Here is a 139,056-nt window from a genome sequence, read left to right as displayed (position 1 = left end):
CATGTGTGCATGTTTGTGTATGTGTGTGTTTGTGTGTCTGTGTGTGTATGTTTGTGTGCACTTGTGTGCATATGTATGTGTGCTTATGTGCATTTGTGTGTATATGTATGTGTGTTTGTGTGTTTGTGTGTGTATGTCTCAGTGTGTTTGTTTGTGTGTTTCCTTATGTTTGTGTGTGTTTGTGTATGTATGAGTGTGTTTGTATGTGTGTGTTTGTTTGTGTATGTGTGTGTGTGTTGGGGGGGTCATCCTCATAGCCAAGCACATACCTAGGAAAGGGAGGGCCTGGAAGCTTCTCTTCTCACCTAATTCCCCCTTCTATACTAGCAGGATAGACCTAGACAGATGATCACCCGAATTAAAGACCCACCTTCCCTTGCAGCTGCATGGGGTGATATGTAAATTTGGGCTGAAGTGGTGAGAAATATGGTGCGAGCAAAGAGAAGTGGCAGGGGCCCTCATGTCCCTTTACCCTCCTCCCTGCTGAAGCAGCCATTTTGTATGGTGAAATTGAAGCTGCCTGCACTGGCCACAGAAGAATGGAGGGATGGTGGTGGTCGGGAGGGGGTATGGGGGGCAGGGAGCAGGGTCTCTGAAGACGGTGTAGATGTCCTAGCTGCCTGCGAAGTGAGAACCGTGATTCCTGTGCTTTAAAGACCTTGGTTACTTTGAGTAGGCTGTAGCAGCCAAATCTGAAATATGAGAAACCCATAAAGCCATTGATATAAACATACAACCTAAATAAAGACAGTGTTGCTATGTATGAAACGCCACTTGGAAATTCTGGAACCTTCTCCTCCCAGCAGGCAGCACCACCACCCCACCCCCACCCCCACACATAAAGAGCTCCTTTCCCACTGTACCAGACTCCTGCTCCCATCAGGGCTGGGACGGAGGAGGGACTGACTGGGGGGTTGGGGGGGGGAGGGAAATGGCAGAACTCATTTAGAGGCGAATGGAGATTCGTAGTCCTTCACAACCCTCAACCTTCACCTCACAGATGGGCCAATATGTAAGGAACTCCAGGTCAGCCCCTGTGCAAGGGACCACTGACAGCAAGCGCCTGGAAAATACTGCAGATAGGCATACCAGGATGTCAGCAGAATAATTCACGAGGCTCCTCTGGCCCCTGTGGAGAGGGCGCGGGGCGGGGCTGCCTTTCAATGATCTCAGCCTCCCTCCCAACCTTTCCCAGAAAATCACAAGAGCGCTGCCAGAGAGGGGCCTGCAGCTGAGGCCCCTCCAATGCAATCAGCAGTAATAACTTAATAGCCTGAAGTTGGGGGCTCCTTCTGCCGCCCAGCGCCTTCGCCCTCAGCAGCCTGGCTAATCTGAGGAGCCTCCCTCCCAGCCTGCCCTCCCCAAGCCAATTAGCTCCCTCTCTCAGGGATAGATATGTGGCCTGCCTCTCTGCTTCACTGGCAGCATGGAAGTTGTTTCTGGTTCCCACTCACACCAGTATCCCAGCACAGACTAGAATGCTAACACAGGAAAGGTTACGCTAACCCACAGCCAGTTGTACCCTGAGCAATGGGAGAATATGCCTCAGCGAGCCAGGAAGGCCGCCATCGGGGAGGGGATTCAATATGCAGTATTTCATGTTGGATTAAGTGTACTGTGCAGTCCAACACCGGGGCTGGGGCTGGGGCTGGAAAACAAATGTTCAGATGTCTTTGTGGGTGACCTAAAAGCTTCCACAGGGCCCCTCACTCCTCTCATAATTCAAACTTGTTGGCTTGGAGATGCAGCTGGAATTCTGGGATCTGTTCTCGGCTCTCCTAGGCAGCCATGGTTCTACTCTGGAGCCAGCACACTGACACATTGGGAATGGAAGCCCACGTTTCCATTTGGCTGGGCAGAGAATCATGTCTGAGCTCATCTTCCCACGAGCTCCATCTCCTAGGCAAGGGGAGGAGGGGCAAGGGATCTCTTACACGTCAAGCACATGAAGGCCATTACTTCAGAACGAGCTTGCTCTTCAGGGGACAAGACAAGGCTCTTTCTCTTTTGATGCATGTTTATTCCTTTCCCTCCCTCCTTCCCTCTCTCCCTCCCTCCCTTCCTCCCTTCTCTCTCTCTCTCTCTCTCTCTCTCTCTCTCTCTCTCTTTCTACTCTTGTACGTGTGTATGTGTGCATATGTGTATGTATGCATATGTGTGTGAGCATATGTTTGCATGTGTATGAGCATATGTATGTATATGTGTGTATGTTTGTATATGCATATATATACATATATATATATATATATGTGTGTGTGTGTGTGTGTGTGTGTGTGTTTTGTAGGCCAGAGAACAACCTTGGGTACCATCTTCAGAAACAGGGTCTCAGGCTGGAGACCAGTTAAGCTAGACTGATGGCCAGCAAGCCCCTGATACTCTCCTGCCTTCACCTCCCCAACACTGAGGTTACAACTGTGTAGTATCATGCCTGGCACTTTACAAGTAGAACCATCCTCCCAGCCCAAATAGACCACCCAGCCTTTGGCAACCTATTCATTCATTCATTCATTCATTCATTCATTCATTCATTCATTCAACAAAGTCTCTGAACAACTCTGTCTAATGGAATTCTTAGAAGCACTTAAACTTATATTCAAAATAAAAGTCTATGCCCTGATCCAGGCATCAAGACCCTCCTCACAAACCCAGGCCTCCCAAACCCACAAGAGAGACACTGGAGGCGATGAAGGCCATTTCTGAACCTGAGGCTTCTGTTTTGTTCCTTGTGTGTGGCTTCTGTCACAGGCTCACTCTGATGAAGCCGAGAGGCCCAGGTGGTAAGGAGCAGCTGTCTGTCAACAGACCTCGAGGGTCTCTCTCCTCTTTCCTCTTCTCTGACACAAGGGTTTGGGACAAGGCCTGAGAACTTCCCCTGACCAACAGGTTTTGGGGTGACCTACTGGAGACTGTCCTGAGCACCTTGTCTCTAGGCAGTCTGGTCCTCTATTCAATGCCCCAGCAGGACACGAACGATGAAGACATCTTTTCTCTTGTGCAGTGTCTGGCTTCCAGCTCTCAGGGCTGGCCCTGTCCTTCTTTGTCAAGCAGGAAAAACAAGCAGATGACCTAGTTCTTGCCCTGAGAGCTGGGAGCCTGCTGTGCCCCCTGGGAAGCCAGCAGTCAGGAGAAGGCTAGGCAGAACCCCAGGCTAAAGCTGCAACAGTCAATGGGGCCCAGCTGGGTGCAGAAAGCTGGTGGCGTCTCTATTCTTTCAAATCCTACCTCTGAGGCCACCTGAGGGCTGTTATGTCTATGGCTGGTCCAAATTCATTCTCCAAAGGAACAAAGATGTGTGGTTTCTGGGGCATCTTCCAGATTTAGGAAGATCACCTAAGACACCACCCCAAGATGGGCTTTTAGGCAGGTGTGGTGGTGCAAGTCTATGATCCCAGCCAGCACTGGAGAAACTGAGGCAGAAGAGTGGCCAGTTTAAGGTCAGCTTGGGCTAAGAAATGGCCATCCCGTATCTCAAAAGTCAATGGTTTATTGTAGACCAGTGCATGACATCTGAATTATGGAACCAACACAGGCACTCAGCCACAGAAGGAAGAAAATGTGTTCTGTGCACACACGCGAGGGTTGTTTTTTTTCTTCCCAGTCAGGAGACATGACAGAAGAATGAAGTTCTGTCATTTACAGGAAAATAGATGCAGCCAGCGATGATCACGTCAAGCAAATTAAGCCAGTCCCAGAAAAACTAATCTCATGTTTCCTCTCATCCGTGAGTCCTAGAGTTTATAGACCGATAAAGCTACATATGTACATAGGTCGTGGAAGTAGGCGTGACCCCAGAGAGCGAGACCTGGGGGCTAGTGGAGGAGAAAGGAGAGGGGGGAGGGCATGGGGGAAGATGCTCAAAGTACATTATACACTTGCTTGAAGATGGCCTTACTTAGCCCTGTATAATAAAATAAACTTTCAAAAGAAAAATGGTTGTGTTTTTTTTTTGTTTCTTTTTTTTTTTAGCAGGGAAGATGTGGGACTTGTTTGGGGCCTCAGCAATCACCCACGAGCACAGCAATCTTGCCATGCTGGGGGTACTAGCGCCCCAGCAATCCATCCTCAGAGCCCACATTCCTCCCTTCTCCCTTTCACCCTTCTTATTCTCTTCCCTCCCTCCCTCCTCCCTCTCTCCCTCCCGTCTTCTCTTTATGGAATAGCCCTACTGACACATAATTTACATACTATACGGCTTACCCATTTGAACTTGCATGAGTCAATGGTTTTTAATATATTTGCAGATCTTTGCACCCATCACTACAGGCAGCTTTAATACATTTTCATTGCCTCACCAAAAAAAAAAAAAGAAAGAAAGAAAGAAAGAAAGAAAGGAATAGGAAAAAAATCCTATCATGTTCAGCTATCTCGCCTCCATCCCCCCAGCCTCAGCCCTAACCAAACCCCGCATCTACCTATGATTGCTATGCCTCTCTCTATACTTCAGCTGGCTTAAGATCACACACGGTTCACGGCCAGCTGTTTGGGGGGGGCTCACGATGTTGGGGAAGGTAGCCAGCAGTCCCTTTTGATGATTGGGGAGGAGTTGAGCCTTAGCTTGGAGGGGATCCTTCTTGTTTACTCTCTTGTCTGCTGGTGGGAACTCGGGGCTGTTTTCAGCTCTTGGGAATACTGTTGCTACAAGCTTTTGTGTTCAAGGTTCTGTCTGGACATATGTTTTCACTTCTCTTGAGTCATGTACCTGAGCTGGGTTGGCTGGGTCGTGGGATAATCATTTAATCACGGGCCTGGCTGACTAAGAACCATAGCAGCATCCTGCTTTGAGTCCCAGGCACAGCAGCTCCCAAGGGCTCCAGGAGCCAGCACTTGATATTGCTGGCCACGCTAAGACTGCGGCTGTACCAGTGCTTGTCACAGTCTATCTCATCCTACTGCCGACTGGCATTTCCACAGACAATGGAGACCGTCCGTCTCTCTGTGTACGTACTGGCCAGCCATCTGTCTTCCATCGAGACATGTCATTTAGACCCTTTGCCCATTTTTTGGATTGCTTTTTTTTTGAGTTGGGAGGCCTTGTTATGGATTCTGCACAGAGATAACTCAATACAGCTTTAATTTGGAGTTCTCAAATGACTAAGCCTGTCTGTGGTGGCTTCCTCCCACTCTACCCACCCCTCCCCCTCTCTCTTCAGGTTTTCTGTTTTGTTTTTGACGGATAGTGTTTGAAGGACATGTTCAGGCTTTTGTTTTCTTTACTATAAATGATCTTACTATGTGTCCTAAGCTGGTCTCTAACCTGCAGTCCTGTCTCATTCTGTCAAGTGCTGGGATCTGAGGTCCGGGCCACTGCACCTAACTGGGTCAGACGGTTTTTTAACTTTGAAGAGATCTAATCTGTGTGTTTTCTGTTTTTCACCTCGTACTTGTGACATTTTTTTGGGCAGCCTTTGGCCAAACCAAGGCTATGTAGATCAGCCTCTATGTTAAAGAACCTTAGCATTCAGTCCTTGATTTTAAGCTGACCTTGTAAATGGCATGAGGTAGGGAGCCAATTTTGTAATTTTCCCTGTGGTCCTTTTACCTATTACATGTTGAATAAGCTGTCTTTTCCTTATTGGATGGCTGCAATACTCCTCCTAAAATGTTGATCCAAAGCCAGGTTTATTAAGTCTTAAGTTATTAAAAATTGACCCTTTGTAGACTTATATGGATTTTGACCAGCTGCTACAATCAAGGTAAGAAACAGTGTCTCTGCTAAAAGTACTCTTTCAGCCCTTTGTACCCAAGCTCATCCTGGTCCCCAGATTCTGGGTCCTAAAATCTGGTGTTTTCTGTCATAATTTTTTCCTAATTCTCTGGAACGACATGGCAACGGAATCATGGAGCATGGGTCCTTCTGAGTCTGGCTTTGTTCACTGAACAGAAGGTATCTGATGTCCATGAATGTCTGTGTCTTAGAACTCATGCACTTTTGGTCATAGTGGTATACCTCCTGTGAGGAGATGCTACGATTGGTTAAGCAATGTTTAGTTAATTTTCAGACTGGGCAATTAAAAAAAGAGACTTTTAAAAACATTTATCTGTTTGTTGGTTAATGTTGTCACCTTGATGGAAGTTAGACTCACCCAGGAGGTACACCTCTGGGCTTGTCTGTGAGGGGATTTCCAGAGAGCTTTCACTGAAAAGGAAGCTCCACCACTCTGAGGGCTGCAGATCTGGACTGAATGCAGAGGTGGCTTGGAGGTCAGCTCTCTCTGCTTCCTGACCACAGATACAATGCGACCTGCCACGGTGCCTTGGCTGTCCTGATGGACTGCACTTTCAAACCCGTCTTTTGCAGGCTGCCTGTGTCAGATGTCTTCCACAGCAGTGGGAAATGTTAGTAATAAAATGTGCAACTCTTAGGTCTGAGCATCGGTTTTCATTCATCTCAGCAAGTACCTGTGGGTGTGGCTTGTGAGATTCATGCATTTACAGGAAGCTGCCAAACTGTCTTCCAAATGCCTCCACTATTTTACATTTGCACCTGCAGCAAATGAGAGTTCCGGATGGCTCTACTTCTTTGTCAGCCCAGTGTTATCAGATTTAAATTATTTTGTCCAATTCTAATAGGCAGATATATCTCAATATAGTTTTAATTTGGATTTCTCAAATGACTAACGATACTAAGCATATGTTTATTATCTATTCATGTATCTTTTGTGAGATGCTGGTTCAAATCTCCAGTTCATTTCCTCTGGTTGTTTATTTTGATTACTGCGCTGAGACCTCCTCATACATTCTGGACATCTGTACCATTAGGTGTGTGCCGGGCCGTCATTTCCTCCCAATCCTGGGTAGAAGTATTAATTGTCTACCGCCACAAAACAAATCGCTCCCAAACCTAGCAATTAAAATGATACACATTTATTATCACACCCAGTGTCTGTGGATTGTGTATCAGATGCAGCTCTGCTGGAGTGGGGGTGGGGAGTCCTGGTTTGGGATCTCTTGGGAGTTTGTTGGATTTCAGATGAGTTTGCTGTTGCACAAAGACTAGGGCCCCTTTCACATGTCTACATATCCTCTGCTGGCTATTGGCTGGAGGCTCCCAGGCTTCCTGGGAGACCCTGCAGGGACCAAGCTGGACACCCCCACAGCAGCATGGCTGCTGGCTCTTCTTGTGGGAGAGGCTTTTGTTTTTGTTTTTTTTTTTTTTTTCACCAAAGTCTGGTAGAACTGAGGCATATTTTATGACTCCCACTCAAGTCTCACAGTCATTCAACAAACGCCTACATGGGGCAGCCCTCTGGGGAGGAGAAAATGGAGGCTGTGTGTGAGCAAGGGTAGGAAGCTCTGGGGACCAGTCTTCACATCTGACAACTTCCATCTGTAGGTTCATTTTCTTGTGGGCCTTTGAAAGAGCTGCCCCTGCTCATCTTACCCTTCTTTTGAGCATGTTTGCTTATCTGGAAGAGGATGCCCACACCTGTTCTGGAGGTGACACAAAAACACAATGGCATTTGCTTCAGGTTCCCGAGTCTGGCTCTCCTCAGGTAGCTGTTCTCCTCAGGTAGCTGTTAATCTCTGCTACATTGACCTCACAAGTTGGTCCTTTAGCTTTTCATTGGCTCATTCCCTGAGAAGTTTCTCCAGTCCGTGGCAATGATCAGAATACTGGGACCCTACAGGATGGCCTACATTCATGGACACAGGGTTCATAGCCGCTGGGTCCGGGGCAATCCTGCGGGTCTGGGAGAGCAATGATGGCACTTTCTGCCCACAGTACGATACTGAAGCAAGGCCATGAGGCTCATTGAGGTCTCACAGCAGCTCAAAGGGGGTATTCTGGCCTCACAGGGCCCCCTCTCAGTGCCAGGACAGATATTATTCTGCTCCCCTTATCCCTGAGCTGGGTGGTGCTGGGAGGGCACCCCTGCTTCATGGTACTGGAGAGACAACCATTGGTGCTCCAATGTCCTCCCAGGAGAAACCTCCGTTACTCCAGCATCTTCTATGCATCAGACCCAATGCGGCCTGTACCACTGGTCAGGGATGTGCTGTGCTTTATGGGCAATTAAATTTCATATGAAATACATATGGGATGGGGTGGGATGGGGTGAGGTGGGAATGGGAGTAAGGGAAGCTTAACTAGATTCCTTCAGAACCTGAGGGTTCTTTGAGATGAAGCAGCCAGGGGGCTGCAGACTACTATGTGAGTGTACCTGCTTGTGTGCGCATGCGTGTATGCGTGTGTGTGTGTTCACCTGGACCAGGTTCCAGGCTTCAGTGAACATAACCCATAGCTGCCTACCACCCCTGAGAAGGCATCTGGCTTAGCTCCCTGTAGCCCCAGCCCTCTGCTCTGCTGACCATATGGCCACTGAGGGCAGGAAGCAGGACCCCTCACACTCCCAGGGAGGGATGTTTCCCGCTCAGCAGATGCCAGGTGTTTATATCTAAGCCCAGATGGCCTCAGCCTACCGGGAAGCCTCCCTGCCTGTGGCACAAGCTCTCCCCAGGACTCTGATGCCCCTGGGCCTTCTCCACCAGGCTCTCAGAGGGAGCTTCTCCAACACACTCTGGGTTGCAGTTCTCCACTGTATGAGCCAGTGGTAAGCCTGGTCATACAGCTAGTATGGATTTTGTGGAAGGGAGACCTCCCTTGTATCTTCATGCAGAGCCAAGGACCTCGGGTGGAGGCTGCTCAGCTGGGAGGCACAGTGAGAGCTCCTGTGTATACCCACAAGCCACTGGGAGAGGTTTTGTTCTCCAGGGAGAGAGAACATCATCTAGAGAAGAAGAGAGTAAATGCGAAACGTTAGCCTTATCCTAGCTTCTGATAAATACAAAGAGCCCTGGTGTAAGTATATCCCACCAAACACTTGGGATATACTTACACCACAGTTGCTCATCTGAGATTCAAATGCAACAACCTTCTGCATTTTCATTTACTAATCTGTACTAGGGCAGGTAGCTGCAATTCAGGTTAGGAGTCAGCAGTCAACCCTAGAAGGGTGTGTTTTGATCCCCTTCCCTGGATAGCTAGATGCATGGGGGACTTTATCCATGCTTGAAACATGTTGAGTCCCTGTGGGATCAAAGTCATATTGAGAAAGAATGGAGGATCGGGCCTTTCCTTATCTCCTGTTTGCACAAGGTGACCCTAAGGAGCTACACATAGGTCTGGAGTAAGATACTTCATGTGGGTTCTTCCTGAAAGTTCTGAGTCCTGGCTTCAGCCCTAGATGCACAGAAGACTGCTGGCTTCAAGACCTGTCTGCTCTCATCTGGCCAGCTTCCTACAGAGGTGGGCGGAGATGAGAGTCTGCAGTCTCAGGCTTCCTGGGGAGATGTGAATAAGGATCTATTCGCCTCAGATAGGACAAACCAAAGAACTGATTCTACTCGTGTCTAGCTTGGTGAGCCAGTGAGTTTATTAGAGCTTGGTTGAATCAAAGGCAGTTCCATCACTGAGGAGCCCATGAGGGCACTTTGATCATCTTCAAAGCTGTGTCCCTGCAGCTCCTTGCTCAACTTGAAGGCACCTCTACCAAAGAATCTCTTCTTTCAAGCAATTGTTACTGCTTATAGGACCTTGGGGAGGGGCTTATGCATCCTGTGAGCATCTCAAGACTCCTCATTTTATCTGCCTTCTTGGACATAGATGCCTCCCACCAAACGAGATGAGAGAAGGGATAGCTGTACGCTGTGGCTGCCTCTGGCTCCTGGCAAAGACGAGTTGAAATGTCATTTGGAAACAAAAATTATGAGTGATCAAAAGGGGACTAACCAGAAGCACTCTCCTCTGCAGCAGTGTCACGGGTCGCCTGCTTCAGTCAGCACAAACGAGCCCCTTTTCCGACCCTTCTCTGGCTACTACAAGAGCATACCAGGGCCACTCTGGTATCTCTGTGTGCCTTCTACATTTGTCTACTTCCAGCCAAGAGATTCTGTAAGTCAGACTGTGATTTCTGATTCATTCTGTTGTGAATCAAATTATCCACCAGCTTCCTCTAGGACCCTGTGGATTGCTACCCGGCACTTCTGTCTCCTAGGTGATATTCCTCTGCCAGTCTTTTGAAGGCCTGCTTGACACTCCAGAGTCCCTTACAAGCTTGAGTACAAGCCACAGGGAACAGACCCATCTGTCTTTTGAAGGCCCGTTTGATGCCCCAGAGCCCTTCACGACTATGAATACAAGCCACAGGGAGTAAATCCAAAGATGCAATCTGGCCTGAAGTCACCTTGCTCTTCAAATGGATAAGCAGAAACATGGCCTGGACAGCTGCCTCCCTTGAATTTGGTTTATGGGAGTCCGCCCCCAAATAATCAGTTAAAAAAGAACCGAGCAAACCCAGGGAACATTTAAGAGCTTAATTTTCCTACCTGTAAAGATGCATTCTCTTTTTGAGTGCATTTGGGGTCTATTTGGGCTGGACAAATGCCCAGAACCTCAGGGACTTCATCTTAAAGAAAATTCCTCTCTGAATAACACCTGCATGGCAGTGAGTTTGCTAAGCACTTTCACACAGGGGGTTGCTGTGTCCTTTTGGGGACCCCAGAGGTAGTTTTGCATTAAAATGTGCCTTTCTTTAAATCACAGCTTGCATAATAAATATGACCAGTTAAAGCTAGAGCAAATTGCCGATCATGAACTTGTTAGGCGAGCCACATGAAAGACCAGCTACAAACAGCTTTAATGGCAGAGGCACAGCCCAGTCGATGGCATTAGCCAGCACAATGGCCACTCACAACCCCCACCAAAGTCAGAAAGGTTAAAGGTCTCACTCAAGATCACCCACAGTCCTCCAGATCAGTATCACCCACTCTAGGAGGACATCACTAAGGCTTGGCACCTCCTGCCTATTCCGTCTCTAGCCTTAGTGCTCCTGCACTGGCTACCTTCGTTTTCTGTTTGTACCTACAGTTCCCAACTCATCCATCTCCTTTTGCTCCTCTACTGTCCTGATAAGTGGTGTCTACCAGCCTGACTGGGACCCTAGAGCCACACCTACTTCCTGGTTGAGAGCCCTCCTCACTTCCTCTTTATGGAAGGGCTTGCCCAGATGCCTCTAAGACCTTTAAAACCAGATAAACGGGAAGCAAAACAAACGGGTCCGTTAAGCTAACAAAGCAACCTGTTAGCACTAGGAGGCAATCACTGCAGGTACACAGACAGGAACAAAGAAGCTCGACCGGCTGCACCCATGCTGGGTAGAGGTCACAACTGTGAAGGACACTGCATGACCTGGCTTCCTGTCTGGGAGTCAGCTCTGGAATCTTCCTGAGGCAACAGAAGCCCAGCAGAAGAGCCCCCTGGTTTAGGTGTTAAACCTAGGCATTTCTTTAGAAGGAAGGGCAGTGGGCCCTTGGGGGTGGGGGGAGTGCATGGATCCTTGTTGTTTCTGTCTCCTACTCTGCATCCAAATTCTTGTCTTCACAACGCCAGTCAAGGGCCCTCAACCACAAAGGTCACTACTAGGCTCCAGGATCTCGAGGCTATTCTGGGAAAACCTCCTCCAAGAAAACTCTTTAACTTTGGGAAACCTCTCTGGTTACAGATTCCCCAGAACTCAGAAGCAACAGATTAGAAATTTTGAGTTTGACATAGTTCCTGAAACACAGCTGGTCACAGGTGACTCTCCATCTGGCTTCTAAAGCTCCCTTCCCACAGATCAGTGCATGCATGCATGCACACACATACATACTCACATGCACACACACATACACACACACACACATTTGATTTGGGGATGGCCTGGTGTCCAAAGATATACACTGTAATGCATATGTGACCTATCTGTATCACAAGACTGATTTGGTCCTTGTCACCATGATGGGCTTATTGGAGATGGACCCATTGCCAATCATGTGACATCTTAGAATCACAGTTGCCAAGGGCCACAATATCAACGTCTGGGCTGTCAGTAAGAGAGTGCAGCTTACATGGAAGAACCTAGGCTCTGAGTGGGGCCATGGCACCTCTTTGGGGTATAATCTATTTCTGCTGAGGGGCATAAACTTTTTTTGGTGTATAATCAATCTGGGACTATTTTAAACAAGTGGACAGTGCATCTGGTGGCTCAAGGCTTATGGATGTTGGGGGAGGAATCTAGGAAGTCTTCTTGCCGGAGAACAGTAAGGTCAAAATACATGGAACACTGGGTGGACCGTGAGCGATGGCTTGAGACCCTCAGTTGCTTTGCTGTTACTGTTTCCGGCAGCAGATGGAGTAGAGGAAAGGTTACAACCTTGGCCGTTAGAGTTGCATGCTGGAGGTCAAAGCTGCTTCTTCCTAGCTGTAGAAGAGCTCATGTGGGTGATCTGAACACTTGGTGAGTTCAAAGTGTGAGCGATTACTGGTTTTTCTTACTGGAATTGTTTCGAGGGTGCCCAGTGAGTTAGGAATCAGTGATTTATCCTCTACATGTTGATCTGGGCCTGTCTGTCCCTGCAGAAAGGTAAGGGAGTCATGTGGACTCACCTCTCTACGTCAACAGGCTCAGTCTTGTGTGGATCTTGTACAATCACTACAGGGGCTCTGAGTGAGGGTTATGAGGCTCTGAGGAGAGTGTCACTCTGTGTTGTCACGGGCCTACGGGAGGACAGAACCACACCATGTAGTCAGTGTCCTTTAAGGGGGCCTTGAAGGACAGAAGAATTTGTTGGAAAAAGAAAGCCAGGATGAGAGGCTTACCATATCCTTTCCTTTGCTGACTGTAAGCTGATCTTTGACTGCGGGCTGTGCCTCATGGCTCACGAAGGCACACAGGTGGGATTATCACACTGTCTGTTTTTCTCTTTGGCCAGGAAAATCTAGTAAAACTTCTTCTTGTTGTTGTTGTTGCGGTTGTTGTTGTTGTTTTAAAGCGGTGGGGTTTCTTTAGCTGCTGTGAGCAGTCCCTACCTCACCAGGCAGCTTGTGTTTTTAGTGAAGCCATGCAAATCAGGGGTGAGGACAGTGGACATTTATGACTGACTGGGCATACACAGAAGCAGCCAGCACCTCTGCAGCCATTAAACATAATGGCCTGTATGGCACACCTCTAATTGCTGCGGCTCGTTGGTGTAGAACGTCCCCTCCTGGGCCCAACCAAGTCTGTCCAGGTGATACCACCCTCTACAGATGTTAACACTGGGACATTTCCATCTGAGTAACACAAGTTTAGCCACTGTTGGGAGAGCAGTTCTGGATTTTTTTTTCCTGTGTGTGACTGCTCCATTATCATTTGATGGGCTTCTAGTTTACACACACACACACACACACACACACACACACACACACCTCACAAGCAGTTATGCTTGAAAATATTCCATGAGAGGTCTCAATCTTTCTTTTCCATCAAGGACTGGAATGCTGAGTGTATGGGACACATGCCACCTCCAGGAGATTCAATTGGGGTAGTACTTGTCATCCTATCCATGGTCCCCACCTGGACCCCAGCCAAGTTCCGTAGTTGCTGTCATTTATAAAGGTCTCCTCTGCCCTCTCTACTTCTCACTAAGGACTTGGACATTTTCTGGCTGGCTGGCATACCTTCTCCAGTTACAGCTTCTCTGTACTGTGGGTTTATTTATTTTGTGCGGGCAGGGGGTAGAGGATACAGGGAGGGTTTTCTTTTTCATGTTTCATTAAACTACAACTGCTGTGTTTTGAAAAGCGGTACCTTGAACAAGTCAGCGAAGCAAACAGCTCTGCCTGTTGGGATGAACGAAAATGAAGTCCGCCGTGGGGAGCCTCGAGCAGCCGAGCTGAAGGCCTGGTAGGAGCTGGACTGAGGTGGCACGACTCACTAATTGTATTTCGGGATCTGTCTGGCCCCAGCATGGGGCCTGGAACTTGAGATGAGCCCTGGATGCTGTTCCCAAGTTGAGACTTGTCTTCCCTGGCTGGGCTGCTGGAGGTGGGGTAGGCTAAACAATGCTCTCCCCAAGGGCAGCATTAGAATGGTCACTCCAGCCATTTGGTATGCATCCCAAAGTCTGGGCCCTATGGGCACTGAAGAGAGTGGGTACAAAGCCCACCTGTCCAGCTCAGGGTGTCACTGACAGAGGCGAATGTAGAAGAACATGGCCAGGAGCTTCTTACTCCTGAGCAGGAAATGAATTCCAGGGCAGAGCCCCAGGCCAACTCGAAGGCAGCTTCAGAAATAACTTGTCCCAATCTTTGGTGTCCAGACCTGCTCAAACTGCCCCATTTTTTGCCCTTGGAGGCAAAACAGCTGTGGTCCATGGCTAATGTTTGTTCCCACACCTGAAGACCAGGAGCACAAGTCATTAGCTATGGGGTCAGAGCCTCTTGGTCTCCCTGCCCCCCTGCTCCCCTGTCCCCCTGCCTCACAGAACGGCCTTGCCACAGCTCCCTTTTCCTCTGTTGAACACCTTCGGGCCAGATATTGATCTCCATACCCAGAATACACAAGCCTGTCTTACTCAGGGGCTCAGACCCCTAGCAGGTGACCAGATAAAGTCTCCTGTAGCAGAGCAGAGCTGCCCTGGTGTCCTACCCCTGCCCCCTATCCATGCCTCCTGACTGACCAAACTACAGCTAAAACACCTTTCATTCCCTCTCCCCCCATGTTAATTTTCAACCAGTGTTTACCAGTTTCTAATAGGTTTGCTGTACTGGGCCCCCTAATGAACCACAGGGAGCCGATCTCAGCACCACCCCCAGGGGCGGACAATCAGGGAAAGGAAACAGACACAATTAAAGGTGTACACGCGTAAACATATAATTACAGATGTGAGCTGAGCCATGAAGGAAAGAGATGTTGGCGGTGAGCATTGATGCTGAAGACTACCTGCTGAACAAGGCGCTTGGAAGAGGCCGAATTGTCCCTGAGACCCGAGATGGGTTACCATCTTTCCCTTTCCCTTTCTTTAAAAGAAAACGAGACACAACCATTTGTCTAGACTGACTTCAAACTCAAGATCCTCCTCCCACGCTCCAGAGAGCTTAGACTACAGATGTGCCTCACCATGTCACCTCACAGACCGTAAGTTCTTCACACCTATACGAAGTATAGCAAGCAGAGCGTACAGTCCATCTCCATAAGGACTGACAGGGCCGCTGGGCGTCGCCTGGGTGTATGCGGCGGCAGTCATTTCCACTTTGCAGGAAAGGAAACTGAGTCACGGGTAGATGTGCAGTAACTTCATGACCTTCTACCTGGATGGAAGCCACAGATTACTTCCCCAGGTGGGGGCCAGCCTTGCCTTGATGGCAAGAAGGTTCTGAGATGCCTCTGAGGTCCTCCACAGTCCTATTTTTCCTCCTTTCCAGCTGCCAGAATGAGGCCAGAGGCTCCCAGGGAGACTCTACATTCCCAACCCAATGACATCATCCAAGACCTGTCCAGCTGGCAGTGGTGGGGCTGGCTATACCAGCATCCTTTCAGTTCTGTTTCAAAGCAGAGCTACTTGCAGGGACTACTGAGGACAGCTGTCGTCCCAGGCCACTTTTGGAAAACTATAAGAGCCCTGTGGCCTCTGTACAGAGGTCCACTTGCCAGAGGACAGAGAAATCCATAAAGAAACAAAGGGAACAACTTGATTCTCAGAGCTGGGAGAGTCAGGCTGCCGCCTAGACCCCTAACAGAAACTGTTCCCAAGCTGAAGTGGTGCACACACTAGCCTCCCAGGGGCAAGTCAGGCACAGGTACAATATGCACTTGGTAGAGATTAGACAAGGGCTGTGGGCTGGGAGAGAGCTCCACCACCAGCTGCTGCTGCATCTGGAGTTCCCATCCCTGCTGCTCTCAGTGGAGAAGTATGTTGGGCTTGGGGGGCTGTTCATTGGATGTTTTCCTCTCCCCTGCTCCCCACTCAAAAGACAGAACAGATTGGAGGAGGCAGGCTAATAGCATCTTGGTGACAGCCCAATTTTCATTTCTTCCGAAAGAGCCTCACATCAACCCTGAGTTCCAGCTCCCTCCTTCTCAAGCCCTTCTCTCAACCCCCACACTGCCCTTTCCATTTGAGGAAATGCAGGCAGAGCAAAATCACCCCCTTCCTAACCAGTCTGAACCACATGTTCTGCTAAATCACCCTGGCTAGAAAGGTTTTTCAAGAAAAGGCACTGGGAGATGAGGCCACTGGTAGCCCAGGCACACAGGAGCTTGTTCTCTACCTAGTCCCGCTTTGTCTGAAAGGTCTGCTTGCAGCTCCAGCTGGTCCTAGGAGGCACTGATGTAATTGCCAGGCCCTTTCGAAGCATGCCGCCCCTGGTTTTCCTACATGGATCTGGATAATGGGGTCCGTGTTAGCATTTGAGTTAGCAGTGGGATCAGTGAGGGTGTGGCGTGTTGGAGTTAAGGTTGAGTTGATTTTGGTAGGATTTTGAGCTATTCAGCCTTCCTTTGTTCTATCAAATGCCTAAGGAAAACCTCGTAGGAGGAAGGATATTTGGCTCATGGCTTCACAGGTTGCAATGGAGCTGGCTGTCTCCATTGTCTTCAGGCCTCTGGTGAGGAAGGAGCAGGACGGAGGAAGTTAAGGTGGCAGTACAAAGCCACAAAGCACACCAGTTCACAGTAGCCAGGAAGCTGGGAAGAGAGGAAGGACGGGAGCCTGGTGGACCCCTCAGGGACATGTGGTTCGTTGACTTGACTTACATCTTCAGACTAAACCTTACCTCCACAGAGTTGCTCAGCCATGAGCCCATGCATGGGATAGCCTGTGAAGGAGGTTGGGTTCCTCCCTGTTGTAACTTACTGAAGGTGCCTAGGAAGGTTGCTGATATGACATTACCCTTCAGAATGAGCGTTACTAGGAGAGCCACGGGCTCATGGCCAGGTATGCCAAAGACTTCAGGGTTTGGGTCTAGTTGAGTTGGGGACAGTTTGAGACAAACTCCCTCCCCACCCCTTTTCCTCTCTCCTTGTTAAAACTAGAATGGAAATTTTCTTATTGGATATGACCAGGTTACTGAGAGGAAGACCAGAGGACTTTTTAACCTTGAAAAGCATGAATTAGAGTGAGTTTTCAAAGGAAAAATACCAAAGTATGATGTTCCTGGAGAGCTCTATATGAAGACATGGCCCAGGACAACTTGGACAACTTATTGTTCTTGTCAGGCTTGGGTGTGGGGACCTAGAGACTAAAACAAGTGTATTGTACGTCGTGTGTACACAGGAAGGGCAGTATGACTATGTGCATGTATGAATATGTAATGCAGTGTGTATGCATGAGAATGCATAGCAAATATGGTGTGCTTGTGTGCATATGTGTGCATTAGAATATACAGTGAGTATATAGTGTGTGCACCTGTGCGCGTGCACGTGTGTGTGTGTGTGTGTGTGTGTGTGTGGTGTGTGTGTGCATGCATGAGTGTTTATGGGAAGCAGTGTGCCTATGTCCATGTCAGTATATACGTGAGAATATACAGTGCAGTATGTGTACGTGACCGTAAACAGCAAATACAGTGTGCCAGTGTGTGTAGACAAATGTATACAGTGAATGTGTGTGGTGCTCAGGTTTTTGCAAATAGGTACTTATAAAATGTTCACGAGCCTGCTTCCCCCCCCTCATTCTGCCATGCTAAAGGTTCATTAATATGCAGACGGTGTTCAAGCCAGAGCCTGGATGAGTCACCACTGAGCTACAGACAGTGGGGGCCATGCTGAGTAGGGCCTCCATGCTGGCCTCTGTTCTCAGCCAGCTTGCTCACCACACGCCCCCCCCCCCACCTTCCCTGGGGCTGGGTAGTGTCAGCCTAGCTGCTCTTTGGGATGATGGGAAAGAGACTAACTCCAGAGGCTGTGGATGTTTTTCTCTCCCCAGACCTCAGCAGAGGTTGGGAAGGCAGACTGTTCCCAAGATTGCCCTTTTCAGCAGCTACTGATCTGAGTCCCCAGTGTTCAGCCTTCCCCTGCAGGTGTCTCCCTCATATGACTCTTTATTGGGGGAGCTACCCGTCCCCAACAGAATCACCATCCTTTCTTATGCAGCCAGCTTGCCCTTCTGGGTATGGCCCAGAAGAGTCAAGCACAGGTGTCATGAAATAGGACAAGGTGGAGGCGGATGGATGACAAGAGCACTTCAGGCAGCCGGAAGCACCACTTGAGGTGTCTCAGTAGACATGGGGGCCACCTGAAATGACCACACACATGAATTGGGGTGCAGATCCTGAGGATCTGCATGTCAGTGGCACCACAGGCCTTGCTACAGGGTGGGAGCTAGGGAGACACGTCCTGAATGGAGGATGGGGGAACAAGCAGGCAGAGAAGCCAGTAGCTTCAGGAACGCATGACTAGGAGATCTACTCCAGGAGCAGGTTTAAGTGAAAAGAAGAGCTACCTGCAAAGTCCCTCTGTCTCAGACCGTGGGATTGACTGAAGAGGACAAGGATTTTGGACAGCCACAGTGTGGGTCCTCTGGCTACAGAATGGAGGCTGGGTTCTGTTCTCAGAGAAGTGGGAAGTCAGGAAATGACAACCAGGAAAGGGGATGGTGTCATGAGTCACATTCCAAGGCAGGAGGGGACCTCCTCTATAGGGAACCAGAGAGCAGCAGAACACCTTTCCTGTTGAAGGGAGACCCATGGCTTTTAGAAGCAGCTCCTCTATGACTCCAGGGTGGATCCTTATTTGTACTCATCCAGCAATGGTGGTGGCCATCTATTGTGTACCTCAGACCATGTGCTCACCGAATCGTCTCCACACACTCTGAAGACAGCAATGCTAGCCTGCTTACCAGGCAGTCCAGAATAGCACATTCTATCTCTCCAGGATGGTTTGCTCTCTAAGGGCTGACTTACATGTATCTGGTGCAATGTATGTGCACTGACAGACTGTGCTTACCAAGAAGGGCACCTAGGCTCTTGTTTTGCAGAGAAGGAAAGTAAGGCAGACATGGTAAGGCACAGGGTGCTCCATCCTTCTCTGCCGAGATTAGATATCTGGTGTGGTAGGTAACCTTGATTTAGAATCTCCTAGGAGATGTGCATTTGAGTGTGTCTAGGAGGGACTTTCCAGAGGGGTCTGACTGAGGTAGAAAACTAGACTGCATGGGTAAACGTGAGTGGCACTATTCTGCTTGGAAAAGTCCTTCCTCCTTTTCATTCATAAAAAGGAGGAAGCAAGATGTTTCTATAGCAGGCTCCTGCGAAATGAAATACCCTCTCCTGGGAGGAGAGGGGAGGCTCACAAATCTCGGGAAGTAAATGAAATGTATAAGGCATAGGAAACTTGCATAAGTTCTAGGAGTCTCAAGACATCTTTCTAAAGTTATAAAAATCAGTAAAAAATTGCTGGGAGAGGAGAGTCTCTGGTGGAACTGTCTGCAAGTGGAGCAGGGGGTTTCAGGGATGCAGCCTTCCTGGCCATTGTCCCTGCTGAGGTGGGCTTGCTGGTCTCACAGCTGTGCTTCAGTCACTCATGATCTTGTAAAGGCCCTCGCTCAGACCGCTGTTGGTAATGCTGATAAGCCCATGGTCTACCACACTGGACTTGAATGTACTTATTCTTTAGTCTGTCCTAGGTGGGGTGAAGAGGCATTTGTTTATGTTTCTCCCTGAAAAAAACACACAACACAGGAGTCCATGCATTTACTTTTGCTCTTCCTGATTGTAGGTACAATGTGGGCATTTGATTCATATTTTGGCTACCACAACTGTGATGGTTTGTATATGCTTGGCCCAGGGAGTGGCACTATTAGGTATGGCCTTGTTGGAGTAGGTGTGGCCTTGTTGCTGTAGTTGTGTCACTGTGGGAGTGAGCTTTAAGACCCTCATCCTAGCTGCCTGGAAGCCAGTATTCTGCTAGTGGCCTTCAGATGAAGATGTAGAACGCTCAGCTCCTTCTCCAGCACCATGCCTGCCTGGATGCTGCCATGCTCCCACCTTGATGATAATGGACTGAATCTCTGAATCTGTAAGCCAGCCCCAATTAAATGTTGTCCTTGTAAGAGTTGTCTTGGTCATGGTGTCTGCTCACAGCAGTAAAACCCTAAGACAACAACTAAAGCCCCACTGGCTGCCAGGCCTTCACCTCCAGGAGCTGTACTCTCAAACTATGAAGCAAAACAAACACTCCTTGCTTAATTTGCTTTTGTTTGTTTGTTTTTTGTTTGCTTTTGTTTTTTGTTTGTTTGTTTGTTGTTGTTTGCCACTGCAATAAGATAAAAACAGCAACTACTACAACAAATAGGTACTGAGGAGTAGGACCTTACCACATGGTCCTTAAGCTTTGGACTGTGGGATATTCACCAAGGAAAGCTTCAGACGTAGAGCTGGCCCAAGAGAAGATTGCATGAGCTACAGACGGTAGAACTGGAGGCTCAAAACTTCCCTAGGTTCTCAGAGCCCAGATAATGACATCACACAGGGCATGACCTGTAGCCTTTGGAGTTGCCCTGCTGGCTTTCAGTGTGCATTGATCCTGTACCTCCTTACTCCCTACCCCCACACCGATCCTTCAGAAAGAGGATATTTCTTCAGCACCACTGTATATTAGAAGCCTACGATGTCACTTGTTTATTGATTTCACAGGGCCTCGTGGGGAAGAGACGATCTTGATTCTCAGAAGGAATTTTGGGCTTTTAAACTTTGTCAGGACTGTTAAAGACTACTGAGACTTTTGAGGTTAGGCTAAATGCATTTTACATTAGTGAGATAGTCATTATTTTCAAAACCATGAAGCTAAGGGAACCAGAGATGGAATCTGACGGCTGGAAGGTGGTACCTACGCGTAAGGTTGACAGGGGTAGACTTATGATGGTTAATCTTGACTGTTAACTTGACATGACTTAGAATCATCTAGGAGATACAATTTTGGGTGTTGGTGAGGTTGGTTCCATAGAGATTTACCTGAGATAGGAAGATCTATCCAGAATGAAGGAGTCTGAGTAAGAAGGTGAATGTCTTACCAGTGGCATCCATCTTTCTATCTGCTGCCCACACTGCCCCAGTAAAGCCTCAGTTAGCCCACCTTCTGCACCATGATGGACTGGACTTCAAACCATGAGCCAATAAACCTAAGTTATTTTGCCCAGGGATTTTTCTCAGGCAGGAAAAACAACAAACAAGCAAGCAAGCAAACAAACAAACAAAAGACAGCTAATTTTTCAGACATCAAGCATACGGTACCGGTCCTCGGGTGAAAATCTGGTGTCTGAGTACTGCCCTAGAGATGAGGAAGATAAACCAAGAACGGTGAGGTCAGAGGTCAACCCGGGAGCTTGAGCCCGGTTTGCACCCATTCCTGGAGGTGCCATCTGCCCCATGCCATGAATGCACAAGGAGAAAGAAAACAAACCACTTCTCCTTTGAGGGGAGTTTGGCTTTGAAGGACCAGAAGAGCCATTTGTAACACTTTTAACCCCTTTTACAGATCTCTTTGTTATGGAGGATGACAGAGAAAGAAATCCTGGTTTTAAGAGCAGAAGTTTTAAAAGGTTTAGGTGGGGGCTGGGGAGCTGGCTTGATGAATAAGAGAGCTTTCTGTACAAGCAAGAGGACCTGAGCTCAGCTCCCAGAATCCATCTTTTAAAAGCCTGTGAACGACTGTGTATGCAGCAGAACCCCAGCACTGTGCAGGTAGGAGACAGGCAGCTCACTGGGGCCTGCTACACACCAACCTAGCTCCAGGATCACTGGCAGATCCTGTGTCAAGGAAACAAGACAGAGAATGATAGAGTAGGTCACTGCTCATCCCCCAGAACACACTGTCACACACACACACAGGGGATTTATCAGAATGGCCTACAGGCTGTGGTACAACTAGTCCAACAAGGGCTGTCTACCTCTAATAGAAGTTCCGAGAAAACAGTAGTTGTGTGGTCCATGAAGCTTTAAGTCGCAGACAGTCTTGAATAGATGCCAGAAGAAGGAGACTCTAACACCAGCGAAGGAATGACACTTGCCAGCAAGATCAAGAGCAATCGGGCAAAACCAGCAACGTTCCATCTTCAATGTCCTTTATAGGCAGCCAGCAGAAGGTGTGGCCCAGTTTAAAGGTGGATCTTCCCACCTCAAAAGATATGAACGAAAAAATGGGTCTTCCCTTTTCAAGTAATTTAATTAAGGGGGGGGGGAAATTCCTCACAGATGTGCCCAGCTGGTTGACTTTTAGTTAATTTCTGATGTAATCAAGTTGACAACCAAGCAGAGGCATCACAGGGAGGAAGGATTGTTGTGTGGGGGTGGGGAAGATTGGGGAGAAAGCTTACAACTCCAGGTTACAGTCTATGGTTATGGGAAAGTCAGAGGCAAAAGCTTGAGATAGCTGCTCATACTACATCCACCAGAACAGGGGGAGAACAAATGCACCCTTGCTTGCTAGCCTTCTTCTCCCATATATAGTACAGGGCTTGGCCTAGGGAATGGTGCCACCTAAAATGGGCTGGGCTTTCCTACACCAACTAACAGTCAAGACAACCCTCCACAAACATGTTCACTGCTCTAAACAATTGTTCAGCTGAGAATTCCTTCTGAGGTGATTCTAAAATTGTGTCAGGTTGAAAAACGCAAGCTAACCATCCATCTTTCCCCAGTTCTTCTCCCAAGGACTTGCCACGTGACCAGCCACTTCCGCACCCTGCTCTGATACACAGTACCGTATTGAACTAGAGCCAGAGAGATCTGAGAAGTTCCCCCTTCTTCTCAGCACTGGTGAGTCAGAAATTCACTCGGTAAGCTTTCTCTCTCTCTCTTTTTTTAATCTATTATTTACCATCCACTCCTGCAGATACCTCTTGATGGTTTTGCTTTTGTTTGAATTTGCTCCGTTAGGTCTTAGGACTGTAGTCATGTTTCTCCACAGTTTACTGTAAGGCCTCTTCCTACACTCTTCAGCCACGTCTTGTTTGTCCTCTCCCTCATCACCTTATCGTCCGTCTTTCACCGTCATTCCTCCTCTTTTTGTGTCTTAGTTGTAACTCTCCATAGATTTAACAGACTCTAAAACCTGGGGGTTGGGGGATGCAGGAGGAGACAACATCATCCCAACTCCTCCAGACCTTTTTTACTCACCTGCCCTAGTTTGTTCCCCATTGTTATGGTAAACACCACGTGCTAAAGGCTCTTGTGGAGAAAAGAGTTTATTCCCTATTCCAGCTTGTACCCAGTCCAGCATGAAGAGAAGTCAAGGCAGGCACCCGAGGCATGAACCTGGGGGCAAGAACTGAAACAGAGGTCATGGAGGAGTTGCTGATTGGCTTGCTCCCCCTGGCTTCTCAGTCTGCTTTCTGATGTAACACAGGACCACTCACCCTGGCATGGCACCACTCAGAGTGGGCTGGGAACTTCCATCTCCGTCATCAATCATTGTCCCTAAGGCTTTCCCGTAGGCTGATGTGATGGGGGCATTTTCTCAGTTGAGACTCCCTCCTTCAGATAAGGCTAGCTTCTATAAAGCTGAGAAGAAAACAAAACCCAGACACTGCCTCCATTTTTTTTCTTTCCAAAATAGACCTAATTCTTAATCCTTATCCTCGCCTGCCCTGTTTCTCTCCTCACTGCTAATCTTATTAACTAAAAGCTGAATATACTTTATACTATCCTTAGTTATTTATTCTCAAACAGTTATTAAAGTCAAAAGGGACATTGTTATTAATTTCCTGGTACATCAATTGCATAGTGTAATATCAAACATCTGTGGTTGCTCTCCGAGTTAATACCCTACTTGGGGAATATTATACAGCTTACACCAGGCACCTTGAGCTCTGGTCTGAGGAATTATTTCTGAACAAAACACTCAATTCTATCACATCCAAATCCCACTTGAACACTGCAAATACATCAACTCAAAGAATATAGCTGATAAAAAAAAAATAACAACAGATGCATAAATCCCAATGCAGTAACATAAGAAACAGGAAAAACAAAGATTCCACCAAAATTTATTAACCCTACAGTAATGGCATCTAGTGAGAGTGAGTTACATTAAATCCCAGACTGAAAACTTAGATGATGATTATGAGTATGTCCAAAGTCTCTCCTCTCTCTCTCCTCCGTGTGTGTGTGTGTGTGTGTGTGTGTGTGTGTGCATTTGTTTCTCTCTCTCTCTCTCTCTCTCTCTCTCTCTCTCTCTCTCTCTCTCTCTCTCTCTCTAACACATGCACACACAGAGGGGGAGAGAGAGAGAGATGGAGTATTAAATAAGGAAGGTGGCAGACGGCATAAAACAAGTTGACCACTTAAGCAAAGATGAAATGATGGAACAGGAAGGAAAGGGGATGTGATAGGTATGAAAAGCCTTATGGAAACACATTTCTTTCTATGCTAATTTAAAATATATGCTTTTAAAAAAACTTTTTAAACAAAGATTAAAAAGTTAATAATGCTTTTAACAAAGGATGAACCACTCTAGATATAGATTATTGAATTTATAAAAAAAAATCTCAATGCCAGAGGGATACTGTCTTATGAGTTATTGGCCAAGAGCTTTCAGAAGCCCCCAAATAACACAGGCTATTCTATTTGCTCTTGATTGCCTACCAGAACTGGACAGTAAGATCTCATTGTTGAAGACACAACACACTTTGGTTGTAGAATATACAGAAATCAAGCTGAAACTGACCTGAAAATGTCCTCCCTGCTGGTTAGCCTTCAGTGCCAGAAGGTGCCGACCAGACTGTTGAGAGAGAGAAGCCATTAACAATTGTATTCTCCAGTGAGCCATGTATGTGGAAAGTCTGGCCTGCCAGGCAAGATGTATCCACTAGTGTGCTGTGGTGTAAATGTTACGGGGCTATCACTTTCTGATTCTACTTGAGGCCTGATTCACAAGGGAGAATTCGTGCCTGCTACTGAATATCTGATCAAAATCCCATGGCTGAGGAGGTCCTGAGCTCTAGCTAGGGCCATGCTGTCCAACTGCCTTCTAAATATTTACATTAATACATGCAAAGGTGAGTGCAGCCCTCAGCCTTGATCAGAGAAATTTCTCTCAGTAGTGGCCAACAGATAGCGCAGAGACTCATAACAAGCCCAAAACTTGAGCATGAGTCACTGTTGAGTGCTCGTTCCTAAACAGGACATCCATATCAACTCCCACACAGAGGAAACACAATGGAGGATAGGTTATAAATAATGTAAGAGCTAGAAGATGGAGGTAGGTGCTGCTAAGTGGTGTCTTCAGGACATGACATGGCCCTTGCGTTCATGAACTCACACCGGCTGTCGTTATCCTCACTAGACTGGTCTATATGCAATCAAGCTAAGAGGATCAGTCAACATTCCAAAGGACGGCAGTAACCGAACTCACTGAGTTACAAAAGGAGAAGCTGAGATGAAGCGGGGGAGCATGTTAGGGTAACGAGAGGAGTGGGGTGGTCTCTTAGGGTTACAGGAAACACCTTGACCAAAGAAACTCAGGAGGAAAGGGTTTATTCACTTAAGATTCCACATTGCAGTTCATCATCAAAGGAAGTCAGGACAGGAACTCAAACAGGGCAGGGAGCTGGAAGCAGGAGCTGATAATGGGGGTTCTGGAGGAGTGCTGCTTACTGGCTTGTTTCTTATGGCTTACTCAAACTGCTTTCTTATAGATCCCATAACCACCAGTCCAGGGATGTCACCACTCATAATGGTCTTGGCCTTCCCCCTTCGATCACGAGTTAAGAATGCCCTACAGGCTTGCACAGGTCTGATTTTATGGAGGCATTTTGTTAATTGAGGCTTGCTCTTCTTAGATGACTCTAGCCTGTGTCAAACTGGCTTGAAACTAGACAGTACGGATGGGGAACTGGGGTGTATATAACTAAGATACATTGTATACACACATGAAATTGTCAAAGAATAAGAGATGGTCTCTTCAAAATAAAATTAATAAAAAGCTAACCGTTACAATCCACCCCTCGTCACCTTGACACACAAACACATCATAACCTTCCATTCTTTGTTCCTATGGTCTCACACTTACTTTGTAATGCAGCCCAAATTTTAAAAGGCTCCCAAGTCTGCAATATTCCCAACAAATTAAAAGCTCAAATTTACTTAACTATGAAATCCTTTTGGAATAAAATGCAAGTTTCAGACTCTATACATATTATAAACAAGACCATATCAAATGAATAAACACACTGAAGCAAAACCAAAACCTAGCAGAGCAAAGATCAAATCTTGCAGCTCCAGTGATCAGAATCTGTGGCTCAGGATGGAATCTAGACTCCAGAGAGCTGCCATCTGCAGCGCCCATAGCTTTTCTTGTAAGCATAGGCCGGCTCCATTTCACATCTGCAATTTTATGTGGCAGAAATGCTTTGGCATCTCTTATATCCTGGGGTCTCCATAGCAACCAAGGCTTCATCTCCACCAGTGAATGGCCTTTTAAGTCCTCTCTGCAGGAATTCTAATATTTTTCACAAGGTTGATACCAGTCTCAGACCAGTCTCAGTTCCCTGCATGCCTTCAAAACCAGTATGGTACGGATGGCTCTCACATTGCCGGGTTCTTATGACAGACAGGTTCTTAGCCCATTTTGATGACAGCTGTATCAGTTTCTGTAGTTGGATCCAGAGGAAATATTTTCCTACAGACCCGAGGAAGCACAGGTTTCACCTGAGAGGTGCTGATCATTCGGCAATCACAGCTGCTTCGTTAGCCCATCTAATCAGCTCACGAAGATTCTTAATTCAGATATCATATGAATATCTGCTAGACCAGGTAACAGAAAAGTTCTAGTCCTTTTTTTTTTAAATCAATCATTTTATTTGTTTACATTTCAATTGAAATCTCCCCTTTCAGGTTACCCCTCCACAATTCCTTTATCCTATCCCCCATCTCCCCATTCCCTTTGCCTCTGTGAGGTGCTATGGTGCTCCTCCATCTATTCACCTACTCCTACCTCACAGCTCTAGGTTCCCACTACGCTGGGACATCAAGCCTCCACAGGACCAAGGGCCCCCCTCCCTTTGATGTCAGATAAGGCCATCCTCTGTTACATATGTAGCTGGAGCCATGGGTCCCTTCATGTATGCTCTTTGATTGGTGGTTTAGTCTCTGGGAGCTCTGGGTGGTCAGGTTACTTGATTTTGTTCTTACCATGGGGTTGCAGTCCCCTTCAGATCCATCAGTCCTTCCTCCAGCTCTTCCATTGGGGTCCTGGGGCTCATTATGATTGTCGACTGTGAGTATCTGCATCTGCATTGGTCCAGTGCTGGTAGAACCTCTCAGGGAAGAGCCATACCAGGCTGGCATCAGCAAGATTGTCATTTGGTATCTACAGATAGGATGGATCTGTAGGTGGGGTGGTCTCTGGAAGGCCTTTCCTTCAGTCTCTGTTTCATTTTTTGTCCCTGTCTTTTCTTTGAACAGAAACATTTCTGGGTTAAAAATTTTCAGATGGGTAGGTGGTCCCACCCTTCAACTGGAGGCCTTGTCTATATACTGGAGGTGGTCTCTACAGGTTCTGTCTCTGCTTTGTTCTGTATTTCCACTAATGTCATGACCATTGGGTCCTGAGAATCTCTTGCTTTCCTGGCATCTGGGACTTTATAGTGGCTATACCCAGTTCCCCACCCCCCACTGCTACATACCTCCATTCAATTTCCTGACCCTCTGTACTTATCCCTGTCACCTCCCACACATGATCTTGCCACCCTTTCTCTCCATCCCTCCTCTCTCCCTCCCAGGTATCTTCCTTCCTCTACATCCCATGATTATTTTGTTTCCCCTTCTAAGTAGGACTGAAACATGCACACTTTGGTCTTCCTTCTTGGTGAACTTCAAATGGACTGTGAGTTGTATCCTGAGAATTCTGAGCTTTTGGGTTATCAGTGAGTCTGGAACATGTGTGTTCTTTTGTGACTGGGTTACCTCACTCAGGATCATATTTCTAGTTTCATTCATTTACCTGTGAATTTTATGAAGTTATTGTTTTTAAAAGCTAAGTAGTACTTCATTGTGCAAATGTACCACATTTTCTGTATCCATTCCTCTGTTGAGGGACATCTGGGTTGTTTCCAGCTTCTGGCTATTATAAATAAGGCTGCTATGAACATAAAGGAGTATATATCCTTGTTATATGTTAGAGCATCTTTTGGTTTTATGCCCAGGAGTGATATAACTGGGTCCTCAGGTAGAAATATTTCCAATTTTCTGAGAAACCACCAGACTGTTTTCCAGAGTAGTTGTACCAGCTTGCAATCCTACCAGCAATGGAGGAGTCTTCCTCTTTCTCTACATCTTCGCTGGCATCTGCTGTCAGCTGAATTTTTGATCTTTGCCATTCTGGTTGGTATGAGGTGGAATCTCAGGGTCATTTAATATGCATTTCCCTGATGCTAAAAATGTTGAACATTTCTTTAAGTGATTGTCAGCCATTTGAGATTCCTCTGTTGAGAATTCTTTGTTTAGCTCTGTACTCCATTTTTAATTGGGGTATTTGATTCTCTGGACTCTTCCTTCTTGAGTTCTTTGTATATTTTGGATATTAGTCCTCTATCAGATATAGGCTTGGTAAATATCTGCTCCCAATCTATGGGTTTTTGTTTTGTCCTATTGATAGTGTCCTTTGTCTTACAGAAGTCTTTCAGTTTTATGAGGTTCTATTTGTTAATTGTTGATCTTAGAGCGTGAGGCGTTGGTTTTCTTTAAGGAAAATTTCCCCTGTGCCAATGTGTTCAAGGCTCTTTCCCAATTTCTCTTCTGTAAGATTCAGTATATCTGGTTTTATGTGGAGGTCCTGGATCCACTTGGACTTGAGCTTTGTACAATCACAAGAGATAAGAATAGATCAGTTTGCATTCTTCTACATGCTGACTGCCAGTTGAACCAGCACCATTTTTGAAAATGCTGTCTTTTTTCCACTGGATGGTTTTGGCTTCTTTATCAAAGATCAAGTGACCATAGGTGTGTAGGTTTATTTCTGTATCTTCAATTCTATTCCATTGACTTACCTGTTTGTCTCTGTACCAATGCCATGCAGTTTTTATCACTATTGCTCTGTAGTACAGCTTCAGGTCATGGATGGTGATTCCCCCAGAAGTTCTTTTATTGTTGAGAACAGTTTTTGCTGTCCTGGATATTTTGTTATTCCAGATGAATTTGAGAATTGTTCTTTCTACCTCTGAGAAGAACTGAGTTGGAATTTTGATGGGATTGCATGAAATCTGTAGATTGCTTTTGGTAAGATGTTAATCCTGCCAATCCATGAACAAGGGGGACATCTTTCCATCTTCTGAGCTTTTCTTTGATTTCTTTCTTCAGAGACTTGAAGTTCTGATCATATAGATTTTTCACTTGCTTGGTTAGATTCACACCAAGATATTTTCTATTATTTGTGACTATTGTGAAGGGTGTCATTTCCCTAATTTCTTTCTCTGCCCATTTTCCTTTGAGTAGAGGAAGGCTACTGGTTTGTTTGAGTTAACTTTATATTCAGCCACTTGGCTGAAGTTGTTTATCAGCTGTAGGAGTTCTCTGGTAGAATGTTTGGTGTCACTTATGTATACTATCATATCATTTGCAAATAGTGATATCTATCTTATCCAGTTTGTATCCCTTTGATCTTTTGTTGCCTAATTGCTCTGGCTAGAACTTTGAGTTCTATATTAAATGAGGGAAGAGTGGGCAGGCTTGTCTTGTCCCTGATCTTAGTAGGATTGGTTCAAGTTTCTCTCCATTTAGTTTGATGTTGGCTACTGGTTTGCTGTATATTGCTTTTATTATGTTTAGGTACGGGCCTTGAATTCCTATTGTCTCCAATACTTTTAACATGAAGGGGTGTTGTATTTTGTCAAAGCCTTTTTCAGCATCTAATGAGATAATGATCATGTGGGTTTTTCCCCTTTGGGTTTGTTTATATGGTGGATTACATTGATGGATTTTTGTATATTGAACCATCCCTGCATCCCTGGGATGAAGTCTACTTGATTCTGGTGAATGATTGTTTTGATGTGTTCTTGGATTCCATTTGTTAGAATTTTATTGAGTATTTTTGCATTGATATTCATAAGGGATATTGGTGTGAATTTTCTTTGTTGAGTCTTTGTGTGGTTTAGGTATCAGCATAACTGTTGCTTCATAGAACAAATTAGGTAGTGTTCTTTCTGTTTCTATTTTGTGGAGTAGTTTGAGAAGTATCAGTATTAGGTCTTCTTTGAAGGTCTGATAGAATTCTACACTAAAACCATCTGGCCCCTGTCTTTTCTTTGTTTGGGAGACTTTTAATGACTGCTTCTATTTCCTTAGGGGTTATGGGACTGTTTGGCTGGTTTATGTGGTGCAGTCATTGTCACAGGTCTAAATTAAGCAGTACCAGGGAGATAAAGCATTTGGGGGCATGGCTAGAGAGCAGCTGCTAATGGTAGTTGATCTTGCCCACTTAGTGGGCAGGAGTGATCCTATCTGAGACCTACATTGTAAATAGCTCCCTGCAATTGCATGGATTTGAGGTGATAATTCAATTTGTTCTTTATCATTATGTTTGCCTAGTTTTGTCAGAGTTTCAGTAATGTCTTCTTAAGAGCTGTAGATATGGACAGATACTCAGCAGAATGCAAATTTTCAAAGAACCTGATATAACCCTGGCCTTTTGTGGACAAAAAAAAAAAATATTTTAGCTACTCTGGCTCTAGATTTATTTTTTATATGTCTTGTCTAATATCTAATTCTGATTTAACTTTAGTACCTGGTATCTGTCTAGAAAATCATCCATTTTATCTGGATTTTCCAGTGTTATTGAATATAGGCTTTTGTAGTAAGATTATGATTTTTTTAATTTCTTCAGTTTCTGTTGTTATATCACCTTTTCATTTGTGATTTTTGTTAATTTGGATACTGTCTTTGTGCCCTCTGGTTAGTCTGTCTAAGGGTTTATTTATCTTGCTAATTTTCTCAAAGAGCCAGCTCCTGGTTTCGTTGATTCTTTGTATAGTTCTTCTTGTTTCTACTTGGTTGATTTCAGCCCTGAGTTCAATTATTTTCTGTTGTCTCCTCCTCTTGTTGTATTTGCTTCTTTTTGTTCTAGAGCTTTCAGATGTGCTGTTAAGCTGATAGTGTATGCTCTCTCCAGTTTCTTTATGGAGGCACAAAGAGCTATGAGTTTTCCTCTTAGCACTGTTTTCATTGTGTCTCATAAGTATAGGCATGTTGTGCCTTCACTTTCATTAAATTATTAAAAATTTTTCAATTTCTTTATTTCTTTCCTAAGCAAGTTATCATTGAGTAGAGTGTTTTTCAGCTTCCATGTGGGATTTCTGTTGTTTTGTTGTTATTGAAGACCAGCCTTAGTCCGTGGTGATCTGATAGGATGCAAAGGATTATTTCAATAGTCTTGTATCTGTTGAGGCCTGTTTTGTGACTGATTATATGGCCAATTTTGGAGAAGGTACCATGAGGTTCTGAGAAGAAGGTATATGCTTTTGTTTTAGGGTGAAATGTTCTGTATATATCTGTTAAATGCATTTGGTTCATAACTTCTGTTAGTTTCATTATGTCTCTGTTTAGTTTCTGTTTCCATGATCTGTCCATTGGTGAGAGTGGGGTGTTTAAGTCTCCCACTATTATTGTATGAGGTTCAATGTGTGCTTTGAGCTTTAGTAACATTTCTTTTACAAATGTGGGTGCCCTTTCATAGAAGTTCAGAATTGAGAGTTTATCTTGGTGGATTTTTCCTTTGATGAGTATGAAGTATCCTTCTCCATCTTTTTTGATAAATTTCGGTTGAATGTCTATTATATTGGATATTAGAATAGCTACTCCAGCTTGTATTTTTGAGACCGTTTCTTGTAATTTTTTTTTCCAGCTTTTGACTCTGAGGTAGTGTTATGTCTTTGTCGCTGAGGTGTGTTCCCTATTTGCAGCAAAATGCTGAGTCCTATTTCCTTATCCAATTCTTTTGCCCATGTCCTTTTATTAGGGAACTGAATCCATTGATGTTGAGTGATATTTAAGACCAATGATTGTTGCTTCCTGTTATTTTTGTTGTTAGAGGTGGAATTATGTTTGTGTGGTTTTCATCTTTTGGGTTTGATGTAAGAAGATTAATTTCTTGGTTTTTGTTGAGTGTAGTTTCCCTCTTTGTGTTGGAATTTTCCTTCTGTTATTCTCTGTAGGCCTGGGTTAGTGAAAAGCTATTGCTTAAATTTGGTTTTGTTATGGAATATCTTGGTTTCTCCATCTATGGTAATTGAGAGTTTTGCTGGGTATAGTAGCCTGGGCTGGCATTTGTCTTCTCTTAGTGCCTGTATGGCGTCTGCCCAAGGTCTTCTGGCTTTTAGAGTCTCTGTTGAGAAGTCTGGTGTAATTCTGATAGTTCAGCCTTTATATTACTTGACCTTTTTCCCTTGTGGCTTTCAATATTCTTTCTTTGTTTTGTGTGTTTGGTCTTTTGACTATTATGTGACAGGAGGAATTTCTTTTCTGGTCCAATCTGTTTGGTGTTCTATAGGCTTCTTGTATGTTTATGGGCATCTCTTTCTTTAGGTAAGGGAAGTTTTCTTCTATAATTTTGTTGACAATGTTTACTGGCCCTTGGAGTTGGAAATCTTTGCTTTCTTCTGCACCTATCATTATTATTATTAGGTTTGGACTTTTCATTGTGTCTTGGATTTCTTGAATGTTCTAAGTTAGGAGCTTTTTTGCTTTTTGAATTTTCTTTGACTGTTGTGTCATTGTCTTCTATGGTATCTTCTATACCTGAGATTCTCTCCTCTATCTCTTGTAGGCTATTGATGATACTTGTATCTGTGACTCTTGCTCTCTTTCCTAGTTTTTTTGTCTCCAGGTTTGTCTCCCTATGTGTTTTCTTTAATGTTTCTCTTTCCATTTATAGATCCTGGACAGTTTTGTTCAATTCCTTCGCCTGTATTTCTTTTAGAGATTCATGTGTTTCCTCTTTAAGGGCTTCTACTTGTTTACCTGTGTTCTCCTGTATTTCTTTAAAGGGGTTATTTATGTCCTTCTTAAAGACCTCTATCATCATCATGAGATGGGATTTTAGATCTGAATCTTGCTTTTCCGGTCCAGGTCTTGTGGTGGGAGAACTGAGTTCTGATGTTGCCAAGTAGTATTGGTTTCTATTACTTATGTTCTTACGCTTGCCTGTCACCATCTATTTATCTCTGATGTTAACTGGTCTTCTGTCTCTGACTGGAAACTATCTATCCTGTGAGCCTGTGACCCTATGATCCTCGATGTGTCCAAACTCCTGGAATCAAGCTGCATCTGGGTGTGGGCTGAGTGAGTGGGTATCCTGAGCACAGGTTCCACTCCAGGGTACAGGTCAAAGTTTTAGTTGTTGAAGCATAATCTGGCTCCACCATCCACGTTACTGTCAGCACTACCACCTTTCAAGCTCCTACACGATTTATTCATTAAGCTATGAGCACCTAGTGACTATTCCAGCCCAAAGCTCCAACTCTTCCACATTCCTCCCACAAGATAGTCCAAGGTATAAAAGACACTACTTTATAGTACCAATGTTACTTCTACTGCCATGATGAAATACTCTGTCAAAGGAACATAGAGGAGGAAAGGATTTATCTGCCTTACAGTTTCAGACTGTAGTACATCATTGCAGGAAGTCACAAAGGCAGAAGCCTGAGAGAGCTGGTCACACCACATCCACATTCAGAACCAGAAAGAAATAAATTCATGCAGGTCTCCTGGCTTGCTTTCTTGCTTGCCCTCAGGAGTCTTTTCTCACAGAGGACAGGGCCCAGCCTAGGAATGATGTTGCCCCAGTGGGATGGGTCTTCTGACGTCAATTAACCACCAGGACAATCCCCTACTGGCATGCTCACAAGCCAACCTGATATGAACAATCCTTCCATGAGACTCCCTTCTTCAGTTGTTCAAAGTCGTGTCAAGTTGACGATCAGTGCTGATTATCACACTCACACACACTCTGATGGTTAATTGCTTTTTGACAAGATCTGGTGTGGGATTGTCTTGGTTATATTAGTTAAGGTGGGAAGGAAGACCTGTCCATTGTGAGTGGTAAACTTCTCTGGAGTGGGATCCTAGACTGTATACAAAGGAGAAAGTGAACACGACCACTCATCTCTCTTCATCGTCAGTGTGACACAGTCAGCTATTTCAAGTTCCTGTTGGGATTTCCTAGACACAGTGGGCTGTAGTCTGGAACAGTGAGCCAACATAAACGCTTCCTTCCTTAAGTTCCTTTGTCAGAGTATTTTGACAGAACAACATAAAGTAAGTGGTTGGAATAAGAATGGCTCTCATAGGCTCATATATTTGAATGTTTAGTTCCCAGTTGATGGAACTGTTTGGGAAGGATTAGAAGGTGTGAACTTGTTGGAGGAGGTGTGTCACTGAGGTGAGCTTTGAGGTTTCAAAAGCCCATTCCACACCAAGCTAGTGCACTCTGCCTTGTGTTTGTGGATCAGGATGTAAGATCTTAGCTACTGTTCTAGCACCAGGTCTGCTTGTCGGCTGCCATGCTCCCTACCCTGACGATCCTACTTTACCTCTAGAACTGTGAGCACCAATAAGCTATTTCTTCTATAAGTTGTCTCGAAGGTTATGGCGCTTTGTCATAGTATCCTAGTAACAGTAAAGTAAATAATACAGTAACAATCGCACACACATGCACGCACACACTCATATACACACACACTCATATCACATGCACAAACAGCAATCCACGTGCACTGCACAATGCTTCTGAGTCCTCTCTGTGTTCTGTGAGCCTGTTCGTCATCCCACTCTGCATCCTTTGCAGCCACCCTAAGGGCTCTCCAGCTCAGGGATGAACCGGAGAGGCACAGCACCTCTGGGTGGGTCATATCCTTGTCTCTCTCGCTTGTCTCATTCCATTCCCTTTTTACTGTCCCACTGCCACTCTCTCCCTCTGTGCCTCTGACTCTGCTGTCTCCTCTCTTTGACCTTCCCTCTTCTCCCTTTTCCTCTGTAATTTATCTTGTCCCTCTTTTCCTTTGTCTCTTCTCTGCAAACCCTAAGAACCCTTACTTAGCGTATGAGACTAGACTCTGGCCAATGTTCTGGTTCCATCATTACTCAGCTTCCTTCTGTGAACTGTGATCCCTGTGAAAGCCCGTGACCTCTACTCAAGTGTCTTTTTAAAGAAGGGCTCCTTAAGTCTCTTCCACTACGTGTGTGGGGCACATACATGTGTTTGTGTGCATGCACAGGCAGAGGCCAGAAGAAGTGTCTCCTTCTATCACTCTTCATATTATTCCTTTGAAATAAGATCTCTCATTGAATCTAAAGCTCACTGTTTTGGCCAGCCTGGTTGACCAGCAAAGATTCATGGGTCTCTGCACATATCATGTTGGGGTTATAGGCTCACACAGCCATGCCTTGCTTTTACATGGGTGCTAATAATCCAAACTCAGGTCCTCAGACATGCATAGCAAGTACTCTGAGCCACCAAGCTGCTTCCCAGCCCCCATACACTTTATTGTCTAATAAATTTTTATGCAGCCTTTGGAACACAGGTATATGAATTAGGTGTACAAATCAAACAGTGATATAAATCATGAAGAAATTCATTTAAAAACAGTTCTTTGATATACACATAATTTTACCATTTATTAAAGATGAAAGCAAATTTGCATGCTAATGAGATGGACTCGCTTGTTCATTTTTACATAAAGAATTAAATCTTGGCTGAATATTTAATAGTGCAGGATGTCGAGCATCTTCAATGTTTTTCAGAGTTGCTCAATATTTTGATTTTATAGTCATCAATGCTGAGAATACCACTTTGCATAAATACATAGTACAAAATGGTAGAAGTATGTTTAGGGCCATTTCAGAAATTGTTGGAAATTCTGTCCTAATCCCAAGCCAGAATTCATTTAATGATTCTTTTTTAAATCCAACTCAAGTCAGAAACTCAAACAGCAATTTTTAAAGTCAAACACTCTAACACAATACAACCCAAACATATACTAATTTGATATTTACATGCTGAGGAGAGGCAATAGGAAATACAAAGAAAAGTCTTTGTTTTCTGTAATTAAATTTTTCTGTTACTTCGAGACCAGAAAGCTTTGCATAAACAATCAAAACACTGAGATCCAGACCAGGAAGGGAACCCCAGTTTGGAAACACTCGCTGCACAAGTCTCAGGAGCTGATAAACACAGTCTCTATCACCACTTATAGGTCTCCATGTCATCTGATGGTAAACATTTGTAATCACAGTGTTGGGGAGACAGACAGGCAGATCTTTGGAGCTCATTAGCCAGTCAGCCTACCACTCTGTAAATCCTACATCTCAGGAGAGACTCTACCTCAAAAACCAACATGGACAATTCCTAAGAAATGACATCCAAGGTTGACACCCCCACCCCTACATACATAGAACCTACCCCCAACAAGCCACTCTATTTTATAACATGTAACAGTCTAGAATCTGAGTTGGTGGGGGTTGATGGATTTTCTTAGATGCTGTAATGAATAAATTTGCCAAGTGGTCAAAATCAAGACTTCAGTGATGTTGCATGGTGGAATATGAGTGAACACTGCAAAAAAATACCTTAGACTCATAACACATTTCACTTAGAAACCTTTACTGGTACTATTTTGTGTGTGTGTGTGTGTGTCCATCACTTTGAGTTTCATAACTTTAGTATAAGAAACTGAGTTCTAGAAGAATCTGTGCTATGGACTGGAGAGACTTAAGGCAGTGCACAAAGGCAACAGGGAAGGCTGTGATTTGTCATCTCTTTGCTACTACTATAGATTAGATACTAACTCCCTGCCTAAGAGTTCAGTTTCTTGGAAGGAACTCAGATGCATCCCCAGTAGTTCTGCAATCAAAGTCAAGAGTCCAGAGTGGGGAACCAAGTTAGCACTTGAGTGACTCAACACATGGAAACGGGCTGGATATCCAGTGTGTTAGAGGCACTGGTGGAGAGTTAGGTATTTTAAGGATTCCTTAGGATGTGTCCTACTCAGCTTTAACTGTCAACTTGACAGCCTGGAGTCACCTGAGAAGGGAGTCTCCACTGAGAAATTGCCAAAATTGGATTGGCATGTAAATACATTTGTGGGGCATTGTCTTAATAGTGAATAGATGTAAAGGATCCAGCCCACTGTGGGCGGTACAATCCCTAGGCAGGTAGTCCTCAGATGCATAAGAAAGCTAGCTAATTCTGAGTTTGAGAGTAACTGGGAAGGAATTTATTTATCATTCCTACCTTCAAGTTTCTACTAGAGTTTCTGCCCTGACTTCTCTCAGTGATGAACTGTGACCTGGAAATGTGAGCCAAGTTGCTTTTGGCCAGAGTATTCTCATTTGTTTTGTTTTAACTACAGAAACAGAAAGAAAATTAGAACAGAAAGAGGTATTGGGGGCATGGGATATGGCTGTGAGGAACCTGGTCATGTGACTTCCAATGCCTTTGGACTATTTCAGTGGAGGACTGTGGAAGTGTCTAGAACTTTGTGCTGAAACTTCTCTCAGAGCTTAAGGAGCCGTGATTGTGGAAGGTTAGAAGGCAATGATGCTGAGAGTACTGCGCTGTGCAGTGAGGCAGCTTGGCCTGTAGAGCTCCAGAGTGCAGCGGAGAATCTATCAGGACTCGGGATACAGCCTTGTTTGTGTGGTACTTGGATCAAAAATCTGTGTGTGCTGATCGCCTGGGTCTGAAGAAATGACCGTGATTGGCTCACCTTTTGGGTTTCACTGGGAGAATGGGAAAGCATTTCCTCAATGTCAGCACACAGAAGCTGTGGTCTGGGGGGACCGAGGCTACATCTCAAGCTGGTAGCCTAACTTGGCAACTGTAAGAGTCCCCATGGGGTGCTCGTTTTGAAGATATGACATCTGTGGAGATGAAGGGGTTCTAAACAGAAGCTGGGGCCTGGCACTAGGTCGAGAGGTCAGAGGTCAGAGAGTGAAGGTGCAGTCCCATCTGCAATGGAGAGCCCAGGAGATTGGAAATGCCAATACCAAGGGAAGTCCACAGAAGATGGACAACCCTGTCTAACCCTGGGACAAGCTGGGTGTTTTGTGGACAGCAGGGCTGCAGGAGTGGGACTATTCTTTTGAAGCCAGATCATGAGTTAGTTCCAGATAGTGGACAGGGAGCTATAGGAGGTGGCTTTACGCTGCTCAAGTTTGGCTTGGCTCTGATCAGAGTGTTTCCATGCCCCAATTCTTCTCTCTTAAAATAAGAAAGTGTACACTTTGTTTTTTTGGTTTTTTTTATTTTTATTTTTTAATTTTAAGGGAACTACTGTTAAGGGACTTTGGACTTTTAAAGAGACATTGAACTTTTAAAGCGCTGGAATTGTTAAAGACTATGAAACTGTTAGAAAAAAAAGATTTTAAAAGTTTTAAATTTATGTATGTGAGTGCTTGCATGCATGTATGTATACGCACCATAAGCATGCCTGATCCCCACAGAGGCCAGAAGATGGGTCATTAGATCTCCTCTGACTAGAGCGAAGGGTGGTTATGAATTGTCATGTAGGTGCTGAGAACTAAACTCAGGTTCTTTGTAAGAACAGTCAGTGACCTTAACCTCTGAGTCATCTCCCCAGCTCCACACTGTAGGTCATTTAAAGTTGTACTGTGCTTTGTATTGTAATATTAACACAATATCTTGGGGACAAGGAGTTGAAAGGCCATGGTTTATAGTAATGTGTGTGTGAAGCGGCTAAGGGGTGTCTTTAACTGTCAACTTGACACTGCCTAGAGTCACATGAGAAGAGAGTCTTGACCGAGAGATTGTTGAGATTGCATTGGCTCACATGCATGTTTATAAGGAGAGGTCCCAGCCCACTGTGGGTGGCACTCTTCCTAGGCCAGTGGTCTTGAGCCATATAAGAAAGTTAGCTAAGCGAGAGGCAACAAGTAGAATCTCTCTGTGGCTCCTGCTTTCTCAGTGATAGACTGTTACCTGGAAGTTTAAGAGAAATAAATAGTTCATCCCTCTAAATTGGTTTCAGTTGTGGTGTTTTCTCAGGACTAGAAAGCAAACTCAAATATCAGGAGCCTGACAGGTGAGGAGAATGAGATGGGGAAGACCCAGGCTCAAATGCCCCATTTTCTTTGTCAAGCCCTACTCATTTACAAAACACCAGACAACACGACTTAAAGAAAGAAGAGTTTATTTTGGCTTGTGATTCCGAGATGCAGTCCATCAGGGCGGGGAAAATCATGATGCTAGGTCACGTGACTGAAGCCACTAGTCACACTGTGTCTACAGTCAGGACCCAGGCGGAGACATGGTTGCTGCTTGGCTCACTGACTGCTTTGTTTTCAGTCTGAGATGGTGCTGTCCACACTCAGGGTGACACTTCCTACTTCGGTCAGCCATATCTAAACAATCCCTCATAGACTCGCTCAGAGCTGACAACTAGGATTAACTGTCATGATCCTCTCTCACTCCCGGTTTCTGTTTCCTGATTCACTGAAGGGAGACCTACCTTCATGAATATGACCCGAGACATCCTTTGAGTGCCTGACGCCATGTCTAGCCTGAACTCAGGGTGTGTGTCTGTCATCTTTATGATCTGCGAGATGCTCCTGTGTAAAGGGGACTAACTGAGGGGACACCCTGAGAGTTCTTACTATGAAGGTTCTCTATAGAAAGATGCTGGGTGTCATTTCTAGAAGGCATGGTATCAATGAGAGGAGTTGCAGGGTATTGCTACCCAGTGAGTGTGTGGACCTGGTGATACCCTACAGGCACCTCAGCTTGGAGACTGTGTTTATTGCTTCCCTTTGGGTACATCTGCTTCAGAGGCCAGGATTCTGAGCCTGGACTCTATCACAGTAGCAGGCGAAATGGCAGGAGTCTCTTCAAGGAGCAGCCTTGTCAGTGGTGACACTGGGACAAGCTTGTGGCTGTTCCTGGTCTTGCTGCTGGGAACACCCAAGTCACAGAAGTGGTGAAGTGCATCCTGTCCAGGGATTCCAGGGACTCCAGGGACTCCAGGGTCTCTGGAGGTTTCACCTCCTCCCAAATTCCTCCAGCTTTCTGTCCTGATGGTATTGTATGTGGGGTGGTGGGGAGGCTCATGAGATATTGTTTCTTCCAAGAACTCAAACAATGATGAAATATTTGATGACAAGAGTTTCCATAAGATCTACTCCCAGGAAAGCCCATCTTCAAATGACTGTCAGCTTCTTCGGTGCCAAGACTGCCTTCCTTGAGGATCAACATATGGAACTTGTTTATAATTTAAAATAAAACAGACTCCCCAGTCCCCTTCCTCTCTTACCTTTGTTTCCACTGGCTGGGACCCCACCCTGTAAATATGTGTCATTGTCTCCAAGCCTTTGCCACTGTGTTGAAACTGGAAGTTGTTATCCACTCCCTTGGCTTGACCATGCTCCCATAGCTCCTCAGCAGCCCCTGTTGCTGCTTACCTCATCCTCCTGTTCCCCTGGACCTCTGAGCAAGTGATCTCTGCTGTTTCCTCCTAAGCATCTGCCCTTTCCTGCTCTAGAGAGGACTGAGAAAAATCCGAAGGAGTCTCATTGAAACAAGAACTCCCAGGGTGGGAAGGGCTTTGCCCCCCCCCACACACACACATCCTTATCTGCCCACAGCTGGTGCTCTGTGCTGGCCCTTGCAGGGGTGGGGGTGGGGAATGCACCTCTCACCATCCGTGTGTGCTATTTGTATTCATGCTTAACACAGCCCCAGTTAGAGGGGAGGAACTGAGAGAATAGATGTCATGCCCCTAGCTTAGTGGTGTGGCTCTGTAGGGCCTATCACCAATTCTGCCCCCAAAGCCTGGCTTTTAACTCTATGGGAACATTGTAGCAAAATCCCCTGTAGCCATCTAAGACTGACTCATGCTTTAGCTCCTCTGAAGGCTATGTTTGTTCAGATGTTAGATTTTTTTTTCCACAGGGATTCAAGTTTCTTAGCTTTGAGCAACAAAGGAGGGGGTGGGGAAAGAAAGAGAGAGAAGACACCATGTGGTAAATCCAGCCTCCAACCTAATGCACTTCTCTCTGGGCCTCTCCCAGCGCCTGAAGCCCCCTCCCCAGCTGTGACATCACCGTTCAGCCCCCGCAGATGACAGCCCTGTGATCCATCACCAGCCATCTGCTTTCCTGCTGCTGGGGACAGGAGAGACTGGAGCTGGCCCCAGTGGGCTGGGAGGCAGCTGCACCTGCCCATCATAGCCCACGAAGGGCTGTTTCCATTTGTCCATGTTGGTCCCCACCCCCAACCCCTCCAACCCTCACACTATCTCAAGATGTGACATCTTCCCATCCAGGCCTGGAGTTTCTAGCCAGTCAGACAGCCTCTCTCACAGAGACTCGGCTGGCCGTGAGCTTGACATCTGACAAGATAAAGCCTTGGGCATCTGTGAATCGTTCACGGTTCAGGCCATGATGAAAGGGCTGTTTGTTCAATAGATACCCAGAGCAAATTCAAGCCAGGGCCCAAGAGCTTCAGACTCTTAAAAATTTGGGGCCAAGTCTAAACACTTGTCGGTCTTATCATTTCCTTGAGAAGGGTGATTTCATAATGTGTGACAAGGAGATATTTGCCAAGAGAGAGATACCCCAGCTCCTTTAGGGGCTCAGCACGGGGATCTTCATCCTTTGGGTCTATAACGTAAACACTGAATTCCAGCTCTGCTTTCAAGGGAGAGAAGCAGATGAGAGGTTTAAGGGGGTAGAAAGGAAATGAGTAGCCAGTTCTTGCAGCCTCTTATTTCCTACAGTGTGTGGGGAGAGGTAAGCAAAGAGCAACCGATGGAGCGTCCGATGTTCCTTTAAAGAAAAAAAATTAAAAGGCCTCTTTTCTGTCTCCACCTTGGGACAGTGACCTCCCCAGACAGCAGCCCCTCAGGCCCCTTCAAAAGGGCACAATTACCCCCGTGGCGTCTGTCGGTTCTGCTTGACTTGGAGAAATGGCTTCCTCCTCGGAGTTCCTAAAACATTTATCATCCCAGCCATTCCCTGGGCAATTAATCAGGTGCTGCCTTGACTATCTCCAAACATTGTATCGAGCGCTATTTAACCCTTATCAGCAGTGGGGCTTTCGACAGCTTGTCTTTCTGACTCAACGGGAGCCTCTAGAAGGCCAGGCATAGGTCCACCCCTCTCTGTGTCCTATGCTCACTCCCTGAAGATGCCTAGCCTCATCACCAAGGGAGGGTCTGCCTATCCCCTGATACAGCATTTGCATTCAGGATGCTTAGCACAGGACTGAGACCCACAGTGTTCACAAAAGGGCCATCTGCACTGGATTCCTTATGAATACTGCTACTGGCTGGTTTGAACATGACTGAGTATCCGTGTTTATTGTTTAGATTTTTAAAAAGATTTATTATATTTTTGAGAGAGAGAAAGCAAGAGAGGGAGAGAGAAAGAGAGGAAGCAAGAGAGGGAGAGAGAAAGCAAGAGAGAGAGAGAGAGAGAGAGAGAGAGAGAGAGAGAGAGAGAGAGAGAGAGAGAGAACATAAGAGCAAGTCCTCCAGAGTCCAGCCAAAGGTATCTCTTTGAACTGGAGTTACAAGCAGTTGTGAGCTACATGGTATGTTTTTTAAGAACCTAACTTGAGTTCTCTGTGAGAGTAACAAGCACTCTTAATCACTGTTCCATCTCTCCGCCCTGTTTTAAATCTGTTAACGATCGCCGTGGGAGGGGGGTACATGCCATGGTCTCTGTGCGGCAGTTTGAGGGCGATTTTATTTCGTCAATCTGTCCTTCTACTTTAAGAAATTGAACTCAGGTCATCAACCTGGCATCATTCACTGGGCAGCGAACGCCTTTGTCAACTGAACCATCTCTCTGCCTCCCTTCCCCGGAGAATGAGCGTCCCTGGGTGCCAGGCATTGTGCTTCTGTAGACATTTAGAGCAGCAATCACACCTTTTCCTGAAGTTCTGAAACCTATCTGGAAACACCAGGCTCCAGTTCTGTTTGTTCTTTATTGCTGGATATCCTTGTTTCCCCGTGTGGCAAGCTGTCTGCTTCAAAGGCCCTCCAGCTGTGTCACAGACCTCTCAGTCTGGGTGAAGGAAGCTGTTTTGATCTCAAGTGTGGCGTGTGGCTTTCAAAGGATAGCGGGTTTGTAGATAGACATCTCCCACAGTCCCCAACAGAAGTAAAGAAGGAGGCTCTGCCAGCAGGGGATGAGGTGAAGAACCACTGGTATAGAACAGGGACTCTGAGAGGCCCATGCCCAGTGTAGCTGGAAAATGTAGTCTGTGACTCAGCAATTCGTTTCTCCAGCCCAAGGATGGAAAAGACTTGCAGCAGGCCGAGTGAGGATCTAGGTAGCACTCGGTTTGTTTATGGGATGGAGGCTGCAGTCATTCCAAAGAAGCCAGCCACTACTGGGCCATTGGTTGTCCTAGACCTGTGCCAATCCATCACCTGTGTGCAGAGGCTCCCACTTCCTGTGTGAAGCGTGAAGGTGCAGGAGAGAGTTGTCATGATCTCTCAGGTGAAGTGGCCTGAACTCGGAGGTGGTGGTGGTAGTGGTGGTGGGGTGTGCTGGGGAAGGATGGAGACGCCTCCCTTCCAGAGACCTTCCTCAACTGAACTTCTTGCCCTTGCCTGATTCCCTCTGTACCCCAAGGCCCAAGTCATCCCTCCCCCTATATTAAGGTTTTCCATTTGCAGCTGTGCTCCCCTGTGTGCTGGGGAGCACCATAAGAGCAGAGCCTGAAATGCACTGGAGCATGGGTGGGCCATGAATCACCGTGCCCCTGCCAGGGTTGAGAGGCTTTAAAGAAACCCCGTTCTGAAGCTTTCTTACATCCAGTTAGACCCTGGAAGTAGAAGAGATGTTGATCTTTCCTGGGCTGCAGATCATCCCGCTCAGATGTGAGCATTCAAACCGTGCCTCACTCCTGCCTGAGCTCTATGACTCTCCCGGGCTCCATTCCACAGCCCACTTCTCAGCCACAGCCTGATTTGGGGGCAGCTGAGACCAGCCCCAGGCCCCAGAAGGAAAGAAACCTACATCTCCCCAAGGGCCACCAGCCAGGGACAATGGATCCGCTGTCAGCTAGTAGCGAGTATTACAAAAATCTAAAGACATTATCCTGGCCCTGGTGAGACATTTAGGAAATAAAACAGATTTTAAAAACACACATACACATGAAAAATGAAGTGGAAACGTGGCTGATGGGGAGGGACTCCAAGGTGACCTCACCTCAGTCTGGCCCTGCAAGAAAAGAGAACAATGTGTGACCGTTCTGGAGACCCCAGGCTATGGGCAGACCTTCAGGGGAGCTTACCCCAGTCAGGAAGAGGTCAGCCCAACGGAACCTCACAAGGCATCTAGGCGTGACCCATCTTCATTGTCAATGCAATGGTACTTAGAACTTCCTGGGGAGCACACTCTTATGAGGGATGTTTCCAGAAAGGTTTAACTGAGGTAGAAAGATTCACCCTGAATACAGAAAGCACCACTCTGTGGGTTCCGCTCCTGGATATAAGGAGAAAGTAAGCTGAGCGCCCTCTTGACCTCTCTCTCTGCTTCACAATGGTGGCTGGAGTGTATCCAGCTGCCTCCCACCCCATCCTGTTGCTGTGCCTTCTGCAGTGGGAAAGGCTGTGCCCTCGAACCGTAAGCTGAGACAACTCTTCCCTTCCTCAAATCGCTTGATCAGGTGTTTATCCTAAAGGGGAAAAGTTAGCTGATACGATAACCTTATTTAGAAATAGGTTCTTGGCAGATGTAGTTAATTAAGGATCTTCAGCTAATCCTAGAGTTGGAGATCCCCAAATATCCAATAAGGGAGGATCCTTGTGAGAAGAGAGGAGAGATTAAAGCATATAGAGTCTTGTGACAGCAGAACAGAGATGAGAGTAATGCACCTACCAGCCAAGGAATGCTAAGAGCCACTAGAAACTAGCTGACTCAGAAGGGACCCTCCCCTGCAGCCTTTGAGTGCAGCCGCACACCCAGACTTCATACCTCTGGTCCAGAGCCGATTGAGGTCACATGTACATTCCTAACTATGCTGTCCCATGTCAAAGGAGCGTGATTTCTCAGTTGCTTCCAACATTGCCAGCTCCAAGGCAGCCACCCCAGGCTTGACTACATCGCTCACTTGAAGAAACTGAGCCTCCCAGGTGGATGTGTGGGGTGGTGCAGAAGTCAGATTCAACAACTACATAAGCTTTTGCTGGAGACGCAATTCACCATGCAGCTTTCCATGGAGGAAGAGTTGAGAGCATCCAGAACTATGACCAGCGCTCCATGGAATGCTGGTTTCCAAGGGCAGTGGGAATAAGAGGCTTATTTACTACCAGAACCTTCCAGAAAAACACCAGAGCCTCATCCATCCTTCAGTCTGCAGATACATATTTATACGGAGCTGCTAAATGAAGCATCTGGAAGATGAGAGGACCGGACTAGCTTATGCCTGACAAGAGATAAACATAAACAGATAAGGTGCTAGGGTATGCTGAGGAGATCTGCTGAGAACATGGCTAGAGTCACCTCTGAGGAGGCTGGGACCTGGACAATGAGGAATAATGTCCCAGGCAGGATGGGCAAAGTGTGTAAAGGCCGTGTGCAGAACAACTTGACTAGCTCCGAAGACATTCATTTCTATTTTTTATTTATTTTTGTTTGTTTTTCTGTTGAGACAGGGTCTCTCTACATATTCCTGGAACTCACTATGTAAGCCAGGCTGAACTCAAATGCTGGGATCAAAACTTGCATCCCCATGTTTAGTGTTTCAGAGATGTTGTGAAGGCCACAACAGCTGGATAATAGGAAGACTTGGTGGGCTCCTGAGAGGAACAGGATTGCTAACTTGTTATTTAGCTGAGGACAAACTCCCTAGAGAGGAAGGGCCTCCACCACCTCCAGGAAGTCTCGAATGACTTCCTTTGTAGAGGTGAACAGTAGTTCTGAGGAGTTGGTCTTCCTTGGGCTCCCTTGGGCTAAGGGATCTCCCTGGGGAAGTCAGGGACAGCTGATGAGCAGAGGATCAGGGTCATCCTTCACAGAGAGGACCTTGTTCTCCTTCCCAAACCCTAAGCCAGTGGCATACATGATAGACACTTACAGACACTTGTTATTGGACTGGTTCTCTATTCTGCTGGGATTATAGAGGCTGGGTGAGGAGATAGAGAGTGGAGATGTGGAAGCCTGTGACTGCTACATGGCAGATGAAATAGCCCTCAGAGGAAGGCCAACCATCGCACAAATCAAAGCAAAGGAAAATGCTTTATATGCATGGTACCAGGGTTGGGGCTACCATGGCTCTGCCCAGGAAAGAACCTTTCTCGTGGGGGGTGAGGGTCACAGACAGGGTTTGATGTAGCCTAGGCTGACCTCAAAGTTACTATGTAGCCAGGACTTATCTTTAATTACTTTTCCATCTCTGTGATAGGACATCATGACCAAGGCAACTTATAGAAGAAAGAATTAATCTGGGGCTTATGGTTCCAGAGGTTTTGAGTCTATGGTAGTGGAGCAGAAGTAGCAGGAAGCACATGACTGGAGCAGCAGCTGAGAGCTCACATCTGGAATAGCAAGCAGGAAGCAGTGAGTGCATGGGGGATGGAAGGAGGCTTTAGAAACTGCAAAGCCCACCTCTGGTGACACACATCCTCCCAGAAGGCCACACCTCTCATTCCAAACAGTTCTGTCAACTGGGGACAATACTTTCAAACATATGAGTCTGTGGGGGGCCATTCTACTCAAACCACCACAAGTTCCCTCTCCTGCCTCCATCTTTTAGCCACTGGTGTAACAGAAACACATCAGCACACCCAGCTTTTTGTTGTTTTTGAGACAGTCTAGCACTGAAGCCTAGGGTAGCCTGGAACTAACTATCCGGCTCCCAAACTTAGGGCAAACTTCCTGTATCAGTTTTCTGAGTGCTGGGATTGTGGGCATAAACTAGGGGGCCCTTCCCTCTGCTCCAGGGAGGAGATTAAGCTCAGATCTCTGCTTCATAGGCAAGTACTCACTCACTTAGCTCTGTCCTCAGCCTGAATTGTCTCTTCTGAACTCATGAACTTTTTCCTGCAGACTTTGCTGGCCTCCCTCAAAAGAGGACTCAGAGATCCCACCTCCCAGTGTGCTTAGTTTCTGTTGCATAGGGAACAAAGTATATGTCAGCTTACCAGGCTAGGTTGCATCACTGCAGGTAAGCCAAGGCAAAAAGAAATTGAAGCTTCCAGTCAAATGATATCCACATGTAACCCCAGAAAGAAGTCAATTCATTCATGCCTATGCTCAGATCACTTTTTCCTTATTTTATCCTCAAAGCCAGGGGAATGGTGCCACCCACAATGGACATATCCTCCCAGTTCAATTAATGTAACCAATACAATTCCCCACAGACATGCTCATAAACCAACCTGATTCAGATAATCCCTCATTGAGGTCTTCTCCCTAGGTGATTCTATATCAGGTCAAGTTAACAATTAAAACTAACCACATTTCTCTTCCTTTTGTCAACTTGATGCAAAACATACCATATAACTTTACAAAACACACACACACACACACACACACACATACACACACACATAATCCCAGCATTTGGGAAGCAGAGGCAGGCATAATTCTGAGTTCAAGGCCAGCCTGGTCTACAGAGTGACTTCCAGGACAGCCAGGGCTACACAGAGAAACCCTATCTTGAAAAACAAACAAACAAACAAACAAACAAACAAAAAACAAAAATATATAACCATAATACACTCTAACATTTAAAGTCCCAATAAGTAGCAATTTCAATTTCTGAAAAGTCCAAAGTTTCTTTACTGTGAGCTCTTATAAACTTAAACAAACTGGTTATATACTCTACCATATAATGGCAAAGAGAAAAACATCCTGTTCCCACAGGCTCATAGATTTAAATGCTTGGTCACCAGGAGTAGCACTATTTGAAGGTATTAGGAGGTGTGGCCTTGCTGGAGGAAGTGTGTCACTGGGGGCAAGCTTTTAGGTTTTCAAATGTCCAAGCCATACCCATTGGCTCTCTCTCTTCCCGATGCCTGCAGATCCAGATGTAGAACTCTCAGTTCCCTCTCCACTACCATGTCTGCCTGTGTGCTACCATGTTGCCAACCTTAATAATAATGGACTAAACCTCTAAAACTGTAAGTAACTCCCAATTAAATGTTTTCTTTCATAAGAGTGGCTGTGGCCATGGTGTCTCTTCACAGCAACAGAACACTAAGTAAGACAGGAAGTATCAGGGAATTGACAGTGAACAACAGGAAACATCACTCTTGCAGCTCCATATCCAGTCTCTTGGGCTTGTTATGTCATCTTCTGGACTCCAGAGGACTTGGATAGCCCCATGACAGTTCTGCCACTGCACACAAAACATGTCTTTTAGATATCAGCCATCTCTATTCCACACCTACAGTTCTTAGCAGACATCCCATAATCTTGGCAACTCCAGTATCCTGGGGTCTGGATCACAAGCAATGTTTCACCCTCACAGCTTCACACAATGGCTTTTGGGGGCCTCTTAGCAAGGACTCCAACTCTTTCAGACAGTACCTAACCTGGGCTGAGCTACACAAATCCCCTGAGTCTTCCATCTTTGCCTTAAATCCTGGTGCTATGTGGACAATACTTATGCCACTGTCAAGTTCTGCTGCCAAGCTGAGAGGTACCCCTTCCCTCTTGGACCACAGCTACAGTCCCTTCTGTGTGGTGACCTTGAGAAAATGTCTTCACATTGTCAGTGAAGGGCAGGGAGCTCCTTCACGGTGGTGCTGATCTGTCTATCGATTGCAGCTGCCTCTTCGGCTGCTCCCCAAGTACCATCTTGCCTTGAAATTTCCTCTGGCAAACAAATCAGTTGATCATCTTCAAACTTAAGCCTCCTGAAGCTCTCAGGACACAAGCAAAATGCCGCCAGACTCTTCAGCAAAATGTCACACAAATGCCTGTAGCCTAATCCCCTCCTTGAGTCCTCGGTCTCCTCTGAGACTTATGAGTTGAGCTTCCATTGTTCTGTCTCTCTTTCAGGATCCCACATAAACACCCCATGAAGCTCTGTTCACAACATACAACCGCTTTTCTAGCCCAAAGTTCCAAACTGTAAACTGTTCCACTCCCCTCCTACCCCCCCCCCGCCTCCCAAATTCCAAGGGCTTAACAACTGCACCATCAGGTTTATCACAGCACTATGCCTCGTCTCTGTACCAATCTTTATCCTAGTTTCATTTCTGTCACCATTAAAAATCCTCTGACAGAAGCAATTTAAGAGAGAACAGGTTCATTTTAGCTCATGGTTCTAGGTCGCAGTCCACCACTGACGAGAAGCCAGGGCAGGAGGGTCTTAAAACAGCTGCTCCCACCACGTCCACACACAAGGGCAAAAAGAAACCGATGAATGCTCATCTGTGCTCGACTCACTTCTTACCTTCTGTTTATTAGACTGAGGCTCAGGGAATTGTGCCACCTATAGTGGGCAAATCTTCTCACTTCAATAAACATAAGATAATCTCTCTCTAGACATGCCCACAGGCCAAGTTCATCTAGACAATCCTTCACTGAGACTCTCCTCTCCAGTGATTCTTGATTGGGTCACGTTGACAAATTAACCATCATAGAGTAGAGCAGGAAAAGGTAAGTCCCAGTGCCCTGGATGTGTGCCCATAACCAGTGGTACAAGGGCCCTCCTTCATGTGTCAGGATGTACAGAGTTTCAGCTTTCTTCTCAGAATGGAAAGTTCACTGCCCGCCAATGCACACATGTGGGCTTGATTTACTTGCCTGCTTGTTGGCCAGGATTCCTCTGGTTACTGTGAATTCTTTCTTCCTCTCCAAGTGAACAATCACAGGGGGGTCTCCCAGGGGAATCTTCTCCAAACTTGTCCCTGGTAGAACCTGATATGGAAATGCCAGAAGCTCTGTGTCTCCTAGAATCTCTACCTCTTTATAGTACACAGCATCCCACAGGAAACACAGAGTCAAGTGTCTCCAGAGTCTTTCTTGCTGTCACCACCTTTCTAGGTAGTCAGTAATCAAAGAAGGCCTGGGGTGAACAAGTGCCACAGCCTTGCAGTGAGTGAGTCTCAGTGGTCATTGGGTCCAGCGACCTGCTCCCCATAGTGTGGAGGTGCTTCCAGTCTTGAGATGACAAGAGCTCCTTACCTAGTTCAGGAAGCTGACAAGAGGGCACTCATGTTGTCAGCGGGGTGGTTTTGCCTCCAGGGTCCATCTGCAACATCTGAAGCCTTTGGGACTGTGCAGTTATAGATCAGGTTGTAGAGATCCAATAGTCAAGGGTTGGGATGCTGCTGTGGTCTCAAGAGCCACCAGCCCCTGATGTGGAATACCCTGAACAACAGAGATGCTCTCCTAGCCTGCTTTCTCCCCAGGCATCCCTCACTGAATTCCTTTGGGCTCCAGAAATCTCCACAACCACCCACAGCACAAACTGGCCAAAAGACCCCCATTATCTTCCTTGGATCCTTCCTTCCTCAGCTACGAATCCTATTTTATCCCTCCATGTGTAGCCTGGTGTGCCTTAAAAACAAAATCAAGTTGCAAGAGAGTACACGGTATCTCCTGCCATCATTCCAGTGGAGGAGAGAGTGAAGTCACTTGACAATGCACCAATCAGAGACAATACAATGGATCAAGATGGATGGGAAGGAACAAGGGAGAGAGGAGGGGGAACAGTGGGGGAAGAGAAGGCATCCCTGCTGAGTCTTCTTTGCTGACCTTCAGGTTTGGTTCACATGCGTCTGTCTAGATGTTCTGTAAAAATCTTCTGAGAACGGCTTTGCAGTCTTTCCATCTGGAGAAGCAATGTGGGCAACCGATCACAGGGATGTGGGAAAGAGACCACCCAGAAGATGGGAGCCTACCAGCCAAGCTCTGCAAAGAAAGTCTGCCCCAGAACACTGTAGCTGGGAAGGCCCAAGTTCCTGCCTCTGTCCACTTCAGGGCTATGAACATTTCAAAACCAGAGGCTGAGAACTGCGAGGTAGCTCAGTGGGCAAAGGTGCTTGCTGCCTAGTTTGAGTTTGGTGCCTGGGACCCACATGGTGGAAGGAGAGAACTGACCACACAAGTTGCCCTCTGATCTCCACACCTGTAGGAACTGGCACAAGCCAGATTATACTTACACAGGCAAGTTGCTCCAATGGCCTTTGATCTCTGCTAGTCATCGTCTTTTTCATTTTTACCATCCCCTTCTTTCCTGTTCCCTCTCCTTGCAACACTTATTCCTTAGACAGTTTCTTGGTCTCTCCCTCAACACCACCTCCTCTAGAGGCCTTTTTTGAGCATCCTTCTTTTATGTCTATTGTGTGCTTGAGACAGGGGCTTTGTGCCTTACTGGCTATGATTTCTAATAACTACTCTGCCAATGTCCCAATGCTTTGTCTTCCTACCTTTATGGGCTAATGTGTAAGACCATTGTGTGCATCACAAGTGGTACTCCCAATAACATCACTGAGAAGTAAGGGGGAGCCACAGGAGCTCCCTGAAGCGGCCACATCACCTGAGAGATGAGAACATAGACCAGGGCTCACAGAGCCAATCCATTAGGGTTGCAGAACACAGTTCTAAAGAGCACCTAACAGGGAGAGGCATGGTTGGACAGCTTCCTAGACACTTCTGTGTTGTGTTTGTTTGCTTGGTTTTACCACAAGCGTTACAAATCCTAGGACATTTCTTTATCATTGACTTGTTCCATATCACATTGGCCTGCCATCTGAAACTACCAAGGAGCTGTGGCGAAGGAGAGCTGAGAACCGTCTACCTTCAGGTTGTATCCTTGGCCTCTCCACTACCCTACCCCTGTGAAGACGATCTGCTAGGGCCTCCTGTTCTAAAAACCAAAATATCCTTAGTTCTGATGCCATCAACATATGTATAACACTCTGCTGACTAGGCCCCAGATAGGGAACAAAAAGAGAGAGACCAAGATGGTTGCCTTCCATCTCTCCCCTGCGTCTTACTGGCCTTCAACAATCCAACTTCAACTCAGGAAAATTGCCTCTTCACCCTCCACTCTGTGTGGGTGGGTATTGGCTTCCTCATGGCAAAAGATTTGATTGTGTTCATGACTCTTGTTATCCCAGATGCACCTGAGGCCTCAAAAGCTCCCCAAGCCTAAGTAAGGTCCATCAACCTGGATTGCCATGTCTGACAGAAGTACAACTTACATCACAGTTCACTGTGTCCTGAGCCTGTCTGTCTGTCCTCCATCTTCCAGCTTAGGAAGTCACAGTTTGAGATGTGACAACTGCCCGCTGCCCCATCCCTCTCCCTTGTTGTCCTAACAATCTGTGTCCCCAGGACTGCCAGGTAAGCCAATCATGTCAGATGTGGTACCCACAGTAGCCTCTTGTGACACTCAGTTGGGTGGTGGCTTTATCCCCATAGTGAGGACTGCTTTTATCTCTCAGGACGTTCAGCCATCCGCTCACTATTCATTTATTCCTTCATTCACTCAACAAATATTTACCCAGCCCTTGCCCTGAGTAAGGACAGAACCGAAATGAATTAGGCACACACAATCTCACAGCTCTCCATGGTGCCAGAGGGGAGATAAGAAAATCTGTGTTAGCAACTCATTGTGGGGCCCCGCTGTTCTTTTCAGCAGCTGGGGTCTGCTACTAACAATACCCTCATTTTCCCTGGGAAAGTGCTACCAGCCCCTGTTCTCACCCAGCGTGTATGTTGGGGGGTGGGCTGGGCAGTGTTAGATGGATTGTTAGCAGAAAAACTAAACAAGGCCAGGGAAGGATCAGTGGCCTGATGGTGACCTCTCAAGGATGGGGGGAGGTGATCTGAGTTTTGATTTCATTTTGGTACCTTTTCAGGGATGACCCATGAATCTAGTAATGTCAGAAGTTACCGATATAACTTGCTAAGGAATTCTGCCATTAGCCATTGGCCTGAGAAGGTGTCCTAAGGGTGGGTTTCCTATCTGGACAGAACCAGAGAGAAGAGAGCACAGCCAATGTCCATGTGTGACCACGAGTTATCTGCTGATTAACTGTCCAGTGTTACGTAAAGACATGGTGTGTACCCAGTGGGTTCAAGCTCTCACACTGAGTAGGGTATTTCCTCTAACCTGCCTCCAAACCTACACCCCTTCACTTTTGAACTACTCTAGGTCTAAGTGACTTACCCCAAAGTGAAAAATAACACTAATTGGTTATTAGTGTTAACCAATAATAACTTGGGAGGGACTGAGGCAGGAGTATTGTGATTTTAAGTTAGCATGAGCTACATTGGGAGATCTTGACAAAATAACAACAGAATCACCACCAACAACAATAATAATAACAATAACAAAAAGAAGAGAAGAGGAGATCAATTGTCCAGACAGCTAAGCACTGAGATGCTAGCCTTCACAAGGACAAGGAAAAGTAACAAGGAAATGATTCTGAGATGTCCTCAGGGTTGCTCTCAGCTTCCAGAAACTTGACTTCAAAGTTCAAACTGTTCCCAAGTCTCTACGGTCTTCAGGTACTGCCTGATAAATCTATTATTTCTGTGTATTAGCTACACTTCTCACTGCTGTGACAGAACAGCAGACAGAAGTAACTTAAGAGAGGAAGGTCTGCATTCAAGCACACAATCCGTCCTGGTGGGGGAGTCACAGGAGCACTTCAAGGCACTGGCCACATTTTGTCCGAATTCAAGAAGCAGAGGAAGATGAATGCTGGCACCAGCTGGCTTTCTCCTCTTCATTCTAGGACTGCAGCCTAAGGGATGGCGCCACCCATATTTGGCATGGGCCTTCACTCCTCAGTTACCCCAGGTTAGGAGCTTCCTCAGAGATATATCTGGTGCTTTATCTTCTAATTAACAATCAATAGCCACCATCACGTTCTAAATCAACCAAAGAGAAACACGGCAGCCAGGAGACCTGAACAGGAGCAAAAGTTGGCAGGCTGGTGACCTTGGAAGATGGCTGCCTGCTGTGGGGCTCCAAACCCTGCAACGGTTCCCAACACAACTGCTCTGCTCGACATTGCATGTCCCCTAGTTTTTCCTTTGTTCTGGGGCAGAGCAGGGCAGGGCTCTGCTTCAAATAAAGACCCAAGTGTTTGGGTGTTGCTGTGCTATTCAGTCTGGGCTGCCAGCCTGTAGGCTGCAGCTACTCATAGTCAGGATGAGTCTGTTACCACGGTTTAGAAAGTAGTAGAAAAATGACATGGAAAGTCTCACAGATGACCCAGATTTGCATGGTACTTTTATCAGATTGGGAAAAAAAATATTTGAAAAGAGCTCCTATGTGGGAGGAAGTCTGTGCCTCATGGAAAGATGGAGAGGCCCACAAGGGGCCAGGCTCCTAACTTGGGTGGGCACGAACTTCTTTAAGTCAAGCCCAGACAAACACCAGCACATTCAACTCCCGCCATCTCTTTCTAACACCTGCGGATAAGAGAAAGAGAGAGACAGACACTATTCTACCCTCACTCTTCAAAGGGAAGTCTATGTGGCTTTTCTGGCCCAATTTGAAAGATCCTTTCCCTCAGGCTTGCTTTCAGAGTGAGGTCCAAACTCCCTCCTGTGTCTTCCAAGCCCAACAAAACTCGAGCCAGCCTCAGGTTCCCAACTCCTGCTGCTGCTTTCCCTCCTCTAGCCTGCTCTAGCCTGCTGGACTCCTTCCTGTTCCTCGAAGACACTCCACCTACGCCTCCACACAGCCTCACCCTCAAAGTGCTTTCTGTCTCGGTGGCCTTTGCACATCCCTCACTCTGCTTCCCTCAGGCCTCTCTGCTCAGAAAGGTCTCCTGAACTTCAGAGGTCTACACAGTAAGCAACACCCTGGATTTCTCCGGGCTGTTGCTCCTCTCAGAGGTCTCATTATTTGCTGCCTACTTTCTGGTTCCTTCCCTTAGAAAAAGATTGCAAAGCAGGGCTGCTCTGGCATGTTCATATTCTGTGAATTGGGAGCGAGGCCTGGGCCGTGATGGGTGTGGTGTGTCTGCCAGGAAAGCAGAAAGAAGAGTTGTGTGTAACTAATGTGCTAGGGTTTATAGAGGCTGACTGGTCCATTCAGGAAGCTGACTAACAAAACTGTTTAAGAATATGTCTCAGGACTTCTGTGGATGCCTGAGGTCCATAGGATAGGCCACTGGGAGGAAGGCAGATTTGAAGCTGGGGGAGCTGGGAAGAGCTCAGCACAACAGAGCTGTCGTCATTGTCCCCAACTGTGGGCTGAGCACGGAGATGTGCAAATTTGGACAGGAGTCAGTTCCCAGACACGAATGTTGTTGGGTTGCACATTACTTTTTGGCCAGTGGAGTCGGCTACACAATGCTTGCCAGTTACGAAAATGGCTGCCACCTCCCCTTCCTTCCTTGCAAGGGTGTCCCTGGTGACCCACTGAACTATTAACATACCAGAAGGAGAATTCAGGGAAATGCAACTGCAGCAGCCAAAGAAGCACATTCCCCAAGCCCACATAGGTCTACAGCAGCTCTGTTTGATGGATGGGGTGAGAGAGAGCTTTGCACTCCTCTGTGACCCCCCCAGAGACAGGTACGTCAGAGCCTCTGGGTGGTCCAGTTTCTGCCACCACCTCCCAGCCCCACCTCCAACATCTGCAGGCCTATGACACTGTCCCCTCAATCCAGACGCTGAGCCCCGATGACCCCAGCTTTACACAATACATCTTAGGAGACAGTCCACACGGAGGCTGAGTTGAGCTGGGAGCCTGCACACAGTTTTTTGGTTCCTCTCTCTACAAGGACTACTATTATCCCACTTGGGCACCCCCATAGTCAGAATGTGCCGCTCTTATTTTTTCATATACAATTCGGCATTTTGGGGTTTCATCACTTATTTTTCTTTTTAAGATACTTTTATATTACTTAAGAGGAGGCCTATGTGGAGGTCAGAGGTCAACCTCCAGGAATCAGTGGTCTCCAACCAACATGTAAGTTTTGGGGCTTGAACCGGGGTCCTCAGGGTGATGCCACAATGCCTGCACCTGCCAGGCCATCTTTCCTGCTTAGTGTATTCTTCCCCTAATACTGTATCTCAGAGCTCTTTCCAAACAGAAACACACAGATCCACGTTCTTCTAACAGCTGCATGGGGTTCAATAGAGATGGATATTGGTTAGTTTACCTTGATGCTTTCTGTTGGACACTCAGAAAGTTTCCATTTTCATAAGGATAAAGAACAGATCCCTCTTACACATCCTGGTTTGTGTTTCTGCAGCTGCCATACATGGCTGACTTCCAGTGACCCTCGGAACTCAATAGAAATGACCCCCTCTTCCAGGAAGCCCACCTAAACCATTAAAAGTTAGGTTTTAATTTGGTTTGGCCCTTTGTCTCTTAATGATCCATAACACAAAACCTTGATCTGCATTTCGTGGTGCTACTAAAAGATGGTGGAAAGTCTAGGAGGCAGGGCCTAGGGGAAGTGAGGTCACGGGGGCGGGGCCTAGCAGAAATGAGGTCACTTCCCTTTAGGGAAGCTCTTGTGTGGGGTACTGAGATCCAGTTCCTCCTGTTGCGCTTTCTACTTTCTAGCCACCAAGACCTCATCATTCCCCTTCTCCTCCAGCACACACTCCCTCCTACGATATTCTCCTTCAATACAAGCCCTCAAACAACAGCGCCAAATGACCGCGCACTGACCCCCTGAAAGTGTGAGTGACAACCAGCATTTCTTCCCTCTAAGTTTGATCATTTCCAGCTGTTTGGGCAGAGCAACAGAAAGGTGGCTCACACAGGTCGACATCTCTCCTTCAGCTGCCAGGTACATAGTGCAAACCTGCTGCATGACACTGTTCCTGGGGAGATGTTAAACGCCAACTTACCCCAGACCAAGGAGCCCATAACTTACCCAATAAGGAGATCATCAATGTCTGATTTGGAGAGCCAGTGGATTTTACTGGGCTTGCTTACAGGTGTATGGGTGGGGGATTACTTACAGAAGCAGAAATGATTCAGACAGCTGTATCACCAAAGGCCACCCCAGCATGGGTGACAGCTCATGAAAGCTGGGACTCTGGAGCTCACTGTACAACCTGTAGGCAGCTCAACAGGTCAGAGAGTGACTCCTCCATCAGCTCAGCTGGTCTGAGCCTTTTCCAGGTAGCTCTGCTGCCCTCAATGACTTCTAGGCAGCCAGGCCCTGAATCTCACCTAGGCATCTGCGATGGCTTGTATATGCTTGCCCCAGGGAATGGCACTATTAGAAAGTTTGACCGTGTTGGAGTAGGTGTGTCACTGTGGTGTGGGCTATAAGACCCTCATTCTAGCTGCCTGGAAGCCACTCTTCTGCTAGCAGCCTTCAGATGAAAATGTAGAACTTTCAGCTCCTCCTGCACCATGCCTGCCTGGATGCTGCCATGTACCCACCATGATGATAATGGCCTGAACCTCTGAACCTGTAAGCCAGCACCAATTAAATGTTGTTCTTATAAGACTTGCCTTGGTCATGATGTCTGTTCACAGCAGTAAAATCCTAACTAAGAAGTTGGTACCAGAGACTGAGGTATTGCTGTGATAAGCCTGACCATGCTTTTGTTTGGAAGAATGTGGATTTGGGGACTTTGGATTTGGAAAGGAGTGGAATGTTTTAAATGGGGCTTAATGGGGCTATCCTAGTAGGACTATGGAAGACTTTGCTGCTGTGAGTGATTTGAACTGTGCAGACCTGGCCCAAGAGGTATCAGTGGAGAAGAACTTCAGTATGTGGCCTAGAGATTGTTTTTGTAGTATTTAGGTTAAGAATGAGGCTGCCTTTTGCCGTTGTCTGAAGAGTCTGCCTGAGACTAAGTTGAAGAGATTTAAATTAATTGCTTTGAAAAAGGAAGTCTAAAACCAGCAGTGTATCAATTCTTCTGTGTGATTACTAAATTTCACTCTTATGAAGAGTATTTTAATGAAAAGGAGCAAGCTGAGAAAGGAAAAATACAAAACTATGGTTTAAGTATTAAGAGGCACCAGGAAGTAGAATGGAGTTGAATCTGTGTTCTAGAGATAACAGATTAAGGGAGTGGGACTTTGGGGCAAGATCCCACCCAGATAAGCTTAGGTCCAGGCATGATGGTATATACCTTTAATCCCAGGAGGTAAAGCCAAGCAGATTTCTGAGTTCAAGGTCAGACTGGGACAGAACAAGTTCTAGGTAAAGGAAAGCTTAATTCCAGGTATGGTAACATACACCTTTAATCCCAGGAGACAGGCATGCAGATCTCTGAGTCCAAGGTCAATCTACAGAGCAAGATCCAGGACAGCCAAGCTTAGGCAGTGAAGGAGTTGGAAAACAGAAAGCTAGTGATAACATAATAGAATAAGGGGCCATGTTCCAACTCTTCCAAGCAGCAGAACTCTGAAGCTTTGGCCACGTGGCTCTGGCTTTAGAGTCCAGAATAGAAGAGACTACTGGGGCAACTGATGCTGGTTAGCTGGAGCTAAGAAATTAGTGGTGATTAAGAAGAGACCAGAATCACTGAAGTGAAATCTTCTGGGAAGTGTTTTCTGAGAGCACAAGAAGTTGTGTTCCAGAGAAAGCCAAGGTTGTACCTCATGCTGCAGCTGTACTTGGTAATGTGTGAGAGTCACCCAGGTGGTACTGGTTTTGAAGCATGAAGGGTCATGAAGAGCAGCTAAAGCTTAGCACTGTGAGAGGCCATGGAAGGCCATTAGTGAAGGTGCAGCCTCAGTTGTAGTTGATGGCTCAGAACTGAAGGGGTCATGCGTAGGAGTTGAGGTTGGCACCATGAAGAGATCCTATGAGAAGCTATTGGTGAAATCTAGCTGCAGCAGAAGACCCCAGTGTATTGGAGATGCCAGTACCATGAGATGATCACCAAGAACAGCAGCAGCAGTGGAGTGGATCAACCTGAGCTTAGAGTGCTACAGAGGACAGAGCTGGAGAAGTGATGCCAGCCCTTTGGAGGAGCCTAGAAGATAATTTGTGGATCCCAGATATTGGAACAATAAGCTATGAAGTTGAAGTTGCCTTGGAGACCCCAAAATGTTCATGACGCCAGAGCCATGAGCTATCTGCCAAGGAAAGTTGCTAACAAGGAGTGGAACCAATCCAGGAAAAGAAGTTTGTTGCAGCCAACAAAGATGAAAAAAGTGTTGGAGACCTGAAGACCACCTAGAAATCAGACAGATGCAGAGTTTGGAGTTTTCGTAGCTGGTTTCCTGCCTCATCCCAGCTGCCTGGAAGCCACTCTTCTGCTAGCAGCCTTCAGATGAAGATGTAGAACTCTCAGCTCCTCCTGCACTATGCCCACCTTAATGATAATGGACTAGACCTCTGAACCTGTAAGCCAGCACCAATTAAATGTTGTTCTTACAAGAGTTGCCTTGGTCATGCTGTCTGTTCACAGCAATAAAACCCTAACTAAGACAGCATCTCAGCTTGTCTGAGAGTGCCTCCCTGCATTTTTTGATGTTATGTAAGTTTGGGGGGAAGGAGGAGGCTGGCATCTGGTCTGTTTCAGGAACTTCCTGAAATGATTTAGTTGTTTATTTCCTGTACCCTAAGAAACTTCTCTACATATTGGAATGATTCTCTTTTCCTCAAAGCATCTTAAACTGTAAAGAGTTACAATAAGAGATTGATGTGTCTGTCTTTCCTGTGTCTTAGCAATGTTTACATTAGTTAACACATAGTAGGACCGCAGCAGCCTTGTGAGCCCAATAGACAGCACACTTGAGTGACTGAGTCATTTTACAGTCACACCAAAACACTCCTGTTGGTTCTGAGACCTGCTTCTCTAGCTTCACCAGTGTCCCTGCTGGTAGCGCTCTCTGCTCTGGAAGCCCTTTCCCATCATTCACACTTTGGTCTTCCCTCACCTGCTCTGTCAAGAAAGCTTTCGCTGAATTGCATCTCATCTTTTCCACCCTGCTGCCGCCTGAGCAGTCACTTCAGCATATTTTTCCAAGCTCCATTGCCCGCTAATTGTTTCCCGTCTGTTGCCTTTGTGTCCCCAGGCTAGACTGTGTTCTTTGAGAGTGTAACTGGCTCTGTGATACTAGAGCATCTCCCACAATGCAGGACTTATGGAAGCTGTTCAGTGGTTCAATAAAGCAATTGGTTCCTCCATTGATTGGGTCAGATTCCAATACTGATTGCTGGAAGTGGAGAAAGGGACAGTGCTTCTGTCACAGCAGCAGGTACAAGTCACATGGATAACTCCCATGCTAGCCTGTTGGTGATTGGTTCCAATGCTTTGAATTAATCTGTCACCCAAAACTGGGAATCTCTGGGTCCAAATGCTGAAGGTCCTTGTCCCCAGTTGGTTTTTGATCAATCAATAAAGAGTCAATGGCCAATGGCTGGGCACGCAGATAGAGGCAGAACCTATGAATTTGCACAGGTTAGGAACTGGGAGAAAGGAAGACAGAGGATCATCATGATTTGGAGGTAGACATATTGGATTTAGAGCTGCAGAAGGAAAACTATCTGAAATGTAGGTGGAAAGAATATGGCCCCTGGAAAAGCTGCCTAGAAGAGTCTTGGGCAGCAGAGTCTAGGGGGCTGCCTAGAAGGTAACAGAGGAGCAAACATAGATTTAGAAGGTGTTGATGCAGGAGTACTGGAGGGAAATGTATGCTAGCTGAGCAGAGGATTAGAACTGCCCAGCCTTTCAGTGAGTCAAGGCATATTAAAATTAACTGGTGTGTGTGTGTGTGTGTGTGTGTGTGTGTGTCTTTCATTCTAGAATCCAGATAGCTTCTGGGTGGGTGGGTGCGTGCATGCAGTGTTGCCAACTACCACTACGCTAGCCCTTCCAAAACACTCCAAAGTGTGAGCTTGGGACTCACAGCCTTCTCACCAAGGTGCTGGCTGAAGTCCCTCGATCCTTCAGAAGACACCACAGTGTGCACCTTCCAGTGTCAGCTCCCAGAATCACGCACACCCCAGGAGAAGAAGTAACAGAGAATCCAGAGTGAATAGAATTTGCTCAGAACCTGTCTGGAGTCTAGATGTGTTTTCAGACATAATTTGATAAGAGTCCTGCTCCATTGACCTTTATTTCCATCAAAAGGCTTGAAGTAAATTTGCTGTCCTCTCCTTATGTGGCACTGATGCCACAGCTGATGTGGCCAAAGGAAACCCTAAACTTGTTTTAGGACTGAACTTGAGAAGGGAAAAGAAAAAGATGGAGACAGTGGTATGTGTTCATTTCCGACAGTCCAAGCTAGAGGTGAACATTGACTGAGACTGCCAGCTAGGGATGAGTCAGCCATTCAGAAGGAGGAGATGTACTGGTTGAAGACACAAAATCACTACTCAGGTTCATACAACCTTCTCATTAACACACAGTTCCCTTTGGCTTAGAGATGTTGCTTGCTGGCAAGTAGGAGGCTCTTAGCACATCCATTGCTCATTCCCCAGAGGAAGTACAGCCTGGGGGCAAGCCAGACAGGGCCTATCCTCCACCCCTTTCACATCCGGTGGAGTAGATGACAAGCAAACCAATACAAGATGGGCAGCGTGTTCTATTAGTCATGAGTGACAGCTGTATTTGCCCTCAGAGAAGAGGACAAAGTTGTACCTTGGGTGGGGAGGGAAGAGGGGAAGGTTCTTGGTGACATCAGAGTTCTACCTTGGAAACAAATAGAAATTTTGCAGAAGAGAATTGGCATTCGTGGGAGAGGATATCAAACACAAAATGGACAGAAACAGCAGTGTGGAGAGATTGGAAGTGGGTGTGGTAGAGAGAACAGAGACACTTCCAGGCTTATTAAGGCAGTCTAAATCCATTTCTTCTATAGGCAGTAGGAAGACAAAGCAGAAACATCATTAGTAGAGACATGTGGACAGACTGATCTTTCGAGAAAAGAGATGGTTTAGGAAATGCCCCACAACTGGGGTCATGGAGTCTAGCTAGATTAGTTATTGATGTGATTTCACACACTAAAGAGAACAGGATCAGTGCAGAGGCTGTGGGGAAGGACTGGAGGGCAGACAAGTGATTGGCCAGTTAGATACAGTATCTTTGAACTCTGGTCATGGATGGCATGCCAGCTGCTGTCAGAACCAAGAAAAATCGAGGCTGGTAAGAGCATCATGAGGCCACCACTTCATATCAGGAATTCAGGATGTAGGAGGCATTCAAGAGAGAAACCAGAAGCTCATGAGGCTCCTGCAGGAGGTTCCAGAAACTCTGGCAGCTGGAAGCTGGCAACAGAGGAAAAAGCGAAGGGTGTTTCTAGAGTCTATGGAGACAGTCCAGGGTCAGATGACTCCTGAAATGAAGGGAGATGAAAGGTAATGGGTTAAAATGTAGGGCTGGACCAGAGACGATTCCAACAAGGAAGGAGAATCAGTAATGAGTTCTGGGGAAAGACCGATGGCAACATGTAGACCACACAGTGGATAGAAAACTGACTAGAGGCAGAAATCTATTGCACTTAAATATGGACACTCATACTCGTGGTTCTAACACATTAGTTGGTTGAGGTCTAACCCCAGACCCTTTACTTTCCTAAGTTACTTCAAGAGGTCATAAGGATGAAACAGTAGATGATCACTGTTTCTTACCAGTTAAGGGTACAGGGCCAAGGATGTGACTCACCATTTATCAATGAGAGTCAACTATAAGGCTTTTGTTAAAACCATTGAGAAGACAAGTGTCCTGCTTCCTGCTGGGGTTGTGATATTATAGGCCACCATTTCAGAGCTTTTGAGATACCAATTTGTCACCTCTCGGGAGGGCTGGCCTGAGAATGAAAACCAGGACAGAGGAGGAGAGTGAACACACTGTTCACCCTCCAGATCCTGCTGCACCTAGGGTTTTTATTTACTTGAACCAACTGAATGTGCCTTTAAACTTAAGCTGGTTTGATTTGAGTTCTGTCATTTACAAGTCAAAGAGTGCTGACCCACACACAGCTCCATAGTTAATGAGAAGCTTCTGGTAACGAAGTGGCATCAGGGAGAAAGAAGGCCGGTATCTAGCTCTGCACTTACACGCTGCACAAATTACCACATCAGGTCAGTGGTTATCAAAAAAAAAACAACAACAACAGAAAAAAATCTCCAAGACTAGAACTTGACAAGCTGACTGCATCTCAGTACCCATCAGTACAAAAAGATGATGACTTCCTTTATATCACGAGGAGTGAGTCGCACTTATGAGGCATGGCAGCTTCATGCTCTTGCCAAGGGTGATGGGTATGAAGGGAGCTGATTTATTCGAGGCCACATGTGTTAACATCATCCCAGCAGAAGAAATGCAGGTATGCTTTGCTGCTACGTGCTGTTCCAAAGAGGCCCCTTGCTTGGTTGGACACAGAGACCAAAAACCAGAATGTTAGATATAATGTGAATCCTGGGGTTGACTAAATGTGGGTTTTGAAGAAGGAGAGTTTACTCCCTACAAGGATACAATAAGAAAGTAGCTTTAGATTGAGTGGATCTGGGTTGTGCAAAAAAGCCATTTCTATAAATGCCCAGCCTGAATGAAGATGCTGGCATGGCTGAAAAACCTCACTGGATGCAGATTCAACTTCCATTCTCTCTGTTCACGTCACCCACTTGGTACCTTATCTTTATGGGGTTTTATGGTACTTAATGCATTCAGTATCATCTTTCCATATGGGAATCCATCCATCTTTCCATCCACCTACCTTTCCATCCATTCCCCAGACCTTTATTGCACCAGACTGTAGGGGGTGCTCAGTTTGGAAGAACATGTTTCCCAAGCAGACTAGGAAGAGTCCACTCTTGCAGAGAAAGGCCCTTAAATGAAGCTGTGGGGTGGAAGCAGCTTCTACTGTGGGGCCAGTTAGAAAAGGCTTTGGATGCCGGCCCTCCATCCCAGGGGCTCTCTGCTGAGGGACACAATGGAGACCCTGCAAGCCCAATACTAGGAACAATGGGACCGTGGAGGGTGGGGGATGGGTCGGAATTCTGATGAAATGAATGCTTCTGGAATAAATCAGATCAGCTCCCACACTATATTCTAATACAGCCATGTGATAGCAGGGACCGACACTTGAAAAGAAAATGAGGAGAGAAAATACTCAAGCAGGAGACTAGTCCATCTATTAGCTTAATTTTTCTGCCAGCCGAGACTGTCTGTTCTTCATATTAGCAACAGCCTAGCTGAGAAAGCACCTGCTTTGTGCAGTCTGTTTGAAGAGGCTGCTGTGGCCAGAGGGAGCTGTCTCAGGGCCTCGATCAGGTAGTGACATGATCAGATTTGTGCTCTGGAAGGGAAAGGTCACAGTGGCTGCACCTTGGAGGATGGATGAAGGGGAAGAAGAGACGTGTGGTTGTCATGGGGCTGCTGGAACCGTACACATGATGGAAGTTAGAATTTGGGCACTTGAAATGGAAAGGCAAAAATCCCTTGAGGGCAAGAGTGTGGGTCTGTTTGTCCCCTTTGACCAATAGCTAGCCCCTGCCATCATCAGGATTTGAGAAACGCTTATAAAATTGAATTGTCTAGGACAGAAGGCTAATGGAGTCTGTATGAAACAAAACCCATGCCTCTTACCATTCTCTGCGGTGGGACAAGCATCAGTGCTGAAGGCAGAGCTAGGGTGCTTTCTGGGGTCAGAAACTGTGAGCGACAATTTAGGTGGACAGAATACAAAGCTACTGTTTCCTGAGTCTGCCTGGCCTGCTTGTCAGATCTGTGCAAGGAAGCCATTTCATCGGCGTAGGGAGCTTAGGAATGTTTGCTGCTTATCTGGGTGAGAGAACAGCCACCTGCCTTTTTAAAAGGTCAAAACTCAGTGGTGTCCATTGGGACTAGCTAAGCTCCCTTCCTGTGAAGGAACATTACAGACACATCTGGATTCCCAAACCACTAAACAAGAATCCCCAACATGTGCTTGGATGGCGTTCAGCTCCCATAACTATGCCTTCCTCTTTGGGAGCGTGGAACTCAACCAGTGCTTTCTGATGGATGGCCGGACTGCTGCAAGAACAGATTCCCATCATGCTCACTGGGTTGAACTGGGATTAAGGGCTTTCCCAGCTGCATCTCCTTTACATTTCTTTCCTAAAGGCTGTGTGAATCTCACAGTGCTGAGAGCCATCTTGCCAAGCCACTGCCTGTTCTTAAGAGGCTGCTCCTGCTGGCTGCCTAGCTTCATGGTGACAGTCTATGTTTATGGTCCCCTTCAGGCACTGATTAGAAGGATGAGTAGACACTAGAACACTTGTTCTCAAAAGGGACTTCTTGGACCCACTGGCAAAACATTAGAGAGTGGGTTTGAAGCCCAAGAAACAAGACACCAAGGCTCTGTAAGCTTAGGGAGTATTGCAGAATCCTACCCCGGGCCAAGAGTGAGTCACAGTGAAAGCTTTTAAAATATAAAACCATCAACCTAGATTTCAGTTTCAGGGTTAACACATACTTGGCTATGAGGGAATGCTTAAAAAAAAATACTGAAGCTACTTGACAGAAAAATAAAACAGCTAAGAACATTGGACTATAATGATTTTCTCCCCCACTCACCCCCCCCCCCGTAGTGTGGGTCAGAGCCTACACGGACATGACCACAGATAAGCAGTCAGACATGCCTTCTCCCCAGCTCTTAATACTAGTTCATGCCCAGAACCCTGTGCTTCCACGGGGCTAAGGCTCAGCTGCTCCAACTACCTTCCGGCTCCTGTACTCAGCTCCCGGATTCTTTATCTCCTTGTTCCTGGGCTCTGGAGTTGCTTGAGGTGCCTGTTTTGAGAATAAGAGGATTCTTGTTCTATTATTCATATGTGAGAACACTGTTCAGTTCTCTCAAAGAGATGCAAGCTTGGTTGGTTTCCTAAATGTCCAACAATAAATATTAAAGATTCACCAGGGAGGGTCGTCATCATGGGCTGGAACACAACACCAGGAATAACTCTACTAAGCTTGTTGAATGTAGAAAATAAATAAATTACCATTCTATATAATATTTGTCCAGAATCTGACATCAAATACAACGTGCTTGTATTTGATCTTCACAATAACCCTAGAGAGGTGGACAGGCCACTGATTGCATAGATTATGTAAGCTGGATATATAGCTGTGTTTAAAATATATACATTAGACGTCTCTAAAGGCTTTAGAGATGCTGGATGAAGGACAGAGCATTTGGGAACTTAAATCTCAGGTCTCTAATATTCGTGCACATATTTAAAAACCATTTATTCGGAGCTTGTTACAAGCCAGATGAGATGGCAGTGGGTACAAAGATGACTAAAACACAGCCATCCAGCGTAGGCGGGAGATCAGGTTCTAGTCAGAAGTAAACAAGCCCCTGCTTTGCAGGGGGGGGTGGGGGGGACTGATGTGTGCTCTCGAGAATGGAGGAGAACAGGCCCACAGCTCTAATCCAATGTTCCTGCGGGAGACCGGCTCGGCGGTTGTTTACTAATGCCGTATGCACAGAAAGGCGGAGGAGAAGGAGAAGGAGGAGGAGGAGGAGGGGGCTTTGCCACGTGACTAGGGTCAGCTCTCAGCAGCAGGGTGGGCTGCAGGAACTCTTCCCTCACTACACAAATATCCCTTGGGGTCTACACACAGAATTCCTCTTATTTCTCTACACGAGATAAACCTGGGGCCTATGGTTTTGGAGCAGCCGAGTGCATGTTTCTATGGTCTCAGCAGGGTCTGTGCTGCTTGTCATCCCCCGATCAGCCCCGGCTGATCGTCGACCGCTGCAGGGGTGTGGGCGCTGCGGAGCTCAGCTCAGGAAGCTGGTCCCCACCATCCTTGCTCTCAGCTCCCACTACTGCTCACAGGCGCCTCGATTCTTCCATGCATTCATTGTGTTATGTGCTTCAAAGATACTTTTCACACTAATGCTTAGTAGCTGCACATGAACGTAGGAACACGCGCCTTTAAGACGAAAAAACACCCCCGGGGGCTCCTGAGTCTGACCCTACGCGGCTCCCACACCTGCCTCGTGGCACCCAGGAGACGCAGGGGACCCTCAAGTGTGACCAAACTGTTCCCAATCAGACCCAAAGCTGAGGCCAGGATTGAGGGCATATTGCTCTGCTGATATGGATCTGTCATCCAGGCTTGCCGGTGACCCTGTCCTCCTGAGCTGCTCTTTTCTAGAAATTCGGTAGATGCAGCCCTGGGGGCCCCTGGGAGACGCCCCCCCCCCACTCCAACCAGGGTAGCAGCGAGTCGGTTGTGTGGCTCCTGAGACTCAGAGGCTACCGAGCCACAACACAAAGTTCTTTTTGGAGGAGTGGGACTGAGGGGGTGTCTCTTAAGTTTAGGGACCTTTCCCACTTGTGCACAACACTATAGTGTCCAAGTGTGGGTGCCTGACCACTCTCGACTGCCCACAGCGAGGCCGGCAAGGCCCAGCACCCAAGCCTTTTTTTCTTTTTTGTTATTTCGTTTTTTCCCCTGGCCTGGTTGTTTTTCGGATACTTTTTTATTTTTTATTTTTTTTCATAGTTAAAAAAAAAAAAAGAAAAAAGAAAGCCATTTCAGCAGCGCCAGCCGCCTGCAGTGGAGCGTGCCTGGCCTGCAGAGGCAGCCGTCTTCCACTTTTTCTCCGCCCCCGCACAGGGCTAGGCTCTTAAAGAGCCACGTTTCCACACCTCGGCCTGCTTGACAGTCCTACTAGAAGTTCACAGTTGCCTGGACCTCAGTGGTGGTCTTTGGCTCCAGGGCCAAGTTTTTGAAGCCTTTTTTGGGCCAGGACGCCAGCCCCAGATCCTCAACACACTTAGGAGAAGGGGAACCGGGCACCCCGGGAAATACCCCAGAGAGGGCGGAGCACTCCCATCCCCCGGGGCAGGGCAATAAGGGAGCTCCCGCTCCCGGAACGTTGCAAGCAATCTCATGAATGTCGCGGGGGGGCACCCGCGAGAGACGGACAGGAAGAGGGCGGGGGAATGCTAGAGCCCGGGACCACTGTACGGAAACGGCCTTGGGCAGGGTTGCAGCCTTGTCCCAGGATGGAGGGTGTCGGTGAAAAGGAGTGAGGAGGTTGGGGAGGCAGGCCGTGAGGTCCTCGTGAAGGCCTGCAGCCTGCTGGCAGTGGAGGACCAGGCCACCCAGAAAAAAAGGGGTTCAGGTCGGGCTGACCCTTAGAAGGCTCAGTCGACTTTATGGGAGTTTGCGGGAGCTGTAGACGCTCTTATGAAGTTCTGGGCTGGGGCCTGTTTGGAGCAGGCCTTTTGTGAGGAGAGTTAACCAAAACTCGGAGTTAGAGCCACATACCAGACACGAAAGCCTCTAAGTTAGGGTTAGGGCGCCAGCACCTTTGGGCAGGTCTTAGAAAATGAGTGGGTAGGGGGTCTTTTCCGTCCCCTAGCCGGATTGGCGCTTTACACGCTTGTAGATCCAAGGTTGGATTGGGGAGGGGTCTCCAGGACGTTAGGTTTCTACGCAAGGATTGGGGGGATTCAAGTGCTTTGAGATCTGAGCCAGGCGTTGGGTAGGGGGAGTCAGACAATTGGAAAGCCTAGGTGGTTATTTGGGGAGGGGTCTTTGCGCTCTGGCAGAGCGCAAAATTGCGCTGCAAAAGCCTGAGGCTTTGTTAGGAGAGGTTTCTATGCAACTGTGGACCAGCTAGGCCAGAACAAAAGAAAGAAAAGTGAAAAATCAGGACTATAAGGGGAGTTGGGGACCCTGAGAAGGGGGTTCACAAAGGGTGAAACAATGGCCACCAGGCGTTTAACCGACGCTTTCTTGTTGTTGCGGAATAATTCCATCCAAAACCGGCAGCTGTTAGCAGAGCAAGTGAGTAGTCACACCACCTCCAGCCCTCTGCATTCACGTAGCATTGCTGCGGTGAGTCTCCTGGCGGCCTCTCCAGGCACACACACCGTGTGCACTGCGGCTTTGCCTGTCTGTCTGTCTCTGTCTGTCTCTCTGTCTAAAAAGGAAAAAAAAAAAAAAAGAACAACAACAACAAGCCTTCGACAACTAGGTGTGATACAGGTGGAAGCGGGGTTCCTTGGCCAAGAGTCATGGGGCACCTACAACCCTCAATGGGGACCACAGTATCAACCTCTGCTCTTCCTTTAAGCCTTCTCACTTCTTGGGCCTCCTAGTCCTCCTCCCCCACCTTCTATCGACGCTGCACGGCGGGCAGCCTCGATTTACATATGTTTTAACTCGAGGATTTGGATCCTAGGCCTTTCTCCAACCTTTTTGTTCTGTTTTGTTTTGTCTTGTTTGGCACTCTCCTCCCCACCCCCTGCCATGGCCTCACTTTGGTTCTGTGGATCAGGTGTTTGGTTGACTGACTCAAATCCTTGCAGAACAACCCCCCCACCCCACCCCCAGGAGGGAGTTGTGGGTGTGTGTGTGTGTGTGTGATCTGCTCATTTTCTTTCCCCCACTATTTTTCTTCCAATGGCCCCAGTCCTTGGTGTGGCCACGTACCCTAGGAGTAATTGCTTTGTTGTTTTTTTCCTGAGGGCTCATGTTGGTGAGACTGCAAGGTGCTAGGCTCTTCGTTTTCCATTTCCCACACAGGAAATTAAGCTTTTCTCTCTATTTGAACTTTTTTTAAAAAAAAGAAAAAGAAAAAAGAACATGATGCGGATGTGAAAATTAACCCCCCAAAATAGCACATGGCTTTTGATTTTATTGACCAGAACTTCACTTCGTCTAGCAGTGTAGGGTTTTGTTGTTGTTGTTCTTTTTCAAAGCAATGTTCCAGAAAGATTGCTGTATTTGGTTTGTTTTTGATGAAGGCTTTGGCTTCCAGGGCCTCAGTTTCCTGCTTCCTCAGTTAGGGGGCGGGTCTGAATGGTGCAGCCAGATGAATATTGTTAGCTTTGTAATAATACCTTTAATTGAAAAGGGAAGGTTTGAATGGAGGCAGCCTTGAAACCTGAGGGGAATGCACGGTTACCCCAAGACCTTAGGGGGCTGTATTTGAAATACAGTTCGTGAACCCCTGCAGCTTTCCCACCTTTTAAACACTATTACCTTTTAATTTTTTTCTTTTATCATTTATCGAAGTGCTAATGAAAAATTAAGCTGTGTGTCGTGATTGCCACTGAGTTGCCAAGACAGTCATCCCTTTTTAGGTCACCGTGGAAAATATATTTGGCCATATTATTCACAGAGAAGAGATTTTTAAGCCCTGTGAGCAGTTAAGGATAAAAGGATGCAGGTTGTAAATTTCATTCACAATAGAAAACTAGCTCGAAGCGCGTTGTTTACATTTGTATTTGAAGGATTTTTACATTTGTAAACTGAAAGAAATAATATTACATAGAAATAAGCAGGGAAAAATTTTTGAAGAGTCTCCAGAAATAAACCGAGGAACAGTGAGAAATAGTGAATGAATATAATTCGTGGGTCTTCAGTTATGTTAACTAGGGGTCCCCAGTTCTTTATGACTTAATTTTATGCTACCTCATGGAGGGAAAAAAACAAAACAGAGCTAAATCCACGCTAAAGCATCTAGGGTCTCCGTTTTAATTGATTAAAAAAAAGATATTGTTTGTTTTTTAAATTTAATTCTGTAAAGTTGTAAGTACCCTGAGCCTTTAGGTAACCCAAGAAAAACTTTTTGACCCTTAATTCTGAGAGTTTAAAAACATAGTGTCTTGGATCGGCAGATTTTCAAAAATATGTTGCTGAGTCCAACTACTTTTTAAATATTTTTCTAAATTAGACAATTTGAAAATATATCTGTTTGTATATCTATATCTATATCTATCTATCTTATCTATTTATCTATGGAATAATACAATTTAAAATGCTTAGCTATAGTATATAGTTTGAAAAAAAAGGTAATGTCGAGAAATATACAGCTATATTTAACAAATTCAGACAGTTTTTGAAAGTGATATATAAGTCCAGCTAAAATTCATGTCGAAGTCAAGAACATTAAAAATATTTTCATATATCACACTGCTGAAAATACTGGATGCTCCTCTTAGCCTGTGCTTCTGGTATTTTTCTTAGATAACTAAAAAGGACTCAAGTCTGTGGAAATACCTGTGCATTCAGTTCAGTTTGCCCACCCCCCACTACCCCCACCACCCCCACGATCCCTACTCCCCCCCCAAAAAAAAAATCCTAGCTCTTTTCAATTCAACAAAAATAGTTTGCCTAAGTTACAATTTAAAAAGCAAAAATACATTTTCATATTTCTGCATTTTAATTGTGTTATTTAAAATACAGCATGCTGTAAATCTCTGTGTTTCCGACACAGAATTTTTTGATTTGTTCATAAAGTTTTTTTTCACAAATCATTTCTGCACACAAAATAATTAAGAATATTAAGATATTAACAGAATAGAGATTACAAATTTTTATAATTCTTCTAGAAGTCAAAAAAGCATTATAAATATTTTGTAAAAGAAAAAAAAAAAGATATGCTCAAGACAATTTTTAAAAGCTACAGTGTCATTCATTCCGTGCTTTAGCTCAGAACACATTTTAGAACCACATTTTTGACTTGCAAATTTCAAAATCATGTAGTAAATCAAAAGTTTATCGGTCAGCTTTGAATATGGACAAGCTATTAGGTATTAGATTATCCAACTAATTGTAGTTAAATGTAATTGTACTAGCTATCTTGAAATGCTTAATACTAACATAGCACTCATTTTATGTATCCTGCTATCAAGCATAAAGAGGGCAGCCAAGCAGAGTGCTCTGACTGAGATCAGAGACGCATCTTTATCTCAGGGAGCTTTAAGCACTTTACTTCTCTATTTTTTTTTTCCAGCAGATTTTTCAGCTTGTAAAAATTACAAATAAAAACCTAAAAGTATATACTTCTCACATAAGACAAATAGACAATTTGTAATTGCATATTTAAACTTAGATAATTAAAAAGGAAGTAACCAAGCCAGAGAATTTAATTTAAAAAAAAAATCATTACCTGGAAATTTAAATTTCTTATTAGAAGGGCAAACTTTAGACATTGATTTTGATGTGTATGTTGTCTCATTTGTAACCAAAAGGAAATATCTAAAATAATAGATTTTATTTTAAAATTTAGTATTGAGCTTTTATGTCCTTATATGAAAACAATACTAGAGAAATGGATTGCAGAGTAGTGTGTGAATGTGCATATCTCACACAACCCAAAACAAACCACAGTGGAAGCCTGAATATTTAAAAACATTAAGCTCATATTTTTTTAAATAGTAGTTTGAAGAAAAAGCTCTAAGTGTATTGGTGATAGTTGCTGTAGGAGGGCGTGCATGCAGTGTAGACTTACAGCTAGGTGCAGGTAGATGTGCTGCAAACAAGGATGGATTTAAGGAGGATTTGCAGCAGCAAAACAAGCAACAGAAAGTCCCAAGGGCCAGACTGGACATAAAGGCCTTGGCCCAATGTCCCTTTTTGTGGAGCCCTTATGTTTCCCTGCTGGACACTTCTGTGATAGGCAAGACAGTCGGCAGCCGTCACTTTTTACTTCTGAAATGTGTTTTTCTTTATCAATGCCAGCAATTTTCCTACTCGGTAGTCTGTCGCTGGTGTCTGCAGCAGAGGACACTAATTCTTCCTGCATGTGGACCCCACAGCTGCCTTGTTCCCTGGAGGGTTTTTCTAGGTTCAGCCTTCCCGGGTCAGACGTATAGTTTATTTCTTCCCTGTGAATGAGGGCTGATTTTTCTCCATTCTTTTTAAAATTCAGCACAGCATCTACCCAGGTTTCTACTCATTTATGTTTTGTGTTCATATTAGTAAAGTTAACTGTTAGAAACAGACTGGGGGTTGATTTTTGTGTCTAAGCCAAAGGCACTTGTTGGTAATTTTCAGGAGTTGTGTTCTGCCTTGTGTTTGGGGCATCCATCACGTTATCCCTCGGGCAGCATATGATAAAGGGAGAGTGATGGATGTGAGTCTGGGAATTTAGTCTGAGCCCTGGTCTGCTGTGGATGTAATCTTTTTGGACATCTTTTGTCTCGTTGCTAAATTGAGGATTTTGAGTGAGGTGATCTCTGGTGGCCTCATCAATTCAGCAGTGTTTTCTGCAGTTCTGTTTTAATACTTGTTTCTCCTGACCAAAGCACACAACCTTACCTTTAAATTGAAAAGGAGAAATCCATAGTCAACAACAGTGTGTGGCTGTCAGCTCAAGGTTACTAATGAAAAATACCTAGAAGTAGCCCCAGCACTGTGCAGAAGTAACTTTTTGACATCATGTCTGCCGAGAACAGGCGGTGCCTCCTGTAGGCAGTTGCAAGCAGTTAGCTTTAGGATCCTAAATGGATTTATGAAGCTAAATTAATGTATATGTATGATTTTTTAAAAATTTTAATCTTGGAATGACTGAAGGGGGAAGCTGAGCCAGCTGGTTGAGATGCCTTTTGTTCTTGTTTTCTTGGTTCTTGAGATGAATCTGAGCCAGGGGTGGGGGCACTTGGTTACTGTTGACTGCTGATCTATACTCTGCTGTAAAAGCACACACAATCTATAAATGGAAGCTAGAGTTAATTGCTCCTAGATTAGTTTGAAGCTAGCACATTATTTTTAATAAAATCTGTGTTTGAGGGTGGGGGAAACCTAAGGATTAACTGCAGTTCTAGGGAACCTGAGGTCCTTACTCAGTCTTGACTGTAATATTAGTGAAGATTTATTGAGTGCTTACTGTGTGCCTGGCAAGGCCGAGCCTGTTCCCTGTATAACCTTGTGTCATACGGATGAAGTTGGTGCTTAGGTGGTTCACCTGAGCAGAATGATGGGGTAGTGGAGTTAGGACATGACCTCAGTCACCCACCTCACAAATTTGGCAATGTGGGTAAAGCCCTGACCACACTGGCCCTGGCTGCTGGCCCGGTGGGTATGGGAGGATGTAGTTGTTTAATGACATTTTTTTTTCTCTTGCAGTAGGCTAGGCTGGTGTTTTTTATTTCTTTTTACAGCCGTCCACAGTCAGTTTAACTTGTTCATTGAAGGGTCTCAGTCTGCTCGAAAAATCATGTCTCTGTCTGTAGGCTCCAAGTATGAAATCATTGTATATTTCTCTTTAGATGTATTTGCTTCTTTGTGTAAGGATTCTGTTTGAGCAGGAGACTGACTTGTGAATAAGCGTGCTTTGCTGGGTGAGAGTGAAGCCAACTTTTATTTTGGCAGCAATGGGAATAAAGTAAACACCAGTACAGCACAGACCTGTGCTTCCAGCTCGCTTTGCTCAACCCTTCCAGACCCCTGAGCAAACACAGATGGGTCTCCACTTCTCAGTTTTATGTAGAAAGTCCTCTAGACTATAAATTCCAAATGCTATTTGGAATTTTTCAATGTTTGCTTGATTGCATGCCATGGGCAAGTCTCAAGCCTCGGTTTAGACAGTATAGGGGTTTAGAAGGTGGTGATGGGCAGGAAGGTGTTTTCATTGGACTGTACTATGCTCTTTCCTGATGGTGATTCTTAGGTTTTAGCTCAGGTCTTGACTACATTTCCTGGTAATTTTGTGGTGGCAGTTTTGAAAACCTCCTGTTTTTTAAGAAATAAAACGAGGGTGGTCTTTGAAAAGGTGATGTGCTGAATTTATTCCTGATGTGCAAGTAATTCCAGGAATTATTAATAAAAATAGTGGCTGGAGGGTGGGATGTGGAAAGGCTTGGTGCACCTGGGATGCCCCCATCCTCACTATCAGCAAATTCTGCGGCTGTGACATTTTTGAAGTGTAGTTTTGAGCGTTTGTAAGTGTTGCTTTTATTCCTAGAGTCTCGTGATTGTAATTTCACCTCTTAGTGCCTAGTAATTGTAGGAATGAGAAGAGGGGGATGTGTGCGGCCAGCTAATAACCCAGCGGCACGGGCTCAGGTGCAAGGCTGCTTGCTTACACAATGGCTCGCTGTGCCGATTCCCAAGATGGAGCCCTGGCAGGACCCTCAAAGGGATCCAGGTTCAAGCTACACTGTGGCCTTTATCTTGCATCTACCTAATTGATAAAAAAGATATCCGTGCTCTCTTTCTGGATCTGCTAAGCTTTTTTTTTTTTTTAAAAAAATACATATTTTGTTTTCTTTTATACCAAAATGAGATGAGATAAGATGAGCTGTTTCCCTGACTTAGTCTCCTCAGGCTCAAGCCCGGCAGGCAGCACGCCTGTGGGATTGATGCTGCTTCGTACCAGCGGGGGAAGTGCAGGATGCCGCCGCAGCTCTCCCGCTCTCCCGCTCTCCCGCTCCGAGAGGCTCTCTCCTTAGATTTTTAGAAAGGGACATTATTGTGTGATCAGTCCGTGTTTGACTTTCATTGTTGTTGTTTTGTTTTTTGCTAGCATTGTGTGATAATACTTTGGTATCAATAATCAAGCTTCATTTGCACTACTAATCTTTAAATAAGAAAATTATGGTTTTTGTTTTTTTTTTAATTTACTGCTAAACAAAAATTCAGCGCAGTTGTTTATTGAAATTTACCACTAATTATTCCATGATCAATATTGTAAAAAAAAAGGACCTTGTTTAGATTATCTGTCATTAGTAACTGTCTCCTCAGAAGATAGAATTCCATGCTGATCTAAAAAGGAATCTTTAATTTTCAATTGAAATTTAACCCTCGAATGCCCAATGCTCCCTCCGCACACTGATTAAAGCAGAGGTCCCTTTTAACATGCTGCTTTGTCTCTTTGGTTTGCAGTGCTATGTAGCACTTTGTATCGCCGTGTCTAATCACAACACATGGCCAGCTAATGCAGGAGTGTTTCTTTCTCCTCCCACCTGTGCCTCCATGACTGGGGATATACCGTTGCCATGGGATTTGATTTGTAAGGTCCTTAGGGAGAGTTACTGCAGTATTATTTGAATGTAGCCATTGGTAGACACTTTTGTGGGTTTTTTATATTTTAATTTTGTGGTATTCTCTGAGCTGATTGACATGTTAAAATATTCATTTATATGACACAGTGACATTATATTTTAGCATTTTATCTTCCTAAGGAAATTAAGAAGTGATATTACAAGTGATAATTGATATTTACTAAAAAGATTACCACTATAATTTAGTGAAACAACGCAAGTATGTTTTGCTTGTCCATAGTATGCTTTAATTTTTACATCTGTTTATTGGTTGATATTTCCTTTACCCAAAGAACTATCGTATATAAAAATACATGTTGTTGTAGCATTTTAAAAGAAAGAAGAATGTAGGACAACCTTTTAAGTGTTGGGTTTTGTAGTCAATTTGAGTAGCTGGATATGTGTCTCCTCACCTGATGGCCTTGTGTGTCTGTCTGCCCATGCCTTTCTTCTGCTCTTCCTGCCCGGACGGCCCGACGGCAACACCACAACCACAGGAGCTGGATGAGGTACTGTGCTTTGGATATTTTTTGTGTGTTGGGTGATTTTAGTTTATAAAATTACTGTTTTCCTGTAGTCTTTGTTCATATATATGGCATTAACCCTGCATACACGTAGAGTTTGAATTACTGTGTGGAGTGAATGGACTTCATATTTCGCTTATGCTTACACCATGTGAAGTGACTTAGAAGGATGTTTAGGAGCCATGTTTCCTATTTGGGAAAGTTCTCAGTTTGGAAGCAGCCATGTATGAGAGTTGCTTGAGTGGGAAGCAAGCTACCTTCGTCCAGGATGAAGGCCTCAGACTCCTGATAAAGGCTCAGATGAAGAGGATCTAGTGGTTGAGGTGGAACAAAGTGGGACAGGCCGTCTGATGGAAGTCTCAGACAGGTAGGAATGGAGCTGTAAGTGCTGTGGCCAGCTCACTTGTGCCTCCTGCTCAGGATGAAGGAAGGGGTGCTCTGTGTTTTGGTTGTTACTGCAGAAGCCCACCTCAGCCCCTTCCTAGGCAGCAGCGCATCAGGAACCTAGAGAGCATGCATCTGGCTCTCTCCTTGGGGGAGGGGTTGGGTTTTTTGCTGTTTTTTTTTTTTTTTTCTAGCCCTGTTGAAAGGGCTAGGGACAGAGAAGTGACACTGCTGCTGGCCACATTAGTGGCTCTTTGTGTCCCAGAGGTGAAGGTTTTTTCTGAGGGCCCCCTGAGGGAGGAAGTTTGTGTAGAAAGGCAGATCAGGAGACCAGGATCCCTTCCTTTTATGAACCTGCAGGTTCCAGCTCCTGGTTTGCTCTAGCTGTACGTTAGAAGAGCCTAAACTTGCAGTCAGTGATGACAACAGACTGCACCACTCAACATCCTTGGGAGCCAGTCAAGCAAAAGGCAGAAGAAAGAGCTCTAATCCTCGTGCCTGCTGCAAGTCGCCTGTGAGAGCTAGTGGGGAATAAGCTCCCTGTCATGGCCAGCGGGGAAGGGCACTGCATACAAGGGGGACAGTCCCTGCAACCCCTCTTGTGTTAGTTTTAAGAAGAAGAACTCATATTCATGTGGTATGAAGAGAGGTATGGAGCACCACTGACAGTGGGTCCCTCCTTAGGATAAGGAGGGAGAATGGGCTGAGAAGAAAGCTTCCATTTTGAGCCTGTTCTTACTGCACACGTACATGTAACCGCTGGCTGGTGTCACTTCTGTATTAAAACACACCCTAGCCTAAAGTTTAATGGTTAATTAGGTGCCAAGTCCATCCAGGTCCCATCCAGGGTTCTCAGCGCCAGCAACCTGGACCCTTAGCCCGAGGCTGAGGAAGAGTGAAGCTAGGGGTAGGCTCTCTTGGGGCCCAGCAGATGAAGATGAGTTTGCTAGAGAAACTCTTGCTAGGTAAAGCCTGACACAGAGATTCTGGTAGACGTGGAACAGTGGTGACATCAAGATATGAGGTTGTCCTCTTCACTAAATGGACTGAAACTTAGAACACCCTTGAGGGCTGAGGAAAGAGGTGAGGTTATGGGATGGCAGGTAAAATAGTTAATACCCCAGGACCAGCCTCATGAGGAGCTTGCTTCCAGTCTTTCCTCCTCCTGTTGGAGCAGGTTCTAGAGACTAGCCTTGTGGGAAAGGAGCTTTGTGTTTGTTTCCTCGTGGTTTGTGAGTTTGGGTCTCACCCAATGTAGCCCAAGCTGGTCTCCAGCTCTTGGCAGTCCTGCTTCCTCAGAAGTCCAGGTACTAGGCTCACAGATGTGTACTACCGTATGTGGTCCCTATTTATGTTTCTTGTGCCTAGCATCTGTGAGCAGCACCCTGGCGGAAGTGTGGTGTGGAGGCTGAGCAGTCTCTGCCTCGTACTCTTGGCTGTCTTCATGTTTCGCCTCACTTCCTGCCCTTGTCCAGTGCCATTATGTTGTTCATGAAGTGTAGCTTCCAGAATTATGTGCGACATCCTTTATTTACCTCATCCATTCATTCCACCCATTTACTGTTGACTCATTCAGCTAATTATAATTGTGTGTTCCTTACTGTGAAGTGCCAGGTGCTGCATGAGGAGCTGGGGTGTTGTGGGAAAAGGTGTCCAGGGGCTCGGTTCAAGGGGTGGGGGTTGGGGGGGGCGGGGGGCTTCAGAGTAGTGTCTTCTGGGAGTAGTAAACATCTGCCACTTGGGTGTCTTGGCATGAAGCCATGGATCTATCTGAGAGCCCCTACTCCCTTCAGGTAGCCCTGCAGGCAGCTGTGTTAGCCACTCTCCTACTCAAGCTGAGCCCTGGAGACGCTGCTTTCTTTCTTGCTCAGGAAGTGTGTACTGTTTGGGCTGAGGAGGAGGAGGAGGCCGTTCTCTATCCACATTGTGGTCAGGGCAGCATCTACTCTCTCCTGTCTTCTGGGCCTAGCCTTTACATTTTCTGCCTTGGAGAGGTAATCTTCCAGAAGATGGGAGCTATTAACAAATTAGAAGCTGTAAATGTACAGATCCCAAGTCACCTAGACCTGTAAGCCAGCCCTTGTGGCCTTGAGTAGGTGAGTAGGTGTCCATGCCAAGGGTTTCAACACCCGCTGAAGGTAGGAGCAAGCCCTTGGGAAGGATTGTGTTTTCAGTTGAGAGCCAGGTCTGCAAGCCTGCTCAAGTGCTGTGCTGGCGGATGGGCAAGAGTTCTTGCACCCCTTTGTTTTTTAGCTTGTATACATTGAGGAAAGAAAGTGGTGAGTTAGCAAGATTATCAAGCTAGTGTGTGAGATTCTCAAGGTTTGTGTTCTTTGTTTTGTGTGCCATTTAGGAAGTGTTTTCAGTAATTTTGTCATGAAAAGATAGTATTACTTTTAGTCTCAGATTTAGATAATTTGGGTGTGACATCTTGATTCCTGTATCCACTGCTTGTTCACTACTCCCTGAGCCTAGAGACAGACTATCCTCAGGCTTTGGCTTTAAGATACATAGGCCTATTTGCAAGAGTTGCCAGACTGTGGTTTGTAGCATCCTCCTGACACTGAAGTGTTGAGTGGTCATGCAGTCCAGTTGTTGTCTGAGCTGCTCTTGTTCTACTGTCAAACATGGTTTAGATCTCTGTGCTCGTCTTCACCGTCACTGAATTGTCTGTATGTGGGGTAGATGTTGTAGGAGTGGAAGGCAGTATGTTTGCAACAGCAGGATTTATAAGGCAGGGTGCATATGTGTTTGTTCCATAGGTCAGGAATTTGTCTCAGACAAATGCCTATGTCTGGAGTGGAGGCAGGGTAATAGACACCCCACAGGGAAATGTGAGCTGTGCTGTGAACACAGCCAGGGGTTCTGAGGTAGGTCAGTCACCTATGGTTCTTGGAAAACAGCCCTAAGGACACAAGAATTCTTAGAGTTCTTAATTCTCTACTGTACAGTTTACATAGCATTTCTTTTCTTACTAAAAAAAAAAAAATCTTATTTAATTAATTTTATTTTAAAATGATCTTTTTAAATTCCAAAAGTACAAGTTTATTAAGACAGTCCTAACTCATGTTGTGTTTTGGGAGTAAGGAGAGATGAAATTAGGCAGGGGTAATGGGGGGGGCGTGGCTAGTGGCTTTGTGGGAAGGACAGAGGCTGGAGACTTGTGTGCACTCAGCACAGCACATTAGTGAGGGGATGGAGCTTCGGCAAGTTGGAAGGATGATTATTTATTTGCCTGTAAGATATATTTTCATGTTCCTGTTTGTTCCCATTTCAAATGGTTAACATTATCTTCAGTTGTTTTCCCTTCTCAAAACACATGTTCTTTTTCAGTAGTACACACTGTGATACATATTACAAACCTCTCCTAATAAGAGACATGGAATGTTTCTTCTCAGTAGGATAGGGTTTCTGTCATGATGAACTATGGCCATAGACTCTAGCAGGGACAAAGAACTGGTCACATGCAGGTCCTCAGTCTCGGTGCAGTGCAGGAGAGCAGCAGTGACTGTGCAGGCTGGCAGGCACCCATCCCTCTTGAGGTCTTCTAGTTTGCCAGCTTCCCTAGGACCCATTGAGTGAGTGTCCTGACCTCAGTCTTGATGTCCATTGAATGGGGACATGTCTCATATAAACGAAAGTGCTGCTTAAAACAGTATGGCCCACTTCAGCTGGAAGTCCATATGTGGATTGTGACTCCTAGCGAGTGTGTCATTTCTGCACACTGTCTGTCTTGTTAACCAGTTGATGTGATCTCTGTTGGAGCACATGTGAGAGTGATGCTGATTAGAGATTACTTTCTATGCCTCATTGCTGTGGCAAGTTAAAGCTAGCTGTGCTTTGTGTGGTTTTCTGGACTTGAGTTCAGGTTCCACCATCTTGTATCAATGAGTCAGTCAGGCTCTACTAAAGACAGCACATCAGAGCTGGGGCTAAGCAAGAGGCTTGCCTCTGGTCAGCACACTTCCCCCAAGGCCATTCTGGGTGGCTGTAGACTGAGAATGTGTCCACAGTGGTCAAGACAAGCTTGCTCAGAGTGGCACGTGAGTGCTAGAACCTTCTCCAGCCTGTGTAGGTGCTCCAGAAAGTTCCAAAGCCTTGGGTCTTCTTTGCTACTAAACAGAGCTGTTTAGTAGCCCCTTGTCCTGGCTTATTTGCTTAGTGAACTGTGGTTGTACTGCACAGATTGCTAAGAGTGAGCGTTTGGAATAGGGTGGGGATTCTGGAATCAACTGACCTAGGTTTACATTACCAGTAGTATGGTGGCTTAAGACAGGTTACTTAACTTTTCTGAATTTCAATTCTGTATTTATAAATTGAAATAATATTCCTCCGTTCAGCTGGTTTTTGTGAGGATTAAAATAAGACTTACTGTTAGTGAAGGCTTAAAGTGGCGGAATTGCCAGGCTTTGCAGTTCCTGTTGCTGTGCGCTTAGAGGAGATACCGTTAATTTAGGCAGAGAAGGAACATGGACCTACAGTGATGAGGTGGACAGTGGCGGATGTCACTCCCAGGCCGTGGGTCCCTTCCCTCCGTCGTGGCCCTTGCTGCATGCTGGGGCAGGTGGAGGTCAGACTACAGGAAATGTGTATGTGTGTGTGGGGGGGGTGCTGAAGATAACAGTTGGAGTGTGAGCTCTCTCAGAATTGTAAGGTTGTTACTTGAAGAGTTTTTAAGGCTTTTTAAATTTTCTTGTATGATAGTTTTCATTTGTGAGAATTTTAGATTTGCCTCTTTATTGTTAGGTAAGCAAATATGAATTTGTCAAATGAATAAAAAATAAATATAGATGATTACAAGGGCGGAAGGGGTGGGCGTTGCTCATTCACAAAGCATTGTTTCTGAGGACAGCTGCAGACCACCACCCATTGTACTGTGGGTATCACTGGGGGCTTTTGAAATTAGCATTTAAAAACCCTGTGCTTTGGAAGGCTTGCAGATCCCTTCAGATCCATTCTTTGCCTCCAGGCAAAATAAATAAATAATCAGGCTAATCCTGTGACTTCCCTCCCACTCTCAGAAATTTCAAAGGCAATATATATTGCAAATTTAAAAAAACAAGAACTGTCATTTCAAGGAATGACAAGGGAAGTGCAGCCAGTGGACTTGTAGCTGAAGCAGATTCAGCGGCGTGCAGGAGGCAGGACTGGCTGACACTAACCCAGGCAACGCTTTGGCCCATGCACAGTCTCTGCTAACCCTTCTAAGCAGCTTTTGGACATATTTTAACATGTGGCTAATGGTCTGATGAGGTCACTGGACCAACTAGATTTCCATGGCAGGCCTGCTGCAGTCATAGCTGTAGCACAGCAATGCCCAACACACGCAGCCTCTGCTTCCTGCTGCCCTGCCTCAGTTCTGCTGCTGAGAGAGGGGCCTCTCCTTAAGGAACTGGTCTCTGACATTTTCGTTACATTTCTGTAGCCAAGTCACGTCAAAGTTGTGTCCAAGGATGTTAAGAAGTGGCGCATGGAAAGATAGGAATGGAGTTCAGACCTTAGTGTGTCCAAGACAAGCGTGTAACACAGGCACGTGCATTTCCCCTGCCTTTCCACATCCTCAAGGAGGGGAGGGAGAGCTACACCCACGCTGACCTCTGACCATGCCCATTATTCCCTGTAGCTTGCTGATGACCGCATGGCGCTGGTGTCAGGCATCAGCCTAGATCCAGAAGCAGCAATTGGCGTGACAAAGCGGTCACCTCCCAAGTGGGTGGATGGAGTAGACGAAGTAAGTCCCTGCTTGTGTCCTTTTGTGTGTTTGTGTGTTAGGTCTGGATGACAACATGGTTTAGAGTCTGTGTCCTCAGACACTGCTGTGTACGAGCTTGCTCACCACCCATGGTCCACAGAGTGAAGCAGGGCTGGCTCTGGCTGGCTGCCCCATGAGGTGCACTTAGCATTAGCAGCAACTACTTGATTCTAGAAAGAAATTAAAAACTTTGGAATAAGGAAAAGTGTGTGTGCGTCCTTGTTTTAGATTTCTTTATGTTAGTTTCTTTGGTCTTTCCAGGCAGGGTTTCTCTGCGTAGCCCAGGCTGGCTTCTAACTCAAGAGATCCACCTGTCTCTGCCTCCCCAGTGCTGGGATTGAAGGCATGTTGGCTTCAATCAGCTGTTGGCTTATTTTACTTTATGTGTATTAGTGTTTTGCCTATGGGTTTATCTTTGTATGAGCTGTGTGCCTGTAGAAATCATAAAGGGGCATTGGAACTCCTGGAACTGAAGTTACAAGATAACTGTAAGCCACCATGTGGGTGTTGGAAAGTGAACCCAGTCTTCTCTAATAGCAACAAGCTGCTCTTAACTGCTGAGCCATCTCTCCAGCCTTTGCATTTTTTGTTTTTTCCTTTATAACTTGAATTTTAAAAGTTACTTGTGCATCAATAGTACGCCAGTAAATTCTACTGAGTGCAGATTCTGGTGTAGCTAATCGTCTTGACTACAGATGGACAGCTGCCAGGCATGAGTGGGGTTCTAGTGAGTTCATTTGCTTAGATACAGTATGATGTTGGCCGCATCAAACAGAAGATGAAGGAGTTAGCCAGCCTCCATGATAAGCATTTGAACAGACCCACCCTGGATGACAGCAGCGAGGAGGAACACGCCATCGAGATCACCACCCAGGAGGTCACACAGGTGAGCACACATGCTAGTCCTGAGGAGGTGGTGACCCCTCACCCTCCATCCTAGCCTTTGCCCCACACTGAACCCAGCCAATACTGCCCCAAAACTTTCACAGGCACTTGGAAAATCCCAAGGTCTAAGAGTGATTTTCAGAGTGTTTGATTTTTTTTTAGAGATATGTGTACTATTGTTGAGTTATTGGTAGATACCACTGTTGATGTTAAAATGTGTAGTTGTTATCATACACTAGGACTTGGAATTTCATCCTAAAACACAGGTCTACAAGAAGATAGGGTTGGCATTTTAATGGAAACACATTTGAACCAATCTTTAGGTGATATGACTGGTAAACACTAGTTTAAACTTTGGTGTTTGTGTGTTCAAGTCTCCTTTGTACTTACTTTGAGTGTAGACATCCAAATGTCTGAAGCCAACTTTGTAGTAGAGTAGCCATGAGATGTTTTTACTTCAGTCTCTGACTCTACCTTTTCATCTGTACAATGGATGTAAAAGTCACACCAGTACCTGCCTCGTGTAGGAAGTCAAGTAGTCAGACATACAGTAACAGGGTGTGAAGTGAACATTATCAGGCACATGATAGACACTGTACAGACAAGGTGAAGTTTAGGATGTCTTCAGTGTGTGTGTATGAAACCTCTAGTCACCTTCTTCCAGCCCTGCGATACACACACACACACAAACACATGCACATTCACACTTGTGCATCCACACGTCCAGCCGGACCTTTCTCTACCAGCCTGCCGAGCAGGGTACCTCCTGACAGAGACCTTGGCTAGGAGAGGCTTTTGATGTAAGCCAGAGCTATTCTCTCAGCTCTTCCATAGGTGTCAACGCGCTGTGCAGGCCCTGCCCAGTCGGGCACGCCGGGCCTGCTCGGAGCAGGAAGAGCGGCTGCTGCGGAACGTGGTGGCCTCCCTGGCACAAGCCCTGCAGGAGCTGTCCACCAGCTTCCGGCATGCACAGTCCGACTACCTGAAACGTGAGTGCAGGTCTGGTGAAGGGACTCTTGAGTAGGAAACATTGTGTTTTCTGTCCTCCTTTGTTGCGGTGTCTCCATGCAGCACCTATTCATTGTTCACAGCTAGTTAGGCACAGTCACACCTTGTGAGCAAGAGGAAGCTGGCTCCCTAGGGGCCCTTGCTGAGGAGAGAAGGCCTGGCTCCTGGTGCAGTGGGACAGGCAGTCTCTGTCCGGATGACTATCATTCAGCCCTGGGTTGCACAGACCTTCAAAGTCACAGCGTTGTTATAAAAGCCGATGTGACGCTGGGCTCCATAGGTTTTGATGACATGTCAGAGCCAGTTCATCCACATAGTGACATCTGCATGGCCCTTGGGACATGAAAGCAGGGTGCAAACAGTCTTGCATCAGCTTGCCCTGGTACTGGGTTTTTCTGTGTTTTATTGTAAGGGACAGAACCCACTTACTCCTGGAACCCTGCTCCCTTCCCCACCTATCTGCCTTCCTTTCATTCCTTCAGATTCTGATCAGAATGCTTCCTAGAGAGTCTCCCAAGGACAGATGCCGAGGTGGTAGTAGTGTCTGAGAGAGCAGCTAGAAGAACCGGTTCTGTCTCGCTTAGAGAAGCCTCAGGCGGCTGTGTCCTGTCCGTCTTGCCATCCTGTGAATTGGGCATTTAGAGAGTGGCTGCCCCGAATGTCCTGAACACTTGCATGCTGTTGCAATGCTTTAATGCAAGCAAGGCTCCCCTTCTGGAGGTGGGCTTCTTTAGACCTGTTTAGGGGTCTCCCCTTGCAGTTGGGTTTTACTCTTAGCCTTTTTAATGGTAGAACAGTAGCTATACGCATTCGAGTAAAGTGGCCTCATGTCTGCTAGGCATGAAAAACCGAGAGGAAAGATCACAGCATTTCTTCGACACCCCAGTACCACTAATGGACGATGGAGATGATGCTACTGTATATGGTCAGGTATGCGGTGGGACCGGCATCTGCTGCTGCTTTTCCTGAGCTCCTTGCCCCTGTCCAGTTCATGGCGGGCAGCTGTTGCCTTGTGCCTGCCAAGTAGTCCTTGCTGCAGACAGAGCAGCCATGCTGGCCCTCCCTCCCAGTTGTCTCAGAGAGGTCTGCAGTATGCACAAAGCCATCTTAGAGCCCAATGTGGCTGCAGATGTGGCTTCTTTCTGGACCCTCACTTCAACTGCTGTATTATGTACCATGCTGTTTCAGGGTTGGGGTTCTTGCTTCCTGTCTAAGGAAAAAAGTTATCTATTGCCAAATGCTTTATAAAAACATTTTTGGAATTTGTTTTCTTGAGTGTTGTCTGAAGTAGCCTGCCACAGCTTTGCTAATAGGAAGACTCTTGTTTGGACAGGGTTTCATGGATGACCAGCTAGTGCTGGTAGAACAGAACACACTGATGGTGGAGGAGAGGGAGCGAGAGATCCGTCAGATTGTACAGTCCATTTCAGACCTCAACGAAATCTTCAGGGACTTGGGAGCCATGATTGTGGAGCAGGTGTGTGTCCTGCAGGGTGTGTGCCTACCCTTCTCCATGGTCCTTATATCCTGTCCTCTAGTTGGGAAACGTTTAAACACATGCTTCTTACACCTAATGTGTTTGAATGTGTGCGTGTGTTTGTCAGTAATGTGGGCTACTGTCATTCCCTGTGAAAATACTGATTTTTTTTTTTCAAATCTGGAGAGGGAAGAATTCTAATGCTTTCTGCTCTGCCCCAGAGATACTTGTGTGCACGTATCCTTTGGAGGCCTGGCAGACTCTGACGAAACCTGGCCTGATTCTGCCAGTGTACAAGATTCCCTTCTGACAGTGGTAGATGGTTGTATAATGGCTGTTGGAACCACCAGCTTTTAAGTAGAATTAAATCGTTATTCATTGCTACAATCTGATTAGGGCATTTTATTATCTTGGCAGTAGGGATTTGTTTGGGTCCTGGTCCCATGAGACCAACTAACGAGTATTGAGGCACCATCAGAGTTGGCTGGTTAACTGCTATGTTTCCCAAGGAATTGCCGTCTTTCCTGGTTCACCCTCCGTAGTTCCTGTAGAAATCAAGAGACTAGACAGTTTAATAGCCTGTCCTTGAGTCCCAGGTTGTCATTTCAGACAGTGATGGGAGCAGCCTGGCCATGGTGGTGGAAGCACCTGGCATCCTCTACCTGCCAGATCCAAGTATTTAGTCAGCAAGAAATGGAAAGCCAAGTCCTTTACTCCCCAGAACAGGTTTCTAAGTCCTAGTACTTCCGAAGGTAGCATATCTGTACCTACAAGGCTAAACCAAAACTAGAAAGCTGGCTTTGGTTCTTGCTGTAGCTGACACAGTACTCTGTGCAGAATGCCCTCAACTGTTCGGTGGTCTGATGCTGCTGTGCTGTGGGTCCCAAGGTCTGTGATCTACATGTCTTGGGGTTGACAGTGCAGTCTCCCCAGCTGTAATTATTGACCATCTGTACTGTCTCTTATTACTCAGGGTACAGTCCTTGATAGAATTGACTATAATGTTGAACAGTCCTGTGTCAAGACCGAAGATGGCTTGAAACAGCTTCACAAGGTAGTACCGTTTTCCTTGCTGGGTCTGTAGAAACCGTTATCCCTCCTAGGAGGGTTTCTTTCTCTGTCACACGGCCTCAACCCGGACACAACAAGGTAGAGGTGGACTCCATTGTCTTATTGGGAGCAGCTGTGAGCTTGCTTTCATGCTGCAGCCCTGGTATCGGGGAGACCACACCTTGAGATCAGACGAAGCTGGGATCCTAGGTTTTCTTTCCTGTTAGAGAAACCTTGTTGTGTGCTTGGAGATTTAGTGCTTATTGCTGCTAACTTTGGGTGCGGGAGTTCACTTCTGGCGAGTTACTGGTAGAAAACTCTCAGCAAGGCTAAAACATGTCCTTGTCCTCCCGGTGTCACCTGTTCATGGAAGGGAGTGGCCACGCTCTTGTTGATGAGGGCCTCTTTCATGGCTTGCATGCTTGTTTTTGTTTGTAAGAAGTTCTTAGAAGTCATTTTACAAATCCTGTAGTCAGTTGTGAGAAATGGGCTTGTGAACACCAAGGTGGCGTGTGTGGTTGGGCATGTTCCCTTGAAGGGAATGGAGCTAGCTGCCTGTACTTGATAGATCAGGTCAGCCCTGCCCACCTCCTCATCACTGAAACCCACTGCCACTGCTGGCCCTGGGAGGAGCAGTTTTCTAACTCATGAGCATTCACACGTTTTCCCCTGAAAGCAGAAGTCACTCTGTCTTACCATGGTGCCAGCTTGCAGGGCTCCAGCCCTGTGGCCGCTGACCAGAGGCCTTCCCCAGCCCTGTGCTGTTTACCTCAGGGCACAAAAGTCTTGCTTAGCACTGTTTAGTCATGGGGTCGTCAGCCTGTATCTCAGAAGCTAAAGCTGCCTGCCCCAGCTTCTGTAGAGAAGGTTTGCGCTGCTGCTAAGTTACCCATAGGCTCTGAAGTTTGTCACAATGGGAAACATGCTTTGTGTTGTGATACAGACGAGAAGGAGGGGCTGGGTTACACACAGCTAAGACTTTGGTTTTGGTCTAGTTTGGGCTTGCTGTGAGGAATGGTGTGTCTGCAGACCACACTGGGAAGGCAGCTGAGACTTGGGAGTGGCTCCAATGGGCCATCTCTCAAGGTGGTCTCCCATCCTGTTTCTAGGTGGGGAAGGGTTTTTCTGGGTGGTTGGAGGGTTCCCTGAGGATAGTCAGCTACCAGTGCCATCAGTCTCTTGAGCATGTTTTCCTTCTTTGAGGGGTCTGTGTTTCTTTGCCACCACTCATTGATATGTGTGGTTCCCTGGTGCTTCTGTAGGAGAGAGGGGTTACAGGTGAGGGGGAGGTATGCAGGTGGGTCTTTGGAAGCCCCTCTGTGTGCCATTATTAGTTCAGGGGCAGGGGTGGTATATATACACACACCATTGTCCATTTCTTCCTCAAACAATGAGATGTTCTGTTTCCAGGTGCAGAAGAAGTGACCCCAGGGCCTCTTGGGGCCACTGGTTCTATGCATTCTGGTCATTCTTTCCTGGAAAGGGAAGAAAGACAATGTACATTTGTCCCAGGCACAGGGACCTTCTTGAGAATCCAGAGTAGGAAGTAGTAGGCCCAGTGTAACTTGGTGTCTCTTGACCTCTGTCTTCACACTAGATCCCACTGTGAACAGAGTCTTGATGGTTGATATCACACTGAGGGAGGCCAAGCAGTGAGGTCTGCCTTTAGTGCAGACTTGAGACCCTGCTGCAGATGCAAGGCTTTGTGAGGTCTGTGAGGAAATAACACCTTCCCTCCTCTTTTGTAGGCAGAGCAGTACCAGAAGAAGAACCGGAAGATGCTGGTGATCTTGATACTGGTTGCCATCATCGTAGTCCTCACTGTGGTCCTCATCGGTGTAAAGTCTCGCTAGTGGCACCAAGTTCTTGAGAGTGCTACTGCATGGGTTAGTTGGGGGTTAGGGCTTGACGGGTGCCCCACCACTGCGCTGTCTAAAGAGTGCAGCCCACTGGCCCAGCAATGGACAGCGGATCTTCTGTGGACACCTTCTATCGAGTGGACTGGCGTGCAGGCACGGCCATGGTTTCCATCGCTGTCCAGAGTCTAAGGACTTGATGCTGTTGCTGAGGAGACTGGCCTGTGATCGTCTGTGATGTGAACACATGCTTTAGTGAGAAGTGGAAGGTTTACGGGCGCGGAGGCTCCGTGGGGTGTGCGCATGCTCATGTTAGCACTCATGTCTGAGCAGCATGTTAAATAATTTTGGGGAAATTTTTTTTTTAACCATCTGGTTTTTAAGAAGTTTGGTACCAAAAATTTATGAGTGTAGAGGCAATGCCTCTTCATCTTCCCAGCTGAAAACAAAGCAGAAGTCCTTCAAGGATTTATAATCTGTTCCCGTTAACGTAATTCAGCTTTCCATCACTGTTAACGATCAGAGTAACAAAGTGTGAAAAATAAGAAACCATCATCGATGTTAATTAACACATTTAGGCGGGCCAGTTAAACCAGCTTCATGCATTTAAATCAATTGTAAATAACATATTCCTCATTCAGAATTTTGCCCTGCATTTTCTACTGTAAACCAAGAGGGGTTGCTAAGCAAAACCTCCTGAATCAGAGACTTGGTCATTTGATCCTGTCTCACATTACAAGAAAGCTTGACAGTGTCATGAGCTAGATTGAGCCAGTGTGTCCCCAGCCATCCTTCCTCAGTCCACTACTTACATTCTAGCTACATAATGACCTGTCCAACCCTGACTCCATTTAATGAACTGTGAATTTACACAGAGGCCATTTCAAATGGGTCACCCCGTTTAGGATTAGTGGGTCTCAAATTATTAACCAAACATCACTCCATTTCAAAGTAAAATATTCTACCCATGATTTGATTTATCGACTCCTCCGTTGCCACTTAGCTATGCCCAGAAAGCGGGTATACTCCTGAGGACAGTGAGAACCTCAACTAGGGAAACCTTGTGTGTGTGTGTGTGTGTGTGTGTGTGTGTGTGTGTGTAGTGTTTCCGTGTGTTCATGTGTGAGCATATCGCATGCATATCAGATGGCCACAGTCGGATTCTGTTTACCTACCTGTTAGCTCTATGGTGCTTGTTTGCCCTGCAGAAGTAGAGCGGTACAGACCAGACTCATGGAGCTGTGAAGACAAGCATGTGCGTGTCTCACTTGCTCTGTTCGCATCGGCACTGCTGGAATTTTAATGCTCTTTGTGTAATTGTTGATGGCTTTTTAAAACTGTCTCTGCTTCTCTTAAATTATTTAAACAGTATGGCCCTGTTAGGTGTGTTACATTTCTATTTGACCAGGCATATGAAACGCCTCTGTGGGATTCAGAGCGGGAGGGCACAGCTGGGAAGGAAGAGGCAGCACCTACCCCATGACTGCAGAACTGGGGAAGGGTCTCTCCAGACTCCTCACCCTCTGTTAGACAAGCTGTTGCTAGGTAGACTGGCCAGATTAGGGACCTGCTTCAAGCAATCGTGAGATCATGCTGCGTCATTGTCCAAAAGCCTTTTAAGAAAGGAGCACTATTTATTTATAATTTTGTTCCCTAGATAGATTTTTTTGGAGGGATTGGTTAGAAATTGTCCCAAGGACCTGTGGGGAGAGGGACTGTCCCCTTCTGCCCAAAGGCAGTGTGGTGCTGGTCTGGGCACATGCCCCCCTGGTGGGTGTCCTGAAGGGGCATGGACACTTGGCCTGTGCCTGCCTCCGGAGCTTTATGGACTTGCTCTTTGGAGTCCCACTGCCCTTTTCTGTTGAGCCTGTTCTGGGGCAAAGATGAGAAGCCTTTGAGAAGTTAGTACCCATGTCCTGGTAGGTCCCTCTGAATAATTGCTTTTGGAAGAGGACTCTTGTACCTAGTGACAGTCACACAGACCGGTTTCTCCCTGTGCCTGGGAAGCGCCTTGGGGAAGAAGCCTAGCCTCTGGACACCACCTCCCTCTGCTGCCCTGCTGGCTCCTGCAGAGTTGGGGTGAAAGGAGAAAGGGAAAGAACAGTTAGTCCTTTGGGGCCCCTGATCTTTCCTAAGACTATCATAAAATTGCTGTCTTCATTTTGTTTGTTGGGGGTGGGGGGGACATTGGGGTGCTGGCTGGGCCACTATGTAAAGCAATGTGTGTCTAATTTAACGGATGTACCACTTTTCTCTGCTAATTGAGAGAGCATTATTTATTTGTTTTGACACAAGTGCTTGCAGTGTTTCATCCCAGCTAATGGCTTCTTAAAGGTAATAAAACCCTTCAACCTAATTGGTCAGATAAGACTTTTTCCTTGTATGCTTAAATAAAGCAATTAGTGAAATGCTTCTGTCCAAAATGACTTTTTTTTTGGTCCTTTTTTTTTTTTTTAAACTGATTTACTGTTACTGGAAACTTTTTGTACAATAAAGCAATCTCACAGACTGAAGAGCATCCCGCATTCCTGGTATTAATTTTAACAATGGGGGTCATATTTTCTTCAAACGTGTTTGTGTTAGCAGAGGGCCTGACCATGTCTGGGATCTTTGGGGCCATGGCTATTTATTTTGTGCCTGAGGCCTCTGCCTCAGAGTCTGAAAGTCGATTTGTCTATCTAATGGAGGCCCGCAAAGGGACCAATCAATTTGCTATTCAATATACAAAAAGAGAAACCGCATAAAAGACAGATAATTATTTTTTCTTTATGGAAACATGTTTTATGTGAGCACTCAAGCCTGTTTGGTGATCTTCAGATCGTGCCCAGAGTGGTTTACAGTGGGCAGGCTCCAGGACCTACCACTGGGGAATGTCTTCCTCTGGTGTAGTATGACAGCCTAGAAGGACAGTATTTGCTAGGAATGTCCAGGCCCTACTCCAAGGCCAGAGCGGGGTATTGATGCTTGTATGCACGCATACCTGGGAGAGAGGGGAGACGATGGAGACCTGATGGAGGGCCAGAGTGGGATGTCTGTCTTAGTGGGTGAGTCTTGGCAGACGTGAGAGCACCCCAAAGAGCTTGCTGAACCACAGACTGCGGTCTCCTGTGTCCTGTACTCTGTCGTTGTACAATGTAGGATCCCTTCCTTCTCATCAGCCATTGGCTAGTGCAGACATCATTCAGTTTCAGAGGACAACCCTTTTTCCTAAGGCTAGAACGTTGAATCCAGTGGTAGTTACATTCAAGCCTATGTCCCGATGCGGCTGGAGTGGGGAGGCCTATGAGTAAGGGAGGAGTGTGTTCTTTGTTAGACAGGATCTATGTAGCCCAGGTTGCCCTTGAACTTGTGACCCCCCATCTTTACCTTCCAACTGCTGAGATGACAGGCAGACAAGTGCTACCATGCAAGGCAGTGGGTGGAGTCATCTTTGCAATGGAGTCTTCAGTGATCCAGGCTTAGAATGGTCACGCAGGAGGGTACACACACAACCGGGCATGGTCATTAAGCAGAGTGCTCTGAGCCTTGGCACTGGGTCAGAGCTGGTGGACAGTTGAGGTATGTAGCCCCTTTGATTCTCATCCTGAGTGTCAGACGGCAGGCTGGGTGTGCAGTTCTGCTGTGAGCACGGTCTATGACGTTAGAGCAACCTTCCTAATCTGCCATGTGAGGTCATAGCCACCTACCCAAACATGCATGCCAATGGCCAACTGTGAGCCACGGCACTTTGATCATCTGGGTCCCCTCTATCTCAGCTGTATGGAGACAACGTGAAGAGACCTTTTCATGGTGGGCTGGGGTCAGATGGATAAAGGAGGGACAGCAGTTACATGGTAGGATTTTATTTCTTCTAAGGTGGCAGCCCTGATCCATCTAATGAGTGTTTGGGGGCTTAGTTCTGCTCAGTGCCTGTAAGTGTGGGTCTCAGTTGTGTTTTCCTGTGTTTATTGGCCCTTTGAAACCTCTGAGTTTTCTTTGAATTCTCTTGACCACCCACACAGCACCTTTAACCTTGTGTCTGATGTTTCTGTTTAGTTGTTTTGAAATTGAAGGAAAGCAGACCCTGCAAGTTGATGACTGTCAGAACAAGCTAATGAGGGGCACCGGTAGACATATAGACAGCTCACGTAGAAGTGCTTCCTATCGGGCTCAGAATCAGCACCCTCAGACAGACTAAAGCCATCTATGCTGGGTTTTCTTACTACATCGAGGGACATTCCACAGAGCCAAATGGCAGAGACTTGTGCACAATTATCTGGTCAATTGAGGCAAAAGAAAATAATCATTTGTCCAATTGTGCAAATGAGCTCCCTGGACTGTCCTGAACGCTGAGATAATTGTGTGGTCCTCCACTTTCATTCCATAATCTGGCAAAAATGGGCTATTTAAACAAGGCTCCATTTGATAACGCAATTCCAATCAGGCTTCGTTAAAACAGACCACTGGGGTTTGCATTTTCTGTTTGTCAACTATAATTCTATAATTGCTTTAAGCTAATCATCCAAATTCCACCATTAGTAATCACTATCTCTCATTTACAGATGTGATAGAGGCCAAGGGCCCTGGTTTATGTCATTTGGACTTATTTTCCCAGGAAGTGCTGAGGGAACCAAATGCCTCTTCTCTGGCTTGGCATTCTGACCCAGGGAATCACAGTACAGCTCTGTTTTTTTCACTGTGGGGGAGGAAAAACACCTCCCACACTGAGCAGGCCCCTTCTCCAGATGGGGAAATGGAGACCCGTGCCCAGGTGTAGCTCAAGATAGAACTGGAATTGTCACCTTCCTGATCTCTAGACCAGCACTTCTTTCTGCTTATTCCATTTTAATTGTTCATTTCTTTCCATAAAATTAAATGACCTTCTTCAAGAAAGATTTAATGGTCAAGATGTGATTTGGTAAAAAGCTTCCTCAAGGGTGTTTTTCCTTATTACAAAGATGAGGCCAGGCTGCAGCTCAGAGAGATTTGCAGGCAGCGGTGAACCATTACCCCAGCTCGGTTTTTTGTGTAATTGGTGTGAAGAGATTGCTGCTGATGAATCAGCCTGCCGCTGAACAGAAAAATAATGATTGTGTGGTGACTCAACTGGATGGACGGACATGTGAGCTCGCAGTTGTTTACCAAAGGTATATGTGTGCATAAAATGCTCGCCTAGATGGATAATGTCATTTTAAAGTTGTAAATAATAAAAAATAGTCTCGGGCAGACCTGATTTTACAATTGCTGGAGAATGCAGCACTTCATTTCAACACTATGCGATGGCTAGAAATTGATTTTTTTTTTTAAATCCAATTAAGCCTCAAGGTTGGTCATCCATTTAAAAGGTCGGATGAGCTAAACAATGACAGGACCTTCGGTTCATGCTAATAATTAGATTTACACAGAACTCCAGCCTTCATGTCTGCGTTACAGAGGCATATGTTTTCTGTTTGGACAACTCTGAGCTGTCCAAGCCCCCAGCCCTTGGTGCAGACAAACCAGCCAAGCAGGGACCCAGACTTCCGGAGAGCCCAGCAGTTCTGACCCCATTATGCCTTCCCCTCGGATTTCCAGCCTACCCTGAGGAGAGTGGCTACCAGCATCCAGCTGCCCTCTTTTCTATAGCCCTGAGAATCCTGGGGATGGAAGGTAGCCTCTCAGTACCACCTGGTTTCATGTGCTGCTGACCTTAAAGCAACAAATCCTGGTTTAAAAACAGCACCGTGCAGCTGAGTTTACCTGGCACGGGGAGAGGAAGGCTTCAAAATGCCTTTCTAGGCTTCTCACGGGTAATGTCTTAAGTGTTACTATATTATGAAGATGTTGGAAAATCATGAGTCTGAGGAAAATGTTTTATTCTCTGCTTGGGTTGGGGTGTCACTCAGGTTTTATAAATGGCTGAGACCTGGCATTTCACCCTGCTCTGTAATGTAAGTAAGGCATTTCAGTATGCTCCATCCATAACCAAAGCACCCAGAAATAAGAGACCTTCTAGAACTTTCCATCCATAACCATGAACCACTCTGAAATAAGGGTGCTTCCAGAATGTTGCATCCATAACTATGAACCAGCCTTGAATAAAGACCCTTCTAGAATATTCCATCTGTAACTATAAAGCAGCCTGAAATAAAGACCCAGAATTTTCCATCCATAACTTGAGCCAGCCTGAAATAAAGGCCCTTCCAGATTCAGTGAGAAGAAAATATTGAATTTGCTTCTCATTGCTCACTGCTCCAGACAACAAAAGCCGAAGAATTTTAGATTAGCTTTTTGCCTCCCCCACACTCCCCTCACACCACTCAGTTGCCCAAATCCTCAACAACAGATTTATGATTCTTTTTGAAAGGTCTGCGTTGGATAGCACAGATAGACGTGTAATAAACACAAGGCTGTTTGTGAGGTGAAGGTGACGTGGGCTGGAGTGAATCATCTCAATACACTGGAGAGATCCGCTTCTAACAGCATCCTGCCAGCTAAGGTTTCTTTTTCCTCAGGAAAAGATTTGATCAGAATAAACATTCACTTCCATTTTGCTTTTCTGTAAGTCTCTGTGTTCACAGGTTGGGTTTGCTTCAGGGAATGTGGGACTGAACTGGCTGTTGATCATTGCTTTCTTCCTGCATCCTCCCCAGTCCCAAAGCTCCAGGTCTTCAATATGCCCTCGAAAACTTTTGCAACTACAAAAATAATTGTGCTGGTGTTTGGAGGTAAATAGGAATTTAGTTCCCGAGACATGAGGGTTATTGCTGCCTGAAGCTTGGAGGTTAATTCAGGGACTAGTTCAGACCTCCATCTCCTCCCGAGTTCCCAAGACCCGGTGTCCAAAGGACCAGGTTCAGCTTGTTAATAAATGGTTCTGCTAGTACATTTTTGTTAGGGAGTTCTCTCTTGTCCTGCCGATGGCAGAGATTGAAGACAGTCACAGAGATGAGATTGTACTGTGTGCTTTTCAAGCAAGGTGCAAACGATTGTGTGCCACATTTTGTGTAAGACGCTATATTCTTCTCAAAGAGGCAGGGAAGATAAACCAGAAACTAGTAGAAATGGCTGCCTGTGGGGGTAAAGAAGGATGTGTGAGGGATGAAAAGAAAGCGGGGACAGGAAGGAACCCTTTTTGAGCATCTCTTTTCACAGCTAGGGGTTTTTGAGATGGATAAATGTTTCACATATTCAGAAAAGAAAATAGAACAAGAAGCAAGGGGGAGGCAACCCTCATCTGAACACAAGTACGAACCTAAGTGGCTACCACACAGCCAGGAAACCAGCCCCTCAAATGGCAGTGGGCGTGAGCAAGCACAAAAAGAATAAAGAATTAGTAGCTGTGTGGTCAGGAGTGGAGCCTGAGGCTGTCTGTGGTGGGAACAGCGAGTGAGTAAGCATTCATGGGAGGGTGGTGGGGTGTCAGGAAGAAGCCTCCAGAGGGGTCACAATGGAAGTCATAACTCTACACCAAACTAAACAAACCAAACACAGAACTGAGACTGTTAGGACGTATGAACCAATCCAAGGGGGCTGCTACTGGCCTGAGCAAGCGTTCTGTAAGACAGGCAGGTACCTATCAGTATGCATTCGGATATGGGGTAGAGCACTGGGCCCTTAGGGCCTCGTGCATGGTTCAGTTTCCTGACTTGCTCCTTTAGGAGACAGAAGTTCTGCCTTCTTGTTCTGCATTATACTTCTCACATGATGTAACCAGTCCCAGGAAGCAAGAAGGAAGCTACTCAGAAATAGCTAGAAATTACAGCCTAAAGGTTTGAGCTATGGAGCCATTATCTGCACATTGTATAGTATCAGAGCTATGACACAGAAACACTGAACACCAGGGCATCCTAGCAGCCCCAAAGTGTCCCTCCCCTAAAGAAAAGAGAAAGGTTCTATCCAGTAGGGAAGATAATCTTCCCCTAACAGTAGCCGAAAGCAAATGTCTGTTCTGGTGTCTGCACAGGAAATTTAACAAAATGGCAACAGTTTCTTTAGCCTCTCCCGAAAGAATAAGACCAACCATGCAAGCCAGAGCCCTTTGCTGTCATGCATCTATTAAATGAGGGAGAGAAGGACTGGGAATGTAGTCCAGTTAGTTAGTAGAGTGCTCTCCTAGCACTCATGAAACTCTGAGGCTATTCCCAGCCAACAATGGTGCACATCAGCAATCCTAGCCTTTGTGAGGCAGGTCCAAGAGGGCTGAAAGTTCAGGGCCAACCACAGGTAAGCTTGAATACATCCTGGGCAAATACAAGTACATCCTGGGCAAATACAAGTACATCCTGGGCAAATACAAGTACATCCTGGGCAACTAGAGTCCCTGCCGCAAATAAGTAAATAAATAAATAAATACTATAAATGGTAGGAACGATGGTTATGAATGGCAGAATTTGGTCTGTAAAGCAGACGCTGCTTCTAATTCTATCAATTATAAAGAAAATCTGTACTTCGACCAGAAGAGATCCCTCAGATCCCACTTAAACCCAATGTAAGGGACACTTAGATCCTGTACCTCCTCATGAGGGACAGTGCAAAGCAGTATAGATTTTTGCCAAACACCTTCAACCTGAATCTAATCTCGAAGTAGCAGGCAAATTTCAAACTTCGAGGCCTTTTGTGTGACATGTCCTCATCGTGAGAAAGAGGCAGGGATTATTCTGGATTCAGGGAGACTAGAGAACCTGACAGCCAAATGGAATGTCTGATCCTTGCATGGCTTCTGGTAAAGGAAAAAGCCACAGAGGGTGTCTGAGGACAATGAGGATAGCTCGCTGTACACAGTGCTAGAGGACAGTATTGTTTGAATCCTGAATCGCCCATGAGTCTGAATGGGATAACGTGGTCCAACCAGCATCCTCATTCCCAGGATACACTCTGATGTACATAGGGATAAATGTATGTAATTCGCTTTCAACAACACAGGAAAGAAATACGTGCTCACACACATGTATACATGTGTATGTATACATGATAAACATGCACACTTTTGCTGAAGGGCACAGAAGTGTCTTCGCTTTACTAGGTTTTCGACTTTCCATAGTTGGTGAAGGTGTTGTTTGTTTGTTTGTTTGTTTGTTTTCTACAGTAGTGAGCTCCTCTTACTTTGGGCAACTCTGGTGTGAGCATAGGTGAACCATCCGGTACTACTAGTTACAGAATGTAGTTAAGGCATTCTCCCATCTTAGGGAACTCAGGACATGGTGCAGAGAGGCAAGACACAGATCTGGCAGCACCCATGGAGGTCATGTCTTGTTTTTTGAGGGTCTGGGCTCACTTCTAGGTTGGTGACTTCAGCAAAGAACCACGGAATGGGGATCCCCAGGCCTGAACTGCCTTCCACTCTGTGCTCATATTGTAGATGACTGTCCACCAGCAATGAGCCTGCGTTCATTTCCCCTGAGTCTTAAGGACTTCTGATTGGTGTCCACTCGTGGACAAGGGCTGAATGGATGCTAGGTCTAGTCACCTGAGTACAGATGTCCCAAGTGGGCAGTGTCCGTTAGCACGTCAGTGCTCTCCCTATGGACGGTGTCTGTTAGCATTTTAGGGCTCTCCCTCTGAATGATTAGTTTCCTAGCTCAGGACCCAACAGCCAGCAAACTTCAACTCATCCCTCAAGACCCAAGTCAAAGGACTATCTCAGTCTGCAGGGCCTCCCTTGCCTCAGTCCTCTCCTCAGTCCTATCCCAGCAAGGGTGTCTGGATTTTGTGGCTATGACTCCGCCCATCCACATTTAAGTAGATTTCACACACTGTTGCTCTCTTTGGAGATACCAAGGCTCTAGGGCTGTTCAGAACTGATGTTTGCTTGGTAACTAGGTTGGCCTGAGGAAGCTGAGGCAGGAGGATTGCAAGTCCAAGGCAAGCCTACCAAGCTACAGATGAGCTTGAGACTGGCCTAGCAGAAAACAAAGAAAAACATGGGGATGTGATTCATGGCAGAGCACTTGGCTAGCAGGATGAGGGCCTGGGGTTCAGTCTCCAGCACCAAAATGAATACATGCATGCATGAGCACTGGATGAAGAGCCCATAAACCATGATGCTTGCCTTCTTGGGCCAGATGCACTAGCATGAAGGAAACTTGCGATCATTGTGTGCAAACAGCCTTAGGGCACACGTGCGGTTTCAGAACTGTGTCCCAGAATGTGACCTCATGACTCCTGAGAACTGTACTCTGGTTTCTTCCAGAAGCCTCTCAACTTTTCTGCTGTTTCTGAGCCGTAGCAACACCCTTGTCGGGTGTGGCACTGGCTCCAACCTCATCCCAAGTCTAAGTTGCAAGATCTGGCCACTTGTTTTAAACTTTCATTTCCCCCCCCAAAAAAAGTCCAATTTTTCCTTGACAGTGAGGTGTATCTCGAGCTGTGGATTAATACCATCATTAAAATGTGTCCAACTAAACAAAGAGGCCTTGTTTATGCTAGTGTCTGTGAAGCTCGCCATGAGATTGCAATGAGAGGGGGAAAGTAGTTTCTCCAGACTTTCACACATGTTTCTTGAGGAAATTGGTAGGCATCCAAAGTGGAATGTTCTGTTTGGTTTCGATTTCTTCTTTCCGGGGGTGGCATAAAACAAGGAATCAAGAATATCTGCTCATTACGGAGCATCCAAGGCTCCCTCTTGCTCTGTATATAGTAAGCGTTCAACAAATGTTGGCTGAGTTGAGCCAACTCAGCTATCTTTGTTTATGACTCACAAAAGTTATTTCCTTTTTTTATAAATAGGGGAGGATTCTGTGAGTAGGCAGGCTCTATTGTCTATGAATGTGTGTGTGTTATGCCTGTGTTTGTATGTGTTGGTGTGTGCATGAGCACACGCACATGTGTGTGAGTTTGCACACGCACATGTGTGTGAGTTTACACATGCAAAGGCTGAAGGTTGGCCTTAGATGTCTTCCCTTAATGAATCTCCATCTTGGTTTTTTGGCAGATTTGTACAGTTACTTATATATTCATTTTGTGTTTGTATATATGCTTGAGCACGTTACAGTACTCACCTGCAGGTTGATGACAACCTACCAGAGCTGGTCTGCTTCTTCCCAAGAGGGAACTGGGAGTTGAACTCGGATGATGAGTCCCTCTATCTATAGAGCCACCTGAAAGGCCCCCGCCTTGTCTTTTTGAGGCAGCTTCTCTCACTGAACCGGAAGCTAACCAACTGGGTAAGAATGACTGGTCATCGAGCTCCGAGGACCCTTGTCTGTGCCCCTCCCATAGCCCAGTGCTAGGATTACAGCCCATCTTTTTACAGGTGCTAGGATCTTCATGCCTATATGGCAAATACTTTATCTACCAACTCATCTCCCTAAGCCCTCCAAGATACTTTTTGTCTGTCTCTATGGTCTGTAGTATCTGTAGAGACCTGCCCATCTCCAGCACCAGCTCCTGCTCTCATAGGCTGCATAATGTGTCATGTCCACCCCTCCCCCACCTCCCAGTGTCATTCCTGCAGGGGACATCTTGCTGTGGACTGGCCTGTGGATGTAGTGCTTCATCCACAGGGACCAGTGTGAGCCTGCCACCCTCTAGGAAGATTGCAAGTTGTCTTGGCTCCTCCTGAGTGCCTTGTGCCTCACACTGTATTTGCAAACACCAGAGAATCAGGCTAGAACACTTAGTACCCTTTACAAATGTGTGAAAACATTCAGTTGCTGTAAAAACTCTTTTTCAAGAAAATAAGATCCAATTAGTGTTGACTTCTGTGTCAGGAAAGCCAGAGTTTCAAAGGAATCCCCTCTGCTCATTCAGCTACTGAATTCATACGGTCTTCAGGGCTGACCTCTTCTGGGCTACTCCATGGAACCTTCAAAGTTGAGGAAATCCACACCATAGATGGCTTGTGGGTGGAGACACAGGGTGGGTGGTGTGTGCAGGGTTGGTGATTCCGAATGCTATGCTATGAAACTGGCGTTGGTAGGTTTTTAAAAAATGTTTTACCTCTCCCCCCCACGTGTGTGTGTGTGTGTGTGTGTGTGTGTCTGTGTTTAGGTCGCTGTGAGTGAGTGCCTCTTGGTCAACCGCTCGGTCAATGGATACATTATGGATGTTGGTTTGTTCCTTCTACATACAGGGCTAGAACTCCGGTCCTTGGGCACTGCAATAAGTGGCTTTTCTCGCTGAGCCATCTTGCTTTGTTAGTTTTAAGGGCCGATAATAGAGAAGAAATGCAGATTAAAAATGACATATAAGACTGGAGGTCACTGAGCTCCAGCCCCAGGCCTGGAGTTGTCAAAACCTGGGCAGTGTAGGGTAACAGCTGACTCCTTTCAAATGACTTCCTATAAGTTCCCCACACTGCTGTCTTTTCCTTTCCAACACAGGTGACAAAGGGCAGAGGCTGCTTGCTCCCACTGCTGAATGGTGACCTTTCTGGCGAGTGTTAGGCCAAGGAGGCGGCCTACGCTGACTAAAGGGGGGATCTGAGTGCCTAATTGTCCGGCCCAGTAGCCACGGCAGTCCCTGGCAAGTGAGGCTTCATCGTGTCCAGGAATCTACTGGAAGGCGGGCCAGGGTAGCAGCCGGAGCTGGAGCGGTTCCAGGGGCTCGCGCGCCACTCTCCCCCAACGGAGGCCCGGAAGGTGCACCGCGGCCCGCGCCCCGCCTCCGCCGGCGCCCCCTCGCGCCCCGGGTGGGCCCTGCAGGGCGGCGCGGCCCGGAGGCGGCGGGGAAGGCGGAGCGCCGAGGCCGGGCGGGCCGGGGCGGCGCCGAGCCGGGCCGGAGCAGGGCGCAGGGTGCTGGGCGGCCCGGCTGGGGTCGCGGGGGGGAAGATGGCGAGCGTGGGGCTGCAGTTCCAGGCGAGCGCCGGGGACGCAGACCCCCAGAGCCGGCCCCTGCTGCTCTTGGGCCAGCTGCAACACCTGCACCGCGTGCCCTGGAGCCACGTCCGCGGGAAGCTGCAGCCCCGGGTCACCGAGGAGGTGAGCGGGCCGCGGCCGCCATGCGCCCGCTAAGCCCAGGCCCTGGGACACAGGCCCCGCCTCGCCCGCGCGCCCCGCCAGGCCCAGGGAGCAGGCCCGCGACAGGCCTGACCGTCTGTCCCGAAGGCGTGGGCTGCAGCGAGGCCGAGCCTGTGTCGCTGGCCTGCCTGGGCCGAGCCACCTGCTTCCGCGCCTCCGGGCCCGGCCTTACAGAAGGCCCAGTGGCGGCTTTCCGCGTGGCCTCCGGCCTCGAGACCCACGTCCATGGAAACTGGCCGGGAGCCGAGCCTCCAAGTGTTTGAAGCAGAGGGTCCCCAGACAGGCCTTGCCCGCGCGAGGCGCAGTCCCACGAGGGTGGTAGGGTGCCAGAGAGCCACCCAGCTGCCTGGTGGTGGTTGGGATGCCTGAGACAAGCAGGCGTGGCCAGCAGGGCATCTCTAGCCACACAGCACGCGTTTTGAAGCCCGGTCTGTCTCATGTCTCCTTTCTAATCTAGCTCTGGCAGGCAGCTCTAGCCACGCTCAACCCCAACCCCACAGACAGCTGTCCCCTCTACCTGAACTGCGCCACAGTGGCAGCTCTGCCTTCCAGGGTGAGCAGGCATAACAGCCCTTCCGCGGCCCACTTCATCACCAGGCTTGTGAGAACCTGCCTGCCTCCTGGAACCCACCGGTGCATCCTGGTGAGTGCTGGGCCCTTCAGTGTACCTCAGTCACGGCCCGCCTCAAGCAGAGCAGGCTGGCCCATGTGGTTTCCCATTCTAACCCTTCAACCACCAAGTGATTTACACCAGATCAGTTTGCGTGACAAATCAGAGATGCCAGCCTAGATTTATTGAGGCCTGGGCTTATATGTCTGTGCCCTGCTCATCTGTCTGGGAAAGAGCGGACAACATCTGGTGGCAGACATTTTTCTCACGCAGCCTCAGGTTACTGTGGGACACCGACCTCTGGGTTTATCCACTGTAGAGCTGATATGGGGAGAGTCCTGGTGGCATCCTTTTGTAGCTTCAGCCCCACCTTACTTCTCTCTCACTACAGATGGTCTGCGAGCAGCCTGAGGTTTTTGCCTCTGCCTGTGCCCTGGCGCGGGCCTTCCCACTGTTCACACACCGCTCAGGGGCATCCCGGCGCGCAGAAAAGAGGACGGTCGTGGTGGAATTCTTCCTAGTGGGACAAGACAATGGCCCAGTGGAAGTGTCCACCTTGCAAGTGGGTGTCTAGAGGGAACACTGCCTCCTGGGAACTCAGGTGGCGAGCTCTCCCCTTCTCATCCTCAGGGAAGGGTTACAGTGCTTTTCGAGGATCCCAAAAAAGGGTCCTGTTGTGTTGTATTTTCGGGTCTCGTGTGTTCAGCGCAGTTGTGATTTGATTATGCACGGTTGTCCCCTTAGGTGGGGAGCACTTTTGTGTGTTAGGTGGGAGCACTTTTGTGTGTTAGGTGAGGAGCACTTTTGTGTATTAGGTGGGGAGCACTTTTGTGTGTTAGGTGGGAGCACTTGTGTGTTAGGTGGGAGCACTTTTGTGTGTTAGGTGGAGCACTTTTGTGTGTTAGTTGAGGAGCACCTTTGTGTGTTAGGTGGGAGCACTTTTGTGTATTAGGTGGGAGCACTTTTGTGTGTTAGGTGGGAGCACTTTTGTGTGTTAGGTGGGAACACTTTTGTGTGTATTGTCTCACTGGAGCCTCAGAGGAAACCTGTGAAGGCTGGAAACCATTGCTAGCCTGTCAGTCAAAGGAGGCGCCTGACCTTCTGCCTTGACCTCACTTCCACCCAGCAGCCAGAGACCAGCTTGCCCCTTCAGGAAGGCTGTCACTTGAGCCTCAGGCAAGCCCCCCACTTGCGGGTTTTGTCCTCTATCTCCTTGGTAGAGTTAAAAAGGGGCGGTCCTCCAGGTCTGCCATCTTGTGTCAGCTCTCTGTGTTCTTGAAAACAGTCTAGTTGCTTTGCTTATTTTAACCCTCTTTCTCTTCCAGCCCACCCAGACCTGGTTTGGGCCCCTTCTCTGTTTCTAAGGGCCATGATGTGTCCATCCCTGCTTGGAGCATGCCCTTGCCCCACCTGGCCTTCAGCCTCTTATGTTCTCTTCCCAAACCCTCTGGAAGGTTTCCACTACCTGTGGACCCCATCTGGCAGTGGACACTGAAGACCATGTCTGTGTGCTAATTCTAGGTGCTCCCTTCTGGGCTTCCGGCTCACCTGCCAGATCCCAGCTTGGAAGCCTGAGATAGCCCTCCCTTCTTCCTGCTTCCCACTAGCCCTGGCCACTCCCATCCCTTCTGCATGGCTTTCTATCATCCCGCCATGATTCCCAGCATTCTTCAGCTAGCCAGGCATGCTCACGTCTGGGCACTCCGTGGTGATAAGTGCCTCTCCTTTCCTTTATCAGGGTATCCCCACGACCCCCACCCCTAGAGCTCTGGGTCCTGTTTTGAACCAGTTGCTTCGTCCTCGTCTCTTCTGACACTCTCCCAGTGATCGGAGAGTCTGTCAGGTTGCCTGCCTTGTAGCAGGCCGTACATAAACACGTACGGAGGAAGCGAATGGATATTGCTTCTCTTGTCAGTGAAACCAAGGTTGAGATGTACTTCACTCTCATTCATTGCCTAGTGAGAACTCTGTGGAGGGTCTGCGGGGTTAGACTGCCTCCCTTGAGGCTGCTCCTCAGCCCGACACACATCCCACGCAGGCCACCGACTGCTGACAGGTGGCAGGGGCTCACAAGCACAGCTCATATCTGAGCTGTCAGCTCCCGGGTCTCTATGCGGAGCCTTCGAGGTTTAATTACCTGGGACAGGCAGCCGCTCTTGTGATGGTCAGACAGCGGGGGCGGTGGCCGGCTGGCAGAATCGACCTGTTCCTGCCCTCCTGACATACGAGTCCGGGGGAGGTGATGATGAACTGCGAGCTAAAGCCCTGCGCCCCCGCAAGACCCTTAATATCTGTTTCTTCCGGCCAGCACAGAGGCACTGACGTAGCCCGTTATCCCTGGCTTCTGAGCCTTTGGGTACACGATGGCATTGAATGGAGGTGGAGGTATGCTCAAGTCAGCTAGGAGGAAGGCCCTGTGGCAGAGAAAGATGGGCGGGCAGGGGTCTAGGGCTGGGGTGGCTCTGCAGAGACATGGAGCCACCCGTCCCTGGATACATAGAGCATCTACAGACCCTATGGGGCGATCCCTGAGTTGTCCTTGGCACAGAGCTAGGAGTCTGGTAGGGTCTGTTGTCTCAAGCTCCTGTCTTCTGGGTCCTCTGAGGCTAATGAGTTCTCTAAGACAGAACATGGTTCCATTCCTTCTACAGCAATGCCATAGTAGACCATTCAGTGACAAGGAGGACAGGGCGACAGACCTCTGTTCCTCCAGAGGACTCATAGAAAACACCTTCTGAACATTGTAGGGTGATGTTTAGAGGGATCCCCAAAGCATCTGCTCCCACCTTTTCCTTCCATACCATACCTGTGGACAGCCTGAAGCAGTCTTCTAGAGACATCTTTGATATCTGTGGTCCTCGGGGAACTGACTGGGATGGGAAGAGGACATCTCTTCCCACCCTGCCTGTGGGCCACAGTGATGAACCTTGTCTCCTTCCCTAGTGTTTGACCAACGCCACAGAAGGTGTCCGACTAGCTGCTCGCATTGTGGATACGCCATGCAATGAGATGAACACAGACATCTTCCTCGAGGTTCGTGGCCTTATCCTGCTAAGCTTAGGTGGGATGGTCTTCAGGTCACAAAGACAGGGCAAGAAAGCCTTAAGTCTGGCTGTTTTCATCAAATCCTGGTGTCCATCTTGCTTCAGTAGGTCAGCATCCTCTGCTGAGGGCGTGGGTAGGATAGAGCCTCACTGAGATCATCTGTACGCCCGAGACCAGCTGCAGGAAGCTGTGTGCAGGGCCAGTCTTCCCCCCTGGGCTTAATCAGGAGAGGCACAACCACTAGCTTCCAAGGTGGTTCCTTTCCCACCATGAAGCCATGGATAGACTCATCTTTGGCGTGAAGCCCAGCCTCGCCTTGAGTCAAGCCTTTTTCACGTGTCTCGGGTTGTTATTTTTTCCATGAATATGTCCAGGAGATTAGCCAAGTTGGAAAGGAGCTGGGGATCACCCCCACCATCATCCGCGATGAACAGCTGAAGGCCAAAGGATTTGGAGGTACGTAGAGCTGCCCCTTTCCACAGCTGTCACTGTCCAGGAGAGGCTGGGGGAACCTGGGTTGCCAGGGTAGCATTGGGAGCATTTGGCACAGGGTCCCCATGCTCATCCTGCTGGGGACCTGAAGGGAGTAGAATCAGCCTGGGTCCCAGACCAAGACCGGAGCTCGAGAGACAGAGCATCCCTGGGGGAGGCAGGGGCAGCCTTCCAGGTTCTGATGCTGACCCTGGGAGTCACTAGACCCACGTCCTTCCTGTCTTCTGTCTCCTGCCTCCCGTGCCCTTGCTCAGAGCCAGCTCAGTGAGGCCTTCTGTTCCTCGATTACACAAGTCCATGGACATTTTCAGGGTCCCAATGGATAGTGTTCTCATAAAGAACGTATTTCCTGTGACAGTCATGCAATGAGGGTTGTCCTGGCCTACATGTCTCTCTTAAAGCTATCTCTTTCCCTGATCTCTACATACCTAGCAATTATCGGGGAAAGCTGGGCTGTCTCGAGGTGCTTTTAGACTAAGCAGGCAAAGGTCACTGCTACAGTTGTTGGTGATTATGAAACAAGTCCCTTCCAAGGTCCCGAGCTCAGGCAGCAGCACTCATGGTCACACCTCTCTGCTGACTTGGGATTTCTTCTGCCACAGCCATGTGAAGACTCTAGGAAGAAGCTCTTGTATGCTGCCGTCTGGCCTTGGGGTTGGGGTTAGGGTTAATGCTGGTCAGACTGTGCCCCCTCATTGGGTCCTCTCCAGAAGACAACTCACAGTTGGCCAATGTCTATCTCAGAGTAAGAGTTGAGAAGCATGACCAAGCAAGATGTTCACCTAGTCTTCAGAAGGTGTTGTCACTTGTGCTAAGTCCTGTTAGAGTCAAGACCCTAGGACCACTTCAGCTAAGGGAAAGAGAATCACAGGATGGGAATGCCCATCAGTCATATCCCTGGGGCCAGCTGTCGGAGCCATGCCAACCCCCACACATGAACCAGAAAACTATGCCGTTTGCAGCGGCCATTTTTGTTTGGGGGTTTCTCTGAGGAGGTGGCAGTCACGGTGGGTAGGATGAGTAGGAGTTTGTCAGACAGCCATTTTGGCCTTCCTCGTAGATGGGCGGGGCACCTTGATGCATAGCCTCTGTGCTCAGGCAGGCCCCTCTTTCTTTGGGCAGATGGAGCATGTAAGGAAAGAGGGAGGGAGGTGGTGGGAGCTGCAGGAGGAGGAAGGCTCCCAGCTCAGGGTAGGGGACCCAGGTGGGCAGGAAGGGCTTGAAGCATCGTCCACGGTAAGTCCTCTTTTATTCCCCCTAGGTGTCATACAATGTTTTTTCTCCTCAGCGAGTTGTCTTGCCTAACAGTTCTTTGCAGTCTTAGATGTTGGCATGGATCTGAATTCTCCCATCCTATACTGGCCGTAGCAGGAGTGGGAAGGGAGATCCATCTGGGGTTTCCCTGCAAGAACAGTATGGGCCAGCTAGTGCCAGCACCAGCACCTACAGGGCCTCTGGAAGTCCCCGCCGGTACCACAGGCACCTCGCTTCTTCCTTTTCCCTATATAGGAATCTACGGGGTTGGCAAAGCTGCCCTCCACCCACCTGCTCTGGCCGTCCTCAGCCACACCCCTGATGGGGCCACGCAGACCATTGCCTGGGTGGGCAAGGGCATCGTCTATGACACCGGTGGCCTTAGCATCAAAGGGAAGGTGAGACATGGGCTTCGGGATGCAATTCAGACTGGCGTGTTCGAGTACCTAGTGCATTTAGTATTAGGAGTGGGCGATTGTTTTATTTAAAATCCCTCCTCTTCTACCCAACCCAAGTATTTCCAGGACTACTCAGGAAATGGAACTAATAATACAAGTTTAAAAATAACCCCAATAGCAAATATTCTCTTTTATTGAATTCCACACACATTATCTTGCCAGTTGAAAATTTAGAAAAGAAAAATATTCCAATCCAAATAGAGAGAGCGGCAGCATATTAACACTTCAAATCTCATTAATGTGTTTTAATAGGGAAAAGACCCACAAAATAAGTGTCCATCTCTGTCTCTGCTAAATTGCTGATGGATTATGGCATTAAGGAAGTTTGCCTGGGTCTCTCATCCTGTGAATTCAGCCCTACCCAGCCTTCTGTTCATGTCTGTGTTGGGTATACGTGAGAACCAGGGTTGTTCTGTTCCTACCCACAACCCCAGCCCACCATCCCTTTAACTCTGAGGGGTTCCTGTCACCCTAGGCAACCAATACCAGAGGCTCCTGGGGAAAACAACAACAAAACAAACAAAAAACCCAACCCAGTTCACTTTCTAGACTAGTCCCAGTGCTGGCCATCTCTGAGATCATTCTGATAGCGTTCACATATCCGTGTGTCAACGTGCCTCTGACGCCACCCTCAAAGATTTACAGAGTCTCACACTCCTGTCGGGAGGTTGAAGCATAGATGCCCCAGTTTGCAGTCTTGCCCCTGTGTAGCATTTTCAAGTGGGTACATCAGTGTTCTTTGAATGATTGTTCTGATATGGAGCCCAAAGCAGTAGGTAAGTGAGCTACCCTGAGCCTCGAGTGTCTGTTTTGTTCTGTGATGGGTGGATCTCCTGGAGGCTATCCTCACACACAGCCATGCATAAGCAGTAATGTGGTGCACTTCCTCATACCAGAAACCTCACATTCCTTTGTCATCATTAGCTCATCAGAGAAGCCCTGGAGCCTGGGGAGGCTGACAAGATGCTGCACAAGTTTCTCAGAGTTCTTCTTTGTGCTGGAGAGCTCGCTCACCTTAGTGCTGGTGATGCTTGCTGCCCTGTGTTCTCCCAGGGAGGCTTGCCCTGTTATTACCGTGTCCGTGCCTCATCTAGAAACTGTCTCTTGCTTCTGCCTCAGGCAGTGGCTGTCTGGGTCTGTCACTCTCTTGGCTGCCCTGTGCTCCCAGTGACCTGGAAGAGGCAGCAGAGGTATGTCCCTCTTACAATAGGGACAGTGACTCACACTCCAGTGGGATTCTGTTTTAATTTTATTTTATGTGTTCTGCCTGCAAGTATGTGAGCACATGCTGTGGATGGTTGTGAGGTAGTCCAGGGGTGCTGGGAACTGAACTCGGGCCACTCAGCAAGTGTCCTTGGCCTCTGAGCCATCTCTCCAGCTCCAGGAGGATTTTTAAACTTTAAAAATTTCAAACTTAGCATTACTGCTTCATGGAGGGGCTTCTCCAAGTGAGGTCACCGTGACTTGATTTCCCAGGAGTGCACAAAGAAGGACCCAGTGGTTCTTGGCTCACTGCGAGGCTGCAGCCTCCACAGGACCAGAGCTTTGACACTTGCAGTAGCTCTGCCTTTTGTGCCTGTGTCAGCGTGACCAGGGCAGATGGCACCTCAGCGTTGAAAACCTTTCCCTTTATAATGACAGAAGCGACACGGGGAGTCAGGAGACCTCACGTAAGCAGCTGAGCTTGGCACTTTGCTTGGGAGGTGACACCTGTGCAAAGGTACACCATGTTCCATGAACAGCTGTCAAAGGCATTTTCTGGGTGGGTCATTTCGAAATGGCTCTCTGCTAGGCCTGGGGCCCCATTTCTTCATTTCAGCAGGCCTGTGTGTTCTCTCCGATTAGGTCAGAAAGATGGCTTCTTTTCAGTCATTCGAGATGGAAGCTTTTCAGTGGATGTTATTAGAAAAGCAGCCCCTCCTGCATCCAGAAATACTGTCAGCTAAAATTCAAGGCCCGAGTGATACAATGGGGTCTCCAAAAATGACTGTACATTTCAAGCCCAGATTCTTATTTCTGAGGACTTGTTTTTATTTAAAATACAAACCTGTCAGTTTGAGTTGAAAGCCTATACAACGTAAACACTTCACAGCATAATAGCGGAGGTGGCTTTTGCATTAGAGGCAGGGGGCTTCGGCTGCACGCAGTAGACTAGAGATGCCCCCTACTGATGGATAGTTGTCAGTGGCGGAAGGGATAAGCAAGGTATGCTTTCTACAGCCAGATAGGAACTGGTAGGCAGGGAGAGGGGCTGACACAGGGCTGGGCCTCCCCAGGAAAGCTACAGGGATGGACAAATGAACAGGGACGGACAAATGAAGACCAGGGAAGGTGTCTTCAAGTGGTCGCTGCAGGAGTAGACTGAAGACAGGCTGGAATGAGTGGGAGCGTCTTGTGGCAGGGGCTGCAAGGTTAGAAACTGGAGGGGCTAGGGTACAGGGCTCTTCTTTGGAGGAGAAGTGGACAGGATCCTCTGTAGATTGTACCCTCGCTGCGACTGGAGATAGACCAAGGGTGAGGCCATCAGCACACTGTTGTGTCTGACTGTAGCTGGACTTAACTGCTAGAAGCCAGAGCCACACACAGGCTGGCAGCCTGTGCTTAGGGAAAACGGGATAGGCACGGGCCTGGGGTTACCCTCTGTCCCTCCTCAGAGACACAGCAGGAACCTGTGGTAAGTGTAAAACCCAGGCAGAGTGGCTTTTTCGCACATACTTCACCTCCTGGGTCCCACATATGAGGAGGACGCCATCGTTCTGATTGCCACTGGGAAGCCTAACCAAGCCTCTCGAGGCGCTGGCTGAGTGAGCCCACGTGAGCCTTGGCTTCTGTTGAGTCGGGGTGGAGAGGAGGGCAGAGGCCCTGAGCGTAGACTCCTAAGCTGGCCTGGGCTCCAGGGCTCTGTGAGAGACCCCAGTCATGGTGAGTCTGGTAGCTTCCTGGTCTCCGTCTACCATAGTACCTATTGCTTGATAGTCCCGCCGCTCTACAAACAAGAGTCGTATCCGCCATTTCTGCTGTTACTTCCTCTTGCTTTGGTAGAACAACCGCCTTTGGCCAGTGAGTTTCATGAACTGTACGGGTGCCCAGGGAGCCCTGCAGGGCACTGGTGTGCATGCGGGTTGGAGCCTTAGGGCTGTCAGCCGTGCTCGGTGCTCACGTGGCTTATGTGGCTTAGACTCTTTCTTCCGCTCCTTCTGTGTCACTGCAGACAACTATGCCAGGGATGAAACGAGACTGTGGGGGTGCCGCAGCCATCCTGGGAGCCTTCAGGGCCGCCATCAAGCAGGTGAGGGCACAAGTTGTGGTTTCTCTCCCTCTGGCTGTGCTTGACTCCTCCCTCAGGACTGTGCGTGTGTGCACACACACACACACACACACACACACACAACGCACTGGAGCTTGGCAGGGCTTGTTTGGTAGGAAGGGCTAACTTAGGGTGCTTGCTGAAGGGTCTCTGAAGGAAGCAGCCATGGCTGCACGTGTTTGGAGCCGTCTTTACTCCTGCTGTTGCTCTGGTAGCTGAGACATGGCTGGTAAGGAAATGCTTAGCAGGTCAGTTCCGGACTCCCCTCCAGCTGGTGCTGGGGTACCCAGTCATGGGCCTGAGGGGGTGTTGGATCTACAGGAGGCACAGCCAGTGGCAGAAGGAGAGCCCCTAGCTGTGGAAGTATCCTACTACACACATGCACACGTGCGCATACACACACACAGACATACACACACAAGCCTCTGATCTCCCCTAGTTAACTGGGATATCCAAAGGCATTGACATCCAGCCATCCTCTTGACTCTGCAGGTCTAAGAGCACCTGGTGCTCTCTGCCTTCTCCTTCACACCCTCCAGAGTTTCCAGACTATAATGGGACCTCTCACCTGCTTCTTCTCTCAGGGTTTCAAAGATAACCTCCACGCTGTGTTCTGCTTGGCTGAGAATGCCGTGGGACCCAATGCCACCAGGCCGGATGACATTCATCTTCTGTATTCGGGAAAGTAAGGCCTCCCTCTCATGTCTTACACTGTTGCTTCTTCCCAGAGCCAGGCCAGGTTGGCCTGGTCCTAACCAAGGATGTGGTAGAATCCCGCCCTGCCTCCCACCAGTGATACCTCCTAAGGGATGAGGTATCCCATAGTCCTCGGGAGGGCACGTGTCATGGAGACGAAGGAGCTGCAGAAACTGCGCTCCCCAGTACCAAAGAGAGCTCATTCAGTTGGAGTGCTCAGTTGGAGCTGCATTCCTGACTTCGGGTCTGTGCCTCCCCCAGGACTGTGGAGATCAACAACACGGACGCCGAGGGCAGGCTAGTGCTAGCAGACGGGGTGTCTTATGCTTGCAAAGACCTGGGGGCTGACATCATCGTGGACATGGCCACCCTGACAGGGGCACAAGTGAGTACCGCACTTCATCCCTGGCTGCAGCCCCCCCACCCCCCAGAAGTCTGGAGGCAGGTAGCACCCCCTCTTGCTGTTGGATCGGAACCCGTGCCCCGCCCACTTGTCCACGGCTCCTCTCTCCCCTCCTCGCCCTCTCCCTCCCTGTATTTTCTGACTGCTCTGCTCTCGCCCATGCGTTCTCTGCGGTCTTGCCGGTATGGTTGCTTCCCTCGTGTCCTTTGCCTAGGGCATTGCCACAGGGAAGTACCATGCAGCCGTGCTCACCAACAGCGCCGAGTGGGAGGCGGCCTGTGTGAAGGCCGGCCGGAAGTGCGGGGACCTGGTCCACCCGCTAGTCTACTGCCCAGAGCTGCACTTCAGCGAGTTCACCTCGGCTGTGGCTGACATGAAGAACTCGGTGGCGGTAGGTGTGGGGCCTGCACTGAGGGGCACAATCGTGGCCCTAAGGCGTATGTGAGCGAGAAGAGCGGTGCTCCCAAGCACCGTAGTGTAGTGTCCGATCACTGAGCATGCTCGCTGAGCAGACCCCGCAGCAGGGGCCGACATATTTGTCCCTTCAGCTCCTTTGTACTGCTCCTTGGGGGCGGGGGCGGGGGATGCCTTGTTCTAGGTCAGCGCCCTCTTCAGCCATCTGGTTCAGCAGATAACTTCCGTGTGTGTGGATGAGGGATAAGGATAGGTTAGAGAGAACCATCCAGACTCCTCCCACTGTTAGGAGAAGGATGTCACCAAAATGGCCTCTTGTCCTCAGGACCGAGACAACAGCCCCAGCTCTTGTGCCGGCCTCTTCATTGCCTCACACGTTGGATTTGACTGGCCTGGGGTCTGGGTCCACCTGGACATCGCTGCTCCAGTGCATGCTGTGAGTGCCTCAGGGCTGCTCCTCAAGGCAAGGGGCCCATTCCCTCCAGACACGTCGTCATTTCCTCCTCATGGCCTGGGCCACTCCCTCCTCCCCGCCTGTCCTGTTCCTGCAAAGCTCCTCTGGCTCAGAGCTGCTGCTGAGTTCATCAGAAAGGTTCTGTGTTCTGTGTCGGATTATTTGTGGCCTAGTCTCCAGTCAGCTGTGGTCCTCCTGACCCCTGACCTCCTCATCCCTGGAAACAGTGACTGCTTGTGCTGTCCACAGCCAGCTAGCCTATGCTTAATAGGAGGTCTAGCGACTCCACCCTAAGCTGTGGCTATTAGTTAGGCTGTGCCCACCACCCAGTTCCTCTCTTGGCCCCGAGCATGTCAGGACGTCTGCAGGAAGGCCCAAGGCACAACCTTGTGTCCTAGGACCTCCGTGTGGGGAAGGGGGATATTAGAGGCCTAAGAGCAACCTTACACAGGGTTGTTCCTCTTTCCACTGCCTCTGTCTACAGGGGGAGCGAGCCACAGGCTTTGGGGTGGCTCTCCTACTGGCTCTTTTTGGCCGTGCCTCTGAGGACCCACTGCTGAACCTGGTATCTCCACTGGACTGTGAGGTGGATGCCCAGGAAGGCGACAACATGGGGCGTGACTCCAAGAGACGCAGGCTTGTGTGAGCACTACTTCCCAGCTGGTGACACAGGGTTCCTCACCTCACTTTGCACTGACTGATTTTAAGCAACTGAAAGATTAACTCACTCTTAAGATGAGCCTGGCTTCTCCTTCTGCACCCAGTGGTGGTGGGAGTAGGCCATTCTTTTCTTAGAAGGAGCTTAGGGGTTTGGTGGGGTCTGGAGAAAATTGTCACAGATCCCATAGGTCTGCCTCTCTGCAAGCTCTTTCCCTTGTCCTCCACCTTGGTCACCTTAGAACCACCTCAGGTCACCCTCTGTGGTGAGTGCACTTCTTGATACAGGCCCTTGCTCTAGCTGGGGCTCCCTGGGGTGTCCAGTCAGCCCATGCCTGAGTAGATGTGACTGGGTGTTAGGGACCCCATTCTGTGAAGCAGGAAGAGCCACACGGCCCCCACCTACACCCCAGTTCACTTGAAGTTGAATTAAATATGGCCACAACCTCCCTTCGTCTCTGCTCAGTTTGTCTGTCTTACAACTTGCCTAGAGCCTGTCTGAGGCTGAGGTGCAGAAGGGCTCCAGCCAGTGCCCTTCAGGCTCTTTCTTCTGGTCCTGAGATGGCTAGTTGAACCTGTTTTTCAGCCCAGAGCCATGGAGTCTGGGGCAAAGGACAGCAGTCCTCAGGCCCAGGCCGGCTCTGCTTGGGTTTTCTGAGTCTCCACACACTGGGATGGCTTCTGAGAGACTCCATTTGTATTGAGGTGGGCCTGACTCTCCTCAACTCTGAACCCAAATCTCACAGTTCCTACCAGAGAAGTCATAGGACACAAAGGGCCTGGTTTAGAAACCACCTGTGATTCCTGGGATCCCAGTCAGGGTTTGGGGTCTGTGACACCACCCCTAGGCTACAGGGAAGGGACAGCAGGCAGGCCTCATAGTATCTGGGGATAAGTGATTTTCTAGTTTAGATGAAACCTATCTGCTCTGTCTTCTAACACAGTACATCCATCCCATTGTGGCTGCCTGAGAGATCAGAGGTAGGCCCCAGTGAGTAGGGAGGGCGTCCCACACTTTCTGTAATGGGTAGCAAGGCAAGGGCCTGCCTGTAGATGTGCAGGATGTGAGCCCTGGAATGTCAGGCCAGTTCACTGACTAATCTCAGTCTAAGCCCCCAGGATTCCACTTCTACCCAGCCCTGTAAAGAAGGTATCTGTTTCTGGGTCTGATTCTGCAAATGTTTATTAATCATCTACTGTGTACATAACCCCAGGTGGGCAGGAAAAGTCAAAAGCCAGCTCCTAGATTTCAGCCATATATGAGAAACCTTGCTTGACCGTTAATAGCTGTCGTGGGCAGTGGTCAAACGAGTGGGAAGTGGCGGGCTTCCGTGCAGGGGGAGGCATGGCCGTGCTGGAGGCAAGGGCCTCCATGGGTCATTAATCCACTTAATTGCTTACAGTAGGCAGCTCTCGCCACCTTCCCCCAGAGACACTCCAGAGGAGGGAGGGGTCACCGAGGTGGTCTGGCTCATTCTCTAGGGCAGCTGGCACCATCTCCATCTCACTCCATGCCAGGGAGCCGTGCCCATGTGGACACAGGAAGCAGGGGTCACAGAGCATCTGGGGAACTGAGTCTCCCTTGTGTGGGTACAAAGGCAGACACAGCAGTAGGGATCCAGCTGGGGAGCAGCTGCAGCCCAGTGTTGGGACTTCTGGGGGTGAGCCAAAGGCTCTGCTTTCCAGACAGTCAAAGGGCTTATGGGTACAACTGCTTCCCCAAGCTCTGCTGGAGTCTAATCAGTAGAAGTCACAGGGTCGGAAGACCTCTATTGGGGCAGACGGACAGCCTTGGAGTCAGATCAGCCTAGGCTCTGGAGAGCTGCACAGCAGTGGCCTCCCCAGTTCATTAGGAAGGTGTGCAGAGGCAACAGGACCATCATCATGTCCATTTTAACTGTCAACTTGACAAAACCTAGAATCACCTGAGAAGAGTCTCAATGAGGGATTGTTGAGTCCACACTGTGTCTGCCTTTAGGCATAAGGCATTGTTTTCATTGAGATCTGTGCTATGGGGAAGGCACAGTCTACCGTGGGCGGCACCATTTCCTAGGCAGGGTATCCTGAGCTGAAGGAGTGGAGTGACCAAGCTCTAAGGATCGATTCTGGGTGAGCTAGGCTGCGGTCGTCACCACAGTGGAGCCCTGGCATGTTCAAGAAGGGAGTAGAGCCTTCAGCCTCCGTGCTGGGAGCTGCCCAACTTCTCCTGGACTTGGAGAGCACAGAAGGAAGACCTTCTCTCTGTAGTAACATAAGGAGCCCTGGACAGGGCCATTGTCAGGAGTGCATGCTGCCAATGCTAAGGGAACATAGAAATAGACACCTTTGACCTTTCAAGGAGCACCAAAAGTAGCCTGAAGCTGCTTAGAAGCACAGTGGTAGGTGCAAAGCCATGTCTTTTTATGACTAGGAGTGCTTCACCCAAGTTTGCTTTCTCTGGTCACTCCTGTGTCCCCAGTCACCCAGTGTCTGAATTGTCCTCAGAGCCACAGGCACCTCGGCTAGACAGGAGAAAGTCAGCCAGTCTCCATGTTGAACCTGAAGGAGTAGGCTGTATGAGGTGGGTATAGTCAACAGCCATGAAGGTACCTCATTCAAGTTCCAGAAACCCAAGAAGCCACTCCTACCCCCAAATCAGTTCTCTCTGTGCCAGCAAAGGGGCATCAATCAGCTTTTCCTACACTGTGACAAATCCCCGAGGAAATCAACAGAAAGGGAAATTGTTCGTTTTGGCTCATGGTTTCAGAGAGTTTCATCTGTGGTTTGTATTGTGGCATTGATTGGTGACAGAAGGCAACTGGTAGGAACAGGTAGCTACGGAGGCTGCTTACCTCATAGTAGCTGGGAAGCAGAGAAGAAATGTCCACCAAGACCTGCTTTTTCCTTCAGGTTTCAGCATGCTAGATTCAGCATGAACTCCTCAGTGGCTTAATCCTCCAGCAAAGTCAGTGCTATCTTAGTTCTACTTCTGTGACTAAAACACCCTGAGGAAAAGCAGCTTAGGAGAGAGAGGGTTTAGCTTAGAATTCCTGGCTACAGTCCATCACTGTGGAGAGTCATGGCAGCAGGACATGAAGTAGCTGGTCAGATCACACCTGCAGTCAAGAGCGGAGAGAAATGCATGTGTGCATGCATGCTGGTGTTCACCTCAGTGACTCAAGTCTTCACAGTTCAGGATGCCCTGCTTAGGGACTGACACCGCCCTCAGTAGGCTATGTCTTCCCTTATTTAACTTAAGACAGTTGCCTACAGACATCCCCAAAGTATACATAATCCTTCACCAAGCCTCTTCCCAGGCTGTGCTGACAAAATTATCTATCGACCTCATGATCCCACCACCTCTTCATAGCAACCACCTCCAAGCATGGCTGCACTGAGTATGGCTGCACCTCCAACACAGTATTCCCCAGAAAACAGATCCAGTCAAAGTTAGATCCAAACTGGATAGAGGAAACAAGGAAAAGTCAGTGCCAGATCTACATCTTTGCAAATGACCTGCTGCTACCCAGATCTTAGCCGGTCCAGGACTATTCACAGAGAATGCTGCAGGGGAGTAATCCCTTACAAAACACGGGTGTTTTAGGAAGTGGTCTTTACTCACCTGACCCTTCGGGGTGCTGAGGTGGCCTCTGAAGCCCATTGAGATGGAAGAGATAGGGGTGGGGAGATAATTCATCCAGTAAGGTGCTTGCTTTGCAATCATGAAGACCAGAGTTTAGATAGAAGACAAGCATGGAAAAGCCAGACACAGCTGCATGTGTCTTTAACCCCAACACTTGGGAGATAAAGACGTGAAGATTCTTGGAGCTTGCTGCTCAGCCTGCAAATCATTCTGGAGACCCTGTCTAACAAATTAAGGTAAGGCGCAACTGAGGAAAGACACCAGATATCAACCTCTGACATCTACATGTGAACATACACAAGCACACACATATCTTTAGCCTTCCAACACACAGACACGTGAATTCGTATGCATATTTTCACCACACACACAAATACATACAAACATTTTTCTTAAAGGAGCCAGATTGCCAGGCTGTGATGATGCACGCCTTTAATCCCAGCACTTGGGAGGCAGAGGCAGGCAGATCTCTGAGTTTGAGGCAACCCTGGTCTACAGAGCAAGTTCCAGGACTGCCAGGGCTATATAGAGGAAATCCTGCCTCAAAACAAAACAAAAACAAACCACAAAGAACAAAAAGGGAGGGAGACCAAGTGGAAGTTATTTCTACAGAGGATGTTGGGGGCCAGGAGACCTGTGGATAATTAGGAGACACCCCCAACATACACACTGCATTTTACTTCTAAGTGTGATTTCATCAGAGGTTGCTGACGTCAGACACCTGTTCCCAAACCTTTTCATCCAGGCCCTTCCAGAGAGGACATCCTGTTCATGCACATCCCCCTCCTCCACCCCAGCCTGCCCCTCTGGGCCTCTGCTCAGAGCCCCACACCTAGAGCATCAAGCGCCAAGCCCCTCCTGCCAGCATCTCCCGTGAATTCCCGGCTGGAGGGCTTCCGGGAAGGTTGTACTTTGCCTAAAGGACATGCTGTTATCCCCACCCCTCCCTGGCCTCTGATCCCAGCAGGTCCCTCACTGCCCAGTAAATGCCTGTTGAATTTTCTGCTGTGACTCTCTGCCTGAAGCTCCAGTTCAGGCGATGTTCCCTGGTGAATTAGTGTTCAACATTTTTGTTTATTTGTTTGTTCTTTAACAAAAGGTTGTTTTGGTTTGAGATTCAGCAAAAATACTCGCTGCATTCAGCTTCCTCTCCATTCAGGACTCAGTAAATTAGTTGTTTTCCAGTCTGTTCTGAGTCCTTGCCTCAAATGAGCCTCCAACAAGATAATGCATTTAAAAGCCCTTGGAAAAGTACCAACCCCACGCACATGTGGGGTACTGTCATCCTGTGAGCTCTCCCGGAAGACGAGCCCTGCAGCTGGCTCGCTCCACACCCCGCCCCCACACTGGGCTTAGCTTCAGGTCCTGCTGTGAAGCTGCTACTTAGGATTCAGATCGGGAGGGGGCTGTCTCCAGGTTGCTCCCCCCCCAAACCCAGAGCTGTCTCCACCCCCAGATGCAGTCTTTGTTGGGGGAGTGAGGAGGGGAGGGCAACAGATGAACTAACACTCCTTTGAGGAGATGACCTGTCCATATCCATCTCTAATCCAAAGGCCATTTTGGCTTTCTTTGGGCCCTGCTGTGGTCCTGAGGGTTTTTGAGATCAATCCAGGGAGGAAGATGCAGAAGGAAAACAAAATCACCCTCTCAAGCTTAAAAGGTTCAGAAGCCTGATTCTTATTCCCAATCTGCAGTTGGAACAAAAGGTGCCTCCAGCCAGAATTCTCTGTTCTTGTCGGCTGGCCCTACCCCTCTCTAGGGGGTGGGGGTGAATCTTCCTTCCGCCCCACGCACCTTTCCTTGTTTGTCATGTCTTCCTTCTTGTCATGAGCTGGATGAATCTCTCAGATTCATGCCCACGCCAAGTCCAGTATGGTATTCAGTATACCAACGGCATAAAGCTGGCTTCTCAGTCACCAACGTTTATGCCACATCACCTGCATGTAAACACCCTTAACCATAAACCCCTCTTTTGGGAGTGTCTTTTCCATCCAGAGCCTTAGAAATTAGCATTAAGAGAAGACCTGACTGCCCTGCTGGAGGCTGGAAAATGCTGTGTGTGGTGTCCAGGGGGTCTGCTTAGTGGAAGTCTGAGTCCTAAGGCTCACCTTAGAGGCTGGCATTTATTCCAACCATGAGCCATCACAAGAATAGCTAATATGTCACCAGCAGTTTGCTGCTTGCTAGACAGCCAGGCTATCGGCTATATGCTATCATCTTGCCCTGGCCAGCATCTACAGAGGCCCATGGTCCCCAGATCATTGGTGCCTATATGCAGAGTGAGGGGCATCTGGCCTGGCACAGTCTGTACACTGCAAGATCTTTTTCCCCTAATACCCTCTGTCCTTTGTCCCCACCTCACACAGTGCACCAGGCTCTGTGTTGTCAGAGAGATGGCACTTTCCAAGGCACTCAACAATGAGCGAATATTCAGGATGCTCTGCATGCAGCCCTGGGCTCTGAGCCTCAGTTTCTACATTTATCAAGTACATAAACGCCACAAAAGCTTCACGGCATTGTATGTGGCAACGATGTCTAGGACATGACCTCAATAGCATCGGCAACAGAGGAAAACAAAGAAGAGGGGAGGGGGACAAAAAAGAAAACAAAGAAGAAAATTGGGATTGGTGAAAATTCTAAAATGCTGTGCTTCAAAAAGGACTATGGTTGTGGAGTCCGAGGCACAAACAGGGCATGCTTGATGTACAAGTGTGAGGACCAGACCCATCCTCAGATGCACATACAAGGATGGGTCCAGCTGAGCATGCAGGCAAGTCCAGCGTCAGGAGTCTGAGACAGACAGATCCCTGGAGCTGGATGGCCTGGTCATGTTGTTCAACTAGTGAATTCTGGGCTCAACAAGAGACCCTGTCTCCCTCAAAAAGTATGATGGAGAGAAACACTCCCAATGTCTACTTTTGTCCTACACACATACCATACACACTCACACACACATACTCACACGTCCACACGCGTGCACACACAGACATACACGTCACACACAGGCACACATACATCACACACATATACGTCACACACACATCACATACACATATCACACACATGCGTGCACACACACACATCTCATAACCAGGTGTACACACACACACATACACACACACACAGAGGTATACATGAGCAATGTGCACCCCCTCCCACATAAAACACATCCAAAAACACTATCAACAGAGTAAAAAGGAGAAAACATTTGTAAATTACATATCTAATAAGGGTCTGACCCAGAATACATAAACACCTAGAACTCAAAATTATGCAGCAGAGCGTTGTCTGGCAAACACAAAGCCCTACCTCCTTTCCTCCACCTCATTCTCCCAAAGCGAGACAGACCAATTTAGGTGACACAATGGCAGGCACCTGTAATTCAAGCTACTGTGGAGACTGAGGTGGGAGAATTGTGAGCTGGGGGCCAGGCCGGGCTACACAGTGCGAGCTCATCTCAAAAGCAGAAGCAAGGACAACAAAGGTCCCACCAAATAGCAACAACAGAAAACAGCCTAATTTGAAAATAGGCGAAGGAGTTGAATAGACATTTTTCCTAAGAAGATACACAAACAGCTAATGAGCACATGAAAAGATGTTCAACGTGACTAATGGTTAGAAAAATGCAAGACAAAATTACAGCGAGCTTCAACCTCGCACCCATTAGGGTAGCTGCTATGCAAGGAACCCAGAAGATAATCAATGTTGATGAGGCTGGGGAGGGATTGGAGCCGTCACGCGGGGCTGGTATGTCGCATGGCGTGAGCGCTAGGGAAACAGCCTGCTGCTCTCCCAAAAGTTCAAGGACAATTACCCCATGACACAGCAGTTCTTCTGAGCACATCTTCTGAGAAGCCAAGGAAAGTTCTCGGAGCTAGGCTTATAGGCCCATGGTTGTAGCTAACACGACAGCTAACCACACACTTAAGTACTGCAGGTGTGGATAGAAGAGGGAGGGATACAAACACGTACAATGGGTGTGAAGTGGGCCCGAGATAGGAGGGCAACCCAGACCAGAGCCACAGCTTGGATGAACCTTGATGCCCCTCTGCCATGGGAAATAAGCCAGTCACCGGGATCCCCAGACTAGTCAGACTCAATGGTAAAACCAGAGTGTCACAGACTGAGGGAGAGAAGAGAGGAGAGTTAGTTTGATGTTCAACAGGTGAAGCTCTAGAGATGAGAAGTAGGGAAGGTTACACAGGGTGAGGGCTCTCAAAACTCATGCATGTAAAACGGAGTAAGAGGGTGAATTTCGTGTTGTGTATATTTTGTCACAATAAAAACAATACATTTGTTGGTGAGGGCTGGGGAGATGGCTGGCTTGGTAAAGAGCTTGCCACACAATCATGAAGACCTGGGTTTGATTCCCCAGAGTGCACATAAAAAGCGGTGTGAGCTTTCAATTTCAGTTCTTGGGGATGGGGACAAGAGGAATTCTTGTACCCCAGCCTGAACAGCAAGGCCTGGGCCAGTGAGAGACCTTGTCATAAAAACAAAACAAACAAAAACAAGATAGCTCCAGAGACACAAAATCTGAGGGTGACCTTTGAGTTCTCACATGCATACATGGGCACACATACCTGAACGTGTCAAGGACATGAATACCCACACACAAAGAATAAATAAGGTCTTTGCAATATGGATGGTCTCTAGCTCCTGTGCCAGGGAGTTAGGCTGGTCTGTGGATGGTAGATTTGAGGCCAGCAGAACTCTGACCAACTTGGTCATCTTGGTAGCTTCGAAACTAGAAGTATCTTGGTAGCTTTGAAACTAGAAGTTTCCCCGAGTCTTTCATTTGTGCAGCATGCTTGGTGATCTGTTGGGGTGTCCTCTGTCACAAGACACCTTTTTCATTTTCCCACCCACAGTACATGGGCTAGACAGGACACCCTTTCAGTCAAGGCCCTATCCAGTATACCAGGAAGGGCATGGAGCACTCGCCCAGTGTTCCTGTGCTTCTTTCACCATATGTTAGTTATCCATTACACGCTGGCCAAATGTTTAAATGTCAGAAATACATCACTGAAGTGGGGGTGGAAAAGCCCAGATCCCAAGGGACAGAGGCCAATGTGTGGGTCTCAGTCTCTTCCTTCCCAGCTGATGACTCGCCTCTGTCCCTCTGCTCTCCTTCCTCAACCGGCCTTCATTCGGCCCTGGGAACTTCAAACAAGACATCCACACATGGTTTCTTGAGACCCCCAAAGGAAGGCATCATATCCGTCTGTGCTGGGAGACATCACAGTTCCATTTCCTCCCATGCTATAAATAAATAGCTGGCAGACGTGGAGACAGCAGAGAGGACTACCTCATCTTTCTCCTTACCTTCCGGTGCATTTCCATCCATTCATTCAACGAGCGTGCACCTTATTCCTCCTCGGTGTCAGATGCCAAGAGACAGTGTTGAAAAGATAATTTTCAGTTTCATGATGGCCATAGCCTAGCAGGGGTGATGGGTGGTCATCAAATTGTCACACAAATAAAGACACTAAAGACTGCCACAGCCTCCCTGAAACCTCGGTAGGTGAGACAGTGAGGACATTTTGGGGATATCATTTAAAGACTAGATGGGTGATGGGCTGGCAAGATGGCTCAGTAGGCAAAAGTGTTTGCTATGCAAGTCCAGTAAGCCAGGTTCGATTCCTGGAGCTCACACAAAGGTGGAAGGAGATAGCAGATGACACAGAGTTGTTCTCTGACCTCCACATGCTAGCCAAGGCATGTGTGCTCATTTGCATACATCACACACACATGCACACCTCGCGCGTGCACACACACACACACACATACACAGACACACACACATGCATGCACACATGCAAATACACCTAATTATTTGTTAAGGGCCAGCTAACTGAGCTGAGAATACAGAGATACAAGTTTAAATGGAGCAGAGGATAGAAAAAAAATCCATCCAGACCGAGGAAAATGCAGACAGGAGAGGCCATGAGCAGCTGCCAGGACAACACAGAAGCCTCTCTAGTTGGAAAACTGTGAGGTGAGGCAGGAGGTGGGCTGCAGAGCGAGCTGAGTTTGCACTTTGAGAGCTGTAGAAGCCATCAAGGAGTTCTGAGCAGAGAAGAGCTTGGCGGCAGAATCCACACCTGTGAAGGACCCAGGCTGCACCTCACCACAGGCGGTCTCTGCTCACCTGTGTTCCTGGAACCCATTTTCACATACACAGGGGCCACTGGAATAAATGCAGGTTCTATGTAGTGCATAGTTAGGGTGCCAGTTCTGCATGACCTCAAACTCCTCCATACCTGGCTATATGATTTTGCCCCAATGATTCCTTCATCCCCAACTCAGCCCTTTCACTTGTAACTGCAGAAGATAGTAGCCATTGGAGCCTCTCAGGAGGCCATAGAGCACAGTGTCAGTGGTTGTTGGAAAACCAGAAACAAGTGTGAATTCTCAATAGATGCAAAAGCCAATCGCCTGAAAACACTCCTGGGCTGACAAAGGGAGATGAAGTATGATGGCCAGGCCTTACTGTCAGCTCAATTGGACAGTGAGTCACCATGGAAACACACTTCTGGGTGCACCTGTGAGGGTGTTTCTAGGGGGGTTTAACTGAGAAGGAAAGACCCACCATGAATGTAGATGATTCCATCTCATGGGCTGTGGTCCTGGCCTTCATTATAAGAAAAGAATAGGCTCCCCAGCAGCAGATGTGCTGTGATCAGATGCCTAAGCTCCAGCGCCATCATGGACAGCTGTTTCTTATACTATAAACCAAAATGAGCCCTTTGGCCTTTAAGTTGCTTTTGTCATAGCTATGGGAAGAGTAACTAATACACACAGAGAGAAGTATGCTGCCGGAGCTTTGCCCCTGAAGATGTTTCAGTCCCTGGCTCAAAGCTATTGGGCGCTAACAGATCCCCACTATTCCTGTCCAGAATGCAAATGAGTAGAAGTCAGCTGTCAAATCACTTGGAGTCATAGGTCTTAGCAATAACACCACGGCCACTCAAGGCCAAACTTTGCCTCAGAGGGACACAGTCAAACAGTAGAGCCAAGCTCTGAAGGCACAGCTACTAGCGGAGCCACCATCCACAGGAAGAAACCAGGAGCTTGCAGTGTGAACCTGGTGGGAAGAAGGGGAGCGGGCAAAAGAGTGTAGGGAGGAGGAGAAGGGGTTGAGGACAAAAGGAGAAGGAGAGAAGGAAGGAAAGAAAATTCTCATTCTCTGAAGGGTTTTAACAGAATCCCATCTTCTTACACAGGAAAGACAAACATCCAGGACAAGAATATAACAATACTTAGTCTACCAAGAACCAGGAAAACATGACTAATTCTTAAGAAGAAAGGTAACCAATAAAAATATAAAACAAAATACAAAAACAAGACACACACAAAAAGAAATACCAAACAGCAATGTAACAAACAAACATAGGGTAGCCAAATGTTAACCAGGTAGTCTAGATGTTGAAATTAGAAAAGACCAAAACCCAGTTATGTGTGCGAACTTTATTGAGGTGACACTGAAGAATCAAAGTTTAACAAAGACAGACTAAAAGAGAGCCACCGATATGATGTGGCACCCCGGGCCAGTGACAGTAAGTGATGAGAGTATGCAAGGATTGACATGATCTTCACAGGGTCTGGAGTCTGGTTTTTCCCAATGCACAGGTCAGCAGGGTCATCAAGCCACCATTAGCTTTGCCAGGCATATCACACTACAGCTGGACACGGGCATTAGCTTCAGAGAGAAACTGGGGCAGTGGTGGTGGGGATGGGTGGAAATGAACTGGATTCATTTTGCGAAATTTTGCAAATGGAAAAGTTATTACCCCAATCAAAGGCTAATTAGAAAACAGTAAGATCGGAGTTTTAGACTTGAGAAGAGCAGTGTCTGCAATAATGAAACAGACTATGGTCGCAGCAGGACGAAGAAGACGGAAGCCAGGGGCAGTAAGTCTACTGGAGAGCCACAGAAATGGTGCTGTCTGAAGAACTGAGAGGGAAACAATGGGGTTCAGACAGTTGCTCTGGGATGTGTGTGGTGATATTGGAATGTCCAAGACCTGTTCCTGAACTCAGTATGGAAAGAGAGACAGATGCAGAAAAATACTCCTACTTTTTCTTAAATCTCATTTTTTAATTTTTAACTATGTTTATACTTTTGTGTTCAGTGCATTGAGTGTGAGTTCCCACAGAGGGAATGGGATCCCCTGGGGCTGTGAGCTGCCTGTGTCACTGATGCTGGTGCCTGAACTCGGGTCCTCTGCAAGAGCAGCACGTGTCTTTAACTGCTAAGCCATCTTCCAGTCCAATTCTTCTTTCAAAGCTTGTTTAATGTAGGGTTTAGCCCTGTAGGCTTTTCCCTGCCTATGTTAGCTTATCTGTTGGTGTTGTCCTCCTTCAGCTCGTGTTTAGGTAGCCATGTTGAAATGCTGAGAGCTAAAGAAATAGCCTTTCCTAGGGAAGAACACACAATTGGTTCCCCAAAACTAAATGCTTGGTCCTGAAAACATCCATACAACTAACATTATAAACACTGAGCAAGTTGTATTTGTGTACTTAGGAATAGGAACAAACACATAAACAAGCACGTGCACATGCATGCGCGCTCACGCGTGAGCACACACACACACGCCGATTGTTGAAAACTGAGATCATGAATCTGAAAGAAAGCAAAAGGTATATGGGAGAGTTTGGAGGGAGAAAGGGGAGGGTAAATGATGTAATTATATTATAATCTCAAAACTATTACATTTATTTATTTAGTCTCTCTCTCTCTCTCTCTCTCTCTCTCTCTCTCTCTCTCTCTCTCTCGTGTGTGTGTGTGTGTGTGTGTGTGTGTGTGTGTGTGTGTGTAGGTTAGGGGACAATTGGCAAGTGTGTTGTCTCTTTTGTCCGTGAGGATGTCAGCATATGTACATTGAATGTTAGCACACCCAATTTCAGAGAAGACCGGCATATGCAGGATGATATGGCTGTAGCAGGGCATTCGATTTCATAAAACAAATACTACCAGACACACAAGAGCAGATGGTCCAGACCTAATAATAGTGGGTGATTTTACTCCCCCAATCTCATTAGAAGATGATCAGCCAAATGAAATAATCAACAAAGAAACTACTGAGTTAAACATCGTCACAGAGTGAACATTCTCAAGTGACAGCTCTGACAACAGACCATCTCACTGACTAGCTAAAGAATATACATTCTTCTCATAAGTTCCTAGAATTTTCTCCAATGTGCTCATATTTTAGGTCATAAAAAAGTCTTAACAAATAAAAAAAGCCCCGAAACCCTGAGATATTTTCTTGCGTTTTATCAAAACATAATGGAATTCAATTAGAACTCAACAGTAAAAATGACTGCTGAAGCAATATCAACATGGAGATTCAACATCGTGCTTTTGAATAACTGAGGGAGAATTAACTGAGAACAAAACAAAACTTACCATAACGTGGGAGTCACTGTGGGTTGTTCTAAAAAGAAAATTCATACCTTCAAGATCCTATATTAAAGAAAATTTTCGAAACACACTGGAATTACATCCAGGGGATCCAACGCCTACTTCTAGCCTCCACAAACACTGGGCAAATACATGGTATACAGACAAAACACCCATACACAGAAAAAGAAAATAATAATATAAAAATGTTAACACTGTGAAAATGGCTACATGATCCAAGAGGATCTAGGGATTCAGTAACATATCCACCATTATTCCCAAGGATATTCTTCCAGAAACTAGAAAAATAAACCTTAAGTTAAATGGATCACGAAAGATGCAGAATTTAACAAAGCAACGCTGAACAAAAGACCAGCAATGGAAAGATTGAAATGCCTCATTTTAAATTATAATATCTGGCTATGGTAACAAAGATAGCTTGGCACCACCATCAAAACAAACAGACCAAATGACAGAATAGAAGACTTAGAAATGAACCCTCATGGTGACAGCTATCTGATTCCTTTGGCACCGAGTGTGTGTGCATGTGTGCGTGTGCACACACATACATGCACATGCACAATTGTTTACTTGTCCCCATGTTTGTGGAGGCCAGAAGTGAGTATTGGGTGTGATTCCTCAGGAGTCAACCAACAACTTGTTTTGAGACAGAATGTCTCACTGTTGACTTGGGGCTCACCAATTAGACAAGATCGGAGGGCGAGAGAACCTTGGGGAATCCTTCTTTCTCTGCCTGCCAGCACTGGGGTTCCATGCACACATCTCTATGCATGAGCATCAAGCCTTCATGGATGCACAGCGAGTGCCTGCCGTCTTGACTCTACAGCCTCTGGTTTCTTAGAAAAAGGCCAAAATCATTGGAGAAAAAATCCAGTCTTCCTCAGCATGAGATCTAGGAAGTCTGGATGTCTGTATGCAGAAGAATTAAACAAAACCCCTGCTCCACACTCTGTGTGAAAGTCAGTTCAACCATTACAGACTTTAATGTGAACTTGAAAGTACTGTGGGCAGACACCTCTAGACACAGGATAGATGAGTACTTTCCGAATGGGCTCCAGCAGCTTAGGGAATAATAGCAGGAATTGACAAATGGGCTTTATCAAACTTAAAAGCTCCCCACAGCAAAGGAAACAATTACTAGAGTGAAGAGACAGCCTCAGAGGGAAGAAGATCTCTGCCAGGTACAATTCTGACAGGGATCAATACCCAGAATATATAAAGTACTTAAAAATTAACCAACAGGGGGCCAGAGAATGCCATAGACCAGAGGGAGTTTGAGTGGCACAAGGCCACCGGGGAACATTTCAGGACTCTGTAAAAGCAGAAAGACCAGAGAATGCCACAGGGTGGGTGGATGCCAAGGGTCCAGAGAATGGCTCAGGGCCAGAAGGCACATGGGAAGTAGGCCTGTACCTCAGCAGAGTCCCAGAGGTCCCCAAAGAACAGGGGTCGGAGAGAGCGAGGGCTCTCACCCCCTTCTGCCACACTACACTACATGAAGCCTGCTGAAACTAGAGGGATTTGAGAACTCCATCTTTAAACTCAGCAGAGCAGTGTCAGTAATTTATTCTGCAAGTCTGTCTTTTATCTCTTATTTTTTTATTACTTACCTTCCACTTTTTCACATATGTCTTGTGATGGTTTTGCTTCTGGTCATGCTGTATCGGTTACTTTAGGGCTGGGCTAGCTAGTGTTTCTCCACCTGTCTTCTACTTCTTTAGAATGGTTTGAATTTTACTATTTTATTTTATATGTTGCCTACGTATATGTCTGTGTGACACCGGTAAGCTTCATAGCTGTTGGAGACAAAAGAAGGTGCGGGAGCCCCTGGGACTGCAGACCCAGATGGTTGAGAGGCACCATGTGGCTGTTGGGAATTGAACGTAAGTCCTCTAGAAGAACAGACAGTTCTTATAACTGCTGAGCATTGTCTATCTTCTCTTTTTTCTTCATTGTCATAACCTTGCGTAGTTTAACATTTCCCCAAATTTATAGACTCCAACAGTTTCCAACTCTCCTCTCTTAGCCATTCTACCCAGTTTGATTCTTTTTCTCTCTCCTTCGAGGTTGATCTAATGCTGCTTAACCGTTGTTCCCATCCACCCCATCTTTTCCAAGTCCATGTAGCCTTTATTCTTATTTCCCTCATCCCTTTTCACTCCTGTTCTCCTTAACTAAATCCTGTATACTCTACACTACCCTCCTGCTCTTCCCCTGTCAGCCTTTTGTCTGCCTACATAGATTTTGCTGTCCTGGAACTTACTACGTAGAGTGGCCTTAAGCTTACAGACATTCACTTACCTCTGTCTCCTGAGTACTGGGATTAAAGGTGTGCCCCACCACTCCCAGTCTACTCTAGACACTTTTTTTTATGTTGAAGGGGCCACTGTTATTAATTAGCTACTGTGACAATTACACAGTGACAATACCAAACAGCTGTGGTTGCTCTCCAGTTAATGACCTACTCAGGAAATATTGTACAACTTACCAGAGCCTCAGGGCTTCTGGACTGAAGAGTTATTTCCTGGATTACCAACCTTCAAACCCCATTAGAACATTGCAAATACTTGAACTGAAAGAATATAGCTGATAAAAAGTTAAGCCAAGAAAAGAAGTAGCATCAGATACATAAATCCCAATGCATTAACTTAAGAACCACAGAAAGTCAAGACAACACGATTAAATCCCAGATAGAGAATTCAGATCTAAGTATGTTCAAAGACTCAAAAACAAACAGCTGAATAAAATAAGGAAGGAGGCAGTTGAGACGGGAAAGGAATTCAGCAGAGACCTAGAAATGATGAAGTACATCCGCTGGAGATCCTAGAAACAGAATATAGTCAGCGCAGTGAAAAACTCTGTGATGGGGGAGGGGTCAAGGAGAAGGCAGAATATCTGAGTTTGAAAACTAGAAGGGGGACAAGAACAGACCAATAAGTAAAGAACAAAAGAAGAATGACTTCTGGGATTTCCAAGATATACAGGAAACTCTGAAAAGACAAACACTGAGTTATGGGCATAGATAAAGGAAAAGAACCTTGTTCAAAAGGCATAGAAGGTGTTTTCCAAAGAATCTAAACAAAATATCCAAGACTTAGGAAACAAGATGCCAATTCAGACAAGACCAGAAAAGATCCTCTCCTCTCCATGTTATAATTTAAATGTTGTCCAAAGGAACAGAGTTGATAGAATGAATGAGATTTATTGAACTGACATACAGGATGTATCAGTAGTCCAACAATCTCTGTTTTACAGTGGAAAGGATGGGAATCCGGTATTTGTCCTGCCTATGAAGCTGGATAGCTCAGTAGTTTCAGTCTGGTGCTGAGGATTCCAGAGAGGAATCCTGGAGGCCTGGAGGATTCCAGAGAGCTGCTGGTCTTCAGTCTTCATTGTAATCCTGAAGACAGTGGATTTAATAAAGCCTGCAGCGACAAGATAGACAAACTCGCTGTCGGGAGAGCATTCAGGCAGAAAGCAGAAGCTCCTTTCTTCCATGTTTGATTCTGTGGACTACCACTAGAAGGTGTGGCTCAGACTTAGGGTGAGTCTTCCCGCCTCAGATAACCCTCACAGCTGTGCGCAGCAACCTGGGGTTCAGTTGATTACAGATGTAGTCAAAGTGACAATCAAGCCACTGAAATACCACATATAGAGAAGAACAACAACAAAAAACATAGAAAGTAGCAAGAGAGAAGCATTGTTTCACTCTAGATTGCACAACTAGAATTTGGAAAGCCAGAAGGGCTGGGAATGATGTATTTAAGCTCTAGAAAATGACACCAACTGCCAACCTAAGCTACTATAACCAACAAAACTGTAACACTTAAAGGGGGGAAAAAAGAAAAGAACATCCCATAGGAAATTATGACCACTAAGAAAACTATGACCAGAGAAAACTTGGAAGAATCATATATGCTAAAGAGCAAAATGAATTTACCCATGAGAAGGCCACAATAAAGAACAACAACAACAACAAAAACTTCAGCAAAGTGGCTGGATATAAAATTAGCTCAAACAAATCAGTGGCCTTCATCTACTCAAAGAATGAATGGGCTGAGAAAGAAATTAGGGAAACAACACCCTTCACAATAGTCAGAAATAATGTAAAATATCTTGGTGTGACTCTGACCAAGAAAATGAAAGATCCCTATCACAAGAACTTCAAGTCTCTGAAGAAAGAAATCAAAGAAAATCTCAAAAGATGGAACGATCTCCCATGCTCATGGTTCAGCAGGATTAACATAGTAAACATGGCCATCTTACCAAAAGCAACCTACAGATTCAATGTAATCTCCATCAAAATTCCAACTCAATTTTTCACAGAGATGGAAAGAACAATTCTTAAATTCATCTGGAATAACAAAAACCTAGGATATCGAAAACCATTCTCACCAATAAGAGAACTTCTGGGGGAATCACCATCCCTGACCTCAAGCTGTATTACAGAGCAATAGTGATAAAAACTACATGGTATTGGTACAGAGACAGGTAGGTAGATCAATGGAATGGGACTGAAGACCCAGAAATAAACCTACACATCTATGGTCACTTTATCTTTGACAAAGAAGACAAAACCATCTAGTGGAAAAAAAGACAGCATTTTTAACAAATGGTGCTGGTTCAACTGGTGGTTGGTATGTAGAAGAATACAAATTGATCTATTCTTATCTCCTTATACAAAGTTCAAGTCCAAGTGTATCAAGGACCTCCACATAAAACCAGATACACTGGATCTAATAGAAGAGAAAGTGGGGGCCAGGCGGTGGTGGCGAATATCTTTAATCCCAGCACTTGGGAGGCAGATGCAGGCAGATTTCTGAGTTCGAGGCCAGACTGGTCTACAGAGTGAGTTCCAGGACAGCCAGAGCTATACAGAGAAACCCTGACTTGAAAAACCAAACAAAAAGAGAGAGAGAGAGAGAGAGAGAGAGAGAGAGAGAGAGAGAGAGAGAGAGAGCAAGAGCCTCAAACACATCTGTACAGGGGAAAATTTCCTGAACAGAAAACCAATGGCTTAGGCTCTATGCTTACCAACTGACAAATGGGACTTCATAAGACTGGAAAGCTTCTGAAAGGCAAAGGAAACTGTCAATAGGACAAATCGGCAACCTATAGATTGGGAAAAGATCTCTACCAACCCTACATCTGATAGAGGGCTGATATCTAAATTATACAAAGAACTGTTAGAGTCCAGCAAACCAAATAACCCTCTTAAAATGGGGTACAGAGCTAAACAAAGAATTCTCAACTGAGGAATCTTGAGTGGCTAAGAAGCACCTAGTGAAATGTTCAAGATCCTTAGTCATCAGGGAAATGCAAATCAAAAAGACCCCAAGATTCCACCTCACACCAATCACAACAGCTAAGATGGAAAACACAGGTGACAGCAGATGCTGGCAAGGATGCGGAGAAAGACACTCCGCCATTGCTGGTTGAACTGCAAGCTGGTAAAATCACTTTGGAAATCAATTTGGTGGTTCTTCAGAAAATTGAGAATAGCTCTACCTGAAGACTCAGCTATATGGCAATACTGAGCATATACCTAAAATATGCTCCAACATACAAGAAGGACACATGCTCCACTATGCTCATAGCAGCCTTATTTATCATAGCCAGAAGCAGGAAACAACCCAGATGTCCTTCAACAGAAGAATGGATTCAGAAAATGTGGTACATTTATACATTGGAGTACTACTCAGCTATTAAAAACCATGACTTTGGCCGGGCAGTGGTGGCACAAGCCTTTAATCCTAGCACTTGGGAGGCAGAGGCAGGCAAATTTCTGAGTTCGAGGCCAGCCTGTTCTATAGAGTGAGTTCCAAGATAGCCAGGGATATACAGAGAAACCCTGTCTTAAAAAAACAAAAACAAAAACAAACAAACAAACAAAACCCAAAACAAAACAAAAAACAAAACAAACAAAAAAACATGACTTCATGAAATTGGCAGGCAAATGGATGGAACCTGAAAATATCATCCTGAGTGAGATAACTCAGACACAAAAGAACACCCATTCTATGTACTCACTGATAAGTGCATATTAGCCCCAAATCTCAGAATTTGCACAGTACAACCCACAAGACACCTGGAGATTAAGAAGAAGGAAGACCAAAGTGTGAATGCTTCAATTCTACATAGAAGGAGTAAGAAAATAATCACAGGAGATAGAGGGAGGGAGCAACCTGGGAGGGAGAGAGGTGGAAGGTGAAAGGGGACAGGGACAAGAGAGAAAAACAGAGAATCAGAAAATTGAATAGAGACATTATCAGTGGGGAATGCAGAACTGGGGATAGCCACTAGCAAGTCCCAGATTCTAGGGAAGAGAGAGGCTCCCAGGACCCAACAGGGATGACTTTAGCCAAAATCCACAACAAAGGTGAGACAGAACCTGTGGAGACCACCTCTAGTACATAGCAAGGCCCAGATGTGAAGGATGTAACTACCTACTCATCTGAAAACTTGTAACCCAGAAATGTTGCTGTTCATAGGAAAGATATGGACAAAAAATGATGGAACAGAGACTGAAGGAAAGGCCTTCCAGAGACCACCCCACTTAGGGATCCATACTATCTGTAGACACCAAATGACACTTTTGCTGATGCCAAGAAGTGCTTGCTGACAACCTGGTATGGCTCTTCCCTGAGAGGTTCTACCAGCACTTGACCAATGCAGATGTGGATACTCACAGCAACCCTCAGACTGAGCACTGGGACCTCAATGTAAAAGCTAGGGAAAGGACTGAGAGAGCTGTAGGGCATTGCAAGCCCATTGTAAGAACAATATCAACTCACCAGACCACCCAGAGATCTCCGGAACTAGACCACCAACCAAAGAGCATACACAGAGGGATCCGTGGCTCCAGCCAGATACGTAGCAAAGTATTGTCTTATTCGCCATCAGTGGGATCAGAGGCCCTTGGTCCTCTGGAGGCCCGAAACCCTGGCACAGTGGAATGCTAGGACAGTGAGATGGGAGATGGATGAGTGGGGGATGGGGCACCCTCATTGAGGCAAAGGGAGAGATTAGATGGGGGGTTGTGGAGGGAAAAATGGGAACGGGACAACATTTGAATTGTAAGTAAATAAAATAACCAATTTAAAAAAAAGATACAGACTCGTAGACTGGATCGAAACACAGGAGCCATCATTTTGCTTTTCTCCACAAAATAGATCTTCCCTCAAAGGACAGACACTACCTTGGATTGGAAAGATGGAAAAACATATTCTAAGCAAATGGACCTGAGGAACAAGTATCAGTTTTCTAATATCTGACTTCACACCAAACTGATGATGAGAACAGTCAACCTTCCAGGAAGACAGTACTGTAAACCATGTGCTTCCATCTAAATACCCTCAACTCCATAACATGATATCGCCAGCTACAGAGTCACAGATGAACACAGTGCCACAGTAGTGAGCGACTTCGCTATCTCTCACCATTCAGCAGACGGTCCCAACAAAGTAGAAGCATAGTCATATCTGATTGAAATCAGAGACCCAGTGGACTTAACAGACATCTACAGAATACTCCAACCAAATACTGCAGAATATTCTGATTTTCCTTCAGTAGCCATGAAACTTTCTCTAAGTAGGTAACATTTTAGGATATAGTGCACGTCTTAACAAATATAGAAAATCTGATATAATTCCTTGTATTTTTTTTGGTCACAGTGGAATAAGGCTATAAGTCAACAGCAAGAGCGACCGCAGAACATGAGCAAGCTCGTGGGACTTAAACAACACACTACTGAACAATGAATGGATGTTTGAAGAAGTCAAAAGGGGAACACATCCCTAGAATTGAATGAGAATGAAAACACAACATACAAAAATGCACGGAATACAAGTTTATAGTTGTAAATGCCTGCTTCAAGAACTCAGAGGACGAGGATGCAGAGGTGGTTCAGCCTTTAACAGCTAAGGCTTAGAACCCAAAAGACAAGAACTAGGAGGACCAGGCCTCTGTCTCCAGGAGAACCTAAGAGCAGACAATTGAAACATTGAAAAATTCAACCAGAAATATTTGAAATTAAACAGATGGTTGATCTAACTAACTTTAAACTAACTAACTAACTAACTAACTAACTAACTAACTAACTAACTAACTCACATTAATGAGCAAGACCATGCAGAAGAATTTCGGGGATGGAGGACAAAATTGAAGTAACAATATAGATATATATATTTCATATATATACACACACACATATATATATGTGTATATATATACACACATATATATATATATACATATATGTGTGTGTGTATGTACATACATATATGAGTAAAAAGAATGAATATAATTAATAAGAAGTCTGAGATGCATCCAAGAAGCCAAACATGAGAGTTTAAGGTCTCAAAGAAGAAGTAGAGGTAAAATAATGTGGAACAAACATATTGCTTCAGTTATAGCTGAAAGTGTCTAGAGTTTAAGGAACAGAGCAGACATCCGAACACAAGAGGCACATAGAACTCCAAACGGACATGGCCAAATAAGAAACAGTCCATGACGCACTGCAGTCAAGATGCCAAATATGCAAAATAAAATAAAAATAAGTCTAAAGACATCATGGGAAAAGGGTCAACTCACATACAGCAGCAGAATTACCGCAGACTTTTCATCAGCATAAAGCCAAAAGGATGTGGAAAGAAACATTCCAAGCTCTGAGAGCAAACAACTATGGCCAAGAATTCTATACCCTGCAAAGCTGTCTTTCTAAATCAATGGGGAAATAGATGTATTTCAAGAAAAGCACAAATTAAGGTTGTTGACCACAAAGCCAGCACTGCAGAAAAATCTTAACTGAATACTTTATAGGGAGGAAAAAGTTCATGTGATTATGAAACATGAATCTTCTGTAAACAGAAGGTAAACAAACTAGATTTAGGGGGAAAAAACCCAACCATGTCCAACACATCAAATCAGAAAACCTTCAGAACTAAATATAAGAGAAAAAATAACCAATAATCCAGTAAAACAGAACTTCACCTAGCAAATTTCTATGAAATAGCAAACTCCCTTTTATAACACCCTCACATGTAAACGAGCTCATCTCGCCACCAAAAAGACACAGACAAATGGATTGCAGTAAAGTACAAATACCAGCTGTATGTTGTCTCCAAGAAACATACTTAGCTACCCACATATTAAAATATTTACTATCAAAGAATGGAAAACAAATGGCCATGCAAACAGAAAACACAAACAAGCGGGTATAGCTATCTTTGTATCAAAGTAAACTTCAGATCAGTACCAATACTAAGAGATAAAAAGGGATACTATATATTAATAAAAGGAACAATTTATAGAAGAACATATAACAATAGTCAATATTTATGTCTACATATTGGAGTTCCTAATCTCCTAAAACAAACAAACACCCAAGGGGTCAAACACCATGTTGGTCTGACACACTGATGGTGAGGACTTCAATACTCTACTCTCATACTTAGATATGTTTCTAAGCTAAAAAATAAAAAATAAAGAAACTTCAGATCTTAAGTATACTATAAATACATTTATAAATACATTTAGAATATTCCACCCAACAGAAAGAGAATATTTTTTTTCTCAGCACTACCTTTTCCAAAATTGATCATATCATAGGACACAAATTAAGTCTCACTAAATACAAAATAAATTACAAAATTTGAGATCATTACTTGTGTTTTGTCAGGTAATAATAAAATAAAACTAGAAATTAACCATGAGAAACTAAAGAAACCATAAAAATACTTGGAGACTAAAGAACACATACTTGAACAGTGATTCATCCAACAAATCAGAGAGAAAATTTACAATTACTAGAGGCACATGGTAATGAAAACATACTCTATCAGAACCTTGGGAATAAAGCCAAGGCAGCCCTAAGAGGAAAATTTACAGTGGCAAGTGCTCATATTAAAAAACAAAGTGTACAGCTAGCCAGTGGACAACCTAATGATGCACCTCAAGGGTCTAGAAGACAAGTGCCCAATTTCAAGCACAGAAGATAGAAAAAATAGATTATTTAATATTAATAAAGTTATTAATATTAAATACAAGATTAGTAAAGAAACTAATGAAACTGGGTTTTTATTAAAAAAGAAACAGTTTATAAGATTGGCAAACACCTTAACAATGCTATTTGACAAAAAGAGAGAGGGTTAAAACACAAAGTAACAAAATTGAAGATCAAAAGCTATTATGACAACAAACTCCAATGCAATAACCGAACATTATTAGAGATTATTATAAAAACTTGAACTCTAAAAAGTTGGATAGCTCAGAAGAAATGAAAGAATTTCTAAACTTATATAATTTACCAAAATTAAGTCCTGAAGATAGACATAAATCAAAAAGACTCATTACAAAATATGTGATCAAAGCTGTAATCAAAAGTGTTTCTCGCAAAAGCCCAGAACAGACTCATGTTTTTCTTTGTCTGAAACAGGGTTTCTCTGTGTATCTCTGGATGTCTTGAAACTTACTCTGTAGACCTGGCTGGCCTTGAACTCACAGAGATCTGCCTGCCTCTGCCTCCCAAGTGCTGGGTTAAAGGTGTGTACCCCAACTGCCTCACCTCACTGATGAATTCTATCAAACTTTCAAGGAAGATCCTGTACTAATTCTTCTTAACTTTTTTCACAGCATTGAAAGCAAAGGAACATTTCTAAACTCATCCTATAAGACAAAGAGTTATTCTTATATCAAAACCAGGTAGCCCGGCGGTGGTGGCACACGCCTTTGATTCCAACACCTGGGGGGCAGAGGCATGTGGATTTCTGAGTTCGAGGCCAGCCTGGTCTACAGAGTGAGTTCCAGGACAGCCAGGGCTACACAGAGAAACTCTGTTTCGAAAAACCAAAAACAAAACAAAAACAAACAAACAAACAAAAACAAAATAAACCCAGATAAACTGGTTAGCAACAAAGAAAACTACCAACCAAACAAAGATGCATTTTTTTCAACTAAATAGTTGAAAACTGAATCTAGAAACACATTTAGAATGTTAGACATTACGACGAATTGGGCTTCATCCAGGAGGGCAAAGTTGATTCAACATACTTGAATCAGTAAGTACAGTACACGATCTAAGCAAACCTAAAGACAGAAATCACGTGATCATTTCAACTGATACTGAAAAGGCATTTGATGAAGTTTAGCGCTCCTTTTTGGTAAAAGTTTAAACTTCAGGAATAGATGGAACATGTCTCAAAGTAATAAAGACTGTATAGAACAAACCTATAGTCAACATTATATTAAACACAGACAATCTGAGATTACTTCCTCTAAAGACAGGAACAAGACAAAGGTGCTTTCTCTCCTTTCTTATGTGATAAGATATGTGTTCAAATTCTTACCTATAGTGATCACACAAGAGCAAAGCACAAAGGGAAGAAATATGAGGAAGGAAGAAATCAAACAATTCTATTTGCAGATGCTGTGATTTTTTTTTTTTCTGATTAAAAGGCCCTATAGAATCTACTAGAAAATTCTTTGACCTAATAAACATTTACATGAGGATACAACTTTCTGGAAATATCTTTGCCTTCAGAGAGACATAACCTTATCCACCAAGTTAATGATATTCCTTGAGATAAGTTAGATAATAAAATTATATAGAAACCGCTGTCCTACTGTGTACTCAGTCTAAGTTCAATCTACCTCTGAAAGAACGTAATGAAACTTACTGTACCTTGAGTTTCCTATGCAATCCCTTTTACAATCTAAGCTGAATGCATAGCTTTAATCCTAAATTATGTACTGTTTATGTACGTATTATGCCCCAACCCAGAGCAAAGTATATAGGGGTGTGTGTGTGTGTGCACGCGTGCGCGTGTGTGCACGCATGCAAACTTACATAAGACAAATATCCCATAAATGTTGAAAGCAGTATGTGGATATAGGTTGATAATATCTATTTGCTTTTTTGAATGACAATCTGTGTCTGTTGGTATTAATAAGTAACATCTACTCTGATCTGGATTTTGGTGAAGTATTCCTTGACCTTTCCTGTACCACACCCTCTGTGCTGTTCAGTAAAGCCTGTTGTTAGGAGAAACACAACAGGACAGACAACAGGACAGGTCAAACACACACACAACAGGCAGGCTGTAGAAATGCCAATACCGCACACTATGGAGAGATGGAATAGCCAGAGAGATAAGTGGAGAATTTGGATTTGGGCTCATTCTTGGTCAAACTACTTTTAAAAAAAAGTTATTCCTTTTTTGTTGTTGTTGTTGTTATTTTTTGTCATTTCTTAATGCAATATTGGCAAATTTTGGTATTCATTTTGAGGTTTCTTTTTTTTTCATTTTGAGGTTTCTTTAATGTGTTACTCAACATACACACACACACACAAACACACATACCAACAACATACTCTCAGAGAAATAAATTAGAAATTTATTTCATTCAAAATAACTGCAAAATTTTTAAATATTTAGGAATATATGTAACCACAGAATAAAGAGACCTTCACAACGACAACCACAAGGCATTGAAGAAGGAAATCACAGACGGTTCTATGTGATAGAAAGACAGTCCATGCTCCTGGATTGGCAGACTTGATGTTGTGAAAATGGATATACAACCAAAACTCATCTACAGGTTTAATTAAATGCTTTTGTAATCTTTAATATCATATTTCCTAGATTTAGAAAAAGATTAAAAATTCATATAGAGCTACAAAAGATCATGTAACCCTGAGTAGTAAGAATGTTACTGGAGTCATCACAATACTTGACTTCAAATTATACTACAGAGCTATAGAGACAGAGACAGTCTGAGAGCTTTAGAGACAGAGACAGTCTGAGGGCTGCAGAGGCAGAGACAGCCTGGTACTGGCATAAAACCAGACACACAGACCAATGAAACAGAACAGAGGACCCAACAATAAAATCAACAAAATAACAAATCCATGCCCACTTTTAATTGTCCTTTTCTTCTCTCTCTCTCTCTCTCTCTCTCTCTCTCTCTCTCTCTCTCTCTCT

General features: G+C 46.4%; 2 protein-coding genes across 11 annotated transcripts; both read left to right on the top strand.

Moving 5' to 3' along the window:
* Positions 1 to 67,605: 67,605 nt before the first annotated feature.
* On the top strand, positions 67,606 to 90,731 carry Stx16 (syntaxin 16). Of its 9 annotated transcripts, XM_028769544.1 has the most exons (10): positions 68,399 to 68,449; positions 75,882 to 75,893; positions 76,653 to 76,806; positions 81,916 to 82,023; positions 82,790 to 82,930; positions 83,753 to 83,918; positions 84,776 to 84,867; positions 85,271 to 85,414; positions 86,388 to 86,468; positions 88,213 to 90,731. In XM_028769544.1, exons 2-10 carry the CDS (start codon positions 75,889 to 75,891, stop codon positions 88,315 to 88,317), a joined length of 996 nt encoding a protein of 331 aa, XP_028625377.1. In that variant the 5' UTR covers positions 68,399 to 68,449; positions 75,882 to 75,888; the 3' UTR covers positions 88,318 to 90,731. The 9 variants fall into 9 exon arrangements, with proteins under 9 accessions (XP_028625380.1, XP_028625378.1, XP_028625381.1 ...); XM_028769547.1 differs by lacking the exons at positions 68,399 to 68,449; positions 76,653 to 76,806 and adding an exon at positions 67,606 to 68,398; XM_028769545.1 differs by lacking the exon at positions 76,653 to 76,806 and having other exon boundaries at positions 67,606 to 68,449.
* A 10,246-nt stretch (positions 90,732 to 100,977) lies between these two features.
* Npepl1 (aminopeptidase like 1) lies at positions 100,978 to 113,477 on the top strand. Of its 2 annotated transcripts, none has more exons than XM_028769633.1 (12): positions 100,978 to 101,198; positions 101,695 to 101,880; positions 102,239 to 102,409; positions 104,791 to 104,880; positions 105,267 to 105,348; positions 106,894 to 107,036; positions 110,308 to 110,385; positions 110,988 to 111,088; positions 111,361 to 111,484; positions 111,717 to 111,893; positions 112,242 to 112,352; positions 112,855 to 113,477. In XM_028769633.1, the coding sequence occupies exons 1-12, from the start codon at positions 101,049 to 101,051 to the stop codon at positions 113,014 to 113,016; spliced, it is 1,575 nt and encodes a 524-aa protein (XP_028625466.1). In that variant the 5' UTR covers positions 100,978 to 101,048; the 3' UTR covers positions 113,017 to 113,477. The 2 variants fall into 2 exon arrangements, with proteins under 2 accessions (XP_028625466.1, XP_028625465.1); XM_028769632.1 differs by having other exon boundaries at positions 112,242 to 112,379.
* The last annotated feature ends 25,579 nt before the right edge of the window (positions 113,478 to 139,056 follow it).

The sequence above is a fragment of the Grammomys surdaster genome, unplaced genomic scaffold (assembly GCF_004785775.1).
Source record: "Grammomys surdaster isolate TR1022 unplaced genomic scaffold, NIH_TR_1.0 193, whole genome shotgun sequence".
Taxonomy (NCBI): domain Eukaryota; kingdom Metazoa; phylum Chordata; class Mammalia; order Rodentia; family Muridae; genus Grammomys; species Grammomys surdaster.
This window is presented reverse-complemented; position numbering and strand designations above follow the sequence as displayed.

Excerpts from the sequence above, each read along its gene's own strand:
- Stx16 (XM_028769544.1), top strand. Across the intron at positions 82,024-82,789 it reads GGGTGGATGGAGTAGACGAA|ATACAGTATGATGTTGGCCG; the intron begins GTAAGTCCCTGC and ends TCATTTGCTTAG. Across the intron at positions 84,868-85,270 it reads ATGCTACTGTATATGGTCAG|GGTTTCATGGATGACCAGCT; the intron begins GTATGCGGTGGG and ends TTGTTTGGACAG.
- Npepl1 (XM_028769632.1), top strand. The coding sequence starts at position 101,049 with ATGGCGAGCGTGGGGCTGCAGTTCCAGGCGAGCGCCGGGGACGCAGAC. Across the intron at positions 105,349-106,893 it reads GAAGGCCAAAGGATTTGGAG|GAATCTACGGGGTTGGCAAA; the intron begins GTACGTAGAGCT and ends TTCCCTATATAG. Across the intron at positions 111,485-111,716 it reads CCACCCTGACAGGGGCACAA|GGCATTGCCACAGGGAAGTA; the intron begins GTGAGTACCGCA and ends TCCTTTGCCTAG.